Raw genomic sequence first — 108,675 nt, forward strand, 5'->3', positions numbered from 1 at the left:
GTTCCTGGCACAGAGCTCTAACACCCTTATAATTTCCTGAGCAATAGGGGTGCTAGGAGAATCTTTTGTGCTATTATTTGGTCTTTGACCGTGGTTCCTGAGAGAGCTCCTAATCCCTTGGAATTTCCTGGATGACAGGAGCATCTTTTGTTCTAATGAAGTGACTCTGGGTAGGCTTCTGGGTGGGGTCTGGTCACCAAAAAGACCAAGCCATGATTAGAAGCTTGAAACTTTCAGCCTCACCTCTCATCTTCCAGGAAAGGGAGCGGGGCTGAAGGTCAAGTTGACCAGCAATGGCCAGAGATGTAATCAATTATGCCTATATGACGAGCCTCTATTAAAAATGCAGCTGGACACGGGAGGTGCTTAGAGGATGGTGCACCTGGAGAGGTCATGGAAGATCCTCCCTTTCTCACACCACGCCTTGCCTTATACATCTCTCCATTTGGCTGTTCATCTGTGTCCTTTGTAAATCAAACCTGAGGTAGGGGCAAGGGGGAACCCCAATTCATAGCTGGTCTGTCGCAAGTACAGATCACAACTATAGCCAGGCGTTGTGGTGCACACCTGTCACCCCAGCTACTTGGGAGGCTGAAGTGGGAGAATCCCTTGAGCCCAGGAGTTTGAGGCCAGCCTGGTCAACATTGCAAGACCCTATCTCTAAAAAATAAAGAAAATTTTAAAAGGAAGTATAGGTAACAACCTACTACCTGTGACTGGCATGTGAAGTGGGAGCAATCTTGTGAGACTGAACCCTCAACCTGTGTGATCTGCTGCAATTTCTAGGTAGATAGTGTCAGAATTGAGTTAAATTGTAGGGCACCCAGGTGTCCACTGGAGAGTTGCTTCTTGGTGGGGAGAAATCCCCACACATCTGGGGTCAAAGTGAAGGGTTGAGAGCAGTAGTGTGTGAGAAGAGAAGTAAAAATACTTTGGTTTTTCATCAGACACTATAAGGTAGCACTTCGTCCCAAGGACCAGAATATGCATCCTGTTTGAAGGTCAGATCTGAACCCAAGGCCACCTCTGCTAGGGCCTGAGGCCACCAGGGATCCCTCCAGCAGTCACACGGATGGATGGAGGCAGCTGGATGGCCCTGGAGTGGCTACAGGGGCTGCCCTGCCTGTTCCCATTTCCCAAGTGATTCCTGCCTTCATAGCTTCATGCCACCATGGCCCCTCACCTGGACAGCACCTGTCCTGCACACTGGTTTCCTCTGGCCCATGTCTGTGAGTGCCAGTTCAATCCAACCAGCATCTGAGAGGCTGCTGGTGCCTGACCCAGGGCTACGGAGCAGATGCCTGGAGCACCTACCATCTTAAGGGCCTAGGTAACAACTAGGACTCTAAAGAGCAAAAATGACAAGAAACTTTGTTTTGGATAATTCCATTTAAGTTCCACTGTGAACACCTTGTACAAATGGCTCTGAGATCTATATCTGAACCATCCTGGCAATTGTTAAAAACCATCCTCTGCAATTGTCAAAAAAAAAAAAGCAAAAGGTAGCCAGAGAACTGCTAGGGATAAAAATTCTACTTTGAAATGGCATTAGCTACTTCGTAGTGAGTACCTGTGAGGCATCAGTCACTGTTTTAGACATATCATCTCTTTTAAGACTCAAAAAGTCTCTATGTGTTATCATTCCCATTTCACAGATAAGAAAATGAGTTTCAGATGGGGAAATGTCTGATTCCAGGGAGGCTCGTGTGCTGTGTAGAGCACAGCTGAGGAGACGGCCGTGTCAGAAGTACAGGTCACAACTACAGCCGGGTGTGGTGGTGCATGCCTGTTGTCCCAGCTACAGCCACCTGCCCCCCACCAAACCTCCCCACAACCATGATACCCCTTGAACAAGGCAAAGAGAAACGATTTGTGGTTACAAAGATAGGGTCATTTATTCACGTTATATTACCAGATTTTAAAGGTAAAAATACACTTCTGTTTTGAACACCAAGGTCAAATTCCCCCCCAACACACAATGGTAAATACACACATTTGCATACACAGGAAATCAAAATACATAGCACAACAAGTCTGTAGGACACGAAAGCTGTCGTCCCGGCTGTGTGGGGCCCCCCAGGCCCAGCCCAGCGGTCAGCAGACACCCTGCTCAGGCTGAGGGCCAGTGCAGCATTGCCTTTCCCCTCCTGTGCCACCTCTGTCCTCTGACCTTTCCCAAAGGCCACATCACACAGCATCACCAGCAATGGGATGGACAGGAACAGAGAAAGGCACAGCACATGACAACATCATGGTCATAACTCCCAAGTGAAAGAAATGCTCCCCGCACCCTCAGCCCTGGCAGCCCTACTGAGGAAAGAGGGCCCGCAGCACCTCGTGGCCCAGGCAAGTGTCCAGGCCTAACGTGCCTCGCCCCCCCCCCCGCCCGAGTGCACTGAAAGGTCAGCAAATGGGGGGACGGGTGAAGCGGTATTTCCCTTGGTTCTGAGAATGAGCCAAATACTTGATATGAACAAAAACGTAATGAAAAAAAGAAAGAAAAAAGAAAAGGTAGAATTCTGTTTTAAGAGTAAAGTAAGTAACAGGGAAGTTACCACTCAGGGCATTTGTCTCCTTTCTTTTAAGGCACTTTGGAAAAGTCAGAATCTGGGGACAGAGAGGCCTTCATTCTTTGCATTTCCCAACACCCTCTCTTCAGTGCAGTCTTTCCTGGTTTTAATAACATTCTTATTACAGAGTGGGGAACTGACAGAGGAATACTTTTTGCATAGCCCAGCTGCTTCTGCAGTAGAAAATAATTCTTAACCAATACAAAGGCTTCTGGAAAGAGAACCAAGTTACCATGTGAGATGCTGGAAGCATTAAAGGCACAGATAAGACCAGGGCCAGGCACCCGCCCAGCCTCCACACTAAGGGCTGGTGCCCAGGAGGGCAGTGGTTGGGGTCGGCCACGAGCAGAGGGCTCAACCCTGTGATTAGGCAGCGGAGTTTCAGGACCTCTGCCCAGGCTGGACCTGGCCAAGGTACTCAGCAAAGGAAGTGCCTCGTGCCATCTCACCCTAGGTGGCTAAATGTCTCCCAGCAGAGGTGGGCTTACGAAAGACATCCCTGTGGATGAGCCTCACTGGGGTGGGAGCACCTGCTAAAAACCTGAGGTGGAATGGGAGGCTTTAGGCACCAGAGTTCTTGGGAGGGAGTTGGGGTGTGGGTTCCGCTGAACTTCCTTCTAGATTGCTAATTAAAAGGCACATTCATGCTGGAGAATGAATAGTCTGTTTGACCCTGAGTGCCACAGTCAAGTTTTAGGGAACAGGCAAGAGGCAAAGGAACAAAAAGGGAGAGGAAGGAAAGAGAAAGACAGGCCAAGCGAGGAAGGAGGAAGAAGGAGAACTGGTAATGCAGTGTGGGCTGGGGAGTGTAGCTGGCAGAGCCTCCCAGGGAGGTGGCCCCAGCTGCCAGAAAGGAGGTTCCCTCCACCTGGGGGAGGTATGAAGGGCTGGTAAACAACCTGGTCGTGTTATGCTGTTATTTACAACCCCACAGCCTAGGGCCCTGAGGAGGGGTCAGTCCAAGGAGGTTGAGGTTCCCTCCACCCTGCCCACCAGGGGAGAGGGGGAGTTCTGCAGGCTTGTGTCTCCCAGGTCTCTGTCCCAGAGGTCTGGCAGGATAATGCTGACTGGAAGGCCCTGCCTGTCAAGGGACCAGAAGGTGATCTTGCTCTTCATAAAACCTGGCCTGCCAGCTAAATCATAGGCCTATGTGTGGCCACTACAGCATACATTATTATTTTTCCCTAAAAAAATGCTCAATCCCCTCTCTACATTTAAAACACCACAATAAAAATACACAGGAAATTCAAGTTTACATAGCATGCCCAAGAAAAATAAATTGTCATGACTGAACACTAAACAGCTATGCAAATTTGGATCAACACAAAATCAAGCTAGATCATATTAGAACTCAATTTTTTCTTTCTTTAAAATACTACAAACTGCTATTAAAAAAATCTTTACATTCAGAAATCAGACAGTCTGGAGAGAGACCACTGAATGTGCGAATACCCAAGGCTTTTGCTCTGTTGGCTGAAGTTACCTTGGAATTCACACATAAGCAGGACAAAAGGTCCAAGGCTCAAGTTCTAAAATTCTTTTTCTAAGACAGACAGACAGACAGACACACACGCACACACACACACACACACACAAAGTGATTGTAATAGTTGCATACCACTGAAAGAAGCTGGGGGGGCATGAAATAACTGAAATTTTGTGTTTTTCTGTTAAAATATGATAACCAAAAAATATCACACCAACCCAATTTTAGCAGCACTCTCCCATTTTTCATTCAGTAATGAAAACACCATAATTTAGAGAAAGTCTGTCCTATTTCACAACAATTTAGCAGTATTATCACTGGAAATGAGTCCCACAGTCACCAAATTTTGGGCTGTGTACAGTTCTCTTTGGGGTGACACTGTGAACACGTCAAGAATGGCCCTCAAAGGCTGACAGTTTCTATAATGACAAAAGCCTCGTAGAGCTAAGAAGTCACATGCCAAGCCAAGTTGGAGGCAAAATATGTCACTTGTCCCGGTCATCTGGAAAGGCATCTGAATGATGAGCAAAGGGGACCTGTCACTCAGATTGGTAAAAATGAGGGACCAGCCCAGCAGATTGGCAGAGACACACAGCGAGGGTCCCTGGCTATTTTCAGGTCTCTTATTCGCGTACCAAAACGCTAGCTTGGTGTCCCGATCTCCACTGTGATTTGGGTATACAATGGGTATTTCTGTATTTCCAATACCTCATAGGTGAGTGAGTTCAAACCATCAGAGAGCATTGTTTCCTTTGTGTGTGCAATTCGGTCAAACCTAGAAGGAAAAAGGGGGCAAAGGGATGGTGTCAAAACAAAAATCCTAACAAGAAATCATTAACCGTACTCCCCTGCCTCCCAGTTTCCCTTGAGGCACAGAGCCTTCTCCAGAGCCTCCTTTCTGCCGCCTACCTCCCCCATCCTAACGGGGAACGAAGGAATAAGAATAAACGTAGAACGTACCTCTGAGGATTGGGTTCATTTTTCTTGTCTCTTGAGTGGCGAATCATGCGACACCTCCCAACCACAGCATTTGGGCGAGAGATAGACATGCCTCTAAAAACCAATCTGCAAAGAGTAGGGGGAAAAGTCACAGTCACAGAGAGAGTCCCAGCTGCAAGACTGTTACCCTAAACCACCCTGCTTTGGGTTCTCACTCAGCTCACACCCAGCATCACGCCAGGACCCAGCACAGCACAACCTTGGTTAAAACTCACACTCCTACTCCATGTCCTTTCACAACTGGTGTGCTGCAGTTTGCGGGGTTGCCTACCATGTGCCAGGCACTGGGGTGTCAGCCCTCACAAAACTTACAGGGTGGGTGCTCAGAACATAAGGCCTTCGGTGCCAGGACAGAGGTGAGGAGAGGAAGATGGGGCTGGGGGCACGGAGGAAGGAGCAACCAACTCTGCCAGAGCCGACTGGATAGAGCCAAGTTGTGAGGATGAACAGGTGTCTGCCAGAGCACGCTGGGCGGCCAGGACAGCACACGCAGGGGCACGGAGGTGACAGCAAACATGGTGCCCTCAGGGAGCAACATAAATTTCTGGGGACTGGTGACAAGGGTCTGGGGTGGGAAGTGGCAAGTGATGAGGCTGAAGAGAAGAGCAAGGCCTTCTCGGACACCCAGCAGTGCCAGTGTCTGAAAGGGATATAACATGTGGTGCTTCCCCACGTGATTTTGGCCATGGGGAAGTCTTTCTGGTAAGCAGTATAAGCATGGAGGGCAGAGAACAAGACTAGGGGCAGCCAGAACAGGGTGGAGGATTCTGTGTTGGTTCAGGGAAAAGGAATGAAGACCAAAGTCAAAGCCCCAACAGCAGAAATAACACAGTTGGTTAAGAGGCAGGACTGGTTGCTCTTGGATGACTTCAAGGTTTCTGGCCTTGTCTCCCCCGAGTGCTGATCCTGGTGCCTGGCATATGGTAAGTAAGTCACGATAAAAGTTAGGTCTTTTCTCTTTCAAGACAGTTGGTCCACACATCTCTCATCTTTCTAGTCCCACCACCTTAGTGTGTCGGTTCTCAATGGCCCCTTGCCCCCCAGCCATTCTGACCATTCAGGGCTGTGTTATCCTATCAACCCCACACTCTATCATATCGGTCCAGAGTGTTTGCCCAGGGCTGGATCTGTGGAAGCAGGTTTGCTTCTGTCTGGACCCTATGTTCAGGTTTTCAGTGTCCACCTCATTGGGCCTGCCTGGCATAGTGCTCTACATGCAGCAGATGCTCACTAAGTGCATGCATGCTTAATAACCAACCTGCATATTCTAAAGTTCAACTCTCCTTCCAGGCCTATATTAAAGACTTGGGTCTATGTCAAGTTCTTACACAATGGTAATGCTGAATGACTTAGCTGTTGCTCTGACAGACTCCTGTTAATTGAGCAAATAAATGCACTCCACTTAAGAAAGGCTGCACAAGGGCGTGTTCTGATATAAAACTCAGTGACGAGTTCAGACTGGTTTGCAGAGGGAGAAGATGCTTCTTTTTGACAGCTGAGGTTGAAGCCTCCATTTCCAGAGACGGCTGAGCAGAACAACGTGGTTTCAAAGGCCACTGATAAACTCTGGAAGGCCGAGGCCAGAGGATCACTTGAGCTCAGGAGTTCTGAGACCAGCCTGAGCAGGAGTGAGACTCCATGTCTACTAAAAATAGAAAAATTAGCTGGGCATATGATGAGAGCCTATAGTCCCAGCTATTCGGGAGGCTGAGGCAAGAGGATTGATTGAGCCCAGGAGTTGGAGGTTGCAGTAAGCTACGATGATAGCACTGCATTCTACCCAGGGCAATAGAGCAAGACTCTGCCACACACACACACACACACAAAAGCCACTGATAGATAGTTTTAACTAGCTGTAAAGACAACCTACACGATAAAGGTTTACCAGCTTAAAAAGAGCCCTGGGATATGGATGGGCCTTGATTGGCCATGGCATGATGGTTGTTAGGGCCAGATGGGTCTTCGTTATCCTCTTTTGTGTATGTTAAAATGACTTCACAATAAGCTGTGCATGGTGGCACACACCTGTAGTCCCAGCTACTGGGAGGCTGAGGTTGGAGAATCACCTGAAGCCAGGAGTTCAAAACCATCCTGGGCAACATAGCGAGACCTTGTGCCAAAAACAAACAACAATAACAACAAAAAACCCCCACTAATACTCCAAAATAAAAAATATAATATAAAGATTCTGTGCAGAAAGTTAGATTCTTCCCAAGGAAACTTGTTTCACACTGAAAGGGAAATGAGATGCTAAATTTTTACAAAGGACATATATTTACTCCTTCAGTATGAAATGGCACATGGCAAGTCAAATAAACTCATCACTTCACTTGGTTCCCATTTTATATTTTCCAAAGCTAATGCAAAAATATCAGAAGCTCATTTTCCTAAAGACCCTTTTTAGGACCTACAGGAAGACACACCTAAGAATTTCAGTTGAGTGGGGACTGTATCCCTCCTGAGGGTCAATCCTTGCAGAATAACCAAGCACTCATTCATTCAAAAACTGGATATGAAAGTTGACAATGGAGAAAGAGATCTAAGTTGTGATCATTACCTGTTAAAAATGTCATCATCTTCTCCTCCCCAACCCCAGTAGTTATTAGGAAATCCATTGATGCTGAGAAACTGTTGTTTACTTAGAGCGGATACACCTCCAAAATACTGAACATAAGGCAGGCTGGGGAAAAAACATATACATAGAGGACCAGTGGTTAAGTTTTAAAATGTCTAAAACAAAGCTTGCTGAAAACATACATAGCTTTAAAGTTATTCTTTATTCTCTGGAACCTTCTGATGGGGGATTTATGAGGGTTTTGCTTGTTTTGCTTTTGTGGGGCTCAGGTTATCTTAAAGACACAGATATCAAAAAGTAGAATCTTCTTTCCAAGAATACAGAGCTATTTCCATAGTTAGCTAGAAAATCAGTCAGTAACAAGAGCAGGCATAAGCCCAGCTATTCCAGAGTGGCTGAGGAAATCTGCTTCCTCTGTGCCCCCCTCCTGCAAATGAAGTCCTCTGTGTAGGAGGTCTTGGCATCTGAGATTGTTTTAGCCTCCCTGTGCCCACTGTCTGGTGCTCCCCTCCCGGCCCCACCCTGATCTTATCTACCATTCTAGCTCTTCATTCTTTGGCTTGAACACTTACCCTAATAGATGCAGCATTTCTAGAAATTTGCTAAAATAAAATTTTCTTTGGAATATCTGCTTTTCCTGACTAAACAAAATGCACAATGGTGAACCTATTTTTATATATTTCCAAGCAAGTAGTATGGCACCTGGGTTCTCATCCTTCCAAAACTTTTTGTATTTCAATATTTCAATGGTTATGACTTGTCAACTCCTGAGGAACACAGAATAAGCGCTGATGAGAAATGTCAATAATCAGGATGTGCCCCAAGGCCTTCTGGTGGGTTCTCTAAGGGCTGCAGCTTTGTGTTGACCCTGAGTGTGACTCCACACTCGGCCTCTTACTGGAATCCAAAGAGACCAAAACCCATCACATAAATTAAGGAACACTCTAACTCAGCCTTTGAGGGGGAAGTCAGCCAAACCATATAGAGCATATGAAAATAAAGATGTAATTATTATTTTCAAATACATTTGGGAATTCTGACTGTAAGTGTCCCCAAGCAAAGACCCCTGGAGGCCTGCTTTACTGAACCTGTTGTAACTAGGTGTCCTCACTTCAGTGCCGAGTCATCCACCTTTTGGCACACCCCATGCTACTGTCCACACTTTTAACGTGAGGGTCTGAACCAAAGGTGGCCAGGCCATTGAGGTTTTTTGATATTCAGTGTCTTTACAGAAGTGGCTTCTTAGCCACTTCAACGGGAAGTACATGGGAAATTCACAAGATTTGGTTTTGCTGTCCTGGCTGCTTTCTCAACTACCTGCCCCATTCCCAAACCTGACTGGCTGTCTGTGAAACCAACATGGTGCTGTGGCAAGGAATCAGATGACCACTTGGGCCCCATCCGGGTTCACCACCATGCTTCAAGGCAGGAATTAAGAAGGATCAGGGTATGGACCTGTGTATTTTAAAGAGAAGAAGCTACACAAACAGGGAGGGAGGGAAGACAAAAAGGCAGCGTGCTTTCTGAAGAGTCTAAAAGTGATGTCACATTCAAATCTTTCCCCCTTTAAGACAGCAAGTTTAGGGCCTGAATACCTTTGATCTGGGGAAAGGACGTCAGACACATCTATACTCACATCATGGCCCTCATGCCTCCAGCAAGAGAGGATAGGAAGAAATGATGAGGATAAAAAGAACCTGATACAATGGACTACAAGGCCCTTTCTCACCTATGACAACAGGCTTTGGATTATACCCTAATAGGGCATCTGGGCTGGCCTCTTCACAAGGAGCATTTCGATGGAAATGTTTGGGCTTTGCATTTAAGCAGAAGTCTATGTTCCACTGGGAAAGAGAATCATGTTCCTTCTTAAAAGTGCCAAGGAATATCTGCTGAGGTATCCAAGCTCAAGAATTTAGTGGGCGAACAATTATTCCAATTTGTTTCCCCAACTGTGTGGGGCAGAGGAAAGAACAAAGCAAGAAAATACAGTACGTGTCTAGAACCTAAAACTGGGAGCCTTCCAAAACACTAAAACCTGCTCTTGTCTGTATGTGCAGACTACTTGCATTTCTGGACCCATCTTTCCTTCTCAAATAATAACTGACTTAGAGCTTAAAGAGCACCCATTTCTCAAATGAGGCATCCTCCTCCAGAGCCTAAAGAGACAATCCTGAGCTGAAGGAATTGCATTTCCCAGGCAACATACGAGAGAAACATGCTTACTACAGACTCCAGTTGAACACCTCTTACCTAAATCCAAACTTATCCATTGCAACAGAAATGTGCCTCGGCTGTGAGAAACACCTGTAGGAGTTATGGTCATCCATTGGAATGAGGTCCACGTCGCTAAACACAAAGCAGTTGTAGTCATAGTCCTTCAGGGCTTCTCGAAAGCCCACGTTGAGGAGCTTAGCACGATTGAACATAGATTCTCCAGCCTGGTACAGAAACAAAAACATATCAGATGCCTGAAGGCCTATGGGCAGAACACTCACAGGGACTGGTAACTTGTCCCCTATATATATTTGGGCATTAGTCAACTCTTGGGCCTCATTTTTCTGTCCCCACTTTACAAATCAGAATTCTATACCCTATAAGCCAGTAATCCCACTTTTAGGGATTTAGCCTACAAAAGGACTTGCATGTGTATGAATGACTATGAACAACAGTGTTCACTGTGGAGTGTTCATCATAGCAAAAGATTGCAAGTAACATCGTAAGCATCACTAGGAACTGGTTCAATAAGTCATGGCACATCCATACAATGGAATAGAGCTGTTAACAAAAATTAAGGAAGCTCTAAAAAGAAAGGTGAAAAGGGCATTTAAACATATGTCATTTATTTATACCTATACTATAAAATAGACTAATTCCAGGAAAGATATCCAGGAAAAGGTGACATTAGTTGGGTACCTGTGGGACTTTTCACTTCTACCCTATTTATATAGTTGACCATGGTTTGATTATCACATTGTGTGCCTTCCATGCGTCTTTCTGGCCCTAACCAGGCACCAGAGAAATATGATGAACCCAACTCAATGTCTGCATTCACAGGGCTCACAATGTAGGGTAGGAAGCAGTGTGGTACGTACCATGATAGAAATAGTGTGTGCAATAGACAAGAGGGACGCCTGTTTCAGGGTGCCAACCCCTGGGTCCCCAAGCACCAAGTCTGCTAGTGCAAAGGCCCTACATATTTTGTTTATTTATCTTGTTTACTTTCAGTCTCCCCCACTAGAATGCAAACTCAATGAAGGCTGAGATTTTTTGTTTTTCATTCACTCCGTTCCTTGAACACTGCCTATCATACAGTAAGAGCTCAGTAAATAGTTGCTGGCTGGCTGAATAAATGAATGATTGATGAATGAATGAATGAATGAATGGATCAAAGGATGGGTTTCAACATACAATGGCAGACAGCAACCCCTTCTGGGAAGCTCCAACTAAAAGGCCCCCTCAGGGATCAGCACAGGGGACTTAGCTCTTATAAACTTCCATGCCCCAGGTTAGTGAGGAAGCCCCAGCATTGACACTGCCACCTCTCACTCTCAGCAGTCCCAAAGCCCTTCTGCACACCTGCTCTCATCCTGACCAGAATCCTCACCATGGCACCATGAAGAAACAAATTAAGACCCAATACCTTTGGGTTCATCACTTAGTGCTCTTCCCCACATCTCCTGGGATGAACAAGGGCCTCTACTTTAGGAAAAAGTGCTCCACAAGGGCCTGCAATCAGTACACAGTCTCAAAAGTGGGACACACAAAGTCCTCTTTCCATGCCCCCAAAAGAGGACTTGGAAACTGGTGCTCCATGCAAGGCTGCCTGTGTGCGTACTGAGCACAGGGACACACCCCAGCCATCCTGCCTCAGTTGGGGGACTCAGGGAAGCAAACCACTTAGGGAAAGACAGGTGCCAGGAGATCAGAAAAAGCAGCCAAGAGAATAGTAAATGAATTAAGGACACATTTTATGCACAAGAGCTCCTTTCTTTACCCCTTCCCCCACCAACACCTCCTAACCATGTGTGGTAAAAGAAGGCTGTGCCCAAAGGCACCTTGTGTTCCTTGGCTGTCCCACTGGCTACGAGTTGATTTAGTTGATTCTGCATCATGGGTTCAAAGAAGTTCTAAGTTTAGAAACTGCATATAAACACTGTGCAGTTGTTAGATTATTATAATCACAATACACTGTTAATATTCATTAAGGGGATATCATATACTAGGCACTAGATAAGTGTGTTTACATGTATGGCATTTCATTTAATCACCTTGACAATCTTGTAACAACTTTCACCCCAACCCAGACTTACATTTCAAACACAATTCTGCCTTATTGAACACTTTTCCCAAAAGTAAAGAAAGGTGTTCCAACAAAGCCTTTTTACACTTGTGTAGCAGATACCCAAGGGAGGCTTCCCAGCTTATGATAACGCTCCCTTCTCTAGGTCATTCCCCAATACCTGGCACAGGGGGCTCCTGGTGGCCATGTCTGTACCACAGGATCTGGCCAGCTGGCCACGATTACCATGTTTCCCCGAAAATAAGACCAACCCATGAAACAAGCCCTAGCAGGATTTCTAAGCACTCGTGCAATATAAGCCCTACCCCGAAAATAAGACCTAGTGAAGGGTGTGGCTACGCAGTGTATCTGCACAACCCATGCATTTCATTGCAGAGTGGTAAAGAAGACTCGCAGCCCTTCTCATTTGCCCCATCGTGACAGCTACTATCCCAGAGGTGTCCGGAAAGGTGCGGTCACCAACAAAGCCCCACCAACAAAGTCGGCTCCCCCTGTCAGGTCCTGATTATCCTGTGCATGCTGCAAGCTGAGGCTTTGAGAGGAAAATAACACATCCCCTGAAAGTAAGCCCTAGGGTGTCTTCGTGAGGAAAAATAAATATAAGACCCTGTCTTATTTTCGGGGGAGCATGGTATTTGATCAATCGGATGCCTGAGATTGAACTTAGCATTTTTTTCCTTCCAGGAACTGGAAATTTGGAACCATAAATGGGTACCTCTGGAGCCAAGGCCCATGAACAATGGCAGCCTGGAGGAGAAGCCCAAGAAACACACCTAGTTCTACCTCTTTGACCGCAGCTGCTGCCACAGCTCTTCCAACTCGGTAAGGCACCCAGTGTCTGGCCCACATATAGAACTGGCCAGGCAGTTTTCCAAAATAACCTGAACTACACATCATTCCTCTTAACCCTGCTGCCAGCCTGGCCTCATCTGTGTGGTCCAGGTATAAAGCAAGCACATGGTACACTATAACAGGTGACATTACTGTCAGGGCCCCTGGGAACACCAGACCAACAGAACGGTGGATGAGGAAAGTGTGTCTTCCTCTTCTTTCCCTGGGATTACAGAACAGTAAGTCTTTTCTAGGCTTCTTTGGGTGAAATGCCATAAAACCTGGGCACTCAATCTTTCTTGATAAGAAAGACAGGTCCTGGCAAGCCTATCAATTCCCACCACTAACAGGAGGTGACAAGACACCCAACCCTCCTTCCTGCCCCTCCTTGCTGAGCACATTCCTCCAGTGCATCTGACACTTCATTCACTCAAGTAAACATTGATCAAGCATTGTCAGGCCAGGCCAAATACACCATCATGGCAGACACATGCATTCTTATCCCAGGAATGCCAGCTTCTTTACTTATTAACTATGTGAATTTGGGCAAATCACATGTCCAGGCCTCAGTTTCTGTTTTTGAGTCATGCAGATAACAAATGAGATGTACTAAATGAGACAATGCATGAAAAAAATCTTAGCACACTGTCTGGCAACAAGTGTCAGCTACTGTAATTATTAATATTATAGGAAAAGGTTTTCGCATCTATCTTGAACACTCAGACTTTTCAAAATGTCTCTCAGGATCTAACCCAGAAACTCTGCCTTCCGTAGTGTTTCCCATGTCCTTCCCAGTCTCCTTCCCAGTCAGCTTCAAGATTCCTCCCAAATCCTGATTCTCTGATGGAGGGCGACTTTCTAAAAAGGGTTAAGGCTCAAGTGGGTTAGCCTGTGGCTTCACATTTAGAGTCTCTAGCAGCAAAAGAAAGCAAAGAGCCCTCCAGAGACCTGTGAAATGTGGGGGAACTCACGCTTGGTGAAGAGGAGCCAGCATGCAGGGCACAGGTGTCCCTTTGAATGACCCAGTTTTTTAAAGTGTGGGCTTCATCTGAGGTTGGTAAATAAGAGTTATAGTTATCACTTCCTTCTAGGGCAACTGACTGCTCTTAGAGGAAGAAGACAGGAAGAAGAGAGGCCAAAAAATACAGATGATCCCGAAATGACTCGGCAAAGTTCGCTGCAGGAGGGGGACCAGAGAAAGCAGGTAGAATCAGACCAGACCCAGACTGCAGAGGCGGTGGTGGGAGAGAGGACAGTTGTAGGAGCAAAGAAAGGCATGCACGGAGAGCACATTTTAAAGGCTGTGGGGAAAAAGAGAACATTTGAGGAACTGCAGAATGAGTGAGGCCAGAAGGCAGAAGTGGGCCAAATTGTTGGGGAGGGAGGGTAGGGGGCAAAGAGGGTTAGGTGCTTGCTAAGATACTTAGGCTTTATCTTTTATTAATATTTAGGCCAAGGGAGTCTTAAACTATGTTTTGCATTTCAAGGAGGGATTTGTGCCCCAACCAAGTGAAGGCAGGGCGATCAGTTAAGAAGCTATTGTTTGATTCCAGTGAGAGACAGGCCTAGGCTATAATGGTGGTTAAGTAGAGAACGCCTCCCCTCAAAGGCTAAAGGCAGAGGCTCCACTTCCCATCTCATTCTTTACCTGCTCTCTGGGGATGTGCACTGCACGTGCAAGTAGCCTTTGTGGGGGGTTCAGGGCAGGTACCAGAGTCTGGTCCAATCCCCAGGAAAATCCTAAATGTGGTTAAGGAAGGTGAGAGTGGCCTTCCCCTGATTACAATAGGGCACAGATGGCCAATGACAGGAAGCCATGTCCCCCCTTGTCCTAACAGTCTCTGGAAGGTCCGTTCCATCCCTCACCCAGGCCCATGTGTGTACACCAACAGACACATCCCAGATCGTGATGGCTTAGGGACTGGCCATACCTGGTCTCTCCTCCACCAAAGGACACAGCAGTAACGCGGCTGGACACATCCACCTGAAGCCAAGACTCCCGATGGATCAGAATTTCTCTGTGATGGGAGAGACACTGGGGCTCCCACACATCACCCTGGCCTATCACAAAGCCACCCCGCACCCTACCATGCACGCAGTTACTCCCAGTCTCTGAACACCACAGACCCATGGGCAGGTTTGCAGCCAGTGGCAATGTTTGCTGAAACACCCTCTGCGCGCTCTTCTGTGCCCACTCAGCCATTAGGAGGAAGGAGCTGGGCTGAGCGGGTTGCGGGAAAGCCATCACAGATGAGAGGCCGAGAAGCTCGGACGAGGCATTCCTGCAGCCTGAGTGTGGATCTGGGACAGTGGACAGGCTGGGAGGTGATCCCCAGAGAATTACTGTGAAGATCCTGGGATTACACAAGTGCTGAGTTTGTGGAGGGCTAATTCCCACTCACCCATGAGTTCACAGCAGTTGGGCTCTAGTTTTTAACCATAATAACGTGGCAGTCCACAGTTCAGACAGAGGAGCCCTCAACAAAACTTGGATATGAGACTTAAACTCTTTACCCAGTGAGTAAGAGAAAATGGCCCTTCAGAGCCAGGGACCAGGCTGAGGGGTGGTTCTCTGTTGGCCAAAGTAGTCACTCTCAAGAGCGAGCACATCCTTGACCCCTGCCACATAGGAACACAGATTGGATGGAGGCCCTAAAGTCACCTTCAGAGAGAACTGAGCTCCTAGAACAGCCCAGCAGGGATTCAGGATTCTAGGTTAGCTGAACATAGACACGGTTTTACACCCCAGCCGGCAGCCTGCCTCTCTCAGGGCCCGAGGCACTGTGACGTTGACTTTCAGTAGAATACATCAAGAGGGTGGCACTAAGCACTTTCAGGATGTTTAAGATACAAGCTGGAGGCCGGGCGTGGTGGCTCACGCCCGTAATCCCAGCTCACTGGGAGGCCGAGGCGGGCAGATCATTTGAGTTCAGGAGTTCAAAACCAACCTGAGCAAGGGCGAGACCCTGTCTCTACTATAAATAGAAGAAATTAATTGGCCAACTAATATATATAGAAGAAAATTAGCCAGGCATGGTGGTGCATGCCTGTAGTCCCAGCTACTGGGGAGGCTGAGGGAGTACGATTGCTTAAGCCCAGGAGTTTGAGGTTGCTGTGGGCTAGGCTGACGTCACGGCACTCACTCTAGCCTGGGCAACAAAGTAAGACCCTGTCTCAAAAATAAAAAAAGATACAAGCTGGAAAAAAATACTTGTGAAAATAAAGCCTTCTCTTTCAGAAAGCAATTTGGCCATTTGTATTAAGAACTATTAAAAATGTATAGAAAAACATTTTGAACCCATAATCCTGCATCTGAAAATCTAGCCTGGGGAGGTGATCCTGAGTGTGGAAGAAGCCAACACAGAATAAACTTCAGACTCAAAGGTGTTCATTATGGTATTATTTACACTTGTGAAAAAGTGGAAATTATCTAAATTGCCTTCTAATAGAGAAAAGGATGTTAATTATGACAGAACTCCATGATCAACTACTATGAACACATGGAAAGTAATGAGTATGAAGACAATGAAATAACATGGAAGATGCAGATGATATAGGATTTAAGAAAAAAAAAAGCAGGACACAACAGTTGATATACATAGAGTATGAGCTCGACTGTGGCTGAAGCTAAAGAGGGAAAGTCCCTTGGACTTCTGCACAACAGGCTGGCTTCCAGCAGCGGTGGCATCTCCCAGGAAACCCACAGAGGCCCTGGCCTCGCCTGGGAGACCCCAAGCCCAAGGAAGACACACTTGTGGGCTTATTTACCTGGCTTCCCCTTGACCAGCATGGCCCTGGCTCTAGGTTGATCTGAGGGCGTGTGGACATTACCAGGGTTGCGGTGGCAGCAGTGGTGGCAGCAGCAGTGACAGCAGTAGTTAGGTCGGCATTACTCTCTCTCTTTCTTTACAGGAGGCGGAGAGTACAGAAGAGAAGGTAGGTGGAGAGCAAGAAGCAGATCACAGAGAACTCCTCCTTTTGCTTGCTTTGCTACAAACAGGACTTATAAGTAAAGGCAAAAGGCCTCACTAGAAGGGGAAAAAAAAGAAGAAGAAAAGAGAGGATGGACGCAAGGAGGCAAGGTAAGGAAGAGAGAGGCAGAGGTCAAGGCTGCAAAGGAAAAGGGGCCGGTTCTGCCCACCCTTGCTCCAATGCAAAGGCAGATCCTTACAAGCTGTCATTCCTTGTCCCTTCTCAGAACATCCACAGAGGCAATTCAACAGCAATGCGAGTGCTTCCACACATCCTCCAGAGAGACATGGACAGAGGGGGGAAACACAGCAAGGAGGCAGCACTCAAACAGCGGTGGCACAGAGCCACCCCCCAGACTTCCTCCTCCCACCTCCCCTTCCCACCCCCCACAGCCAGGACCACCCCACCCACCCCACGGAGCCCCATGCCCACACACACCTATCTGGGTGCTAAAGCTCAGGGAGGGAAGGGGAGGCAGGATGGGGGATGGTGAATAGAGATGATCGTGCCCAGGCAACTGCCCTCACTAATGGGGTGGTGGGCCCATGAGTCTGCTATGCCCCAAGTGATCTTGACCTCTTGTAGGAACCAGCTGCCTAGACCACTGACAGAGATAAGCTGCTGAAGTGAGGTGACAGCTGCTCCTGCTCACTGGGGGCACAAAGGGCTGTCTCCAAATCTGTCCACAAGCAGCCTGGAACTGGCGTCCTATCACCCTAACACAGTGCACAGATGAAAAGGAGAAGGAAACAAATTTCAAAGCCAGACAAAGACATCTCAGGGCAGCTAGCTGGGTCCTCCCTCTACTTATCCACAGTCTCTCAGGCCCAGGGTTCCAAGTTGGTGTAACAATGGGGCAAGGGCGGGGTGGGGGGCTCTGAGGCTGTCACTCAAGAGCTGCTAGCCCTCCTCTCAAGTCCTAGGGACACTCAGTGTTGGCAGTGTGTGTGTGGCATTCTGGGAATAACCCTGGCAAGATGAGGCATTCCTTAGGTCTCAGGTGACCTCTGTCTGAATCCCAGCTCTGCCACCCAGCTGTCACATGCCTACCTTTGGAGACTTCCCTCAGTGGAACCATCAGAGGACCTATTTGCCTCACTGGGGGGTTGTGATGGTCACAATTCAAGGTGAGATCAGAAAACATGCTGAGTCCAAAGGGCCATAAAGGAATTTTATGACTATTAACAACCATGGAGCTAAAGTAGCTTCTTTGCATTTTTCCTAAAAAGGGAAGTCACCCCAAGGACTGTGCCACAGGCAGCCTGTGCTCTGGTTAGAAATGACGGGAAGCTTTGGGGAGAGGCCCAGGGAGGGGCTTGTGCAAGTTTAAAGGAGGCTTTGCTTCCAAGGGACACAGATCTAGCCGGAAGACCAAGAGTAAGGGGTGCTCTGACCCTTTGGGTGTAAATGAGGGGGTGGGAATCCCAGGGAGAAGCTCTGTGCTGTAATCCCTGCCTGAGTCTGCGCCGGACTGTGTGTGAGCTGCGTGGTCAGGGATGCAGAGGAGTCAGGCATGAGGGACTGGGAGCCTAGGGCTGGGGTGAGGCAGGATCATCGTCCTTTGCCACAAAGTGCTGAGTGGCCTGGGAGCAGCAGGGAGTGAGGAGCCAGCTCCTGCTAGGGGCCCCACAGAGCCAATGAGGTTGGGGGAGTGGGGTGCTTAAAAGATAGCCAGAAAGCAAGCCACCAGAGGCATAGAGGACTCTGCATAAGCAAAGGCACAAGGAGGAGGACAGAGGTGTCTGGGTGAAGAGGAGAGTCCAGAGTGGCTGTGGCACAGAGCGCATCAAAGGGGGGTGAGGAGGAAGTAGCTAGGGGTAGGTTAGGGCCAGACTGCAAACTATCTCGGATGCTAAGCTCAGGGCTTCAGACCATTTAGACCCTTGCCTGTGGGCACTGGGGACATACTGAAGGGTTTTAAAAGAGGGCGTGACAGGGTGAGAACTAGAAAGATCTCAGGCAGCTGAGGGAGAAGAATAGAAGTGCCAGAAGATAAACAGATGAAATTGGAGAGACCAGTCCTGGGTACCAGCTCTGATATGGTCATGGCAAACTCACCTGGCCAGCTGCACCTACATTCCTCACCTATTTTGTAATTTTTACGATGGGTAATCCCACAGACATCCTGCATTCCTTTATGTGGGGCTCGCGCTGCCAGGTGGCAACCTGCCTTCCCTCCTCATTGGGTGGTGCACAGTTTCCTCTCCAGCCTGAGGTATGAGGAAGTGCAGCAGTCGTCCCCCGTTTGCTATGAAATCTCAGCATCCACCCCCCCAATCAAGGCTGCAGGTGCTGGACTTTGACGTCTGTGTCTCAGGGTGCTAGGAGCCAAATGGGACACTCCCATGCCACCGAGCTAAGGGAGGAGGGGTGGAGGAGACCCTGGGGACAAAGAGCACAGCTTGTTCTTCTTTCTAGACTGGGAAAGCCTCTCCTACTCACCCCTGCAATATACTTACTGTGAGACAGAAGTTGTGGTGGTGACTAGAGGGGCCTAACCAAATGGGGGTGGTTAATAGCTTACTATGGGCAGGAGTACGAGCCATAAAAGCCTGTGATAGTTCACTCCTGTGAGTGGAGCTTTGAGACACAACCCCACTCTGGAACAGCTTAGACGCGTCACATGGCCCCTGAGTCCTCTGAGATTCTGTCACCGGACTCACACCATTATCCATTATTCTAACTCCAAGGAGTCCAGACCAATAGGAGGAAGGGTGCTGATGCTGGTACTGAGTGGGGGTGAGGCAGGGGCGGGACAGGACGAGAGGATTTACCGTGCCAAGCAGAGGAAACAGGCAGGAAGAGTGGAGGGCAGAGAAGCGACAAACAGCTGGTGCTAAACAGATGGTGCTCACTGAGGGCTCACCAGCTGCAGGAGATATATGCTATACCCTTCCCTTCCCCTGAGGAGGAAACTGGGGTCTGAAGAGCTTAAGGAGCCTGCCTAAGGTCCCTGAGTAGAAGCGGCAGAGCCAGGACTGAGGCCAGGCAGTCTGAGCACGGAGCTCTCTCCTAGCCCCAGATCTGGACTTTGAGAAACAGGTGGGGGCAGGGGCTATACACCCTCCAGGAGAGTCGCTGTGGTGCGGTGAGAGGGCACTGAACTTGGAGTCAGGGGCTGGGGTTTGAGCTGCAGCCTGCTGTTATTCGTGTGACTTTCTACTGGTCACTTTCCCTCTCTGAGCCTCAGTTTCCTCACCGGTGACATGGAACAGAAGTTTTCACACTGGCCTCAGAGGTCTGGGCAAATCCCAGCAAAGACCGAAGGGGACGCTAAGGAGGTAGAAATGGGACATGGCACCCACTTCAAGTAGAACAGCATTCCTGTGACCTGCTGAAGAGGGCCGCTGTGTAGCATTTCAATGGGGCAGAAAGAATACTGAGCTTTTCTGGGAGTCCCTGAACTAGCTGTCTCAGAGGCCACCCCTACTTTAAGCATTCTTTATATCTAATCTTAAGTGGTATGTGAATGAAAACTCAAAATGACAGCAAGTGTCTGGGACAGGGAGAGGCTGAGAGGCTCTAATGAGGCCTAATACCTCATAAGGTTCATTTGCTCAACAAACAGAGCACAAAGGTCAAAGCCAGGTGCTGTAAAATCCCTTTCTTCTTCTTCTACATTATAGCTATAAAACAGAGAACACAGGAAGTTCCTAAATTATAGGCGTGCATGTTCCAAATGTTTTCCCCTCTGCCTCTCTCTTTTCAGGGTTCGGGGTTTGGATTTTCTATCATCACTTTATTATGTATTACACAATATTCTTTACTGGAAAGGCAGGGAAGACTTCAAGCTTTTTTTGACTTGATTATCTGGACTCTGACCACATTTTCCCAGAAAGATTGTCAGGGTGGAATGGAAGCATAAGATATATGACGAGCTGGGGGAAAGGGAGAAGGAGAGGAAAAGATCCTCCTGAGGTGGAAAGTTAACCCTCAGCAGAAAAAGGATAAAAAGAAAAAACAAAACAAAACAAAACCGTGTGTGTGTGGGGGGGGGGGGGGGAAGATGACACTGACAAGACTGGAGAGGAAAAGACGTATCTATGTGTGAAAAACTAAAATAAAATATTTCTGATGCTAAGCTACAAGTGGAAGAGGAATAGCAAGTTCCCAGTGTCCTAGAGAAAGTAAGGGGTGGTTGGGAGGAAGTGTTAATTTAGGCCCGCTTCCCCCAAAGTGTGATTCACAAAACACTCATCACTTAAGAGGGTTCTCGGAAAACAGTTCTCCACTTAGACAAGCTCGGGAAACACTCTGGAGGCTCTGCGGGAATGAGACCTGCTTCACAAGCACGTGCTCCTCCAGGGCATGTGGCTCCGTTTTGGAAAACACGCTCTGGGAGGAACACGGTTTCAGGCAGTGCCGGTGGCAGCTAGCACACTGGTGCCATTAGTCTGAGCCGGCTGGTTTAGCTGTTCCACCAACTTGGACTGGGGCAGGCAGGAGCACGTAGCTGGTGGAGGACATTCAGAAACCTGTTGTTTGAAGCCCGGGGAATATGGAAACTGTGTTGCAGGAATTTAAGCTGGAGGCTAAATTTCACTAGTCCAGTATTTGCTTTGACTTTATAATTGAACAGGGAAGTCTCTCATTCACCTAAAATACAAAATATCTAGACATAGCATCTTCTCCTCCAGTATTCCTTGACCATATCCACCTAAATTCAAAGAATTGGCATCATCATTAACTCTCTTTTACCCTCTTTACCAGCTATATATTTTAATCTACTTGTATGCCATCCAGACCTCAGTTGTCTGTCTTCTACTCAGGTGGATTTGTCTTCTAATCAGGGATACCAACAGACGCCTTGCTGAATAAGCTCTGACAGCATGGTGTCTACATTATATCACTCATGGACTGGTATAACAACTGTTCAGGGAGACATGAGAGGCAGCCGGATGGCTGGTTCTTAGTCATCCCTGCTGGCTCCTGGTGACTGTGGCTTCTTCTTCCAGATGCTCACTGCTGTTGCTTCAGTAATAGGCTCCTGAATCTTGCCATGATCAATATGTGCTCATTGGCATCAGACAAATGTTTCTTGATCGCAGGGCTTGAATTAAACTAATACTTGTTTGATTGAAGTGACCTGCACTTTGCAGGACATTTACCTGTTCTCTCCTACATTCTCCAATATTCTTCCAAAATGACCCACAGCTGCATGGCTGTCTTGCTTGCAGGTGTTCATAAGGGCCCTAGTTGTACCTCACTTGGCCAAGAGACTCAAAAATCCTCAAGGGGTTTGCCCACTACCTGCTCTCCCACCTTGAGCTCCAGTTTCCTTGTCACAGGGCTTGCTTTGCTCTTCCCCACCTGACAGGCTCAGCTGTGACACCTGGTCTCAGAGCCTCTGGTGCTTTCCTACCCTGATAGTCATCTTGATCTCCAGCAACCTGCTAGGTTCCTTTCTGCCTGAGGCCTCGTTCACTGGCCCCAGCTGAGATACCCATCTCTCCTCCCAGAACCTAGTTTATATCCTGGTTCTTCCAGGCCATTGTCCTCTCTCCTTCCTCTGAGCTTCCAAACCATATGGCAGTCACCATCCAATCATATACCTTTGGGATTATTAACAAATTGTTCCCTGGGAGGATCCTACTTGCCAGAAGTGGGCTGAAAGCTTCAGGACAGGTAGGACTGAGACCTCACACTTCTTTAGGATCTCCCTGCAGCAAGTGATGCAGCACCATGCCACAGCAGTCCTCAGAAGTGCTTGGTGGACAGACTGCTGTTTCCAGCTTCCCTTGTGGTCCAAGGGAGGATGGACACAGTCCCTCAGCTTTGATGGAGGCTGTAAACTGCCAGCAATTTTACTACCTCAAGCAGTCCCAGAATTTATCCTGAAATAGACATTGGGCCTTGTAGAAATGGGCATACTCTTTCTCTTCAAATGAATTTCAGTGAAATTTGGTACATAGATAAGTGAGATGTGTCATTGCACCTAGGTTACAGTGTAAAAATATGTATTTAAGTACTGGAGATAAATTTGAAATACCAAAGTTATGCTCTTGGAAAAAATTAATAATGGTCCTCAGGTTGGAAATAAATTTATTTCAATAAAAATCCCTCTTAGATAATCTGATTCTCCAGGTCATGGTGATGAAGGCTGACACATCTTTAGCATTGGTTTCCTAAGCAGGGCTAAAGCCTAACACATAGGGATCAGACATGGAGTAAGAAACTCTTTGCTCAGACTTGGCCCAGCCCACATGACTCTCAGATGGCCCACGAGCCAGACTCCTCCAGACATGTTTCGCCAGGGGCTGGCATGCAGCCTGAACTAAGGTGCCTCAGAAGACACAGCCTGATTGGATAAACCTCAAAGTTGCTTAAAAGTCTGACATCTAAATAGTGGCTTTCTTTTTAAAAGGAAAATATACAGCTATACAAAGATGGGAAATAATCAGTGCTTACTTTGGGATAATTAGAGTTGTCTTTTTTTCTCAATTTTGCTGGAAGGCTACTTCCAAAAAACAAAAACAAAACAAATAGACAAACACACCTCAGCAATTTCCCTTGGCTAACAGGGTTGATAGCAGTAAGCAAGCACAATGGCACTTAGCTCTTCTGCATTGGTGGTGGGGTTGGCTACTCACTGCAAAATGCCAGGCATCTATGAAATCACTCCCCTTGTTACACACACACTGCACACACACCCCTCTCTCGTTCCATCTTCCCAGAACTCACCTGATTGATAACATAGATGCCATAGTCCAGCTGCTGGCGCTGTAGGATTGGGTGCAAGTAATATAGCCAATACTTGAGGTGCTCCTGCCGGTTGCGGAATGGAATAATGATGGCCACCTTGTGAGGAGAGACACATTCCTTGGGGGTATAGCGGCCACCCACCTTCACCTTCGGATTCAGCTTCCCCACAAGCCCCAGGTCCACAGGCATGTTAAACTCGATCAGCATGGGGCCAACTAGAGAGGAGGAGGGAAGGAGAAGTTAGTAGGCCACAGGGCTTGCCACTCCACAGGCTGCATCAAATGGTCAGGCTGCAGGTGCAGAGGAGACATCTCCTCCTAGGAGTCAGTGTGGCTGTGGAGAGGGTATTCATGGTACCATGTCCAGCACGAGCGTGACCAACCACCCTAGGAAACCCTCAGTGCTGGGCTAACCCAGATACCGGTCACCCTGTGAGGAACTCACCTGCCCAGGACCCCACCCCTACCCCATCTTGCCCTCAGACTCCAGCGTAAAGTGGAAATAATTCCTGCTGAGACTTCCCAACAGGCTGTTGTAAGACATAGTGAATATGGATGAGGAAGCACTTTCTCAGAAACCCTGAGGTTTAGGCCTAGCTCTGCCACCTCCCAGCTGCGTGGCCTTGGACAAATGACTGACCTCACCTCCCTAAATCAAGCCTAACTGAGGAAGGGATGTGTGTGTTTGTGTGTATGTGCACATGTGCATGTTGCGAAGGCCAGCGTGGAGGGAATCAGCTTCACATGAGAAGGTAGCAGGAGTGGAGGAGTCTCAGGAGCGTGTCTCAGGAAGGGGCTTGATGTGGAGTGAACCAAACTCAGGGAGGGATAGAGCCAATAAGGCCCCAGAGGAGACTGAGGAGAAAAAAAAAAGAAACAGCGAGAAAGAACACCAAAGAAGAACGCTTAGTAACAGTGGGGGATAAAGTGACAAAGGGTGAAGAAGGGAGGAAGAATCAGGGATGATCTAAAGTTTCCGGCCTAGAAGAACACAGGTCCAGATGAGGGAAATGAGTTAGTAAGAGAACTCTCGGCACAGAAGAAAAATTGACGAGACACAGATGGTGAATTTTGAGACAGTGGCAGGTCAGGAGTAGAGGGAAGAGAAAAAGGTGAAAACACTGGGCACGTGGCACACGCAGTGCGGTCCCAGCAACGTAAGGAGTCAGACAGAGCCAAGACCTGAACCCAGGCTCCTAGTATTCTCCACAGACCGGACTCCCTCACAGCAGGTTCCAGGAAGCATTAGGCCCAGCAAGACGCTAGATGGAAAAGCATGTCCCCTGGCCAATGACGGGTGGGAGCCCTGCATATTAAATCCTGCTTCTGGAAGTCATGCCACACACCAGAGGCTCTGAAAGTTGTGCAGTCAAGAAACCCCCATCACTATGTTTAACCCACCATTTCCCAAAGTTATTTGGCCACAGAACCATTTTGTCAGGGAACACACTTTGGGAACTGTTACTCTAGTCTAAACAGCTTCAGCTGTGAAGCAAACCAGCCACAAGAACAAAGGAAGAAACCTAGAGAACAGAGATGGGAACAGCGACCACAAGCTCACACCAAAGTTCAACTGAACCATGCTGGTGAGAACCCACAGGCCCAGGGTGCAGGCCTGTCTGCTCTCCTTGGGGACTATGAGGTCCCCAAGCGCCCCTTGGCCTCAGGGAGCACATACCCTTCTGAATTGAGTAGTCTGAGAAAAGCGGCCTTGCTCCAGCTGCTGCCTCTTCTCCCTGCCCCAGTGCACCCCTCACACTTCCCTCCCTCTGTGGCTGGCCCCACACCATCAGCACAGGACCTGTACCCATGAGTTCTTTGTCTTCTGAGACATGGCTCTGACTGTATCACTCTCCCATTAAAACTCACCAGTGGCTGTAAGGCTGTGTGCCTCGTACAACGTAAGGCCAAACCCCAAGCGTGGCAAAAAGGCCCATCAGTCTCAGCTCCGTCTCCCTCCCCATTACTATAAACCATACCTATAGCCATACTTTTCTCCTAGCCAAAAATGCCCTTCCTTCTGTTCTTTAACCAGCAAACTTTGGCACCGAGAGACGGGCTTCAATCAAGCTTTGTCCTTTCGCTCTCATTACTACAGAGCTGTCGCAGCAGAACCTCTGGGGAAGGAAAAGCAGATCCCCAGGGCTCCAAAAGCCCTGCTCACCCTTCCTGGAAGGACAGGGCCCTAGCAGATCAGTCCCTCACAAGACTGCCTGATGACCTGGCTCCACCCTCCCAGGCTGCCCTTAGGTGAGCAGGCACTAAGCTCTAGGACTAAGTCACTGGCCACCCTAGACCAGTTTTCCCCAAACTGTCCCCAGAATCACCTGAGGCAATTAGTACAAACATAGAATCTGAGGCCCCTCCCCTAGAGAGTCTGATGCTGCAGACCTTGGGAAGGACCTAGATGGATAATACATGGGGAGCCGGGTGATTCCTACTGGGCAAGCTGGGCACCAGAGAGCTGGATGGCTCATCTTCACAAGCCCTGGGCTTTCAGGTGAGGGGGGTCCTTGGGGATTCTCACCATTTACGCCCTCCCCACAAGGTCTGCCAAGCCTGGGCTGCTCAACTCCCAACCTGGGAGGCCCTGCTGTACAGTGAACTTGTGAAAAACATGAAAAGAAGATCTGTCACTGGGCTCTTTTCACTTCAGAGGGCCCCTGCAACATCTGCAGCTCCCACCCCACCCCATCTTTGGTTCTGAAGATGCTGCTAAACATAACCCCATTTTCGGGAACCCAAGAAGCATCTGGGCTGTCACCGTACCAACTTGCTTACACCTTCTGAAACCAACCCAGGAGACAGGAATTCACATGTGGCCTGCCCACCCTCTGTGGAGTAGGCACCTGCAGGCTGGCAAGTATTCAGATGGTGCCCCATCATGGGTTCCAGAAAGGCAGTCCTGAGGTAAAGCGCTGGGACAGGAGAAGGGATGCCTGGGCCCTGGTCCAGCTCCACCAGTGATATGCTGGATGATCCTGGAGCAAGTCCCATCTACTCTGAGGATACTGGTTTCCCCATTTGTGAATCACGGGGATTGAACTGGATGATCTCTAAGGTCTCAAAACACCCTGACATGCTCAGAGACACTTGGTAAACCAGAAGAGCAGGGCCCCAAAGCAAGATCTTCTGACAAATCTCTGCTCTTACCTTCCCTGCCCCACGGACAGCATGAATGTCCAAGCAGGCAGGAAGAAATGAGTGCCCTGTACAGGAAAGGGTCCTGGACGAGAAGCCTTGATCACCAAGCATCATGCTCACCTATGTCCCCCTATATCGCTACCCAGGCTTTCTCAGCCTCTGTCCTGATTTCCATCTTTGCCCTTTCTCTTCTCCTTCTCCCTAGACACTATTCCTTCTATCATCCAGGTCTTCAGTTTAAATATGTGACAGTTTTCAAAAATCTCTGTCTCTATCCCACATCTCTCTTCTAACCCCACAGACAACAGGACACAGTAGCCATATGCCCAGGGCACCCTCAACTCAACCTGCCCCAAATGAACTCTCATGTAACCCCACCACCATCACCACCTATGGCCAAACTCGGTTCTCCTCCAGGGTTCCCTCAGCACTGACACTGCTGTCCACCCAGTACAAGGGCTGATTCCTGGGTGGTCCATCTTCTATTCCCCCTCTGTCCCCAACACCAACACACACTCTCTCTCTCTCTCTCTATCTCTCTCTCTCTCTCTCTCTCTCTCTCTCTCTCTCTCTCACTCACTCACACACATTCACCCATACACACACACACACAGGAAGTGTAAACAGCACTCTGACAATCCACAGTAGCCTATCAAGTACCAAATACCAAACCAGAGTCTTTATTCTGAAATGTTTGTTCAATGCAAACTCCCCTTGTGATATGCATCAAGACCACTTACAATTTGTTTCAATCAATACTTTCTGGGCACCCACTGTGTGCCAAGAGTGTGCCAACCCAAGGAGGGGTGGGTGGAGGGAGGGAGGATGAACAAGACAGTTCCTACCTGCTGAGCATGTGGCAGAACCTAAATGAAAACTACCCTGGTTCAAGGCTGGCCGAGGAACTTGCTCCTCCAAGGGCTTGTGCAGAGCTTTATCAATGAACAGCCTCTCTGTCCCTCCTGCTCCCTTCTGTGCCCCTCTGTGCCCCTCACACAACCTCCACCATGCCTCCAACACATCGAGAGCACCCTGACCCCCAGTCCTGCCCTCCTTGCCTAGTCTGGCAATCCTTTCCCCACCTTCTCTCTCTGAAGCCTCCACAACTCTGAGAATCCTGTGGCTCACACCTCTGAGACTAGAAGGTGCACAGCAGCCCCAGCCTGGAGGTGAATTCCTTCTTGGGTCTAGTGCCAGGCAGGAGGCCACCTGAGTTCCCTGCCCACCTCTTGCCACACTGCAGGGGCCATGCTCCACTATACACCTGGCTCTGTCCCAGCAAGACAGAGAATTCAGATTCCAGGAGGGCAATGACCAGGCCTCGTTCAGAACCATGCAGCAGACCTGCTACCAGGTCTCAGAGCCACTGCCTGGGGCCGCAGGGAGGGGCTACAGGAGCAGGCAGAGGGCTAAGGGCTTCATGTCAGTCCTCAGGCCGAGCCAAGGCACCCGTGCTGTGCGGCGCATGGCGTGTGCTACCACAGGCCCTCAGCCCTGCTGAGCTGGCTTGTGTGTTTTCTTGGCTCTGGGAACTGGGAAGCAGGGTTACGTAAGCAGATGAGCAGATGTAAGCTGTCCTTGGCTCCCCCAGCTCAAGCCCCGCCACGTGGGCCTCTCGGCTGGGAGTCCAGGTCATGGCCTTGCGTGTAAGTCGCTCAATAACTTCAATGTGTGAGCTCAACTCAGACAAATTCCACTGCTCTCCTGCCTGGCACGGCAAACCCAAACACATACATGCCCCTCCATCAAAGGCCCCGCTAATCTAACCCAGCACGGACTCCTGCCTTGATTTCATGCTGGCTGAACCACTAGTTCAATCCTCTGGCCTCAGCCAAACAGCCTGAAAACATGTAGTCACTGCTTTTCAACAGATTGGCCAGTGGTTCAAGACACAATCCTTGGCCTGATGCTCAGCTGTGACAGTGTTTCACCAGCCCAGGATGAAATGATAAAAGTAAGACCACATAGATGGTTTTTCATCAAACTAAATATATCAATGGATAGGACGCCTTTTCTTCTAAGATGAAGTGCTTCTTACAATTTAAATGGTAAAATGTCCTTTCTCTTATGAAATGATCATGGTATATTTTGATGCTGGAATGATTTTTTTACACTTGATTTTTTAAAAATATCCTTCCTTGGCAGTCATGGGTCAGGCCCCTAAGTTTCTCTTGAAAATATTCTGGGTAAGAAGTTCAGATGTTTGGGAAACATTTGGGAACATGTGGAACTAAGCAATACCTAGAACTCCTGTGGTTTTAAAAGTTAGGATATTGGCATTTCTTCCTAGGCCAGCTCTCAGACCTGACAGTACATTGCCTAGCCCCTCTTCAAACCATCTTCCCCGCTACAGTGTGGTTCGACAGGCTCATGTGGGTGGGCCGTTTCTGTCTGCACCAATCTTCCAAAGGCCAGGTGTGCGCTGTATGAAAGTTGATCATACAAACCGGGCCATTCTTGTCATATGCAGCTAAAGCAGAGTCCAGGAGCTGGGGGGGGGGGGTTAGCTTTCAGAGTACAAAACATTGTTCCAAGAATGTAATTCTCTGTAAGCCTGACTGCCGAAACCGTTGTAACCTGAAACCAGTTTATCTATAGCTTCTGAGATAACTTGTTGCAACACTAGGACTAATTTTGCCCACCTCCGTTCTCACCAATCGGAGCTTGCCAGCTCCCCAAACCCTTACTTGAGCCAATGAACTTCAATGAACTTTCTCAAAGAGCAACATATAACATTTTTTCCTTTTAATAAAACCTCTAACCTTCTCTTTGTTCTTCAGATATACCGAAGACTACCCAGCCTACCATGTATGCCCTGAATTGTAATACTTCTTCCCAAATAAAACATTAAATTTTGAGATCTGTCTCTACATTTTTGAATCTGACAACTGAGCCAGGCACTATCACCAAATTCCCCAGCTTGAGAAAAGATTTGCTTGCAGTGGTCCTGTGAAATCATGTTGCCCCTTGTGGCCCCTTGACCAGAAGTGAGAAGCACCATCTACTGTACGTGCCTTGTCTCAAACCTCCTCTCCAGTCCTTCTGGGAGGAGGACAAGCTCTCTAGGTTTCCAAAGACTTCAATGTCACCTAATCCAATAGCTGTCAGGCCTCAACTCAAGCATCACCTCCCTTAGGAAGCCTTTCCAGACCACTCAGTGAGGTTGGTTCTTGCTCTTCATCCACACCTGCTAAGCACTCACAGCACCACATCCATTCAAACATGAACCCAGTTAGTAAACACCATGTGCCAGGTGGTACCAGGCATGCAGAGGAAGAGCTAGGTTAAGAAGATGTCTTTGCCCTCAGGGGGACAGGGAGACCAGCAAAGCAAACAACAGTGGTGAGTGTGACAGTGGTGAGAACAAGCTGAACTGGCCAAAGGAAGGGGAATCAACTCCAGGCCCAGGGAAGAGAGTCCAGGAAGGCTCTGCAATGAAGCAGCTGCTTTGACTAGGCCCCTCAGATCCTCTTGGGCAGGATTCATCACACAGAGTTGTATCTACTTGTCAATCAGCTGCCTTGGCTGCCATGCACATGGGAGCATGCCGGCAAATTTTAGCCGAGTGGGTGGTGCACAGCTATCCTCCCTGCGTCTCTGCCACAGTTGCAAGCAGCAAAGAGAGTTTCGATAAGCCTACAAGAAAAGCTATGGAAGTGCATGGGATGAAAAACCGCCAGAAGGTACTCTCAATTCCCATGTTAACCATTTCTCACTGAGTTTTAAACTCTAACTCATGAAGGCTTCAAAAGTACTGGAAACGATTTGTTTTTTAAATCAGAGGTTCAAGGTATTTTTCTTTATACCTTAAGATATATCTTTAAAACTGAACAATAAGCATTTTAAAATATAACCCAAAGACGGGAAAGGGGACCCCTCTCCCTAGTCCCATTCCCAATAAGAAAGTATCTTCCAAAATAAAGATTTCAAAACATACAACTCAGTGACCAGGAAACAGAAATAATCAATTACAAATGTTCACATGGTGTGTCTTGGGCATATCACACCTGGAACACACCCCAATATCCATGGTTCTTTCTGCCAGCTCACCATCCACGCCACTATCAGACCCCAAGGAAAAAATGCTTTTTTAACAGGAAACAGAACACATCTGTGGTCTCGGAACCCTGTATTTGGGGATGTTAAGAAAAACAAAGTGCTTGCTCAAAAAATAAAGTAGCCTGCCAGAGGAGGCCTACAGAGCAGAGCCCAGGTGGCTAAGTGGGAAGCTGGACCAACCTGCACAGTGGGGACAGTTGGTCCTCCACCCATCTCTGTGCTTGGGAGCAGCCCTGCCAGGTGCCTGAACTGCTACACTTTGTAGGTTTTCCAAAATATGGCCTAAAAGTGACACTGCCAGCAGCAAACCACCATACCATCCTCAGTGGAACTGCCATTTCTCCTGCCTTGCTCTCTCCCTCATTAAAGTTCCACCCAACCTTCAAAGGCCAAGTACTCGCTTCAAAATGCTGTCGAGGTTTCCATCAACTGCAGTGGCTATCAACTGTGGAGTGCACGTAGAATTATTTGGGGAAGTATATGAATTTGCAGACTCCTGGGTCCTATTCACCAGGTTCTGATTTGGTAAGCCTGGGGCAGGGGCCAAGGAATCCGCATTTTAACAAGCACTCTAGGTAACTGCAATTTTGATGCAAGTCCCTGGACTGTAATTTTGAGAAACACTGGTTTACAGGTTCACTCATTAACCACCACTTCCCTCCCACTCCCAGGAAGGTATTTAAGAGGTCAAGTAAAACAACTTACACTCAGAAACTATGTATTCTACTCTGGTTTGTGCAAAGGGTCAGATATAATAACTATGTTGGGACCCATGGTCTAAATACTTTCTTTATTTATTTATTCATTCATTCACTTATTTATTTTATTTTATTTTTAGAGACAGAGTCTTGCTCTGTCACCCAAGCAGAAGTGCAGTGGTGCGATCATGGCTCACTGTAACTTCGAATTTCTGGGCTCAAGCACTCCTCCCACTTCAGCCTTCTCAGCTGCTGGGACTACAGGTACACACCACCACACATGGCTAATTTCTTATTTTCTGCAGAGACACGGTCACATTATGTTGCCCATGGTGGCAGGACTGTAGGCATAAACCTCTACGCCCAGCCAATATCTCCATTTTAACTCTTACTCAGTCTTAACTTTCTAAGTTCTGTTTTCTCTTTTTCTGTTTTTAACTTATTTATATCGGTCCTTTTTATGGTATGTGTTCTTATAAACTATCTTAAAAACTTTTGTAAAAGAGGTAAAGTAACAATCTTTCAAAGTCCAAACCAAATGTCATCCTCCTTCAAAGCCTTCCCCAAGCCCCTCTTGGGGCCAGTCTCCACTCCACACGCCTGCAACACCTACTGGAAGTCTGCCTTAAAACCCTACATGGGACAGGCACCAGTCTATCTGCTGGCTTCCTCCATCAGACATCTCGAGGGCAGGGGTTGTGTCCCATTCCTTTCTATTTTCAGGACAGGTCCTGGCAGAGCAGGATCAGCAAACAGGTGTTGACCCACATAGCACTTGTTCGACTATTAGGGAAGCTGAGCTTCGAAGTTACAGAATTTATGATTTTTGCCCTAATTGTACATCTCTGGCCAAGGTGAGGCAAAAACACTTCATTTCTGGGCTCTGACAAGCTTTGTTTCGGGTATAGCACCTGATTCACAAGCTACAGGTACATCCCCCACCCTTGACTTTTTTTTCCCCATGTTCCTGAGATTGGTACACTCTCAATTTTAAAGTAAGTTTCCTCCAGGTTCTAGGCCTGTAATTTAAGACTTTGTGACAACGGACAGCCCAACCTCCTAATAAAATATGTTGCATTTCCTCATCCAAGCCTTACATTGCCATGCCAAGGGGCTCTTCACCAAGTCCACTCACTCTTTAAGAGAATAATCCCAAAGCTCAAAGTCTAACATGGGTCACAAAATCACCAGAAAAGCCTTGGGTGGGTCACTCAGTCCAGAATGCTGTCACCAAAGGTACCAAAGCCATAGCTAGATCCCATTACCTCGAAGGGTCAGGATCTACCACGAAACAGACCCTAAAGAATCCTGCAGACCACAGCCAGGGGAGCCTTGAGAACCATGTGTCAGCCCCAAGGTCACACATGAAGGAGACTGAAGGCCAGAGGTTGACAGCCTTCCTCAAGAATACTCCTGGATTGGCAAAAAAGTTGTCCTCATCTTCTCTTTGATAATCTTTCAGGGTTCTAATGCTCACAGACGCATCTACACAGCAGAGAGCAAATCACGGCACATGTGCCTCTGCTGTTCCTACGCTGTGCCCATGGGGACTGTCTACAAATCCCTCTCCATATAGAGTTCCAGGGAAACACCACCTGACTGAGGTATCATAAAAGTGGATCTTATCTGACATCACTGATCTAAACCCCTCTAATTTCTACAACCACAGATGGTCATGGCTCCCCAATTCAGCTAGGCAGTAGAATTGGGAAGAAAGCAGGGGGGATCTTAGAAGTGGCCACATAACAGTTCATTTCTGTCCAGAGGCTGGAGATGCAAGGCCCTGGGGTCAAGCAACAGTATCCGGGGGTCACAAGCTTGCAGAGCCCAGTAAACAGGCTCCCAAGTGTTTGGCCTCTGGGGAAAAATGTCCCAGGAGGAATTTCTGCTTTGTTTGGTCCTGGCCCAAAGTGATATTCTTCCTTCTCACTCCCTCAGCTGGAATTTATGGAAACTACCAAAATTGTGCCTGCCCATAGTTACCACTACCAGGAAAAGGTTCGGGAGCCAACTTGTCTGGAAACCTCCTGTCAGCACCAGGAAGATCCTGCTGCATCTCTCTCCTCTTAGAACTAGAGTACTTCCAGAAGGGACAATTTGAACTTCTCAGAAAGGACTAGAACAGTATAGGCATCTAGTGTTTTACATTAACACCTTCACCTCCAGGCTGGGGCAATCCTCTTCTGGCCTCTTCGGGGTCCTTCTCTCTCGGCCTGGAGCCAGTTACCAGCAAATAACCCAGGACCTGCCACTTGAAACCTCCAGAGTCACATTCACCTCGGCACCCTTGAGGGTCCCGGCCGTCACTGCCAAGTCAGGATGCTGGGGAGGATGCTTTGCTCTGCACCTCCTTAGGCCAGTTGTTAGAAGAGATGTAGACATTCAACACAGCCTACAGGAACCAAATGCTATTTCCAAGGGAAACAGCATGGTAGGAAGCCACAAACCAGGGCTCAAACAGCTGTTCCACCTCTGAAAAGCCACAGGCAAGTATCCTAACCTCACTGGTGACAGCACAGTACCTAACCCATAGTAGGCCTGCACCACATATTTGCTGACTAAACATATTAAAATAATATTTGCATGCAGACCTCTTACTCCAAGAAGCTGACAAGTCATTCTTAACAGAGAGAATTGAACAGAGGCTAAGGTTCATAAAGACAGACTGTTTACCGAGTAGAGACAGCTGAGATCCATGATACTAGCATACCTAACATGTAGAGGAACAAAGGGCATTAATATAGTTACAGAAAAAGAAGAGCGCTGGTGAGAGACTGCACAAAACAAAGGGGAAAAAGAGTCTTATGTTCAAACAAAATATGTGTGGACAAAGTAAACATATAAATAATAGATTCAGATGATATCCGCAATACCTAAAACCAGCAATGGATTAATATCCAGGACATATAAGGAATTCCTGCATACCATTAAGAAAAATACAAGAACTCCAGTGAAAAAACAGGCAAAGGATTATTATTAATAAGCAATTTACCAAAGAAGAATCCCAAAGGCCATCAAGCATATGAAGGGTTACTCAAACTCATTAGCAATCAGAGAAAAGCAAGTTAAAAGAGAAAAGAATTATTGCAGAACATCTATTAGTTTCACAAAAAATAGGAAGCTGGTAAACATATTCACATATATCCAAGAGGACATATATAAGGATGTTCCTCTCAGTAATATTTGTGAAGGTAGTGTTGGGGGCAGTCTGGGAGTTCTTCATTATGGAAGGATAGGGAAAAACTGGGAAAGATGACAACTACAGGGTATTATTCGGTAGTTAGGATCAACATACTAGATGTATATATAGTAACATGGATGGACCTTAAAAACAAAGGTTAGCACCTGGTGCCCAATTCTTGGTTTCCAAATGCCATTCTCTACTAAAAGAACTAGGGCTTGTTGGAGAAGTGGCTGAGTCTAGGGCTGAGTTCGGGACAAGAAGAATAAGAGGACCCTGTAACATCTTACTGTGCCTAAAAGTAAGAAAGTACTCAAAGAATAATAGGATAGCTGGGCACTATATAGCTCAGGCCCATAATCCTAGTGACTTGGGAGGCTCAGGTGAGAGGATCACTTGAGGCCAGGAATTCAAGACCACCCAGGGCAACATAGCAAGACCTTATCTCCAAAATAAAAATTAAAAAAAATTAGTTAGGCATGGTGGCACATGCCTGTAATCCTAGCTACTCAGGAGACTAAGGAAGGAAGATTGCTTGAGCCTAGGAGTTTGAGGTTGCAGTGAGATATGATCATGCCACTGCACTCTAACCTGGGCAACAGAGTGAGAGTCTATATTAAAAATAAAAATAAATAAATATATTTAGGCTGGGCGAGGTGGCTCACACCTGTAATCCTAGCACTCTGGGAGGCTGAGGCGGGTGGATTGCTCAAGGTCAGGAGTTCGAAACCAGCCTGAGCAAGAGCAAGACCCCGTCTCTACTATAAATAGAAAGAAATTAATTGGCCAACTAATATATATAGAAAAAATTAGCCAGGCATGGTGGCGCATGCCTGTAGTCCCAGCTACTCGGGAGTCTGAAGCAGGAGGATTGCATGAGGCCAGGAGTTTGAGGTTGCTGTGAGCTAGGGTGACGCCATGGCACTCACTCTAGCCTGGGCAACAAAGCTATATATAAAAATATATATATATATATTTTTTTTTAAAGTGAATAACCTGAATCTAACCATGAGTAAACATCAGACACTTATATTGAGAGACATTCTACAAAATAACTGGCCTGAACTCTTCAACAATGTCACTGTCATAAAATACAAAGGACTCGGGGAGATTACTCCAGATTTAGAGATATGACAACTGAATATAACATATAGTCTCCGATTTTCTTTTACTATAAAGGACATTATTGGGACAACTGATAAAATCTTCAAAAGCCTATAGAGATAATAGAAATGTTTCAAAGTTGAACTCCTGATTGATAATTATACTATGGTTATGTAAAAAAAAATCTTGTTTTTAGGAAATACACACTGAATATTTAGGGTAAAAGGATATGATTCAGCATATATAGATGGAGAAAGTGAAAGAGAGAATGAGCATGTGCGCATGTGAGAAGAAAAACCAAATGTAGTAAAATGTTAACAGTTAGGGAATCCAGGAGATATCTAGAAATTATTTTATTTATTTATTTATTTATGAGTCAGAGTCTCGCTCTGTTGCCCAGGCTACAGTGCCGTGGCATCAGCCTAGCTCACAGCAACCTCAAACTCCTGGGCTCAAGCAATCCTCCCAAGTAGCTGGGACTGTACAGTGCCTGGCACCACCATCATGCCCGGCTAATTTTTTCTATATATTTTTAGTTTGCCAATTAATTTCTTTCTATTTTTAGTAGATACAGGGTCTCACTCTTGCTCAGGCTGGTTTCGAACTTCTGACCTTGAGCAATCTTCCCGCCTCAGCCTCCCAGAGTGCTAGGATTACAGGCATGAGCCACCTCACCCAGCCAAGAAATTCTTTTATTAATCTAACTTTTCTATAAGTTTGAGGTTATATCAAACTTTTTAAAATTAAAAACAAATACAAAAAAAAAAAAACAAACAGTCCAGGCACAGTAGCTCATACCTGTAATCCTGTCACCCTGGGAGGCCGAGGCAAGAGGATCGCTCAAGGTCAGGAGTTCAAAATCAGCCTGAGGAAGAGCAAGACCCCTGCCTCTACCAAAAAATAGAAAGAAATTAATTGGCCAACTAAAAATATATAGAAAAAATTAGCCGGGCATGGTGGCACATGCCTGTAGTCCCAGCTACTCAGGAGGCTGAGGCAGCAGGACTGCTTGAGCCCAGGAGTTTGAGGTTGCTGTGAGCTAGGCTGATGCCACGGCACTCTAGCCCAGGCAACAGAGTGAGACTCTGTCTCAAAAAAGAATATATATATATGTATGTATGTGTGTATATATATATAGCAGTGGCTTCCATGTTAGTAAGAGCAAAACCAGATACAGGCTACGAATACATTAGAATGGCTGCCTATAGTGTGGTTGGGAAATGGAAGTGGATAAAACGAATAAATAAATACGACAAAAAAGAAAGTCTGTGAGTTGACCCACCATGATAATGGGCCATGAAATGAAGTTTGAAGGCCGGATGGGAAGGAAGAAGGGAAGAACATAAATAAGGGAGAGATGGAGGATACAGCTGGGTGTCCTTCCTGGGCTGCACAGAGGACGAGGGAGTCCTGACCCCCAGACCAGAGCAAGGACCCCAAATCAGGTCTGCAATATTGTGGGGACAGATTCGCCAGCCGTGACAGCCCAACACCATCTAAGATTAGAGTAATCTCACTTCCCTGCTCTGACTTCTGACTCAACAGCTGCGTGATTACCCCATGGCTTCCCTTATAGTGCTGCCTGCAGCCAGAGAATTCTAAGCTGCCAGACAACAGTTCTGATTTTCCCAGTAAAACAGTAATTCAGCATTCCAGCATGTGCCTAAGTCTCCTGGGAGGTTTATCACTGAGTCAGCTGCCCCTCTATAATCAGTTTTGGAGCCCTGACAGACTTTCTGGAGCTGTAACACTGATTACAAGTACATCCTTCTCTCTCCATCTAGAACCAGACCTTAGACTACAGAGAGCCTACGACATCTATGGGCTATCTGGCAGTCAACCAGCTGTGCACTCCCGGCAATACCTCTCTGGTATCCGGACCACTCTAAATGCAGCCAGCTCCAATTTCCCTCTCTAAGGAGTAGGGGTAATTATGTCTTCCTTTCAGGTATGAGATAATACATATACTTATCACAGTGCTTAGCACTAATAGATGTTCAGTAAATGTTACTTTGCCTTCTCCCCTTATTACAGCCCTATCAGCACTAGTCGTTAAACTTTCACATTTCTACTCTTCTCTGCTAACATCAGTGATAGATTTAGAGGAAGAGTATGGGACCTCAAAGGGTCCCCAGGGTGTGATATAAGGCTTTCTGCAACACATATGGGTTGAACAGCAGTTCTGTTCATCTTTTACTATCAGGGACAAGTACTAAATATATTAAAGAACCAGGCTGGGCGTGGTGGCTCACGCCTGTAATCCTAGCACTCTGGGAGGCCAAGGCGGGTGGATTGCTCAAGGTCAGGAGTTTGAAACCAGCCTGAGTGAGACCCTGTCTCTACTAAAAATAGAAAGAAATTAATTGACCAACTAAAAATATGTATACAAAAAATTAGCCGGGCATGGTGGCCCATGCCTATAGTCCCAGCTACTTGGGAGGCTGAGGCAGTAGGATCACTTGAGTCCAGGAGATTGAGGTTGCTGTGAGCTAGGCTGATGCCACAGCACTCACTAGCCTGGCAACAAAGTGAGACTCTGTCTCAAAAAAAATAAAATAAAAATAAAGAACCAGGCCAAGAATGGTGGCTCACACCTGTAATCCCAGTACTTTGGGAGGTTGAGACAGGAAAATCACTTGAGGCCAGGAGTTTGAGGAAAGCCTTAACAACATAGCAAGACCTTGCCTCTACCAAAACAACAACAACAACCAAAACTAACCGGGCATGGTAGTACATGCCTGTGGTCCCAGCTACTTGGGGGCAAAGGCAGAAGGATCACTTGAACCCAAGAGTTCAAGGTTACAGTGAGCTATGATCATGCCACTGCACTCTAGCCTGGGTCACAGAGCGAAACCCTGTTTCTAAAATATAAATGTGTGTGTGTGTGTGTGTTAAAAGAATCAACTCAGAAAATATAGGAGAAAAATTTTATAATCTTGGGGTGGTAAAGACCTGCCTAAGTGTAAAAACACCCTGAAGTCATAAAGGGAAAGACAGATTTAAATACATAAAAATTCAAAACTTCTGTATGGCCAAAGATAAAGTTAAAAGACAGGTGACCAAAGGAGAAGCCATATTTACAAATGATATTTAATAAAGGAGTCATATCCATAGTATAAAAAGTTTCCTACAAACATATAAAAAAATTAGAAAAATAGGTAAAAAATATGAACAGGTCATTCACGTAAGAAATAGAAATGGCCAGCCAGGCATGGTGGCTCATGTCTGTAATCCTGGCACTTAGTGAGGTAGAGGCAGTAGGATCATTTGAGACCAGGAGTTTAAGATTGGCCTGGGCAACATAGTGAGCCCTATCTCTACAAAAACATGAAAAAGAAAAAAGAAATAGAATGGTGCAGTGGTGCACACCTGCAGTCCCAGCTACTCTGGAGGATTGCTTGAGCCCAGGATTTCAAGGTTGCAGTGCAGTATCGTACCTGTGAACAGCCACTGCATTCTAGCTTGGGCAATATAGCAAGACAAAGAAAGAAAGACAAGATAAGCAAGACAAATGGTCAAAAACCACATGAAAATTGCTTAACTTCATTAGTAATCAGAGAAACAAGATATCATGTTTAACCATCACAGTGGCAAAGGTATAAAAATTAGTAACATCCAGCATTGTATGAGTGTGAGAAATAAGCACTCACATATACTGTTAATGAGTATAACTGGAGGTCAATTTGACAGTATCAAAATGTTAAAAGTGCATAACCTTTAAATCTCAATTCAATAACTTAACCTGCTACATTAAGACACCAGAAAAAAGAGCAAGTTAAACCTAAAACAAGCAGAATGAAGGAAATAATAACGATTAGAGCAAAAATTAATGAAATCTGGAACAAAAAACTAGAGAAAAATTAATAAAGTATAAGCTGGTTCTTTAAAAAGATCAATAGAAATGACAAAGTTTAGGCTAGACTGATAAAGAAAAAAAGAAAACTCAAATTACTCAAATCAGGACCGAAAGAGGCAATATCCCTACTGGCCTTAATAGAAATAAAAAGGATCATAAGGAAATACTATGAACTGTATGCCAACAAATTACATGATTTAGATGAATTAGACAAACTCCTAGGGAGACACAAACTACCAAAACTGACTTAAGAATACACAGAAAAATCTGTCAGACAGAGTGACTTGGGCCTGAAAAAAAATGTTGTTTTTTTTTTTTTCCAGAGGCACAGCTGGTGAAAAAAAAAAATATTTTTTAAATAAGAAAAAGAAAAGAATAAATGGAAAATCTGAATAGACCTCTAACAAGTAAATGAATTGAATTAGTAAATCAAAAAGCTTCCCACATGCACTATTTTATTTTATTTTATTTTATTTTATTTTATTTTATTTTATTTTATTTTTGAGGCAGAGTCTCACTCTGCTGCCCTAGCTACAGTGCCACAGCATTAGCCTAGCTCACAGCAACCTCAAATTCCTGGGCTCAAGCAATCCTTCTGCCTCAGCCTCCCGAGTAGCTGGGACTACAGGCATGTGCCACCATGCCCAGTTAATTTTTTCTATATATTTTTAGTTGGCCAATTACTTTCCTTCTATTTTTAGTAGAAATGGGATCTCGCTCTTCTCAGGCTGGTTTCGAACTCCTGACCTTGAGCAATCCGCCTCAGCCTCCCAGAGTGCTAGGATTACAGGCGTGAGCCACTACGCCCAGGCCCCACATGCACTTTAGGAGGCTGAGGCAGGAGGATCCCCTGAGCTCAGGCATTTTAGGTTGCAGTGAACTATGATGACGCCACTGCACTCCAGCCCCAAAAGAAAACATTTTCAGGCGTGCAGGAACCAGCCCGGCCGGACTGCAGAATGGGCTAAGGCGCCGGCCGCCGGGCGACGGCGAGGGCGAGACGCCGGTACGGGATGGAGGACTGTGGGTTTGAGGAGCGGCCGGAACCAAGGCTTTTCCAGGACCCTGGGCCTATGAAGTGGGCTGGTGCAGGAATGCTGGAACCTCTTACTTGAAGGGAGTACAGCGGGATGTGTGGGGACCCATCGCTTAATGGATGGTGACATGTAATGAGGGCATTTCGGTGTTAATGGGAGTGACCAAGACGGCGGGAGCATCCCTAAGTTCTGTTGAGTCTTGGAGCCTCCCAAGAGCACCTTACTGCCAAGCTGGCGGTTTCCAAAGAGAAAAAGGCTCTGTGGAAAAGATTCCCATTATTTCTGTTTTTTAATATTTGAAAGTATGGGTTTACTGAGGATATACATTATCCAGCTTGAATAAATGGAAGCATAAATGTTTAACAATTTTCATTTTCTTTCCTTATTTTCTATGAAGAAGTGGAAACCCAGTCTGAAAAATGGAGATGTATGAAACCCTTGGAAAAGTGGGAGAGTGAAGTTATGGAACAGTCATGAAATGCAAACATAAGGATACTGGACAGATAGTCACCATTAAGATATTTTATGAGAAACCAAAAAAATCTGTCAACAAAATTACAGCAAGAGAAATAAAAGTTTCTAAAGGTTAAAAAAGAAAATGTTTTCAGGCCCAGATGGTTCCACTAATGAATTCTACCAGATATTTAAAGAAGAATTACTAAAAATCCACCATAAACTTTTCCAAAATATAGAAGAGAAGGGAACACTTAACCTGCTTATTCATTGAGGCAGTTGTTACCCTGATACCAAAACCAGGCAAAGATATCACAAGGAATGAAAACTGTAGACCAATATCTCTTATGAATAAAAAACCAATAAAGTACTAACAAACTCAATCCAGCAAAAAATAAAAAGGATTATATACCATGACTAAGTGGGATATATCTCAGGCTGCATGAATGATTTTGTATCTGAAAAAAACTTAATGTGTAATATACCATATCAATAGAATAAATGACAAAAAGCACGTGATCATCTCAACACAAAAAAGCGTGTGAAAAAACCCTTCACCTTTTCATGAATAAAACACTTAATAAACAGGAAATCCAAGGGAACGTCCTTAACCTGATAAGGGGCATCCATGAAAACTCTCTGCTAACTTTTTTTTTTTGAGACAGGGTCTCACTCTGTCACCCAGGCTAGAGTGCAATGGTATCATCATAGCTCACTGCACCTCAAAGTCCTAAGCTCAAATGCTCCTCCTGCCTCCGCCTCCCAAGTAGCTGGGACTATGGGCACATGCCACCAGGCCAGGATAATTTTTCTATTTTTTGTAGAAATAAGGTCTCCCTCAGACTGGTTTTAAACTCCTGACCTCGAGTGCTAGGATTACAGGCGTGAGCCAACATCATTCTTAATAGGTGATGTTTTACCCCTAAGGAAGAGGACAAGATGTCTTTTCTTTCCACATCTATTTAACATTGCACTGGAGGTTCTAATAAGAGCAATTAGACAAGAAAAAGAGCTGTTGTGAAATTTAATGAAAATAATGCACATGAAGTATTTTCCCCCTGAACGGCATGTAGTAAGTGCTGAATAAGCATTATCTGCTGTGGAGGTGATGGATGTGGTTACTGCTGGAGCCTAGAGCCCTTGCAATTGCAGCAGCTCCCACTGATTGGGTTTTTACACTGACCGACTTATCTACTTACCCATCCCCTGACTTTTGATTTCTTGCTTAGAGAATGGAATTGCTGGAAGGGTCTCAAGTTTAGGTGGGTGTAGATTTCTCCAGTATGACTCAATCCTGGCACTCAATGGCCCACTGACAGCCACCCCAACCCTACATGGCTTGCTGTAGTGGAGGCAGCACTTAACTGTCCTACAACAAAGCCATTTAGCCATACTGAGCACATCAGAACTCCCAGGCAGGAAGAGACCAGACAGCATGCAAGCTAACCTTTCACCTCATTTCATAGATGGGTAAACTGAGGCCCAGAGAGAAGACGCTATTTCTCTCAGATTACTCAGTAGCTTGGCAACAGGGCTGGACCTTAAGGTTTAACATCCCAGATTCCAACACAAGCCCCCTGGTAGAGTATAGCAGGCTACCTATAAACCCGTGACTTAGTTTCGCTACCAACACACCAGGCATATAACCAGACTGACCCCACCTACACCCAGCCCTCCCCCCATTTTTGAAACCACATACATTCTTGCCTCCAGAGATTCCACCAAACATTCAATACTCCTTCTTCCAGCTCTTCTTCCTAACCACTCTGCTGTTTGTGGTCTATAATGGCCTCTCCCCAGAATACTGATAAAAAATGTCCACCTGAAGAAGGGAAGACTGTGGGCAGCCACAAAATCCTGGCATACCAGACGCATGGCAACACATACTCCAGGTTCCCAGTGTTGCAGGATAAAGGCCTTCTCATTGTGGTTTGGGGTAGGTCTGTTCACATAGGGCAGGACACAATTTCCACTAGACCCTGGCTTTGGGGTACACCCTGTCCCTAAACTGTGGTCACAGCTTCATACCTCTCCCTTCTCCTTCTCTTGATTCTGCCCCAGGACAGATGAAAAAACTGCATTTGGAAGAAATTTTATCATGTAGTCTACAGGCACTGATTATATATGCCTTCTGTGTCCAAGGGGATGAGGAGTTAGGCACCGATGGAAAGACATTGAGAATACTGATGTTACCATAGACCTTATCTCATTCAGTCCTCTTGTCCACCCCTTGCCCTTGAGGTGAGAAATTATCTCCTCATTTTGCACAGCAAGAAAATCTTGCCATGGGTCCCCAGGAACAATATGTTCAACAGCAGCTCTTACATGACTCAATGCACTCAGACTGCCCGGTTAAGTCACAACTGACTGCTGTGGAATGCAGAAGAGAAGACACATGAAGTGGCTATAAGATGAAAGCAGTGGCAGCCACAAGTTGAATGCCCCTCATCTACTGGATCAGTAAACTTGTTGTCACTGAAATCGCTAGCTCTAATGTCATCCTGTTGTTTGTGCAAGACCTCAGCAGACTTCTGAATCTACAAGTCTACAAAAGAGGCATACATACGCATGGAGGGTAGCTACAAGGACAGAACTGGCAATTCGCACTTGCAGACTGTGGGCTATTGGATCAACTTATTTTTATCCAATATAATTTAAAAGCCTTTCTTTATTCAGGCCCTGTTTCTAGATCCCATAAGCCAAAGCTGTCAGATACAAGTTCATCCACACGGGTTAAATGAGCAGACACCCAGACTAGCCTGTCAGAACCTAACATGGTTTCTATGGATGGCTACATGCATCAACTGATCCACAGTTTTTGATTAACACCATATTTAAGTCAGGATTTTTAAGCCAGGGTCCACCCCCATTCTATAGGTTTGGCTCCACATATAAAGGAAGAAGGAAAGAAAGCTCTTATTTTGAATAAACCAACTCTGGCAAAGATAGGCGGGGTGTTGCAAGAGGCCCAGTAAGACTCCCTTCCTGGACACTGAGTAACTTCAGCAGGAACTGGCTGAGGCAATCACTTACAGGAAAAGCCTTCTGTCCAAAGGGCCCACACAGTATCCCGCACAGGGAACTTTCTCTCCTCTCTCCTCTCCTCTCCTCTCTCCTTTCTCTCTCTCTCTCTCTCTCTCTCTCTCTCTCTCTCTCTCTCTCTCTCTCTCTCACACACACACACACACACACACACACACACACACACACGGGCTGAGACTGTAAATGTGAGGCTCCGGATAGATCTGAGCAGCCCTTGGAATCCACATCCTTTAAAAGTCAGGAATTTCCAATCCAGAGCCTGTGACCTCTTTCCAAACCTCTTGGAAAGCATTGTGGCAATGCGAACCAGTGTTGTTAAGATGACCATATCCTCTGGCCTAGAAATTCCTCTCCAGGAATTTATCACAAGGAAATAACAGAAGCAAAAAGTCACACACTGGAAAAACTTTCATCTGAAGATTATCTTCGATAGTGAAACCTAGAATGGTGTCTGCTAAGGGAATACCCATAAGGATACTAGACAGCTGCAACAAAGGATAATTAAGATAATTATAAACAACAGAACAGTTTATACGATAATGTTGGACAAAAACAGCTGAATGCAGTTTCACTCTATGATTACAACAGAATAAAATATGTATGCATTTGGAAAGTAAGAGCAAGTTTTGTTACCAAGGGTAGGAGCAAGTTTTGTTACAATGGTAGATAGAATTTTTTTTTTTTTTTTTTTGAGACAGAGTCTCGCTTTGTTGCCCAGGCAAGCGTGAGTGCCATGGCATCAGCCTAGCTCACAGCAACCTCAAACTTCTGGGCTCAAGCAATCCTCCTGCCTCAGCCTCCCGAGTAGCTGGGACTGCAGGCATTCGCCACCATGCCCGGCTAATTTTTTGTATATATATTTTTAGTTGGCCAATTAATTTCTTTCTATTTATAGTAGAGACGGGGTCTCGCTCTTGCTCAGGCTGGTTTCGAACTCCTGACCTCGAGCAATCCGCCCGCCTCGGCCTCCCAGAGAGCTAGGATTACAGGTGTGAGCCACCGCGCCCGGCCAATAGAATTTTTTTTAACATTTAATGTGTTAACATTGTATTTTCAACTACAAAAAATAAGAAATCCTATAATGCAAAAGCCAAAATCTTCACAAATAAGTATTACTTCTATCAATAATAAGTAACATATATTTAGAGCTTATTCTATGTTAGGCACTGTTTTAAGCCCTTTTGTGGCTACTACCTAAACTTCACAGCTACAGGTAGACACTATTATTATCCCCATTTTACAGGTGAACACTGAGGCACACAGCAACAACTTTCCTAAACTAAATAGCCATGTGACAGAAAGACACTTCCCTGTGTCAATTCTAAGGGTCATCCACCTGGAAAAATCTTTATATCTGATTAGACAGACATGGCAAAATCCTCAATAGAAGCTTCATGGGTAAGTGGGTAGTGAGCTTCAAAAGGAATTTCAGAGATCGTTCATGTTAAAAATATAACCAGGATTTCCCCCATCTACCAAACTAAAATCTAGGAGGTATAGAAGGGAGGGGGCTAAAGACCAACAGGCTCAGCTCACTCAAATTTCAGAAAGATAATATGGACCAAAGGAGTCAGGACTTGCCTAAAATGATGTAATGAATTAGGAAAAGCATGAAGATCAGAACTCGGAATCCTCACGCCAATGCCCTTCATTTCTGAGTCTTGTTCTGTCCCTCTGTAGACCATGAAATTCCCTCCCCCTCTCTCTATAGCTCTCTTCCCCTCCACCTGCCTCCCTGTAGTCCCTCAGTCCAGCTATCCACAGCCTCCCACTGTCCAGAATAGTCCCAACTACACCACCTTCCCTCTCTTTGATCATCTTCTGCTCACTCTGCCTCCACTTCTTTCCTCTCCTGCCCTGCTGTAACAGTATGCAACAGCTGGAACTTCAGGTAGTCTGTTCCCCCTCTGTGACAGCAACTAGAGGAAATGACAGGCTACTTTCAGTAGCAGACCCCTGCCCTTCCCAACAAGGGAGGCTGTTCAAACACGCTCAGATGACCCAGGCTTCCTCTCTCTGACCACACCACATTGCCAGTCTGTCCACTCTCTGGGGTTCCTTGAGAGCGGGGCTCAGCCCTGTGCATATCTAACTCCTGCACTTTGTACAGTATGGTTACCAATAAAAGTCTGCTGAATGAGCAAATCAGTCCCTGTTCATTCTCTTCCTTGGGGCCCTTCCTGACTTTAGTATGAAGACTCCATTCTACCTATTCTTGGCCAGGCAAGGACTCTGCCCAGGGTGTCTGAAGTGCTCATCTGAGTGCCAGGAACTACCTGACACCTCAATGCCAAGTCCTTATGTTCCTATAATACAAATACCAGCTTCCATGGACTCCCCCCGCCAACTTAGAATCCTTTCCTTTCCCCACCCCACCCCAAGATGGCAGTGTCCTGCAACACCAACAACAGCTCTGTAGTTTCAGGATGCCAAAGGCAAAAGGCCATTATGCAAAACAGGAAGAAGCTTTGAAAGAAAATTTTAAAGGCATGTTTAGAATGCACACATCATGGGGCCAAGCAATGACTGAACCTCCTGCCAAGGCCTCTCCCCATGACTTCTAGGCCCATGTGGTGGGGCAGGAAGGACCCTGACCTCACACCATATTTATTACACTGCTCACATAATCCTGCCCCTTCCCTAGGTGCCTCACCCTAGCTCCCCAGCTCTATGCCAAATGACCCCTGGCAGGCCAAACTGCCCCTCAGAAGAGAATTTAGCTCCACTGAGAACATGCAAAAGGGTATAACTTCAAAATGCACTCCTTGGGAAGGGGCTGGCACACTGGCCTGGGGCTTTATTGATCTAAGTAACCTACGTGAACAAGCCCTGACTGAGACCCAGGTTCTGCTGGTCTCAGAGGCTTCTCCCTCAGACAATTCCTGCAAACCTAAAGGTGTTTATTTCATGGCCCCTGCCCAGATCTCAGGACCAGAAGGGGCGGGGGAGCTGTGCTGTATGTTTCAGAATCTGATTCCCTAGCTTGTTTCTACCCTTCTGATGTGTCACATCTCAATGATGTCACCAGCACTGGGTTAGCTAGCTGGTGTTCATGGGGTACCAGGGCCTGGAGCCACAGCAGTTCATGTAAGCCTAACCCAGAGACTTGGCTGCTAAAGAAACAAATGGAGAAGTCACTGAGAAAGCATCACCCCCACTAATTCTGTTCACAATAGATTTCTGCTCAGCCAGATCCTAAGAGCCTGTCCTGTAGCCTGGCCCTCTGCCCCTGCCCCCCGCACTTCCTGGATCTAGTTTCCTTTTTAATCAGAATTCTAGACACACCATTTAGCAATAAGCAATACTCATCTGCCAGCACTAAGCAAATCTGTAATTTCCAATGGGTCTATCCGTTTGTAAGACCGGCTTAAAAACCCAGCCTTTCTCAAAAAGCATTCACCCCTTTCCTTCCTTTTTAGAAAGCTCTCCTATAGAAACCATCCAAAACGTACATAAACCCTCCCCATACACACAAGCCTCACCACACCACTAAGAAAAAATGAAAACCAAATATGTACGTGTATGTTCAGCAACAGTTCAATGATAAAGAAAGTTACAACATATTCAACTGACAGGATATGATACTGCCCTTTGTGATTTTTAAAGGTATAGGACCAAGTATGTGACAGAAACTTAAGTGGAAAATGCTGAATACCTGGCTATCTATGTGAATCTATAGCAATCTATCCACCCATCTATAAAGACATCAGCTATATACTTAAACATACAGAAGAGAGAGACTAATAGGAAATATGCCAATATGTTTCTTTTAGGTGATAGGAATATGGGTGTGCTTTTCTATTGCTTTCAAATTTTCAAATTGTTTTCAATGACCCTGCATTACTTTTTACAAAAAGGAGGAAGAGATTATCCTATTTCAAAAAAAAAGGTAAAAGCAAAGACCTGCAGCCCTAGCCCCAGCATCCCAGTGAGGCAAACCATTCTCTCTTTCCGTCTGGGCTTTCTGAGGGGCTTTGGAGAGGCAGCAGGGGGGACAGAGAAGCAGCTACATAACACACCCAGACCAGACATTAAAATCACTGCCAAAGAATTCAGCAACAGCCAATTATATAGCCCCTGGCCTTCATCTGTGTAGGGAAGGGGCGGGCTGAAGCCAAGCTGGAAAGTGGAACCTGAAACACTGAGTGTGTGAGTCACCCCTCTGTCTTCTAAGGACAAATCCCTTTAGGCCACGTTCACACAGAGCCAGCTCCAGCAAAACCCTGTCCCCCACCCCCAAGCCCCATACTCTAACATGGAGGTCTCTGACTTTTAGAACAGGATCCTGAGGTCTTTCCTCAAGCTAGTGACTGCCTTGCCTCACCTTACCCTGCTTAGGCCCAGATAAACACAGACACATACTGCCCCCACACACAGCCAGCAGGTCTTTACAATCACAGTGGCAGTCTGGCTCCCAGGAACCCTCACCAAGTTTAGGAATCGGAGGGACCCCATGGAGATCACTGAGTCCAATCCCATGCCTTGTTAACCCCTAGGAGTCGGGGCCTGACTGGCTGGCTTGTAGAGTGACCTCACTCACTGTCCAGAGACCATACCAGACTGTGCCAAAGTCAAATGAAAAATTGTCACAGCGCCAGGCCCTCAAAGGACTTAAGCTATAAGAGGAGAACATTTGTCATTAGACAACTGGACTCCTGCTTCACTGGATAAGATAAACTGGAATTTCTGGGCGGATGTGGATTCAAACGGAATTCCAGTCTCTGCTTCTTGGCAGGAGCAGGCAGGGAACAAGGAACAGTGGGCAATGGGTAAGCAGGCAGTGGAGAAATCAGCAGGTTTGACTACAGTAGAACTAGGTTCTCTCTCTCTCTCTCTCTCTCTCTCTCTCTCTCTCTCTCTCTCTCTCACTCACTCACACACACACACACACACAGCTCATCTGAGCCCAGAGGGGACGAGCCTGTGGGCACTGTTCCCAAAGTCTGGATGGTCCCCAGGGTGGAATCTGTGGAAGGATTCAGACTGTCTTGGCATTAACTGACCCATCACTCCCAACCCATAAATTAGCCTAGTCCCAGACTGGAAATCCCTACCTTGCTGCTACCCAAAGACCATAATACCCAGGCATATGGCTGTTGATGTCTCATTAAAATCATCAGAAAGCAGCAAGTTAAAGATTACCCAGCAGAGCTAATTACGTAGCTTCAGAAATCAGAGGAAATTTTTCACACAGATAGATAAAACCAGGACTAGAGAACTTTAATATCAACTCTGGGTTTCTAAAAGAAGAAAGGGCAGGAGAGTTGGGGAGTGATAGGGAGAGGGAAAGAGATACACACATGCACACACACACACTTTGGTTTCCTCAGTTGACATCAGCACTGTTTAATTATGCTTCCCTCGCCTAACTTGTGAGTTACTAACGGGGAGGCATTTTGTCTTCTTTGTAGCTCTAGTGCCCAGCATAGTCCAGGTACCTTGCTGGAAATAAATGAAAGAGGTTACCAGGTGCCTTAGCCATCAAGGACATCCATACAAGACAACCATAAAAGATTTTTCAGAAGGACCCACAGACATACCTTGCAGGGATCTTTTCCTAAAACTCTAAGCCACATCGGGTCACCCCATAACCTTTATATTAAGTGTCTACTGGGTAATAACCTCAGGGAAAAGCAGGGGATGGTTCTGTCCTTCGAAGCTATGGTTCTAAGAAGCTGCAGTTTTGAGTCCAATCCTTTGGCTCTTACTCCTCACGCCCCAGGGAGCTTCCACTGGGTTCATCAGAAGCCCTGCTGCAGAAGGAGGAGGCTCCTGCGCTTGCTCGGAGTCTAGATGAACTACAACAGGCAGGCATCACTTCCACCCCCATCAGGCCGTGTGGAAGAAATTGAGCCAGATAGCCATGAAGGGTATTACTAAATTACAGACTGTTAGACAATAAGTATCTGCATGTTATGTCAATAAATTATTTTCCCTGGGAAAAAACAACAGGACAAAATTGGTTTAAAGGGCTAGTTACCTAAGCCTAAGGCTTCAAGATCTGGATACAAATGAGGCTCCCTCCCTGTGCCTTCCCCAATCCCTAGGATGAAGCTCCACCACAAGCTAGAAGGTGATGAGGCTCCAGTACTCATCCCCAAAGGGGTGAGAGAGTGCCCTTTCCCAAGCCTCTAAGCACACCCTGTCCTGGGCAGCCTGCTGCTATCCATGTGTGTGCACATGGGGTAGGGGGCAGCATGCTAGAAGAGAAACACCTGAGTGCCAAGAACCCAGCAGAGACCTACAAGTGCTAGGGCACAAACCTTCGTGAAGGCTCAGCTGACAGCCCTCATAAAAACCAGGGAAACTGGCTCAGGGACAAGTGCTCCCCATGTACCCTGACTATGTGTAGCTGCTGTTTGCTGGCCCAGGTGCCCAGTGAAGAGGATCTCCTCAAAGCATAGCTGGGCAAGAGGGGCCTCTAAGGTGTAAGCAGTCCAGTACTCACTTCACTCCCAGGCCAGCCAGCCCTGGCCTCCCCTAACTAGTGCAGTCTCATGTACTGCCCACCTCCCCCTCCCCACCCCTCTCCAGACTAGCAGTGCTACAGCCAGTCAAGTCCTGTTGAGCTGCAGCCAAATCTGAGCAGAGATAAACATTCCAGGAGAAGAAATGCAAGGCCACTGTTCCTCCCATTTCAGGCAAACACCCAGGTGGCAAGAAAAGAGAACGTCAACTGTAGGGTCAGTGGAGTGGATGTCGCATGGCCCCCTGAGGACGTGAGACAGAGTCAGGGAAAGAGGATACCTACAGTCCTAAACTAGCTGGGAGAACTGCCTGGGGAATGCTGTAGGAAACCTCAGGAAAGGCCCACCAACCCCCTTCAGCACTCACTCCTGGAGGCCCCACACTGGCCCGTGGGGCTTGCCCTGGATGGGAACTACTGTGGTTCCAAATACTACAATCTGCCCCAGGTCACACAGATGGCATAGACAGAGGCAGGATTCTAGCCCAAGTCTATTTGAAGTCTATTCTGAGGCTCTGACAGATCAAATAGTGGCCCATCAGAAGTCCAGCCTGGTGCCTTACCTCCTCCAGGAAAAGGGCTGCCCATAACCTACCACCTATCAGCTGAGAGGGATCGCAGCATCTGGCCCAGAGCCCTGGACACCAGAAAGCAGAGCCAAGTCAGGGAAAGAAACTGCAAGTAGTGAAAAGGCCACAACTCTAAACCCCACGGATGCTTTCTCCCATCAACCTCAAAACCACCCCACAAGGGCTTTGGCTGACACCTGCCCATGAACAGATGGGCTCAACTCCCCCCACCCACACTCCCAGGGAGACTTTCAGCTTTCTCATGGCAGGAACCTCCACTTGGAGAGCCGCTCCCAACCATTCAAACTAAGGGCTCAACTAAAATGAGGAAAAGACCTTCAACCTCATTTTCTGGGGTTGCCTCAGCAGCAGCCTAAGCGTCATGATCTCATACATGTCACATGAAGACAGCCAAGTTAGAGAAAGTCCTCACACTTTATCTCAGGAAGTCCTTTCAAGCAGCCAGTTCAGAATCCATTTAAAAACACCAGTAACTTGTAACAAGCTGATACTAGCAACACCGTTACAAAACGAAACAAAGCAGAGCTACTGTCACCACCGTGACTCTTATGCTTCGGCGAGATCCTATGCCTCAAATACCAAGCTAATGAACTCTGGGGTACTTTTCTTTAACTTGCTAATTAATTTTTCTTTTTTGAGACGGTTTCTCACTTGGTTGCCCAGGCTAGAGTGCCCTGGCATCAGCCTAGCTCACAGCAACCTCAAACTCCTGGGCTTAAGCAATCCCCCTGCCTCAGCCTCCCAAGTAGCTGGGACTACAGAAATGCACCACCATGCCCAGCTAACTTTTTCTGTTTTTAGTAGGTCTCACTCTTGCTTAGGCTGGTCTTGAACACCTGAGCTCAAGCAATCCTCCTGCCTCAGCCTCCCAGAGTGCTAGGATTACAGGCATGAGCCACCTCACCCTGCCTAATTTTTCTTTTTTATTGTATAATGTCCAGGCAACAATTAAAAACAAAACCAAAAAAAACTGGCCTCTCTGTGGCCTGGGACTTGTACTCTCTCTTCCCCCCTTCTCTCTGCTGTTCAGAGCCATCTCCATGGGAACTTTAAAGTTACAAGCAAATATATTATTATATTATTGTTAACCATCATGTATCTAGTACCTACTGTGTATCACGTATTTACTGTACACAATGTCATTCAGTCTTAAAAATAACCTATAAGGTAAACATCAACAACCTCATTTTACACACGAGACCCTAAGTAACTCTATAACGTGCCTGAAGTCAGACATTTAGCAGCAGGGCAAAGAGTCTATCATACTTTGTTTTATAGGACTCGTCTGCTTCCTAGACTATTAAAATAAATGCAAAGGAATTCAATTTTCTGCTATAAAAAAAAATTCCCACTCGTTACCACAGTTCATGTCTGACCAATTCCAAGATGTCCCTCTCAAACTTGATATGAAAATATTGAAGCAATTATTGCAGAAACCGAGCAAGAACAGGTAGGAAGGCCTGCTCTGCCAGGGTTCTGCAGGAAAGCAACAGAGTAATTGGCAGGATGCCTGCCCGCCTGCCAGGGCCCCTCACTCAGAACAATTCTCTAAAATCTAGCATTAGAGATGAGTGGCCACCTGTCTGGTAACCCTGGACACAACCAGTAGCTGCCTTGGGCCTGTGGGTTACAGCAGGGGTCCCCAACCTATGGTGAGCCGTATAATTATTTCATTATATATTACAATGTAATAATAACAGAAATAAAGTGCACAACAAATGTAATGCACTTGAATAATCCCGAAACCATCCCCCCTTCCCCAGGCCATGGAAAAATTGTCTTCCATGAAAACGGTCCCTCATGCCAAAAAGGTCAGGCACCACTGGGTTACAAGTTAAGCAGCAATCCAGGTTAGGCTCAGCCTCCCGCAGTAAGAAACGCAAAACCCACCTATCCAAGCTCCCAGTTTACACTGAAACAGAGACTAGAGGCCAGGGTTCACATCATCTGGACAAGATAACTGACACTTCGGCTGCTACCAGAAGTACCAGGATTGGGCAACCTCATGTTGAGTGGTTATATTTTAGCCTTCCAGCCCCCAGAGTACACATGCTCTCTGCCCCTGGAAGGACCCTGCTCACCTAGGTTGGGGAACCTACCCAGGGAGGAAGCTGGAGGGAAGGGCCCCAAGCCAGGGATCCACACAGAGGAGGAAATGAACACAATATTGACAATTTACTGAGGGCTTATCCTCATTAATTAAACTCTTGTTTACATCACTTCATTTAATCTTCCAAAACAACCCCTTAAAACAGGTACCATTTATTATACCCATTTACCATAAGAGAAATCTGAAGTTTAGAGAGAAGTCACTTGCCCAAAGACTGAGGAGAAAAGTTAATCCACTCTTAGGAGAGTGGCTCTATGGGAAGATTTGTGATCTGAGAGGACGACCTCCTTCCCCACTGGGAGCCTCAATGTCAGTCCCCAGAACGGGAGTGGGTTTACTTGAGGTCCCTACCGCAGTTAGCGGGACAAGGCTGCTCTACGCCCTAAAACAGACCAAAACTCCCAAACTTCCTGAGCCTTGGGCCCGAGCAGGGAAGTCTCCAAGGCCTTCTCTGGTTTGGGGGCCAGAGGGGCCTGCGGGCTTCCCTGTAGGGTCTCGGCCCCAAGCCTCCAACACTACTCCCAAGGGACCCACCTCCCAACCCCTGTCTCCCATCCAACCCAAAGCCTGTCTGGGATTAAGGTCTCTGATCTGGGAAAAAGAGGCTGGCTGTCGTGGAAGAGGGCATAGGAGAATGTCCGGGGGACCCTGTAGGGGAAATCCCGGGGAGTCCCAATCCTCGCACTGGCGACGACCCGAGTCCTTACCGAGCAGCGGGGACTCCTCGGGGCAAGCGGGCAGCACCGTGGTGCGGGGCAGTGGGAGCGCAGTCAAGTTGCTCGCGGGGCGAGGGCCAGAATCCGCACCGCGGCTGGAGTCACGACCCGGGCGCGGCTCCGAGGAGGCGCCTAAAGGAGGCGGCGGCCGGGCCCCTCCAGACCGGAGCTCCCTGGAGGGCTGCCCGATGGCGGCGGCGCCGTTCGAGCCGCCCTGCAGCGGCGTGGGGACTCCGACCAGCTGGGGCAGGCGGCTCAGGTCGCGGCCAGCCAGGTAGTAGACGAGAGTGACGCCCAGGTGCAGCGCGCAGACGGCCACGAGCAGGCGGCAGGCCCGCTGCAGGGACGCGCCCGGCATCGCGGCGCTGCCGCCCAGGAGCGGCTCCCGAAGCCTCATCTTCCCGCCGCCGCTTTAAGAGGGGTGTGGGCTGCGGGAGGGGAGGCGACCCGCCCGCGGGCCGCCAGCCAGGAGCTGCGGACCACGGCGATGGGGGAGGGCCGGGGGGAGTGGGGAGCGCGGCGCCAGTGGGCGGGCGGCGCAGCGCCGAGACTCGGCCGGCCGACCCGAGAGCCACCAGAAGGGCGCCCGAGGCGCGGGCGGGGACGGGGCGGGGCCCGGACGGGGTTTTCTGGACGAGAGGGGGAGGGCGGGGCCGCTGGGGCGGGAGCCGAGGGGCGGGGCCGTCAGTGGCGGGACAGAGCCGCGCGAGGCGGGGCGTCGGGGGGGTGGGCTGCGGGGGCGGAGCCGCTCCGAGGGGGCGCGGCGCGGAGCCCCAGAGCCCGCCCGCGGTGCAGCCGGGGGTCTGCCTGCCGCTCCGGCGCCCAGGCGCGCACCGCCCTCTTCCTCCCGAGCCTTCGCGGTGGAGCCTTGATCGCTACCCGGCCGCGCCTCCTCCTCCTCCACGCTGCCGTCGAGAGGCCGCGCCACTTCCTGGGGTGCGCACGGACTGGGGTGCGGCCCGGGCCTGCAGCGCGGCGGCGCAGAGCAAGCGGGGGTTGTCTGGACGGTTGCGAGGTGCGACGGGGTCCTAGCTACTGGGCCTCGGTGGGCCTAGGGGTGAGGAAGAGGGGCAGAAAACGGTTGCCAAGAAACCGGCTTCCACGCCCGGCGAGGGGTGGGATGGTGGCTGAGGAATTCTCTGGGACGTTCGAAACTCGCTCCCTTAGCCCAGGTGAGCCCCGCTGCCAATGTGGGGGCCCTGCAAGAAGTCGCGGCTCCCTGGGCACCCTGCGCAAAGAAAGTGCACAAGCTGCCATTTTTCTCACCTCACCATAGTGTAGCCTGGGCTAGGGGGTCTCAGAGACCAACCAGCTTGGTTCTGGGAAGGGGGAGGTGCCTCTTCTAGTGCAGCCCACCCCGTGAGGATAGATGCTTTGAGGGGAAGGGTGACAAGAAGCCTCAGTGACCCCTACACCAGCGTGCAGAACAGCCAGTTTTACAACCTGCACTGGAATGGATACAGTTCCGTTAGGTAGGAATTCTCCCCGTTTTAGAGATGGGTATAAATGAAATAGAGCCCAGTGAGGGTCAAGAAACTTGCCTAAGATCCCACAGCTGGTAGAATTCTGGCTCCAAAATCCTTATTTTTGACACATTTCCCCATATTGATTTGAGAGTAGGGGCTGAGGGTTATGTGGGTGAGACTTTTAGGTTTTGAAGCCACTTGACCTATTAATAGATTTGATTGAGGGGCCTCAGACCCACCTGAGTGAGTGCTCCAGTGAGCAGACACCTTCAGAAACAGATTCATGGAGGTGCTGTCACTTATGTGAGTAGGGAAGCTGAAGGCTCTGGCAGCCAACTCTGAGGTGGGGAATGACAACAATAGCTACCTTATTTTGAGATTTTATTATATGCCATAAAGTGTAGGCATTGTTACAGCCTCCATTTCACAGATGAGAAAATTAAGTCTCAGGAGTTGACGCTTCATTGTGACCATACAGAATCTGCTTGCCTTACTTCCTGGACACCAGGTCCACCTGATCTTCCTCACTTCACTGGCCATTTCTTTGTCTCCTTTTTGGACTCTTCTTCCCCAGTTGCTGAAGGCCCCAGGTATAGTCCATGATGCTCTTGTCTGTCTCCATTCACCCGCTATATGATCACTCCAAAATTTGTCTCCAACCCAGGTCTCTTCCCTGACCTCCAGACTCATACTCAACTGCCTATTTTACTGGCATCTTAAACTCAGCACATCCTGCCCCACCAAACTATTCCTTACACTCCACTCCTATTCTTACCTCCCTCAGAAAGTTGTACCATTGTTCATCCTGTTTCCCAAAACCTAAAAGTTGTCATTGATGTGCCTCTCTTACTCCCAAATGCCATCTCAAAACCCTTAGCAAGTCTTGTCAGTGCTACCCTCAAAACATCAAAATTTACCACCTGCTAACTCTGATGTAACCATCCTGGGCGAAGCCACCATCAGCTTGACCTACATTATATGAAAGCCTACTAATTGGTCACCCAGCTTCTACCTTCTCCATGCTTCCTCCCCAGTCTATTCTCCAGAGCACCCAGGGAGATCTTTGTAAGCATAAATCAGATCCGTGCCATTTTATTCAGAACAAAATCCAAATCCATAGAAGCTCTATCCAGTCTAGTTCCTATCTCCTTCCACACCCTCATTTATCACTCTCTATCTACCAAGCTGGACCTGCTTTAGTGGCTCTAACCTAATTGCTCTTCCTTGAACTTGCCATATTCCTGCCTCAGGGCCTTTTTACTTGCTCTTCACCTAGCCTGAAACACTCTTCCCCAATATTTCATTTAGGTCCCCCAAAAGTCACCTTATGAGATAAACCTCAGACTACCCTATGTGGAATTGTCTCTCCCACCTGACTCTGCTTCACTTGCTTGATTTTTTCAGAGTAGGTATCAACTACCCAACATTATGCATTTATTTTCTGTTGTCTTGTCTCCCTCATTAGAAGATGAGCTCCATGAGGGTAGGAAATTTCTCTCTTGTTCACTACTGTATCTTCAGCCCCTAAACTGAGCCTGGCACATAGTTGGCATCAAACAAGTATTTGTTAAAATACTTTGTGTGAACACAAAATCAAGGGTTGTTCTGCAAAGAGTTGGTAAGGGTGAAGCTGACCCAAACAGCCTATGTCTAGGGGAAAATTCTGCCAGGCCATGAGTAAGGGGATTTCAGATTATTCCCCCATCTGAAAAATGAGGGGAGGGGAAAATGGAGATGTATCTTCCATAGGTGATGTCCAGGAGACAGGATTAAGGGGAGGTTAGGAGTCACAGACCTGTCCCAGGACCCTCTGTGGCTAAAAAGCAATGAGAAGAAACAACACTTGCTAATTGCCTATCCCTCAGGGTCATGCAGAGTCCACTGAGGCCTGAGCACCAGCCTCATCAGCCCCTGATCTGGAGGTACCCAGAATCAGTAAATTTCTTGCTTCTGAAAGGTCCAGAAGTTCCAGAAACCTTCCAACTGTCCAAACACGAACTGGTGTTAGAGAAAGAAGGACAGACAGACCCAGGCAACCTTCTTCCCCATGGTCTTCAGCTCTTTCCACACTCAACTTTGTCAGGTGAAAAATTAATCTTCTCATGTGAGACGCCTGGAGGGGGAAGTCACAGTGCTGACTGGCCCAAAGCTGGCACGTAGGTTTGGCAGTTGGCCCATCCAGTGCTCACCTGCCCAGAGTCACCAGCTCTCTGCTTCTCCCTGGAGCTTGCCTTCCACAGGTCAGTGGCCTTTCCTCTGCTCTCTCACAGCGCCCTCTTCTGAAATGCAAACTGACAGAAACTGTCAGTTTACATTTCTATTTTTACTCTCCTAGGTCAGTAGAAAGAAGGGCATAGAATAGTGCCTGGCGTGTGGCAGACAGTTATTTCAGTTATCTCTGGAGCATAACATACCACCCCAAAACTTAGTGTCTTAACAAGTTTTGACACATAACCATTTCTCACAGCCTGGTAGTTGCCTGGGCGGTTCTGCCCCACCCGGTGTCAGCTGGGGCGCTGGCGCCGCTGGAAGCTCCAAAGCAGCCTCACTCACAGGGCTGGCTGTTGGAAGCTCAGAATGGGTTGTGGGTCACGTGGACCTCGCCACAAAGCCCTCTCCACGTGGCTGTGTGGGTTTCCTCACAGACGGGAAGAAGCTTTCCGAAAAGGAACATTTTGAAAACACGGTAAGAAAATACAGATCCCTTAAAGCCCAGCTCTAAGCATCACTTCTGTGGGCATTCTTTTGGTTAAAACAAGTTAAAGGGCAATCCAGATTCAAGAGTAAACATTGACTCCCTCTCTTGATGGGAAGAGGGGCAAAGAATTGGCAGGCATCTTTAATCCACCATAGTTTGCCTAGTGGCTACAGATTATTTAGATTCTTCTCACAGGTAAAATACTATAATCTCTTCCAAGGTCCCCTCAAAGGCTCATCTAATGAAGACTTCAGATCCAGAATCTCATCATCTAAATCAGGTCCAGATAGGATTCCTCAGGTTCAGGGACCTATGAATTATAAAACTAAATTAACTTCTTCCTCTTCCTCTTTTTCTCCCTTCTCCTGGTCAATTTAGTCCAAAAGCCACTACATAGTGTTGAGCAAGGTAGGAGTTCAAACAAGATAGTGTGTCAAAGCCCAACCAGGCTGAGGAGAAGGGGTGGGGCTGGATGGGGGAGGGAAGCAGCCCCACACAGAGTGTCAAAGCCCTAGCAGAACAAAAAGGGCACCCACAGACATGGAATATCAGGACCTGAGCATGGTAGGAGGGCTTCTGTGAAATAGGGCGGCCCAGTACAGGGTGTGAACCCAAAATGGAATGGGGAGATAACATGTTAAATACAGGGAGGCGGATTAAAAAGTAAGTCACCCTATATAGATAATGAGAGTTACCCGAGTTACTGACAGCAAAGGGAGGTACAGGCCGGGCACAGTGGCTCACACCTGTAATCCTAGCACTCTGGGAGGCTGAGGGAGGAGGATTGCTCAAGGTCAGGAGTTTGAGACCAGCCTGAGCAAGAGCAAGACTCCCATCTCTACTAAAAATAGAAAAATATTAGCTGGTGTGGTGGTGCCCTCCTGTAGTCACAGCTACTAGGGAGGCTGAGGCAGGAAGATTCCTTGAACCAGGAGTTTGAGGTTGCTGTGGGCTAGGCTGACGCCATGGCATTTCTAGCCCGAGCAACAGAGTGAGACTCTGACTCAAAAAGAAACCAAAAAACCAATTTGGGGGTAATATGGCATCATATCAGAAACACTCTCAAATAGGTTATTTGCCATATGACAACATTCCAGTCTATGGCAGACTGCATAGAGCATAGTGGTTCCATAAGATTATAATGGAGCTACACAGATATGCCGTTTTTTAAATCTTTTATACCATATTATTAGTGTACCTTTTCTATATTTAGATATGTTCAGATATACAAATACTTACTATTATGTTACAGTTGTCTATAGTATTCAATACAATAATGTACTATATACATTGATAGCCTAGAAGCAACAGGCTATACAATGTAGCCTAGGTGTAGAGTAGGCTACACACCATCTAGGCTTGTGTAAGTATACTCTGAGATGTTTGCACAATGACAAAATCAACCAATGACACCCTTTTCAGAAAGTATCCCTGTGGTTAAGCAACATATGACTGTAGTCCAAAAGATTATTTGTACTAAACTTGCAACTTTATCTTTCCCCTACATATCCAGCATGTAATGGAAAGACAATGACAGCAAAACCACAATAGACACTCCCATTTAGGAAGGGGATTAATAAAAGGTACATAGCATTGCTTGATGACTTAGGATATAGAAAAAAAAGGGAAAAATTTTTAAAAATTAAAAAAAAAAGAGGCATATAACAGTCATTAGCAAACCTGAGAACTAATCATGTACTTGTTGCCAATTCCCCCTGCTCCCAGGGCAGGGAATATGATTCTCTGTGGCTCTTATCTCTACTCTTTCGGCTCTTGGCTCCATCCTTTGAGTCATTCCTCTTTTCCAAAAGAAATAGCCTTTGTTTGTAGCTCAGTAACTTGTTCAAGATGCTTCACTGGGTGCCCAATGTCCTTTTTTCATTTTGAACTGCCTTTGTCTATTTTAGTTCAAGCCACTAGTGCTTATGCTGGTATAATTTTCTTAGGGTGAAAAAAGAACTTTGTGGATTTTCAGTGACTTTTATTGAGTTTTACTCCATTAGATAAAAACTATACCCCCAAATCTCAAGATAAGCCCTTCCCTCCTTTAGGCTGTGAATCAGGGTGCTACAGGACAAACACTTAAGATTTTTAGAAGCACTTTCATTTAGATGAGGAGTTTAAGAAGCACTGCTTTAAATCTTTCTGAGATCTCAACAGAGGCTTATAGCCACATCTTGACCTTGAGGCTGTGTTTTATTGGGAGAGTCTTGGAATTAATTTTTCCCTCTCAGTTTTAATTTACTTTGAGCATTTTTGCTGGCTGTAGAGAATGTTCTGTGCCCTATGCAGTTCCTCTAAATTTTACTTGAAACAAAATAGTTCTTCTTCCTGTACTTTTTCATAGACAGCTAAAGGGAGTTAGTTGGAACTTTGAACATTTGGTCTGGAAATCTCCATACCAAGTCTACAAGTTCAGTTGATACACTTTCTCTTATCTGTGTTACTACATGTTACCAGTATATAACTTAGGTCTCAGTAGCAATTTCCTTACTGTCCTTTCATTCTCCTCACTACCCTTCAGAATTTTGCAAGCTTCCTGGTCCCAAAGTCAATGCTCTTAATATATGTTTTAGATTTTTGATATAGAAGCACCCCATTTCCAGGTGCCAATTTCTGTTTCAATTATCTATTGCAGGGATTGGCGAAGCAGTCAAATCTGGCTCACCGCCTGTTTTTATAAATGAAAATAATTTTAAAACTCAGCTATGTTCTGTTTACGTATTGTCTATGCTTACTTTCATGCTCCAATAGCAGAGTTAAGTAGTTGTGACAGAGACCATCTGGCCTGCAAAGCCTAAAATATTTATTATCTGATTTTTTACAGAAAAAGTTTGCCAACTCCTGATTTATTATTTTGCAAAAAAAGTACCCAAAAATGAGTTTCTTAAAACAACAACAATTTATTACTATTTTGTGCCTTATTAATAACTGTGCTATTTCTTTTGTGCATTTCTGCTTCATATAGTGTTGCCTGAGGTGATGGAATGTACGGAGATATAAATGGCTGAAAAGTGTGCTGGTTGCCAGCTGGGAGCTCCACTGGAACTGATAGTCAGGTGTCTCAGTTCTCCTTCATGTGGGCCTCCACATGGTTGCTTGGGCTTTCTCATAGCATGGCGGCTGTCTTCTAAGGAGCATTCTACATGCTTAGGAGGGAACAGAAGATTTCTAAGGCCAAATCTTGGAAGTTATACAGTAATACATCTCCTGCATTCTATTCTGGTCTGTTCTGGTCAGCATAGGCCATAGGACTAAAACAGATTCAAGGGGAGAGGAAATAGATTCCACATAATGATAAGACATGTGGCAAAGAATTTGTGGCCATCTTTAATCCACCACAACACAAATAAACTGCCATCCATATTTTACTGAGTGCCCAGTTGTACATCTTCCCATGACCTGAGATGGGGTCAACTTTCTCCTCTCACTGCTTTACCCCAATCACCACAATCTCATATTGTGTGTGAAAATCCCTCATTGGATAAAGGTGCCTCCATCACTGTGTCCAGGCCCCACTCAATGACCTTGGCCATCTGTTCCCAGCAACATCTATACCCAGGACAGGATATGCGCACAGTCTGTTGTGTTCAGTTCTCTGCCTCAAGTACTACTTCCTCTGATCCTAGAAAAAAGCCTAGGAACTGCCTTTTATGCTGTATCTGAAAGTCTGTTGGGATATCCCATCTGTCTTAGTTATTGCCATAATAATGCTATTTATAGCAAATAACCACCATATCTAAGTGACATACAATACTAAATTACTTATTTTTCTCTCATGTATGGCCATGGGTTGGCTTGGACAGCTCTGCTTAAGGCTGTAGATTTATAGGTAGCTAGGTGAGTCTACTCCATGTGTCTCTATTCTGTGTTGCCTGTCAAGGGCATGTTTTTCACATGGTAATGGCAGAAACACAAGATGGGTGAACAAAAACCCCTAATGCCTCATAAGGCCTGTGGTTGGAATGGTTACTTTCACCCACATCATGTCAGCCAAAATAAGTTGGTTGACCATGGGCCTGGAAACTGCATTCTGCCTCTAGTGGGAGGAACTACAAAATCACATGGCAAAGGACCTGAATATAGGGAGTGGTGAAGAATTAGAAATAATGCAATCCTTCATAACTTTTTTTTTTTCTGGAGCTAAGATGGCAGCTGGGAATTGTGTTCCAGACCAGCTCATAATTTACAATACCTCTGTTCTCTTCACCTCCACTTTTCTGCTCTTCCCAATGTGCCCTATGGAGTTGGTCAGATCTTAGGATTAGAGGGGATATGGAAGGACACCAACCCTACCTTTATTGAGTGAGGGATTTTCACACACAACATACTCTCTGAGAGTTCATCCAGCTTTGTGTGCACACCTCCAGTGACAGGGAGCCCACTCTATCATGAGGCAGCCTCCTCCATTGTGGATATCACTGACCCACTATTAAGCTTTCTTAGACAATCCTCAAATTATCATGATTTGACTTACGATTCTTCAACTTTATAATGATGTGACAGTGATAATCATTCAGTAAGAAACTGTACTTCAAATTTTGAGCTCTGGCCGGGCGCTGTGGCTCACGCCTGTAATCCTAGCTCTTGGGAGGCCGAGGCGGGCGGATTGCTCAAGGTCAGGAGTTCGAAACCAGCCTGAGCAAGAGCGAGACCCCGTCTCTACTATAAATAGAAAGAAATTAATTGGCCAACTGATATATATATAAAAAATTAGCCGGGCATGGTGGCGCATGCCTGTAGTCCCAGCTACCCGGGAGGCTGAGGCAGAAGGATCACTCGAGCCCAGGAGTTTGAGGTTGCTGTGAGCTAGGCTGACGCCACGGCACTCACTCTAGCCTGGGCAACAAAGCGAGACTCTGTCTCAAAAAAAAAAAAAAAAAAAAAATTTTGAGCTCTGATATTTCCCCGTGCTAGTGATATGTGAAGGTCAACACTTCATTATAAAATAGGCTTTGAGTTACAAGATTTTGCCCAACTGTAGGCTAATGTAAATGTTCTGAGCCGTATAAGGTAGGATAGGCTAAGCTATGATCTTTGGTAAGTTAGATGTATTAAGTGCATTTTCAACTTACCAGTTGGGTTTATTGGCATGAAACCCCATCATAAGTAAAGAAGCATCTGTATTAACCTCGAATCCATGTCTGTAGCTTCCATCAGTGATGCCAGGTCTTCTCCTTGGAGACAGAGAACAAACTGAATCCTCTTCCACCACCTGATGGTCTTTCATTTATTGAAAGAGATCAGCCATGTGCCTTCTCCCAACCTGAAGACGACAACTCTCTAGCCTGACAAATACCTATCATTTCTACTGTTCTTCATGCTTCATGATTGGGTGCCTTCCCTGTCCTGATCATTCTTCTTTGTCAGGCTTGGACTACCTGGACATTCAGTAGGGCCCAGTACTGAATGCAGCATTCTGGCTGGGGTCTGAGCAACAGAATAGAGCAGGACTATCACCTGCTCTAGTTCAAAATATCATACTTTCATCAATGCCTTCTAAAATAACATTCACATTTTTATGTTCACGTTAAACTAAAGACAGGGCTGAACACAAAGTCCTGGAACAGTGGAAATAGCTCTATAAATTGACCTGAATCCTTTAAATAAAGTCATTGTGCCAATCAGAGTTTTTGACTACAAAAACAGTCAATTACAAGACTTCTCTGCCATGAACACCACTTCCAGTGATTACTTATTACCACCACTTCAAGACTGTCCATGCTGCTGCTCTGCCGCCGCCATGAATAATTTCTAACCACCCCTGCCTCTTAGCATCACCCCTGAAGAATTCAGTCTTCAGTGGGAGTGGTTGAGCCCAGTGGTTGAGCTCATGCCTGAGCCCTAGCTGCCAGGCAGAGGAGAAAAAAATCTTCCCCTTTCTGCTTCTATGTTGGAAACCATGGCACTGCAGCCCTCTAATACTATATACACTGGAAAATTCCTCCAAAATAAGATGGGGATGCCGGCTAAGTGGACAAATATGACACAGGTTCACTCAAGTCATTTAGAAGGTTGCTTTTCATCTTAATTTTACTACCATCCAACCCATATTTTTATCCACAAGAATATCATGCCGGTGATTATTAAAAGCCTTGCTAAAGACCCAATTTACCAACAGACTATCAAGAGCAGCTCTCTAATCTGTCAGTTCAGGGACTGTCAAAAAAGGAAATTTGATTGTCCTTGCCATGATTTGTTCTGAGAAATCCTTATTTCCTTTATATCTTTAAAAATCTATTCTTGGATAAGAGCATAGTTTGTAGCATCAACTTTTCTTCCCTGTAATGGACAGGTATTGATTTTGTCTGCCTTGTATTCATTACTCCTTCTGGTAGGAGACTCCCACTCTTCCCCATGTGGTTGGGACAGTCTAACCATGGGTCTCTCTGGGGCCAGGTGACATATTTGACCAATCAGAGCACTGTATCCCTCTGGCCACAGTGATTGGTTCAGGGATCAACACATGGCCAAAAGAGAGCTAATGTCCCCTAGTCCTCCAGGACCTCTGCTGCAAGTATTGAGAAAAAGGCCTTTCCTTTCCTTTGGAATTGCCAGCCTGGAGTGAGAGTATTTTATTAGTTTTCTAGGACTCCTGTAACAAGTTGCCACAGACCTGGTGGCATAGAGCAACAGAAATTTATTCTCTCACAGTTCTGGAGGCTGAAAGTCCAAGATCAAGATATGCACAGGTCCGTGCTCTCTCTTATGGCTTTAGGTAAGAATGCTTCCTTGCCTCTGCCTGGCTTTGGAAGCTCTTGGCATTCCTCAGCTTATAGCTACGTCATTTAATCTCTGCCTCCACCTTCGCATGGCCTTCTCTCTGTGTGTGATTCCTTCTGTTGATGTGTCCTCTGCTCTTCCCATAAGGACACCAATCAGTAGATTTAGGGCCCACCCCCCGTCCAGTATGACCTCATCTTGACTTAACTAATGGCATCTACAAAGACTTTGTCTCCAAATAAGGTCAATTCTGAGGTTTTGGATACATCTGAATTTTGAAAGTATACCATGCAACCCACTCCCATCCAGAATGTAGAAAGAGCCTGAGAATTAATCCAACAAGTAAGCAAGAGGGATGTGTCCTGATATGCCATATCTGACTTCCCCTGAACTGACCAGTTAAGAGAACTGGCAAATTACCCCTCCTTAAGCTGGTTTGAAGTAACGGAAAGAAACTGACTACCACCCTTTCTTTTGCAAAATTAAAAAATCATTTTCACATGACCGATGTTCCATTGCATTGCACTCATTCTCCAAAACTCTCCAACAGGGATTGAGCAATTTCATTTGGAAATTCTCTTAATGCCTTGGATTTACTTCATTTGGCTAGAAAACAAACATTTTGAGCAGATAGATGATGTCTTACAATGTCTTCAACCATTATCCTTTCATATAATTTTTCAAAAATAAAATTTCAAAAGTACACAAAAGTAGAGGGAATAGTATAATTTCCCAAGTTTCCATCACCCCACTTTAAAAAATATCAATATATAGCCATATATGTTTCATCTATACCTCCAACTTCCCTCCACCTCCTACAGGATTATTTTAAAGCAAAGCTCAGATACCATACACAGTAGTCACCCTTTATCCATGGTTTCACTTTCTGGGGTCTTAGTTAGCCAAGGTCAACCATGGTCTGAAAATATTCAATGAAAAATTCCAGAAATAAGCAATTCATGAGTTTTAAATTACACACCATTCTGACTAGAATGATAAAATCTTTTGTCTCTCCGCACCATCCTACCTGGGATGTGAATCATCCCTTCATCCAGCTTATCCACACCATCTATGCCACCCACTCATTAGACACTTGGTAGCTGTCTTGATAATGAGATTAAAAAAAACAGTGTGTGTGTATATATATATACACATATGTATGTATATATACACATATACATATATATGTGCATATATACATATGTATGTGTATATTTACATATGTATATATAGGGTTTGGTACTATCCATGGATCTTGGGCATCCATTTGGGGGTCTGGGAATAGATCCCCCAGGATAAGGGGGGGACTATTATAATTAATTTACCCTCTTAAACCACTATTCTGAGCTTCAGATTCCCTCATAACTATATTTGATGAGTTCTATCTCCTGAAAGCAAACTCTTTGCACATAGTGTATAATTGAGGTGTGCTAAATAGATTCCTTGCCCTCAGATAAGACAAGGACCCCTCTCTAAGTGCTTACCAAACTTTATTATAAATCACCTGGGAGCTGTTAAAATGCAGCTACTGCTTGAGTAGGTAAGGGAGGGATTTTGCATTCTGACAAACTCTCAAACAATACCAATGCTGCTGATCTGTGGATCACACTTTGAGTAGCAAGGCCCTAACCCATAATGTGAAGGAGAAAATGATAGAGTGCTACATAGGTAGAGGCAATGGGCCATGGGGCTTAAGAACTAGCTTGTTAAATAGCTTACCACAATTATCCAAATTAATTTTTAAAATATTCCAGAACATGACTAACATTGAACCAAGCACCAAAGAAATTTTATAAGCTCTTGGGAGAGAGGGCGCAGTTCCAGGAAACATATATGGTAGAAAGTGAACGTGTCTAGCCAGCTCAGGTTGACTCCTTTGTCTAAAAACTTGCCCCTCTTTGGGAAAGGTGCTTGGCAGCCATTTTTCTGTTGCTTGACCCCACCCACCAGCCACAGCTAATTGGGCCAGGAGTGACCATCTGACCCAAATTTTACCAATCAGATGATCTCTCCTCAGAATTTAGATTCGAGATTCAGGACTGCCAGTGGGTCCCTAGGTGTGGTTGGAATTGAGATGATGTAAACATTCCACCTTCTACTGATGCACAGAGAAGCAAAGACAGCTTAGAGGAGGGGTCCTGAAACTTTTTAAACAGGGGGCCAATTCACTGTCCCTCAGACCACTGGAGGGCAGGACTATAGTTTAAAAAAAACTATGAACAAATTCCTATGCACACTGCAAATATCTTATTTTGAAGTCAAAAAACAAATGGGCAAAAACACCCACATGTGGCCCGCGGGCCGTAGTTGGAGGACATCTGGCGTAGAGAAAGAAACAGATCACGGAGAGAAGAGAAATGGACATAGAAATGAAGAGAGGGCACTGCTGCATTCATGAGGCTACATTCTGGTCCTTCCTGAGGCCTATTAGCATTTCTGCCCATGGATTCTGTGCCCCAAAATCCCATCTCCTTATATTAAAATCTTCCAGGTGTCGCACCAGTGAATTTCAGGTCTTCAAAACCAAAGAGACTGATGAACAGATGGTTATACAACAAATGGAGACAAAGTCAGAGAGGGAGAAGGGTAAAAGCCTAGCCATGCAGGTCAACTGTGGATCCCCCAGGTGGGTAGGTAGAAGAGAAGCCATTCCTGACAGGAATGAAGTCTCAGGAACCAGAAAAAAACTTCCTTTCTGCAGGCAGAGTGGGCAGGGCCCTCCCTACTTCTGGCTTCCTTTGAGGACAGCAGGTTCGAGCTGACTGCCTGCCTGACAATCCTCACCTGGGAATCCTCTTCAGCCTTCCTGATTGCATGAGGACCAGCCATGCCATAAGGCACTTTGTTCCTATCAAGATCTGAGGGCCACAGTGTCCCTGCTTTACTGCCACCTGAGGTTATAGTCTGGGTCTCCCTAGTGTCTGGGAAGAGCTGTTCCCAGCTGGTTGTTGCTCTGCCCATCTTCCTAATCAGGATGCCATTCTGTGTCCACCAGCCTGTGGATGTGAGTTTTGGCTGAGCTGCAGTTGGGTCCTGATGTCCAAAGCAATGATCCATGCCTAGTCCTTTTGTTACAGACAGGTGACCCACTTGTTCTGGTTTGCCCAGGATGATCTCAGTTTTAAAACTGAAAGTTCCACATACTAAGAACTCTCTCAGTTCTGGAAACCCAGAGAGGGTTAGTAACCCTAGGTATAGAGACCCCAAGATCTCACTGGAAACCTGGCTGAGCATTGTGCCCTAAAGATATCATCCCAAGCCTGGGGACACCAGACCTGCAAACCTTCCCCTCCTAAGGCTATTCACACAACTGGATATTTCTGAAACTGATTTCTGAAACCGCCATCTCTCTCCAGAGGCCTGTGGGCAGTATAGCAGGGTCAGATTAAAAACACAGATTCTGAAGCCTCCTGGTCATTAATCTTGTGACTTGGAGGCAATTAGGTAACTTCTCAGTGCCTTATCTAAAAAGTAATGCCGCAAATGGCACACCTACCTTGTGCGGCTGTGAGAACACTCCCTCAGCCTTCCTGATTATCAGGATTCCCCGTACCAGAAAGGGCCTTGTTCCCATGAAGGTCTGGGGGCCACAGAGTCCCCACTTTACTGCCACCTGAGGTTATTGTCTGATCCTATGGAGAGTTTTATTTGCTCCACTTCAATTTTCAAGATATTCTGACTATATAAAAGTTGGCGATTATTTTCATACACTTACCCTGATCTAGTCATTGCCACCTTTTCCCAAAGGGGACCCTCTCCACTGGGCACACTTCAGAGAGACAGTGGCATGGCACAGGCCCTGGCACAGGCAGTGGGAGAATCCAGGCTGTCTCCAGAGCCCTCATCTAGTTCTCCCTCTCTCTGGGTTGCAGAGGTTGGGCCCCAGACAAGGGTCTGGTTTCTCTCATCTCTGGGCTGAGTCCCTGCAGGAGAAAGCTCATGGGGCAAGTTAGAAGAGCCCAGCAAGACAGGGGCTGGCAAACAACTTTAATGGCTTGGCCAGCCCTCTGTTATGGACAGAGGATACTGTGTCTCCGGTCACCGTACTCACACCTGTAAGCCAGAAGTGAGAGGTTCCAGGCAAATGGGGACTGTCTCCTGAGAACCCTGAAAATACAGAAGAGGCATGAGCATATTCTGTGCATGCATGGTGGGGGTCTTGCCTGGCAGCCAGCTCTCTCACCTGACCACTGTCACAAGGGAGTGAGGTCTGTCTGCTTACAAAGCCTGCCTGGCTCACATAGATTTCTTCATTGCTGTTCACTACAGGGAAGTATATACACCAACTCAGGCTTTGTATGTCATGATGACAGCAAATCCCAAAGCCCTGGTGCTGGGTTTCAGGCCCTTTAAGGAGAAAACCCCAGGGGTGCATGGAAGTCTCACCACCTCCCCTCGGGCCAGCCATACCCAGCCACTGTCAAAGGCCTATTGTGATTTGTCCTTTCTCTCATCTTTCCCCACTTTAATAAATGTCTTGGGATTAGCTCTTCTGTGTTTATTGGATGAGCAATTTGTGTCTGTCTGAAAAAGTTATGTCTGAATAATAACTGGCCTGAGCTGAAGAAATGTGATCTGCTGCATTCCCTCCAGCCAGCTCTCTTGGAGCTCGCCTGTCTGCTGCCAACAGGGCTGTACAGCTCTGCAGCTGGGTCTGGCAGCCTAAACATGTTGGCCAGGGGGAGTGGAAGGTGTGCAGGAGGGTGGAAGAGGCGCCTAGAGTGGGAGTAGGAACCCAGAGGGACAGAAAGCAGAGAAGTCTTAGAAAATCAGCCTATAGTTCCAGAGCCCGTATAATAATTTAGGGACATCACAGATGCCTGTGGTGTTCACCGAGACCTAGAGACTAGAGAACCAGGGCCCCCATGCAGCTTAGGAGCCCAGGTGATTACCTGTGCCCACAGTCCCAGGTATGAATTGCAGCAGAGAAGATTCAAGGGAGTCCAGTTGGTAGCATCTGGATCCCTGGTCTGGGAAGGTAATCAGTGCTGAGCTCTTGATGTTTTTGTGTTTTGTGGGATGGAGAACAGGCGGGGAGTGGTGAGATGTACTGAGGCTATTTAAATGTTTCCTGACTCCATCTGCACAGGTCCTTAACTGGGGGGAGAGGGCAGAGCTTGCAGCTGCAGTAATTATAAGGTGCTGAGGAAGGTAGAGGCAGAGGGAATTCAGTGGGTGAGGGTTTGGATGCGCCAATAACCTCCCTACACTGCCCCCCCAAGCCTTCTTTCTGCTGTGCCTCCTCAGCCCGCTACCTGCTCCTCTCTTAGGTCACATCACTTCTCCTTGTATCCTGTTACTCATGACTCTGTCTTTCCTTCACCTCTTCCCTACTCTTCCTAACTCAGGGATCAGCTTGAAGGCAGGATGCCATTCTTGTATCCCTAACAGCGAGCATGGAACTGGCCACCCAGGAGGCATCAGGTCTCAGGAAGATAGCAAATGACAAGTGAGACAGAGGTGAGTTCAGGATCGAAAACATGGCTACAGTAACACTATCCTCAGAGTCTGCACCAGGCAGGGGCCGATAGTTAAAGCCAGCTCATCATGACAGGAACCTTGAGGCACTTCAGCGGCTGTGCACCCATCCTACCCATCCTGTTGAATGGCAGATGGTGTTTCACATGGTGCCAAATATCCCCGTACACCGTACAAATCCCTACCTTCTACCACACTCCACAGGACACCATCTGTCTTCTCAGACAGATAAAAACATATGCACCCCTAAAAAGGCAGGAGCAGTCTGTGCTCTAACAGAGGCATACAGAGTGGGTCATGAAAGTGCAGAAAAGGAGGAGGTTAATTTCACTTGGAGGAGAAGGAAGATTTTCTGGACCTGGAACAAGGTCTGCAAATACCTCCCCCCTACACACACCAAACTGGTGTCTGTGGCAGATTTTGCAAACAGATCCCTTTACTGTTTCACTGAGCCCAGATTTGCCCACAAAATTCTTCCCAACACAACACTCCAGCTAGATGATCAGAGCATCACATGAGAATGAAATCCACCTGGCACCCTCCACCTGGGAAGGTGTGTACAGTCGAGACAGGCACAGATGGGAGGCAGAAGGAACAGGGCGAGGAGAAGCATGTGGTAGGAAAATGATGAAGGTGAGTGGCCGGTTAGACTTGTGGGTGAGGTTTTGAATGGGGAACAGTGAACGATGTGGCTGACAAAGTGGGTTGAGGCAATATCAGGATTAGGATTTTGCCCGGCTAAGGAATGTGGGCTCAGGCGTGCCAGGGAGAGGAACTCGCATAGCTGTGATCAGGAAGACACCCTGGCAGCAGGGTGCGGGGCGGGCTGGGGTGGGAGAAGCTGGAGGCGGGTAGACCAGCCAGACGACTATCCCAGGCAACAAATGACAAGGCCTTCTCTGAGCTCCTGCAGCACTTGGCAAAAACATCTGTTCAACACTCATCCCTCTGTCTCTCTTGGAGCTGTCTTTTCACAGCCTGATGGCCCCGCCAGCCTGCGGGTTCCTTGACAGCAGGGACTGTTTGCTGCCTCTCTGGGGCCCCAGGCCTGACATGGTTCTTGGCAGGTGCTCGTTATATATTTGTGAGGTTACTGAATAGGGCAGTGAAAAAGGACAAAAGGCATACAGAAAAGGGCACAGATTTCCGGGATAACATCCTGTTTAGCAAGTGCAGTTCCTGAAGCTTGGGCATTGACACAGCTGTCGTTTGGTGTGTGTAGAGAAGTAGAGGCATGTGCAGGCAGCGCAGGCAGGGAAGGGAACAGGGCTCACACTGGTTGGAGTGGGAACTGCCGTCACTCTGCTTGTGTGTGTGTGTGTGTGTGTGTGTGTGTGTGTGTGTGTGTGTGTGTGTGTGTGTGCGAGCGCACACGTGCGTGCGTGTGTCTTAGGGGGTTGCCAGAGCTTTTGGCTTTTCAGAAACACGTGGTCAGACAGATGGGAGACCTCATAATCTGTACTGTCCCAAGGTGCCTTAGGAGATATATTAAAACTCTTTTTTGGTTGCAAGTGACAGAAACTCAATATGAGCAAGCTTAGGGCAAATGGGGTATTTATTGGCTCATGGGATGCATTTGGAGACAGCAAGACCCAGGGATTCCAACAATGCCAGCTGCTAACACCTGCTTCTCTCCCCACCCGTCAGCCTTATTCTTGCAGCCTGGCTTCCTCCGCAGGCTGGAAACCTGGCTGCCAGTAGCCTGTGTCTCCCGTCTGAGAGTTCCCCACCAGAGGGGCAGCAAAGGATTCCTTTCTCATGTTCCAGTGTCAGAGATTCCAGGAAAGGACTCTGATTGGCTCTGCTTATGTCAGGGGCCTGCCCCAGCCTAAGACTAAATGCAGTGTAAGGACGAGGGTCATGTAAGAAGGAAATACATTCCGTCAAAACCTCGTAGTTGGAGTGGGGAAAGGAGCATCTTCTAGAGGTAGAGCCAACAGTCATAGTCCTGTCTGAGTCCTTTGTCTGTGTTAATTATTTTGCACAACTTTAATAGTAGGCCTTACTATTGTAATCTTTATTACCCTTGGGAATCACTACCTCAGGAAACCAAGGCACAGAGAGGGTTAAGTAACTGCCATTCATCACTCAGCTAATAAGTGGCTAGGCAGAGATGGAGCTAGGGCTTGAATCCATTCATTCTAGCTCCAGACTCTATACCTTCTTATTGCAGTATATTGCCTATTCTTTCCGGAAGGAGAGAAAGCAAGGTGCAGGGCCATGAGGAAGGAACATAGATGATTTCTCCTGGGAAAATCCAAGGGCTGGGCTGAGGAGTCTGTGGGAATCACCCATCAGTCTCGCTGAAGACATCTGAAAGGGATCTTTCATTTTGATTTCATCTTTCTTCCATCTTAACTTACTTAAAGTAAAATTTGATGAAGCCAAGAATAGCAAATGGAAGAACAATGAGGTCCCATTTTCACCTATTAAAAATTTAAGCAGTAGTATAATAGCCGTGCTGGCAGGGGTGGGGAAATGGTTAGCTTCTAAATGGCTGGTCACAGGGTAAAGTGGTCCAGCCTCTGAAAAACAATGTATCCAGACACGAGGGTCCAGAGCTACAAAAGCTTTTGTTATCTTTGACCCAGTGATCTCACTCTTTAGAAACAGCTCCTGGAGCCACAAAATAAAATGCAGCTACTTCAGGCCCTTGAGTCGTGTAAAACAAAAAAAGAAGAAAAAAAAATGCAACTAGTGTCATGTGCAAGAGATACATCTAAAACAGTGTTCCTCAGAAAGACTGAAAGTAAAAGGATAGGAAAAAATAGAAAACAAAAACAAATGCCATCAATACAAGCAACAAGAAAACAGGGATTATGATATTGATATCAGACATGGTTGAATTCACAAAAAAATCAGAAAACAAGACACATAAGAACACTTTATAATGATAAAGGCTGAGAGCTACAATGAAGATCTGTTGTAAATATGCATAAAACAATATGGCATCAGAATTCAAAAAGCAAAAAAAAAAATGATGGGAAATACGTGGAGAAATAGAAATATAATAATTGAAGGAAATTTTAATTCAACTCTCTTAGTATGGCTGTAAAGGACTTGATTTGTTATTTAGTGAGGTAGATTAAATTAAAAGATATGAAACTCCATACTTTGAAAAGCTAGAATATACTCTCTTTGTAAGTGCCCATGAATCATTTACAAATGACCACATGTAAGGGCACAAAAATAAAACAAGGTAAACAAAAACCTCAAAACATTTCAAAAAGTAGAATGAGTACAGATAACATTCTCTGATCATCTAATGCACTAAACTAGAAAGTAATAGCAAAAATAGAAACTGAAAGGTAATAGAAAAGTTGAAAATTAAACAAGCCAAAAACTATATTTGAATGGAATATTACTTAACCTTAAAAAAGGAAGGCAATTCTGATGCATGGTACAACATGGATTAACCTTAAGACATTATGCTAAGTCAAATAAGCCAGTCACAAAAAAGACAAGAACTGTGTGATTCCACTTAGATGAGGTACTTAAAGTAGTCAAATACATAAGACAGAAAGTGAAATGGTAGTTGCCAGGGGCTGAGGGTAGGGAGAAATGGGAGGTTATTGTTTAATGGGTACAGAGTTTTAGTTTTGAAAGATAAAAAAATTCTGGATATTGGTTGCACAACAATGTGAATATAGTAAACACTACTGAACTGTACACGTGAAAATAATAATTTTGTATAATAGGTATTTTACCACAAGTTTTTTTTTTTTTTAACTACACCTGGAAATTAAGAAAATCTCTTTTGAGAATTCTCAAAGTGCAAAATATCTTTTGAAAAAAATGATGGTTCCCAAGGATATGATGCAAAAAACAAGTCAAAGGAATGGGCATTTTTATGGGTCTGAGCTCGGTATCACATAATCTTTGGGTGAGGATTCAGAGGGATGGATTCTGAACAATGCAACTCTGAGACCAACACATTGTGCTCAAAAGATGTTGGTTTTCTTATACTTATTTAACAAGCACGTGTGCCAGACCCTGTATTAGGCCTTGGAGATACCAAAATGGGTTAAGTTTATGAAGAACAGACTTGAGGATGGTAGGCCCCTGGAGTGATATAAATTTGAAACCAGGGCTAGGCTAGACCCTTGTCTGAGGGGCTACAGGCGCCATGGGACAGGGTGGGGGATGGGGAAGAGGCCCTACCAGGTACAGGACATTGGAGCCAGCCTTTAATGGAAAGCTAAGATTTCACTAGAAGAGAAGAGCTGTGAAGGGCATTGTGGGCAAAGGAAACTGCAAGAACAAAGGCCCAAAGGACTAAAACTGCAAACTCCAACAACTAGTTCCAAGTAGAAGGAGAAGGGGAGGGAGTACAGACTGGCCAGAGATCAGGTCACTCTCCTCTCCAAAGTTAACCCCTTCATTTACCTGAGCTTCTGCCTGTGGCTGCCTCTTTGTGACCTTAGGTAAATCATCTCCCCTCTCTGAGACTTGGTTTTCTCATCTACAAAATGGAACCAATAATGCCACCTGGTTTCTGTAAGGATCAAATGAGATAAAGCATACAAAGAGTTTAGAGCCTCAGACATACTCAGCACACAGGAACACTGGCTCAGCACTGTCGCACTCGCCTTTTATAGTTGAGGGAGCACTCTCCAGCTCAGCTACATTCCCTGCTCTCTCTGAAGATGGTTTTTTTTTTTTCCATTTTTTTTTAATTTCAGCATATTATGGGGGTACAAATGTTAAGGTTACCTATATTGCCCATGTCTCTAAAGATTTTGATATGCCTGATTCTCCCCTTCCTGGAGTTTTTTCTAAGATCCTGTCTATACACTTACACACCAGATTATCAGCTCCCTGAGGAAAGAGACAAAGTTGACTCTCCCTGGTATGTCCAGGATCTAATACTTAGTCAAAAGAATAAAGACCCCTTAGCATCAGGCAACCGAATCAAAGTCACAGCTGCTGTCTGGTGCCAGCCACTGTGCCATGACCCCCTCGGGGCCTCAACAGATGACACAGATGAAAGTGTCTACGGGGGCAGCAGCAACTCCATGACCTTTGGTGCATTTTTCTCCTGCACCTGGCAGATGGCACCCTTCATGCCTGATCACGTTATCAACTAATTATTCATCTGTGACAGACATTCAACAAGTACAAAAATTGCTCTAGAGATTTGTGCAAAATGCAGTGGGGACCCAGGAGGAGGAAGAGCATCTAAGCCTCACTGGTTTGCAGCTGGACTTTGAGTGAGTAGAAAAAGGTCTTTGGGGTTGAAGAAAGAAAATAATGAGTAGAGCTTGGAGCCCCTGAAGCTTTTTGTAAGGCTGAGTGAGTGGCTGGTTCTTACAAGGTCATATACAGTGACTGGGACACAGCAACTATTAACCTCCTCTAGAGGGTTCTCTGCAAATCCTCCTCTCTGGCTCAGCCCTCCCGGCCTTAAATCATTGGTCAGAGCTTTTCCTTAAGGAGCATTGAAATCTGCCAGAGTCCCAGAGTGAGCAGTAATGGAGCAGAAATTAGGAGCTGACTGAGTGGTAGTCCTAGCTTTTCTATTCTTAACTCCGCTCTTATGGATCTCTTAGGATTGGGCTGCATTTTAAAAGCCCACACATGGAAAACATGGTGGGTACAACCAACTCACCATTAGGAAAAAAATTAAGTTGGAGCCCCAACTCATAGTTAACAGTCGAATAAATTCCAGATGGCTTAAAGATTTGAATGCAAAACATCATAAAAATAGTAAAAGAAGAAAATAGGTGAATATTTATAATTTTGGAAGGGAGAAGGAGTACACAAGACCATTCTAAGTTTATCACCAAAGGCAGATAAGAAAGAAATGGTTGACACTAGTAAAAAAGAATCCATGTACAAGAAGATTGTTGCAAAAGCAGGTTAAGAAAGAACTCTACCCTAAAGTCAGAGTTAATGAGTACAAGTTAAAGAGGACCCTGGGCCATTCCTTGGGGTGGTTAGTTGGGCAACCATATCTATAGTATCTGAGTCATCCATCCCCTTCTGACACTTGTGCTAATCAGCCAGCTACAGTGGAGATTTTGCTCTAGGCAAAGACCCCCACTAGGGAAGACGTTTACCACAACCAAAGATAAGACAGGTCCTCTGTTTCCCTGACATACATCACCCACATACGCATCCAATCCACACATTCCACTCCTCCCACATTACTACAGGCAGGCTCAGTGAACAGAACAGACAAGAGCAAGAAGGCACAATTAAAAGATGAACATTTGACTAAAATCAACACTGAAACAGGGCCATCAAAATCCACTGTGGGAGACCAGACTTGCCACTCTAAAATATACCAGTTTGGCATAATGATTATTTTGAGCTGCGGGCACTTGAGATTCACAAGAACAAAAGTGCCTTCCTTCCCTCTCTATCAGGAAAGTCAAAAGTTAACCACTAAAGACAACTTTAGAACTTAACAGCCTGGAGATTGCACCAGAGGAATCTACAAGGAGCTCTACTATCTAGCCTTTATCTGCCATGTTATTTGCCTTCCCACAGTTTGTTGCCCCTAAGGACTCCAAGTCTTTTCCTTTGCCTCGTCACCTCTCTAAAAATTTACTGTTCTAGGCTGGGTGCGGTGGCTCACGCCTGTAATCCTAGCACTCTGGGAGGCCGAGGCCGGCGGATTGCTCGAGGTCAGGAGTTCTAAACCAGCCTGAGCAAGAGTGAGACCCCATCTCTACTATAAATAGAAAGAAATTAATTGGCCAACTAATATATATAGAAAAAATTAGCTGGGCATGGTGGCGCATGCCTATAGTCCCAACTACTAGGGAGGCTGAGGCAGAAGGATTGCTTGAGCCCAGGAGTTTGAGGTTGCTGTGAGCGAGGCTGACGCCATGGCACTCACTCTAGCCTGGGCAACAAAGCGAGACTCTGTCTCAAAAAAAAAAAAAATTACTGTTCTTTGTTGAAGAAGTGTATGAGCTGGAATTCAAAGTCACCTACCTCTTCAAGAACTAACTAGTCATTCCCTGGGTACTTCCCATGAAATACACATGCCAGTAAATTTCTGTTTGTTACTCTCTTGTTAATCTGTCTTTTGTTACAGGGGTCTATTCCATTTAAGAACTTTCTATCCCGGCATGGTGGCCTGTGCCTGTAGTCCCAGCTACTCGGGAGGCTGAGGCAGAAGGATTGCTTGAGCCCAGGAGTTCCAGGCTGCAGTGAGCTATGATTGCAACCCTGCAATCTAGCCAGGACAATAAGCAAGACCCTGTTTCTAAAATAGAAAGAAAAAAAGAAAGTACTTAGAACAAGGCTGAGTGGATTAGGTGGGGAAGATCCACCCTCATTGTGGATGGGCACCATACAATCTGCTAGGGGTTTGGAGAGAATAAAAACAAAGAAAAGGTGAATGTGTTGATGTATCTGCTGGAAGTGGGATACACTCTCCTTTCCTGCCCTTGGACAACTGCAGGCTTCCCTGCCTTTTTACTCCAGGACTTACACCAATGGCCAGTGGGTCCTCAGGCCTTTGGCCTCAGACTCAGAGTTATACCATCAGCTTCCCTGGTTCTGAGGCCTTCAGACTTGGATTGAGCCATGCTGCCAGCATCCCAGATTCTCCAGTCACCTCCTCTCCTGTGTGTGTGTGTGTGTGTGTGTGTGTGTGTGTGTGTGTGTGTGTGTGTGTTTATCTCATATTGATTCTGTCTCTCTAGAGAACCCTAATACAATAATTAAAGAAGGAAGGAATTTATAACCAGGTATAGGTGAGCAGAGCACACTCTAGGATTGAGTTATTCAAAAATTTATCTTACCCATCAGGCGTAACCCTAGAACTGGTTAGAAATGTAGACTCTTAGATCTCATGTCAGATCTACGGAATCAAAATCTGCATTTTAGCTGGTTCCTCAGGCCATTCATATGACATTAAAATTTGAGAAACTCTGGCTTACAACATTGCTGGAGGACTGGAGGAGTAGACTTTAAATGGAGCTTCCAGAATTACTGCAAGCCCTTGGAATCACCATGTGTCTGCCACTGTGATCAGGAAAGAAGCTGCCACCACTACTCCTGTCATGGGAAGCTACTGGACCAGGAAGCTGGTGACTACAAAACCAGTCTGCCATGGTTTACACCACCAAAATTAATGCCCCACCTGCTGCCTCTCTCCTCACTTAACTTAGTTTCAGGTTCAAGTCTCATGCAGGTTCATTTAATGGCAATTCCTAAAGTGTATTTAGAATACCAGCTGCAGTGGAGTCTAGGAAGTGTGATTTCCCAGCTCTAATGTACTAGAAAGAGGTGGGAGGGGATGTTGTGTGAACCAGTCCACAGTATCCACCATTGGTGGTGCCATGGAAGCTCTGACACATGCTGCCATTAATAGTTGTCCTTTGATATCTGTTCTCCCATTCATTCATGGCAATGGAATTTTTAGCTAAATAAAGACTACATTTGCCAGCTTCCCTCCAAATAGATATGACCATGCAACAGAGTTTGGACCAATAATATGAAAGTGGAACTGTCACATAGTATCTCCCAAGAATCCTTGAGAGACAGTGGGAGCATGTCCTTTACACTATTCTTTGTTCCTCCCCCCATCATGCTGCTTGAATCATGAGATGAAACCATCTTGGGCTGTAAGGTTGAGGATTATACCCTAAGAGTTGGCAGAACTGTGAGTTAGAAAGAGCCTGAGTCCTTGAGGATTTCACAGGACAAAGCTGTCATTCCTGCCCTGATGGTTTGCCTCTGTATACAAGAAAGACAAAGAAGCCATTGTTATCTTGGATCTCTCCCAGCCAAACCTAATCTTAGGCCTGTATAGATTTCAAGAGCACACTGGTCCTTAACATTGTGGCAGCTCATTGATCCGTTTGAGAATCCAGTGAATGCCCCGAACCATCCTCCTTAGAAAAATGCATGTATGTACAACTGTTTGTGTAACAATTTCAGGGACTGCATGTTGTGTCTTCCTAAAGTCCACCATAAAGGGGACTGAAAGATCCTTAGTTAAAAACCCCTATAATAAAGATTTTCAAAAAGAAGTATAATCAATAGGCAATGGCTCAGAGGAAAAGTAAGAGCTGGGAAGTGGACTTGACCCCCAGACTGTTGATGACATCAGCAGGGACAGTTTCTGTGGGTGGAACAGGGCAGAAGCCAGACTACAGAGTGCTGGGAGAGTAAGAATCGCGAAAGTGGTGGCAGCAAAAACTGTCAACCATTTTGAGAAGCATGACCCCCAAGAAGATATTGGTGGCTGGGAGACAGAGAAGGCTGTGGGCTGCACTGTGCGGGCATTCTCTGCATTTAGGACCAGGGCAGTCAGAGTGAAGGCGGTCTGGGATATCCAACATCATTTATTGTTGCATCCCATCTGGTGACTTTGGCCTGCATTGCTCTGGAAATGCCGATGCTGTCTCAGAAACAAGGGAAGAGCAGGAGGCTGGGAATAGGAAACATCTCTGAAGGAACGGAGGCTGGAGGACCAGTGAGGCTTGGCCAGAGCGGATGCTCGTAAGTCCTTCCCTTTGGCTCACTCCACACTAGGGTGCCTCTAGCTGTCCTTCAGTGAGAAGCTGCCTTGGCCACCCCCAACCCCTGCCTCTGGGGCAGTGCTATAGCTGGATCCCTGCCTTGGAACCAATGTGTCCAACAGCCTCAGCACTTCTGTGGAGCTGATGCCAAGGCAAACTGCAGTTTGTCCTCTGGAAAGGAAGTGGGACTGCACCATGTGTCTGGGTTTCTCTTCTCTTCTGGAGGCTCTTTCGCCCTTTTCTGCACTCAGGCTTTAGGCTGGCTTTCCCCATGTGATCCCCACTGTCACATCCTCAACCCTGCTCTGCCGTCCCAGGCTCATCCCTTTCTTGTTACCCTAGGTTCAGCTGGGGACCCACCCTTCCTTTTCACATCCTTTGCATCACCCCCTGAACACACTCATCTCTTATGTCTTCTCTTTCTTTAACTTTCTTTCTTTTCAAATGATAAAACCACCTTCCCAATCAAAGATTTATTGTTCTGGGAACCCTCCCCAGCTCCCCACAGTGGTGAAATTAGACAAAGGCTGGTCACATGTGGGAAACTGGAGAAGGAAGTGGCTCAGATGCACACCAGAGCTGCAAGGAGCAGAACCAGCAGCCTGTGGCAGAGGATCCTCCCTGAGTGGCTGGCCCTTTGTGGTGACACAAAATGCCCATTTAGCTTCTATCTTGGGAGGAAATGAGGGTCCTTATTGAGACTTGGCATTTGTCAGTTCACCAGATGCTGGGCCAAATTGTCAAAGCTCTCAGGCATCCAGGGAGAAGTGAGGGTCCTGGGTCAGAGCCTGAGCAGGGGTTGCTCTTACCTCACCAGCTGCCACTCGGCAGGAGGTGTTCTTGCTACTCTGGGCCACGGCAGCCTCCAGGAGACTGGGCTTACAAAGTGGAAAGTGTGCAACGAAACTTTTAAACATCCCAATAGAACCTCTCCCACTTCCTGCTCTGGGGACCCCATCAAAACCCAGCTTCCAGTGTTTGCCGACGGAGCTTAGCAGCCATAGAAAGCCTCCAGGATACATGAGTTGAGCCAAGCAGATTCAAATATTGGTGTGTGTGTGGTTTCCTAGAATGGCCTTGTCCTTTTCCTGTGCCCAATATGTCCTGGGTAAAGAGGAAGAATGCAGCAAAAGGAGCAAGCTTTTCCCCTGGCATTTTAGCAAGGTGCTTAGAAAAAAAAATACATGCTCTGGCCACTGAAAGTCCTGGGTCCTGATTCTATCACTGCCACTAACTTAGGGTACATCCTCAACTTCTTTGAGCCTCCACTTTCTTTCTGAATTGTAAATAAGGATTATAATTCCTTTTACATAGGGTGTAAAGAGCTAAATGAAATCATGTATGCACAGTTCCTGACATTTATTAACGTTACTAACCTGCCTGGAGATACAGCTTCTAAATAACTTCTCATTTCCCATTTTCAGAAATTCTCTCCTCTTTGCTCTCAGCTTACCTTTCTCCTCTCTCATCATTTCCTTCCCCAGCATCTGGAAGGTCTCCTAGGTCCCTGCTACTCAAACGTCCAAGACAAGCAGCATCACCTAGGACCTTGTTAGAAATGCGGAATCTCACGCCATATCCTAGATCCTCTGAATTCAATCTGCACTTTAATAAGATACCCAACTTTTTCTCTATGCATATTCAAGTTTGAGAAGCACTTGCACTAAGTCACTCCTTGCTTCTTCAATTTACAACATCAAATCGTACTGGGTTTCAATAGTTCACACCACTAACAGAAGTTTCCCCCCAGTAAATTGCATACTACATACTAAAATCTCCTTATTTGTGACACTTGAGTAACAATAAATCATAATATTAATAAAAATAATACCACAATATAATATGTGTTCAATATTCTGATATTTACAGCACCTGTTTACACCCACATAATCTCATCTGATTCTAGAATATGGGATGGTTGTTGTCAATCAGAGAGTATTTATTTATTTGAATGAGTGAATAAATGAATGAATGAATGACTTGGGGCTATTGGTAGACAGAAATTGAATTATGAGAGGGTTTTGGGGGTTATATCAATGAGGGATTTTGTTCAGCTGCTTGTAAGAGAGATCCAAGGCAACAGTAGCTTAAATAAGATAGGGAGGGACTTGGTTTCCTCCTAAGAAAGATCAGGCTGGTCTGGGGACTCTCTATCTACAGTCTCCAGATTGAAATCCATTTATCTTCTGATTTGCTATTCAAAGCATGTGATTTTACTCCTTAAGATCACCTAACGGATAAAAGATCTGAAGTCTCTGTCCCAGGGAGGATGAAGGAAGAATGGAGGGAAAGGGTAAGGAGTGCTTGCAGGCTAAGTCAGCCCCTTTTATACAGCTTTCTCAAGACCCCACCCAGCCACCTCCACTGACTTCTCATTAGCCCTTCCCATCTGCCAGGAAAATGTAGTCTCATTAGCTGGGGACATGGCTGCCCCCGGTTTAGGAGTAAAGAAGGTAGGATAGTGGCTATTAGGAAGAAAGGTAGGATTCTATGGCAGAAGGAGCATGAATGAAAGGGATTGATGCACAAATCAATGTGCCAAATGTTTTGGATTTCTCCCTGTAATACTGTGACAAGGAATGGAAGAATCTGAATAGGATGTAGTGGTCCCTGCTGGGGAAGAACAAAGAGTCTTTTAACCAATGTATTTGCTGAGGGCCCAAGGTGGGGAGAGGTGAGAAATCAGGACCCTCAGCTGGCCCAACTCAGCTAAGTGTTGCTCACTCTCCAAAGGACACTGGCTTCATGATGGAGTTAGCAGCATGCAGGCTTTTCTTCCTTCCTGGGCTGCTCTCCCCCATCTACATACTAATTCCCGGCTCCTTTCACCCAACTCCCACTCAATCCTTCAGTTCTCAACTCATATGTTCCTATAACCTTGCTCTATGTTCTCATAAACCTGGACTTTATGAGTATAGTGCTTACTTGAGATCTGTTTCTGCCCTAGCCTTGTATTCCAACTCCAAGTCAAAGGTCCATGAGGTTATACCATGTCTATCCTACTCAGCATTGAATTTCCAGAACCTTGCACAGTCCCTAGAACACAGTAGTTCCTCCACAAATATTTCCCAAATGAGTAAATACCTCTGATAAGAAAGTTCATACAATTTCTTAGTAATCTTTAGATAGTAATTAACAAAAATCTACCTAAACTAGCTTAACTAAGAAGCAAAACAATTCTAATGACATCTCACAGAGACATAGGACTAGATTACAGCCTGGCCTCAGGAATGGAGTAGAACTAGAAACTCAAATGCCACCGGGAGTCTCTTCATCTTCCATTCTATCTCATCAACCCAGCTCATTCTGCTTCATATGTGTACACAGTGAGGAAAATACAGCTGCTAAGAGCTCCTAAATGTCATGTTACTGGGCCAATCAGCTGGAGAGAAGTTAATATAGCTCTCTGTTCTCTCTTTTCAACATTCCTAAAAAGAAAAACTATTGCGCCAGCATGGCTCAGGTACCTGACCCCAATCAAGTGACCAGGCAGGTGTCAAGATCATATTGTAGAAACACAGTAACTCCCAGCACAACCATGCAGTTTGGGTGTGGGAGAGTTAACACCTTGAAAAGAGGTTTGGGGAAGACCAAACAATGGGTGTTCATTGGAGTGAGCATCACCCACCCCTCCTCCTGCCCTGGCTCCTTGGCCATAGCCCCAGCAGCTCATTAGACTGATGCCTGGATTTCTAGAGTCTCCACTGTGACTCCAGGGCCCTTGCCAGTGTCCTCAGATAGATTCTAGTATCTGGTTTCCAATTCTTTATTCATTTCTCTGAACCCTTCTTCCTCAACAATGCCAGTGTTCAGAGAAACCATGGGTGTTTGAAGCTTCAGAGGCAGCTCTGCCTCCTCAGCAACTAGGAGATCCTGCTGGGCTTTCCTGGCTGCAGGCGAAAGTGGAGTCAGGAGAGCTGTTGGACAAGGACAGACCTCATGTGGGGGCCACTCTCATCAAGATTTCCCCCAACTAGCACTCTGCTCCTCCCTTACATCTGGTCATTACATCCAACAAATGAAGAACCGGAGGTCCTAAAAGGAGATGGGCCATGAGGACGGTCATTCAATCAATGACTTAGTCTGTTTTGTGTCTCTATAACAGAATACCACCGGCTGGGTAATTCATGATATAACTTATTTGTATATTACATAATATAATTATATCAAATATGCAATATATTTAATAAATATATTATTATAGGGCCTTCGTGCTGCATCAGCCTCTGGTGGAAGGCGGAAGGACGGGACGGGGAGAGCAAGAGCGCAAGAGGGTGCCAAACTCGATTTTATAACAAGCCCACTCTCTCAATAACTAACCCACTCCTGAGATAATGACACTAATCACCTCTTATTTGGCCTCACCTCCCAACACTGTTGCATTGGAGATTAAGTTTCCAGCATATGAACTTCAAACCAAAGCAACAGATCAATAGGAAAGAAAACACCTGAACTCAAGTCTCCTTTCTTTATGCTCCAGCTATAGGGACCGATGAGCTTGAAACCTCTTCTGCAGAGGCAATGTGGTGTTCACCAGATACAGATTATATTTCTCAGTCCTTTTGAACGTAGGTATGGTGTGTGAGTTCTGCCAGTGGAAAGAGGGTGGAAGACAGGCATGCCACTTCCACATCTGGCCATCACATTCCCCAAGTAATCTTCCACACCTTCTCTCCTCCACCTATGAGGCCGGGAGGAAAAGGCCCTGAGAATGGTGGAACCTACTAATGGAAGCAATTTCACCACTTGGAAGAGAGCTGCCCAGGAGAGCGGCACTATTAAGAAGATATACATTGGATTTTGCTGGAGCAAGAAATTAACCTTTACCATTAAGCCACTGAGATTCTGAAGTTATAAGCTATTACACATAGCCTAGCACACCCAGAACAGTACAGTGCTGATGGAGCCCCTCTTCTCTACAAAGAGTTAGACTCCACCTCTCTGCCCCAGTCTCTCTGCCCCAGCCCTCCCCTCCCTTTTCCCCTGACAAAGACCCAAAGTGCAAAGGAGCAGTACAGTTTTGCAATTAGGAACACAGGACTTAAGTCTCACCAGATCAGAGGCTGAATCCCAATTCTACCTCAGACAGACCTAAGCGGGTTTCTTGACTTCTTGGAGCCTGTTTCCACATCTGTAAAATAGAGATGGTACCTGTGTCAAAATGTGATTGTAGGAATTAAATGAAATGTCATATATCAGTGGCTTTTGGGGGAGGGTGAAGAGTCTTGCTCTGTTGCCTAGGCTAGAGTGCCGTGGCATCAGCCTAGCTCACTGCAACTTCAAACTCCTAGGCTCAAACAATCCTCCTGCCTCAGCCTATAGAGTAGCTGGGACTACAGGCACCTGCCACGATGCCTGGCTAATTTTTCTAATTTTTGGTAGAGACGGGGTCTCGCTCTTTCTCAGGCTGGTCTCGAACTGCTGACCTCAAGCAATCCTCCTGCCTCAGCCTTCCAGAGTGCTAGGATTACAGGCATGAGCCACTGCACGCGGCTTATCAGTGGTTCTTAATAGGATGATGCTACCCCTTGGATACAGGGGGTTAGAAATTTGCAGTGACATTTTTGGGGTTGTAGCAATGGAGTTGGAACCCTCTGTCAAGGGATGCTGGATATCCTGTGATGCTTAGGACACCCCTACACAATGACAAGTTGTCCCTCCTTCCCCACAGCTTTCATTTGGTCCATCAGGTGTTCATTTATCTGACATTACAATTATGGGGGCCTAGAACCTAACTCTGTTTTGTAAATAATTAAAAAGTATTTTTATACAGTTTTAATATATATTGAATTTTTCAGGAATGTAATTGTCGTGTATATCTATCAGGGCCCCACCAGGAACCAGCACACTCAAGTTAGTATGATTCAAGGAGGGTTAATCTACAAAAGAACTAATTACAAAAATCTGGACAGGTGTGGGGAAGCCAGAAGGGCTAGAGCAGGAACACAGGTCTGGCAGCAGCAGAACTGTCATCACCACTATGCCCAAGGAATAAGGGGAGGGGCTGGGCGAGGTGGCTCACACCTGTAATCCTAGCACTCTGGGAGGCTGAGGCGGGCAGATTGCTCAAGTCAGGAGTTTGAAACCAGCCTGAGCATAAGTGAGACCCCATCTCTACTGAAAATAGAAAGAAATTACTTGGCCAACTAAAAATACGTAGAAAAAAATTAGCCGGGCGTGGTGGCCCATGCCTGTAGTCCCAGCTACTTGGGAGGCTGAGGCAGGAGGATTGCTTGAGCCCAGGAGTTTGCTGTGATTTAGGCTGACGGCATGGCACTCCAGCCCAGGCAACAGAATGAGACTCTGTCTCGAAAAAAAAAAAAAAAAAGGAATAAGGGGAGGTTGATTACTAGAACCTGGAAGGGGAGAGAGTGTTGCAGAAGTTGCAGAGTGGGCAGAGCATTGCAGAGAGTATTGGTTTCCTAGGGCTGCCATAACAAATTACCACACATTTGGTAGCTTAAAACAACAGAAATTTGGCTGTGTATGGTGCCTCAGGCTTGTAAACCTAGCACTCTGGGAGGCCGAGGCAGGAGGATTGCTTGAGTTCAGGAGTTGGAGACCAACCTCAGCAAGAGCAAGATCCCCATCTCTACTAAAAATAGAAAGAAAAAAAATTAGTCACTCAACTAAAAATAGGAACAAAAAAATTAGCCAGGCATGGTGGCGGGCACCTGTAGTCCCAGCTACTCAGGAGGCTGAGGCAGGAGAATTGCTTGAGCCCAGGAGTTTGAAGTGGCAGTGAGCTATGATGATGCCACTGTGCTCCAGCCTGGGTGACAGAGCAAGACTCTGTCTCAGAAAAAAAAAAAAAACACAACAACAACAACAACAAAAACACCCAGAAATTTATTCTCACTATTCTGGAGGCCAGAAGTCTAAAACAAAGCAAGGCCACAGTCCAGAGGCCCTAAAGAAGAATCCTTCCTTGCCTCTTCCAGTTTTCCTGTGGCTCCCAGTGTTCCTTGCCTGTGGCTGCATAATTCTCTGCTTCATCCAATCTCTGCTTCCATCTTCAGGTGGCCATCGACTCTTCTCTGTGTCTTCTCTTCTGTCTCCTATAGAGACACACTTGTTATTGGATTCAGGGCCCACCTGGTATAGTCTCTTCTCGAAATCCTTAATTAAATCTGCAAAGATCCTTTCTTCAAATTAAAGTCATGTTCACAGGTTCCAGGAGTCACAATGTGGACACATCTTTTGGAGGCCTCCATTCAACTCACCACAGCCACCTTGAGATGGCAGTGATCTTCGGTTGAGTGACACAGCCAAGAAGGTAGCCAGAGAAATAAGTGCCCCAAGCTACCTTTCCTCCCTCACTCCATCTCCTGCCAGGGGTCCCACTGGACAAACCCAGTGGGAAACGAGAGGCCATGAGAATGTTCGGTGGGTTATGCTCCTAGGGCTGAGAGCAGTGAGAGCAGAGTAGAAAGGGTAGGAGCATGCATCAGGAGTGACAAACAAAAAATAGCAGCACACCATGTAAATCAAAGGAAGATTGGACTCTGTTTTATTTGGAACTTCAGCAGGAAAGTTCTCCCTTGAAGAAATACCAGTATTGAGGCCGGGCGCTGTGGCTCACGCCTGTAATCCTAGCTCTTGGGAGGCCGAGGCGGGTGGATTGCTCAAGGTCAGGAGTTCAAAACCAGCCTGAGCAAGAGCGAGACCCCGTCTCTACTATAAAAATAGAAAGAAATTAATTGGCCAACTGATATATATATAAAAAAATTAGCCGGGCATGGTGGCGCATGCCTGTAGTCCCAGCTACTCGGGAGGCTGAGGCAGGAGGATTGCTTGAGCCCAGGAGTTTGAGGTTGCTGTGAGGTAGGCTGACGCCACGGCACTCACTCTAGCCTGGACAACAAAGTGAGACTCTGTCTCAAAAAAAAAAAAAAAAAAAAAAAAAAAAAAAAAAAAAAGAAATACCAGTATTGAATGGCAATACCTCCGGTGGTGTTTAAGTTAATAATGTAACTCACCTTACTATTCTGCATTTGTAACTGTTGCACATTCACAGGGATTCTGTGTAAGGTGCAGGCTTATGACTATTATATCTTCTAGCAGGGATCTGTCCCAGCACGTACATATTTAAAGACATGTTCTTGTTTTGTAAGTTTCTTTTTTCCCCTTATGATAATTGAGACATTTTATGGTTTAATTTTATGAAACCATAATGCAGTTTCGTTATATTCTATGCAGTGTTAAAGGTGGCATTGCAAAATATTTATTATAAGAAAGGGGCATTGGGTTGCATAAAGTTGAGAACTACAGGTATAGGTAACTCATAGTGCCAGTATGCTTAAATGCTGTATAAATAGTATCTACTGCTATAAAGGCTGTTATCACCTTTCCTTACTTCTAGGCATAATTAGGAGAAAGTAAAGCCTGGAGCCAGTTCCCCGGGGAAGGTAGTGCTGAGAGATGCAAGCCTGGGTCCCAAGAAACAATTGGCTCTAACTCTGCCACTCCTATCCTGAAGCAGGAGGTCTCCAGAGGAAGGGACTGTTTCTCTAGAGCCCTGGGAGGCCCAGATGAGCCCCCCTGCATGGTACACCTGCTCGGCTCCCTCTGAGCACACTTGAATGGTCCCCTAAAGTCTGAGCAGCCTGGCCAGACCTGGCCCCAGAGCTGCAAACCAGACAGCCCAGGAAGAGCTGCCATCAGCGGGTTGGCAAGGTAGAAGGGAGCGGGGTTGGTCCAGGAGCGGAGGCGCTGTCTCATCCCCAAGGGAAGGGAGCAGTGAAGAGAAGGAGAAGGAGGAGAAAAAGAGAGGAGTACCAAAGGCAGGAGTAGTGAAGTGAGCCCAGGGAAGGCTGACTCAGGACAGGCCAAACAGCTCTAGAGTGGAAGAACAGGATGCTTGTTACCTCCCTGTTAACACTGGCCATTCAAGACCTCTGCCTACATCTCTCTGTCTCTATCTCATGGCAGGCCATTTCCTGCCACAGTCAGGACCCGCCCACAGAATTACTTTGGCAATCCCTCCAAAGGCCACGCTAAACCATGCCTGTGTGCCTTTAGGTTTGCAGTTCTCTGCCTGAATTGCCTTTGCATGGTTTATGTAGCTGAAAGCTGCATTGAAAATATCACCTTCTCCATGAAGTATTTCCCAATTCAGACAGAATTACTCTCGCCTCTGTGTTAAAATCCACAGGTATCTAAGATATACTAGATACCTTGCACTAATGTAGTACAGTTTTATCAAACTTTAGTGTACATCAGAATCACCCAAAAGGCTTGTTAAAACACAGTGCTGGAATCCTTCCCCAGAGTTAGTGATTTTGATTCTGGTCTGCAGTGGGGCCAAGAATTTTCACTCTAAGAAGTTCCCAGGTGTTATTAATCTTGCTGGGCCAAGGATCACACTTTGAGAACCACTGATTTGGTGGCTATCATCCAGGGTATGGTCAGTGCTTACTTATCAATTGATTCAGTGAATATCTACTGAGGGCCTGCCATGTGCCAGACACGGACCAGGTGTTGAGTATTCAATGATAAGCGAAGAAGACATAGAAATTAACCCTACTTCCAGTCAACTAGGGGAGATATATTAAGCAAAAAAAGCCATTAAATATGTAATAACAAATTGTGATAAATGCCCTGAAAGAAAAGAATATTATGAGAAAGAATAAGAAGAACCTCTATAAGAACCTATTTCAGATTGGGTGGTCAAGTAAGGCCTTTTGGGGGAAGGGACATTGCTATAAGCACACTTAGAGTAGTATATATAGAGTGTACTTACTGCCCTGCGTTGTTACCAGCTACCACTAGGCTGTGTGCTCCTTGAAAGCTAGAATCTTATCTTTATTAATATCCGTGCCTTCAGCACACTATACAGAGTAGGATCTTGGTAGCTAGTGAAAGAACGGATGGAAAGATGGAGGGATCGCGGGAAGAATGAACACACGAATGAATGAAACATCAGATGAATGTACGCATGCGTACATGTATGGATGGATGGGAGGATGATAGATGGGCCACTGTCTTCAGCAGCAACACAGAATCAGGATTCTTGGTGGTACCAGTGAGGCAAACTGATAGAAATGTAGCTGACTCCTTTACTATATTTCCAAACTCTGTTTATCATTTAAGGTGACCACTAATGGCCTCTCCTCCCCAAAGTCCCTTGATTACCATCGCCAAGCCCCACTCCACACATGAATGAGTTGCTGTCACCTCTTGCACTCCCACATGTGCCACATCACACTTACATCAACGCACACAACTGCCTTACGCTTGCCACCTGTGAACCACCTGTTGCAAGTTTCTCAGGGCAAGCTGTACTCCCTGTGTTAGTCTTAGAAGGAAAAAGTGGTGGGGGAGGAAGAAAAGAAAGCTTTTCTCCTACCCGTGAGCCAAAGAAGTCACAGAGGTCAGTGGGTGGTAAGGAGATTCCTGCTCTGATAATTCGTCACATGACTTCAAAGAAAAGCACTTTCGTTTTCTTCTTTCTTTCTTTCTTTCTTTCTTTCTTTCTTTCTTTCTTTTTTAGGCTAATCAAGTGAAGCAGTGAGAGTGGCAAAAAAGGCCTTTAATGTCTCATTCTCTCTGGACACATGTCTTAAGCCTCTTAAGAGGAGCAGAGTTTATTTAGAGATTCAATTTGAATCACAATAAAGAGAAGAAAAACATCCAGGATCCCTCTGGGGTGTAAAAATTTGAGAGAGAAAACTGTACACAGACTACTCCCTTCCCTTTAAAGAATCTCCAGCTGAGGTTGAAGCTCACTGGTTTTTCAGGCTTCAAGACTCTCACACACTTGTTTCCAGTCCCATCGGAGCTCTTAGACACCCAAGCACAGTCCTCCTTTGCTGAAGGAACTCAGAGTCAGAAGGGAATTTCCAAAAGATCTGGAGGTGGAAGCAGAGGTGTTCTCTATCCAAAAGAGGACAGCTTAAAGAATCTGGGACATGAAATTCTCCAGAGATTGAAATAAAATACTTCTTAATTGTAACAGAGCTGAATAGATAATTCTCAAAAGAGGGCAAGAGATCAACAGATATGGGCATGAATGTCTAACCCCAATAATAATTAAAGAAATGCAAATAAAGATTTCATGTGTCTGTGCACACGCACACGCACATGCACACACACATTTTACACTATAATATTCTGTGGGTGTCAGGATGTCCTGAAACCATCTCCACTGGGACTATAATTGGTACTACACTTCTGAAATCCTTGGGTAGTAGTTCTCAAGTGTCTGTAAAATGTTGATATTCTTCCCCTCAAAACAGAAGAGGATGGAATTTAACATCAATTTATTCCTAATTCCAATCACCTATCCTAAGGGAATCATTTGAAACACAAAAACAAAACAACAACAAAAAGCTCAACTAACAATGATACTAATCACAAAGATATTCATCCTTGTGTTATATGTAATAGTGAAAGACTGGAAACAAACTAAAAGTCCAGCAACCAGATCATGGCTGTTGGTTGGACATTTATAGAAGAGTCTTTATCCATGCCCAATTATGTGCGCAGCAGGGTTCTCTTGGGGAATGTGCTAGCAATGATGTTGTCTAGGGTGCAGCAGGCTCCAGCTCCTTCAGGTGAGCACCTTGATTGAGTCCCTTGAGACCAAACCCTGGTTCTCAATTTCTCAGGGTCAGAACTAGCTTTTCTTAAAGTACCACAGAAGTATGGTCCCTTGGGGAGAGGCTTACTCTCACTCAAACTGCCCAAGGCTGATGTAGCCAGTGATGCCAATTTATTAGTCCACAGTGGGTGACATCCCTTTCCAAACAGCATTATATGTGTACTCATCCACTGCCCAATGTCTGTTCCCCAGCTGGTATTGTGGCAGATAGAAAGAAAAATTGGAAGTTTACTTGGTGAGCAGCATGTTTGACTAAAAGAAAATGGACAGTCTTGAGGAGTACTTTTTCAAACCAGGATGAGGGCTGGTGAAAGGTCCCTGATCTATAGGAGAGACAAGTTGTCTAATGGCTGAGATGCTTGTTTCTTTTGAGCAAGTGTTTCTCTCCCCTGGAAAGCAAAGGCTGCTTGGTGACCAGTTTGCTTTTCTGCACCTGCTTTTCCATGCTCACTGCAACTCTTTGTGTTAATCAATTCCATTCTTAGCACAGGTGACTGAGCAATCCAGGGGGTGCCACCAGCTGGATCAATCGTAGTCCCTTCTTCAGGCATATGGACTTGGGATTGTGCTAGATAATCTACTGCTGCTCAGCTCCAAATTCAATCTTCATTAACTGCTCTGCAAAAATGTAGCTGGACAATTGTAATATTTTTCCTTTGCCAACTGACAGATGTTAAGCTTTATCAGTAAAGGCCACTAGAGATACATCACAGGGGGAAGGAATTTCTTTTCTCTTATGCTAGTGCACTCTGCTCAGCAGGCCCCTGTAGCATGCAGTGTCCAAATTCTACAGCATAGACAACTGCTCCAGTGTCCAGCTCCTGCAGTGCAAGCAACTTCTGCAGTGCATGGTGGCCAGCATCAACCGAAGGCCAGCAGCTTCCCCTGGAACCCCACCTAAGGGTGCCTTTGTAGAAGGAGTGACTCTGGCAGACACCTCCCAAGCATCCTAGAAGGTGGATTTCCAGCAAGTTCCATCAGTGCAGCACCACAGTGCCTTCTCTACCATTCAGTGAACTGCAGCCACACTCTCTCCAATAAGGTCAGATCTCAGCCATCAGGGTAGGGAGTGGGGGGCAGTTTCTGCCTCGGACGTTCTATCTCAGCCCTAGGGGCAGTAGAGGCTCCTTATGGCTGCTCTCCCCATACTCTTTAGAATTCTCTTTACTTCTTACTGGCCAATCTTTAATTACTCCTGCTAAAACAAAAACATTAGGGCCGGGCATGGTGGCTCACGCCTGTAATCCTAGCACTCTGAGAGGCAGAGGCGGGCGGATTGCTCCAGGTCAGGAGTTCAAAACCAGCCTCAGCAAGAGGGAGACCCTGTCTCTACTAAAAATAGAAAGAAATTAATTGGCCAACTAATATATATAGAAAAAATTATCTGGGCATGGTAGCACATGCCTGTAGTCCCAGTTACTTGGGAGGCTGAGGCAGGAGGATTACTTGAGCCCAGGAGTTTGAGGTTGCTGTGAGCTAGGCTGATGCCACAGCACTCACTCTAGCATGGGCAACAAAGCGAGACTCTGTCTCAAAAAATAAAATAAAATAAAATGTAAAATAAAATCATTAGGCAAATTAAATTTAACAGAATTTAATTGAGCAAACAAGGATTGGAGAGTTGGGCAACCTGCCCCCTAACCCCAGAACCAGAATAGGTTCAGAGCGATTCTGCCACTGCCATGCGGTCGCAGAGGATTTGTGGATGGCAAAAAGAAAGAGAAGTATGGGATACAGAAGGAAGCTACAGAAACAGCCGAATTAGTTACAGCTTGGCGTTTGCCTTATTTAAACATGGTTTGAACAGTTGGCCTCTTGATTGGCCAAAAGTCTGTGATTGGTACAAGAATAGGTTAGCATTTGTTCCCATAGAGTTAGATTGCAGTTCACTATACACAGAGGAACCATTAAGCAGAACTTAAAATATTTAAGGAGGCAGCTTTAGGCTAAACTTAACACGCCAATCCTGTTATAGTTAATACTTCTTTATGTTAAACTTTCTCTATTCAAATTACTGTGTGGTTTCTCTCTCCTGATTGGACCCTCACTGATAGAGGACTATGATGTAAGATTCAGTCTTTTTCTCTGGGTGACTAGATTAGATAGAGATAAACTTGGGAGTACTAGGTGGCCACCTTTTCTGCTGCGTGGATTGGAAAAGTAGAAGATGCTGGTCTGTAGAGCAAAAGAGAAGAATTTAAAGAGGTGCACAAAAAGAAGAAACATGTGATGAAGACACAGAGGCCTGATGGCATTCGAACCCGTGAATACCAGTGTGTCTCTCAAGTCCATGGGGCCCAGTGCGACTCCCCAGTATCCTAATAATTAATGTCTCACTCCTGTGTTTTTCAGTTTAAGCTAGCTCTCGTACGTTTCTATAATTTCCAACCAAAGAGACTTAACTAATCTGACCCTGGGAGACACTGTGCCGCCTTTCACTGAGTATTCATTTCATTAGAACATGAGAGTTTAAGAGATGTCCCCTTCTGAGACAATATCATTCATAAAAGTACAAATGAGAAACAACTGAGCTTTGCACAGCAGCAGTACCGTAGCCAATGAGGTTTACTCAAGGCGCGATTATTGCTAATTGAAAACTTATTTTAAAAAATGAGAAATGACTGAAAAGTCCAATAGATATGTAATGGGAATAGTACAGTATTTTGAAAATGTGCTCGTTTCTTAATGTGCTGGTTTCTTTTGCCTTTTTCCCCTTGGCATAATCACATGGGCTGGCTGTTTTCCACCTGCTCCTTCAGATACAAGGTCCATGGTTTTTCATCCTGCTTTTTGTACTGGGAGGTTGACCTCTATAGAATACTAATCTCTCTGCCCTCCGGTCCTGTCCTGCTAATGGGAGGCAGTGGAAAGAATGTGAAAGCAGGATGAGAGAGAGGTCAGGGTATGTACTGTCCTGCTCCCTCTCTGCCTGACCACAGGTAGGCAATGGCTGTGCTCTCCCACCTGGATTCCTGTCTGGCAATCTCTCTCCCGCAGCTGCAGGGGGTATGTTGCTCCTTGGGCCTCAGGGTAGTATTGCTGTCCCACATCCCTAGTCCCTGAGTGCTAGCCATTGCTTATTTGTTACTTTAGCCTTGCCAGCACTTTTGTAAACAATCCATTAAACTCTTCAGTGACCACATTGAGTAAACCATCTGTTTTCTGCGGAGATCCTGGCTAATACAGCATCCGCGAGGAGAAGGGGAGGGCAGGGATTAGAATTTGTAACAGAAGAAATACAAAGAGCAAGACAGAGGTTTCTGACAAGCAAAATGGGATTAGGTAGAAAGACAAAAGCTAAAGGCAAGCTATTTAAATTCTGGCTTCATTCCTACTGCATAACAAACCCAGCAGCTAAAAGAAGAAAGAAAAATTTAAAATTATAAGATTATAAAATATTTAAATAAAACAAAAATAAAAATAAATAAATTCTGGCTTCAGATTATTCTTTAGTTAGGCCCTTTGTTATTTTCCCTGTTAACCAGTGAGTGAAACAGTGTGAAGGAGACTACATCAGAGAGAAAGAATACAGAAATCTTTGTTTCTCTGCACATTCCCGGCTGAGCTGTGATATAAATCTGTAACCACTCCAGGGATATGGCTAATTTATAGAGGCATAGGACGGAATATTATGATTTCAGCAAATGTTGATGAGTAAGATATTATAATGTACTACTAAGTGAAAAAGTAGAGCATGAAATGTATGGTCATTACGATCTCAACTATGTTAAATGTGTCCGCAAATACACACAGAAAAAAATATTTTTAAGAAATTCACAAAAATGTAGGAAGAGTTTGCCTGTAAGTGGAAATAGGAGTGGGATTTACTTTTTTCCTTTATATTTTTTCTTTATTTTGCAACTTTTCTATCATGAGTATGAATTACTTTTATAGCCAGAATTTTATTTGATGATGATGATGATGACAATGATGATGATGATTTTTAGAGACAAAGTCATGCTATGTTGCCCAGCCTCCAGTACAGTGGCTATTCACAGGTGCCATCATAGCTCACAGCAGCCTCAAATTCCTGGGCTCAAGATATTCTCCTTCCTCAGCCTCCTGAGTAGCTGGGACTACAGGTACATGCCACTGCACCACTCTTTAAAAAAATTTTTTTGTAAGGCCGGGCGCTGTGGCTCACGCCTGTAATCCTAGCTCTTGGGAGGCCGAGGCGGGCGGATTGCTCAAGGTCAGGAGTTCAAAACCAGCCTGAGCAAGAGCGAGACCCCGTCTCTACTATAAATAGAAAGAAATTAATTGGCCAACTGATATATATATAAAAAAATTAGCCGGGCATGGTGGCGCATGCCTGTAGTCCCAGCTACCCGGGAGGCTGAGGCAGAAGGATCACTCGAGCCCAGGAGTTTGAGGTTGCTGTGAGCTAGGCTGACGCCACGGCACTCACTCTAGCCTGGGCAACAAAGCGAGACTCTGTCTCAAAAAAAAAAAAAAATTTTTTTGTAGAGATAGGGTCTTGCTATGTTGCTTAGGTCAATCTCCAACTCCTAACCTCAAGTGATCCTCCGGCTTCAATTTCCCAAAGTGTTGGGATTACAGGCATGAGCCACTGCACCTGGCCCTAGTCTTATGTTTTGAAGTCACAGGTCTTATTTTCAGAGCCAGGGGTCAGGAAGCAGGAGGTTTGAAGACGGTGACTGAGAGTCCTAGTGCCTGGTCTGTTTTGTTTTTTATGAGACACACACTTCTCGTTCTGCTCACATTATCAGGAACGAGCCATGCTGACTCTGGCAAGTCCCAGCCAAGGAATTTGCCTCCAGATATGCCTTGGACTGGTTAGAGTCAAGAGCCTCAGCAAACCCTTGGAGTTAACTCTTTCTTTAGAAAGCAGTAGGCAGGGACCCTTCTGCCGAGGGCTGCGTGCAGGAGTGGGGCTGCTTCAGCGGATCCCACTCAGCATCCTGAGTACATATTGTAGAGATACAAGAGTACTTAGTCTTCCAGGCAAGGTTAGCTTGGGCCACCCTGTAGTGGACTCCTGGGAGACAAGTCAAGTCACAACTAGCCCAGTCCTTGGAGAGCAAACATGAGACTCTATCACCAGTGATAAGCACAGAGTGTGACTGGTGTCCTCGGAGAGTAGAAAACAAAGTTGGGCCAGCTTAATCAGGCCTGCATAGAGACATGTAAGTTGATACCCCTCTTCCTGTCCAGATGAATGTGGTTCTGTTTGGGCCTTTGCTTGGGCCCTCCCTCTGCTTGAAATGCCGTCTGCCCTATCCCATCTCTGCCTACCAGATTCCTGTCTGACTTACCTTTGGAATATTTAGGTAGAATAGCAAGAAGTCTACCATTGCTGGATTCTGGGCATTAGGTACCCACCTCATCTGCTTGTGCTTTCTGGGGGCACAGACAGGTGCCTCTTGCAGGCCGATGCCTCGATGCCTCACACGCAAGAGGGGTAGAGGGAGGGCAACTGCTGTAAGGTGGATATTTGCATTTCTATATGTTTTGTTTTGTTGTGGTTATTGATGTGGTTTTCAGTTTCATTTCCCTTTAGATACCCTCCACCTGGGCTAGTCACCCTCCACCCACCACAGGCTCAAGTCTGTGAGAAGAGTCTTCCCCTAAACCCTCACTCAGACTCATGGTAGCCACAGAGCTTGCCACAGCAGTGCCCGGGTTCAGGCCTGGACAAGGGTCTGGGAAAGGGAAGAGACTGCAAACCCCATCCACCTGCTCACCTCTGGGTACACTTGCCCCGAACGCCTCTGCTTCCCGATGGGACGGGCTGCCCAGAGTGCTGCCTGTACCTCCTACCGTGACCAGAATTGAAGATCAAGAAGGAGGTAAAAATTCTCCATACAGAGCCCTGGGCTCTGTGGCCCTGTGGCTGGCCACTTGCCTGGTCCAGAGCAGAGCTGGTGTCTCTGGATGAGGGTAATGGGAAGCATCCCTTTGCCCTCTGAATCCTGCTCATTCTTCCATCCGTACCCATTATGCCACCCAGTCATGGCGGGCACCTAGGCAGGAAGGACCACAGGTGTGGCCTCACTACCTGTCCTTGCTCCCTACATACCTGCAGCCTAACCTCTGAATCACAGTCATTGCTAGAGGAGGGCCAGGAGAGGAGAGAACACACTTGTTGCCACTACCAGTCTTTCCTTGTCTTACCTTCCATTCCGTCTGCCTGGCCTGGCACAGGGGCCACTAGGTTTGCCTTTGGCAAAGATACCACAGAGGAGCACATCTTGGTTCTGTTTACATTCTTGTCAGGAAGTACCCTTTTAAGACAGTGCCCTTTAAGACGGTGCTACTACAAACATTAATGTAGTTAAGGATCACCTGGGAATCTCACTGAAGTGTAGCTTCTGATGTGGTGGTTTTAGGGTGGAGCCTGACATGCTGCGTTTCTGACAAGCTCCTACTGCAAAGATGTAAGGGACTGAGACGTGTATTCTAGGCTCAGATGAGGTATTGCCTGTTCTGGGACGATTATCAGAGTTCCGGTGTCAGAATTAAACACTTGGCCCATCATTTCCCGAACACCTGGCTCAGCTGTTGTCCTATCTGCTGGCACAGACTCATCTGGGTCTGCCCACGACTGTTTCCCCACTAGTCTAGGGGCTGCTGGGACAAGTAGCCTTTGCAGTCCTAATACCTAGCATGGTGGATGCCCAACAGTTTGCCAAATAAATTAATGAACAAATTTAATGGCTTTTGAAGACAATATACAAAAGGTGTAGGCTGTTAATATAAAAGACATTTCCTAAACTGTGTTCCTTGGGACAACAATTCTGAGGAGTGTTAATAGATATTTGTTAAATGGGGGAGGAGGGGAGGAAGGAAGGTTCTGTAATCTCTTAACCTGAGAGATGCTGGATGAAAACTAGACTTCTCGCAGCCTTTAATAAACCAACGGTTATTGCCAATGTCCAAGAGAGATTCAGTAAGTGACATTGCCCTCACTTATTTGACCACACAGAATGTCTCATTTTATTTCATGTTGTGTTTTTTGTTTTTTTTTAATTTCAGCTTTATTTTGTTTTGAGACAGAGTCTCACTCTGTCACCTGGGATAGAGAGCAGTGGCATCATTATAGCTCACTGTAACCTGAAACTCCTGACCTAAGCAGTTTTCCCACTTCAGCCTCCCAGAGTGCTAGGATTACAGGCTTGAGCCACCACGCCTGGCCCCTAAATTACTTTTGAATTAAAGGAATTATTTGCTGTGAATTATTTTACTTCTATGTCTCCATGCAAAACATGTAGTGTTGTTTGTGATGTGTTTTACATTTACAAGATAGTATTATTGACTAAGATTTGAATCTCCAAATTAATAATCATGGATTTTCTTCTACTGAATAAGTTTCCTCTAATTTTTTTGTGGTAAAATAGCTCAATTTGAGCAACATTCTAAATTTTAAATTAAAGATGGTATTTTAGAATAACTTTTAAGGCAATGTTTCTCAATAGTGGCACTACTAACATATTGGGCCATATAATTCTTGGCTGTGGGGAGCTGTCCTGTTCATTATAGGATGTTTAGCAGCATCCCTGGCTGCTACTCACTAGATGCCAGTAGGACCCCTTTCCCCAGTTGTGACAACCAAAAATGTCTCCACATGTTGAATATCTAATAATGGGCCAAATTTGCTTCATGTTGAGAATGACTGTTTTAAGGTAAATGAAGTCTGGAATTCATCTGGGGCCTTTTTCTGGATGTTTGCTTTTTCTTTTTTTTTTTTCCTGAGACAGGAGCCAGGCACAGGGGCTCACTCCTGTAATTCTAGCACTCTGGGGGGCTGAGGCAGGAGGATTACTTGAGGTGAGAAGTTCGAGACCAGCCTGAGCAAGAGCGAGACCCCGTCTCTACTAAAAATAGAAAAATTAGCTGGGTGTGGTGGCATGTGCCTGTTGTCCCAGCTACTTGGGAGGCTGAGGCAGGAGCATCGCTTGAGCCTAGGAGTTTGAGGTTGCTATGAGCTATGATGATGCCACTGCACTCATTCTACGTGGGGTGACAGAGTAAGACTGTTTCAAAAAACTAAAAAATAAAAAATAAAATAAAAGTAATTTAGGATATTGTTTAAATGTAACTGTTCTAACACAAAGATTTTGAAGAAAATTCATTAGGTAGAAGAGGACAAAAGGATACAAATAAATAAATATTATGAGTAGGGATAAGGAGGATCCCACTCCTCGCTATACAATTGGAGAAATTCTCACATAGGTCCATAAAGAGATATGTAAGAGGATATTTTTACCACAAAGTTATTTGTGAAGGATGGAGAGCTGGGTGCAATAAGACGTCCATCATTGGGTAAGTGGATATGAGTAAAATGTGATGTATGCACACTACTGGAATATTCTACCACAGTAAGGAGCAATGAACTATTAATAGATATAAGCACAACAAGGTAAATAGATCTTTAAAACACAGTGCTGAATGGAAGGGTGGGGAAGAGTAAGGAACAGAAACAATACTATTGATGGAAATTAAAAATACATGTCAGGCTGGGCACAGTGGCTCATGCCTATAATCCTAGCACTCTGGGAGGCCAAGGCAGTAGTATTGTTTGAGCTCAGGAGTTTGAGACCAGCCTGAGCAAGAGTGAGACCCCATCTCTACTAAAAATAGAAAAATTAGCCAGGCATTGTGGTATGCACCTGCAGTCCCAGCTACTCAGGAGGCTAAGGCAGGAGGATGGCTTGAGCCCAGAAGTTTCAATTTGCTATGAACTAAGCCGATGCCACGGCACTCTACTCAGGCCAATGGAGTGAGACTCAGTCGAAAAAATAAATAAATAAATAAACAAACATGTCCACAAAACAATGCTACATACTTTGAAGAACACTCATAAATAAACAAACAATCATTACACAAACTACAGTTGAACTCTTGGGAATTAGGCACCATTGCCACCTGGTGGTAGCAGTTCAAAATTCAAGCATAATTCAATTTTCTTTTTAACAAGATATAATTTACATACAATGACATACACAGATCTTAAATATTTAATTTGGTGGTTTTTGACAAGTGTATACAGCAGTAAAATCACCACTCTAAACAATACATAAAGCATTTCCATCACCCCAGAAAGTTCCTTCCTGTCTTCCTCACATCATATCCTGAAGGCAACCCCTGATCTGTTTCTGTCACTACAGATTAGCTTTGCCTGTTGTAGAATTTTATATGCATGCAATAGTACAATGTGTACTCTTTCATGTTTTCCTTCTTTCATGAATAATAATATTTTTGAGATTCATCTATGTTATAGTATTTATCAATAGTTAATTCATTTTTATTCTGTGTGGTATCCCATTGTATAGATGTACCACAGTTTGCTTATCTATGCACCAATTAACTGACATTTAGATTGTTTCCAGTTTTGGTTATAAAGCTTCTATGAATATTTATGTATAAGCTTTTGTGTGGATGTATGTTTTTTATTTATTGTCGGTAGATGGATGGATGTGTAAATTTTTTTAAAACTGTCATAACAGCAGGGTGCAGTGGTACGTGCCTGTAGTTCCGTCTCCTAGGGGATCAGTTGAGCCAAGGAGTTTGAGATCAGTCTGGGCAACGCAGCCAGACCTTGTCTCTAAAAACATTTTTAAAATAAAAGTTAAAAACTGCCAAAACAATTATCCAAATTTGTTGTATCATTTTACACACATCTACCAACATTTACATTAACAATAAAAAGATAAACAACCCAATTTATTTAAATGGGCAAAATGACTTGAACAGACACTTAAAGATAAATGAACAGCCCAAAAGCTCATGAAAAAGTACCCAACAGCATTAGTCTATAAGGAAATGCAAACTAAAGCCACAGTGAGATATCATTTTACACCCACTAGAATGTTAAAAGGAAACTGGAGGCAGTTGGATATCACATGCGCGCAGGCATGCAAATTCCCACATAGGCTACTGTTGGTCGAGCTGGAAAATTGAAAGGTCAGAAGATAAACCTGATGTTTTCCATTGGTTGGATGGAGCCACTAGGGATGCCAGAGGCATATACTGGGGCAGGCTCTTGTATCTGTTGTTTCCTTCAGTTTTTTGCTAAGAAGGCAAAGCACCAGAAGGATATATTGGTAGAGGTTGTCCCCTGACCTTTCTAAGGGGGGTGGGAGTGTCCTGAAGTCAAAATGAATTAAAGTGATGGGTCCAGGCGCTGCCCAGAATGCAGGGTTGGCTGCAACTTCACCACCCAACATCCCTCTTTCCTTCTTCCTCTTTCTGCTTCTCCTCTCCTCTTTCTTCCTCCTTTTCATAACAGCATGATTTATTAAGTGTTGTCAGGAACCAGGTTTTTAATATATACTTATTCTGATACCTTTCATGGTAAACACTGTTATTTCTATTTCACAAGATGAGGGAATTGGGCTACCAGACGTGAGGAAGTTGGTGGTAGATTAGTTTCCTCTTGCTGCTGTAATAAATTACCACAAACTTAGAGGCTGAAAATGACACAAGTATATCGTCTTACACTCTGGCGATCACAGGTCTAAGCTGGGTCAGCAGGGCTGCTCCTTCCGGAGGCTGTCGGGGTGAAACCGTCCCTACCTCCGCCAGCTTCGGGAGTGTCGACGGAAAAAAGCCAAACTCTGTAAAATAATTTTAAAGAGATTTATTCTCAGCCAAATTTGAGGACCATGACCCGGAGCCACTGCCAAGAGGCCTTGGGCAAGTGGACTCGCTGTGGCTGGGTTACAGTTCAGTTTTATACATTTTCAGAGAGACAGGGGTTACAGGCAAAGTCACAAATCAATACATGAGAGGCATACATTGGTTTGGCCCCAAAAGGTGGGACATCTCGAAGTGGGGGCTTACAGGTTATAGGTGGGTTTAAAGATTCTTTGGCTGGCAATTGGCTGAGAGAGTTAGACTTTATCTAGAAGACCAGAAAGTATATGCTTACTTTAAGATAAGGGTATGAGCACTCTGGGAGGTCCAGACAGGAGGACATTTTAAATTTACAATAGGCGCCTGCTAGGATGCTTGAGTTAAGATATTTTAAATTTATGATAGGCATCTGCTAGGATGCTTGAGTTAAGACAGGGGCTTCCTATCTTTTAGATGATGTTAATGCCATACCAGAATCAGGTTGGGAAGTAAACCACCGCTTTATTTGGTTAACAAAAGCCGCTTAGTAGGAATTTACCATTTGTCAGCCTGACCCAGCTGGCCTCCTTAGGAAAGAGTTTTTAGCAAAAGAAAAAGATCAGAGTTCAGTTCTTAGGAGGCTGCCTGCATCCCTTGGCTCAGGGGCCCACAGCACTCCGACCTCTGTCTGCGTCATCACATCTCCTTCGCTGTCTCTCCAGCGTCCCTCTTGTAAGAAATGCTGTGGCCCAAACCCACCCGGATAATCCGGGATAATCTCCCCATCTCAAGACCATTCATTTAATCTCAGCTACCAAGTCACTTTTGTCATGTGAGGTAACATATTCACGGGTTTGGGAATAAGGATATAGATGTTTGGAGGGATGGGAGCATTCTTCTGCCTGCCATGCTAGTGAGTGGCCAAGCAGGATTGGATAGGTGTCTAAGCTCCTAGACCTGGGAAACCTTTTAGCAAGACAGCAAGGGAGAAAGAGCAGGGAACAAAGTCCCATATACCCAGAGACCCCAGGGACTCTTGCATGTATCGTGTGGTCCTGGAATTTGGCGCCTGAGGATAGTGGAAACCTCTGGTATCATGAAAGTAAGAGGCTTCTTTTACCCTGAGGACATTTCTCAGGCTTGGCAGGAGGAGGTCCTGCAGGGGCTCAGAGTGCATTTGTGGCTTGAGTGAGGGGAGCCTAGGAGAGATCTGATGCCTTAAAGGTACCCCCTTTCCCCAAACCCAGTCCACAAAACACAATAACCACCACAGCCACCACGAGGAAGAGCTCTCAGTGTGCCAGAAGCTGGGTTACAACAATTAACAAAAATTATCCTGTAAATCCTATCCAGAAGCTATTGTTACTTCCTTAATTAATTAATTATTTAATTAATTAATTTAGAGACAGAGTTTCACTTTTGCTTTGTTGCCCAGGCTGGAGTGGAGTGCAGTGGCATGTTCACACTCACTGCAGCCTCAAACTCCTGGGCTCAAGCGAGCCTCCTGCCTCAGCCTCCTGAATAGCTCGGGCTATAGGCACACGCCACCATGCCTGGCTAATTTTTAAATTTTTTCTAGAGATAGGAGTTTCACTAAGTTGCCCACGGTGGTCTTGAATTCCTGGCCTCAAGTGCCCCTCCCACTTCAGCCTCCCAAAGTGCTGCAATTATAAGTATGAGCCACTGAGCCCAGGCTGTTATCCCCCTTTTATAAAAGAGGAAACTGGCACCCAGAAAGATTAAGGAATTTACTCAAGGTCACACAGCTGGTAAGTGGCAGAACCATAATCAAACAAGAACCTCTGTTCTTTCCATCTGGCCAGTGCCTGTCTTTAGCCTCCTTCCTTCCTCCTCAGTCCTCACTCCCAGAGAGGAAAGGACAGCAGGGCTGGACAGGTTAAAAGGAGGTTAACCTGTCCTGGTGAGGATACAAAGACCCCTCCTCAAGGCTGGAAGAAAGAGTTGGGCAGAAGACCATATCCAAACCACACTCACCACAAACAGAGGGCAGCAGAGGTCTTGGGTGGCTTGCAGGCTGGGCAAGGGACAATCACGAGGGAGGGGCAGACAAGCCCTAAGGCCTCACCTGTCAATACACTGACACAGCAAATATTTATCAAGTGCCTTTGCGCATGAGAACTGGAATTCTCCTTCACCTGTCTTCAATGCCCATGGGCTGCTGAGAGCACCTGCCTGGAAGTGAGTGCACTGCCTCAAGAGGGTGTGAACCAACCCAGGGGCACCTCGGACATGGAAAGGGAGGATCACGAGAAGGAAAGAATTTGGACTTTAACCTTTAGGGCTCTTAGTTCATGTCTTTTGCCAGGCCACATAATTGCCAATTGTATTGTCCCCCTCCTTTGGCAATGTTAGGGTGGCTGTGACTTCAGCATGGCCAATGATAGACGTCCAATCCCCTGGCCACATTGATTGGTCTAAGAGATGAACACATGTCTTATTCAGTACAATTAGAGTCTTCTCTTGGGTTTTTATACTAAAGGAGGCTGTACAGAGAGGAGAAAATTCTCTTTTTTTTAGTTCACAAAGTTGGGATATGCAGTCTGCAGCTATACCTTCCCTCCGCTAATAGAGAAGAGTGAGCCTGTCCATGTCATGCTCCAGGAGAGCATGATTACAGCTCCCAAAGAGAAGCATGGGAGTAGGAGATTGAAAACAAAGTTTTGGTGCTTCCCAGCACATCCCACAATCTTTTGGCCATGTTGCATGGCCTCCAAAGGTTGCTGCTGGGTAGCTTACCTGCCACCATTCCAATTCAGTGCACATTTCAGTGCCCATGGAATATAATGTGAAGGGCACCCCTTGGAGATGAACAGAACACATTCCACACAACCACACATGGTAGCCCTGATTACAGATGAAGAACAGAGGTTCAGCAGGAAAATGATTTGAAAGGTCACACAGACTAGGTCTTCAGACTCCAGAGGCAAAGCACGGCTGCCTGATGGCGCAGCTGCCTCTCGGCTCACCCCTAAGACAGCACAAGGCCAGTGGGGAGGCAGCACTCAGCACTCCAACTGTGAGCTGTTATCTGTGCAGCACCCTTGTGGCCAGGAGACATCAGGGGCCTTTGTTGGTCCAGCCTTATGCAGCCCTGGGCTCCTGTGAGTGAATTCGTCCTGCAGGTGAGAGATCAGCGTGTAAGGAAGGTTTAGTGACATCTATGGACTTTGTCTCACCAACAACATTCCTCCTTTTGGTAACAGGACCCCGAGTTTGCTTTGGAGACCTACTCACTCCCATTGGATACAATCTTTGTGGGACTGTCCATCAAAATGTTTTACCTTCCCTGGCCAGAAAGTGGACACATGACTCTGTGCATCTATGGTAGCAGGCACTGAGTCCTACCCACGACCCCTTACCATTCACTTTTCCTGTGCATACCTGCAGTTTCTATCTGCAACCCCAGCAATCCTTTGCTGGAGACTTTCTCTAGAAGCCCAGAGACAAGAAAGGAGGAGGTCAATAGTGCTGGGATTGAGGCCCAGTTTCCCCCAATGGTACCCTCAGTAATGCAAGCTTTATCAATCCCTTTCCCTTCCCTGCCTTGCTTATTCCCACTCTCCTGCAAGTGATTCCTGGGATCACCTCCCAGAAAACTACTTGGAATCTAATATCCTTTTCTCAGGGTCTTCTCTTGGGTGAGTCCAACCTAAGATAACCTCACACCCTTATGGAAAATTCTTATTCTGCTTAAGTTGGCAAAAATCTTCTTCTGTTTCTTGCAACCCAAGGACTCTATCAGAATTAATAGCAGTCTGGAGTTATGTCATATTGCACCTGGCTGTGATAACCTCTGATCTTTCTAAAGACCCTCAGAGCTCTGGAAGGGAAATGACAGGCTTTGTTCTAAGCTATTTAGTATGTATGCTCAGAGGAGTTGGGACACTAGCTATGCTGATAAATGGAAATGTTTGGATGGTACATGACCCCAGAACACAGGTCTCTTGTGCAGTCCCACTCCTGGTGTGAGGACCAGTATGATGATTCCTCCTAGTTGGAGGTGATTGAGGCAGGAGTCCATGCACCAGAAGAGAGGACAGGTACTGAAGCTGCTGCTTATGAGTCCAGCAGATGGTCTTGGGGTAGCTTTTGCAGATAAAGCACCACATTTAGGTCTTGGGGGAGATGCTAGGTTTTGGGGTGCCCAGCCAGGTTGACCAAGAACTAGTAGAAAATGTGTTCTTTGGAATAGAGTGTCACCTGTGTTCCCACCTATATAGACACAGCATAGGATGTAACTGGCTAGACCCACTGGGCCCACTGGAGCCCAGCCGGCCCTCAATGCGTCCTAAAGCCCTTGATCCAACTGACTGAGAATCTAGAGCTGAGCTCCTTCCTGTCCTGAGGTTTCATTCATTGCCAAGTAAATTCACATAGTCAACACACATATGGCAGGCCCTGTGCAGGAATGGCCACTGGGGATAAGAAGTGAATCAGATGTCCCCTGTCCCTCTCTAAGGAAGAATGGGAGATAGACACATGACCAAGATAAGGTCATTGACCATTACAGGTGCTGCTGGAATAGATGTCTGTGGAGATGTGGGACCCAGACTGGGGTGGGCCAAGAGCCTGGGAACAGAGCCCAAGGGAGGGGATAGAGGGACATGCCAGGCTGAGGGAGCAGCATGAGAAAAGGCTTAGAGGTATGAAAGATTGCGGGTGATTCTGTCTGATGGAGTGAAGGCTTAAATGGTCAGAGTGGAAGTTAGAGAGGCCAACAAAGGACCAGTCATAGAGGAACTTGTATGTCATACCAAAGAGTTTGGTTTTCATTCTCAGGTCAATAGTGATTGAATAATTTTAATTGAATGATCAATCATAATTGAATATTATTACACAGAGGGATGATGTGGTCATTTTTGCATTTCAGAAAGATTACTCTGAAAGCAGAATGGTGGATGAATTGGAGGAGGTGAGACTGGAGGCACGGAGACAACATAAATAACAAAGGTGAGAGGTCATGGGGGCTGGACTAGAGGAAACATAGAGGAGGTGATGGATATGAGAAGTGGTGAGGAGGTGAAATCAGTAAGACCTGATTCCTTGAATGCAAAAGCAAGGAAGAAGTTCAGGATGATTCTGTGTAGGGCACAAGGATGACAGTGGTACTGTCCACCCAGGTTGGGGAACTGGGAGGCAGGGCAGCTCTGGGTGGAGAGGAGATGATAGGTTGAATTTTGGACATATTGAGCAACAGGTCCATAGGATACCAAGGTGGAAGGAATATCTCTACCACTATTTTCATCACTGCTCTGACCACAGCATTTTCTAAATACCTGCTCATGTGTCTATTCCACCTCCCTACTACTTGTGAACTGGAAGCTCCTTGAACATAGGGCTCCATGTCTTACTCATCTCTGCAGTCTCAGGAGCTGGCACAGTGACTGGTGCCCCATAATAGGTACTCTGTAAATGTCCACTGAACATCAGGGTGGGTCCATCCAGGGAGGGATGACTTCAGCCCATCTCATCACCAAGTTCTCCTTGGAGTCAAATCCCCAAAGTAGGTGAAATCTCCCCTTAAAGGAGTCTCCTCTCACTGCCCCCATGTGAGGACCCTGCAGCTCTAGACTTGGCAGAATGGCCAGAATGGGCTCTAGACCTGGGATGTGGAGCTGGGTGGCTGAGAAGCCCAGGACAGGACAAGCTATGGATCTGGCTGGCTCCAGACCAGGTCTCCCCAGAGTGGAGGTCCACACCTGGGTTGACTATACAGGTATATTGGCAGGTGGGGGCACTTGTGGCTGGAGGAAGGGTGGAGCAGGATGTGGGCTGAGGACTGGGGAAGGTGGTCCAGTGGCAAGCTGGCTGTGTTGGCCATGCCATCTGGCAGGCCCAAGGCCTGCTTGAGCTCAGCTCATCCATCGTAAGGCAAACAAGGCTACTGTTCCCTCCACCCATCAGCAAGACCAGTGACTCAGAGCTGATGAATCCAGCATTGTCGTCATCAAGGAGTGGCTGTGTTCCTGGAGGAGCTGGGCACCAGTCCAGGTCTGTGCAGATGGCGTGAAGGCTGCTGCGTGAGCTTGGGGAGTGTTGGCCCAGATAAGGTGCAGGTTTCAGATCTTTGCTCTGACCTGGGGCAGGAGATAGAGGAATCCTCCAGTTTCTTTGCCTGAGCCCAGTTTGGGCCATCTCTGTCCTAAGCATATTGATCCCAGTACCTGTGTAGGTGCCCAGGCCTTAGGCCTTGGCCTCTGCTCTGCTTCCCCACCCAAGCCCCTTCCTTGGAATTACAGTGGCTGCACACATCTCGTCTCACATGCTCCTCTCCAGGGTCCTCACAGCTGCCCTGGGAGGTAGGCTGGTGATGGTATGTATTGGTGAGCCCATTTCCCACATGGGAGAACATGTCCAGGCCCAAAAAGGGAAGGGATGCATTCAAGTTCACTCAAGTTGGTGGCTGGCCTCAGACCTTGGTATGACCTGGCCCTCAGCTCCTGCCACTCACTTCCTTGTTAACTCCACTCTAGCCATAATGGAATCCTTGGCACTTACTTCCTGAGCACACCAAGCTTTTTCCCACCTCAGCACTTTGCACTTGCACATCAGGAGGCTGAGGCAGGAGGATTACTTGAGGCCAGCAGTTCAAGACCAGACTGAGAAAAAGCAAGACCCGTCTCTACAAAAAGTAGAAAAATTGGCCAACCATGGTAGCACATGTCTGTACTCCCAGCTACTAGGGAGGCTGAGACAGGAGGATTGCTTAAGCCCAGGAGCTTGAGGTACAGTGAGCT

At 46.1% G+C, this 108,675-nt stretch overlaps 1 protein-coding gene and 1 pseudogene across 2 annotated transcripts; one reads left to right on the top strand and one right to left on the bottom strand.

Annotated features, from left to right (window-relative positions):
- Window positions 1–1,869: 1,869 nt before the first annotated feature.
- On the bottom strand, window positions 1,870–54,490 carry B4GALT1 (beta-1,4-galactosyltransferase 1). 2 transcript variants are annotated; one of them, XM_012770170.2, is made up of 6 exons: window positions 53,885–54,490; window positions 23,418–23,653; window positions 9,884–10,071; window positions 7,613–7,735; window positions 5,017–5,121; window positions 1,870–4,831 (listed from the first exon to the last, which is right to left on the bottom strand). In XM_012770170.2, exons 1-6 carry the CDS (start codon window positions 54,288–54,290, stop codon window positions 4,699–4,701), a joined length of 1,191 nt encoding a protein of 396 aa, XP_012625624.1. In that variant the 5' UTR covers window positions 54,291–54,490; the 3' UTR covers window positions 1,870–4,698. The 2 variants fall into 2 exon arrangements, with proteins under 2 accessions (XP_012625624.1, XP_075864912.1); XM_076008797.1 differs by lacking the exons at window positions 1,870–4,831; window positions 5,017–5,121; window positions 7,613–7,735; window positions 9,884–10,071 and adding an exon at window positions 10,078–14,782.
- A 39,381-nt stretch (window positions 54,491–93,871) lies between these two features.
- LOC142874628 (uncharacterized) lies at window positions 93,872–93,981 on the top strand (annotated as a pseudogene).
- Window positions 93,982–108,675: the final 14,694 nt, after the last annotated feature.

Source organism: Microcebus murinus, chromosome 12 (genome assembly GCF_040939455.1).
Source record: "Microcebus murinus isolate Inina chromosome 12, M.murinus_Inina_mat1.0, whole genome shotgun sequence".
NCBI classification, from domain to species: Eukaryota; Metazoa; Chordata; class Mammalia; order Primates; family Cheirogaleidae; genus Microcebus; species Microcebus murinus.

Coding starts and splice junctions, on each gene's coding strand:
- B4GALT1 (XM_012770170.2), bottom strand. CDS start 54,290: ATGAGGCTTCGGGAGCCGCTCCTGGGCGGCAGCGCCGCGATGCCGGGC. Junction 10,072..23,417: donor GCATCTATGTTATCAATCAG/GTGAGTTCTGGG, acceptor TTTCTGTACCAG/GCTGGAGAATCTATGTTCAA. Junction 7,736..9,883: donor ATGGATAAGTTTGGATTTAG/GTAAGAGGTGTT, acceptor TTTTTTCCCCAG/CCTGCCTTATGTTCAGTATT.